This window comes from Oryzias latipes, chromosome 7, assembly GCF_002234675.1.
Source record: "Oryzias latipes chromosome 7, ASM223467v1".
Classification (NCBI taxonomy): Eukaryota; Metazoa; Chordata; class Actinopteri; order Beloniformes; family Adrianichthyidae; genus Oryzias; species Oryzias latipes.
In genome coordinates, this window is record NC_019865.2 from 32,649,233 (window position 1) to 32,770,532 (window position 121,300).

A 121,300-nucleotide genomic window follows, 5' to 3' on the forward strand; every position below is an offset into this window, starting at 1 on the left:
GGGGAGGGGGCTTACAAAAGAGACTTTTGGAAGTTTTATCAAAGTAGAAGGCAGTTTGTGTCCTTTTACTTTAAGAGGACTCGCACAGGTGACATTTAACAGCAAATGTGATGGGACAGTAAATGACAGCCTGACATTCATCAGGCCTTCATCCCTCTCTGCTTGTGGGTGGTGTCAGAAAACACTTTCAAACTTTCACTCAACTCAACTTTCATTTTCTTTTCGCTTCAGATCCATGAAGCTAAAATAAGAACATTCACGTCAGAGCGGCAAGAAAACAACTCTGGACAAGTTAGTCTGTCTGTCCTTCCATCAGGAGGAAACAGTAAAAGCAAAGAGATGATGGATCTGTTGAAGAAGTTTAAGGACTACAACCCAGAAATGCACACGTTTGTTGATAGAATGGCAGTTTTGGCCCATAGATGTTGATTTAAGGGAAAAAAAATCTTAAGCTACGCGGTGGAGCAGTGGTTAGCACTCTCACCTCTCAGGGAAAAGGCAAAAGACTGGCAAACTGTCCAGGGTGTACGCCCATCTCCAGCCAACAGTAGCTGGGATAGGCTCCAGCAACTCTGCAGCCTGAAAGGAATTCTGAAGATGGAGAGACTTGACGTTGTATTATTTTCTGTTAAAAGGGTATTTAGTTAACACAATAAGTAAACAAATTCATCTATCTAGATAAAGAAAGGAGGCACCGATACTTTTCCATATTGAAATGGTCAGCATAAGAAGAACATTCATGAAAACTCCCAACCCACTCCAGTTCAAAGATCAAGAGGATAAGTAGTCAAAAGCAGAACAAAGTCAGGCCTGTTCGGAACCAGAGCCTTCAGCCTGACGACACTGAGCCTTGACTCCTAGAACAGATGAGAATATGAAGCCTAATCCTTTGAAAATTATCAGCTGTTTGCCAGCTCTGAAGTGATCCATGTTCTCCTGATCCGTGGAAACAAACATGTTCAGATCTGGGCCAGCAGAACTGACAGTTCCAGACTGTTTTTCCCTCATCATCCAGTCTAAAACGTTGCAGGTGTTTAACAGTTTTTACTGAAGTTAAGATTAGAAAGCTGTCTCCCCGAAAAACTTTAAAAGGCCTCCATATTTTATTTTTCCATTAAACCGTAATCCTTGTGCTATCCTAGGCACTTTAACATTGGGAGTTGGGTCATCTAGACCCACTAGACAGTGCTCTGAACCTTTTTTCTTCAATGATTTGTGATCTTCACTGGTATCCATGGATTACATGAAATCTTTCCACCTTTATCCACCTTTGTCATGGTAGGGAGAACATGTCAGTGTAAGGGTGGGGTCATAGGATACCACAAGGGTTAAAGAAGTCCCTCTAAGAGAAGAAAAAGAGGAGATAATCCACCTGAACTTCAGCACTGTCATGACTTGCTAGGCGGGACAGGCCCAGATGTTGGAACCCGAAGGAAAACACAGGTAAGTAAGATGGCAAGTATTGAGTTTTATTTTTGGCATGGCTAGGACTCGTGGCGTGACTGGAGGTCTTGGCGTGGCTTGGAGTTCTCAGGATTTTCAGTGAGGATAAGTCTGCTCTTGGAGAAGTGTGACTCAGGTGAACACTCGTGGTTTGAAGTCCATCAGGGGCAACGAACTGACAATGAATGCTGGAACTGGATCTCCTTATGAAGGGTTGGTGGATGATGAGGTGAGTGGTCACAGCTGGTCCACATCAGGAAGCAGAGCAGAGAGGGGAGGGGGAGGAGAGACTGCCAGAGGCACCATGACAAGCACAGCTTCTTCCCTGCCGTGGACAAACCGCAGACGTGAATCCAGTAACAACAAAACATTACCATGCTTCACATCAGCAAGATGTTGTGGGCGGCCGTGGTGCAGCGGTAGGGCGGTCCACCCCTAATCGTTAGATTACAGTTTCGATTCCCGCCTTGCACGCCCATGAGTTGATGCATCCTTGGGCAAGACACTGAACCCCACCTTGCCTCTGGTGGTAGGCGGGCGCCTGTGTTCGGCAGCGGAGCCGCCACCAGTGTGTGAGTGTGTGTGTGACTGGGTGAATGGGTCTGTGACCGTAAAGCGCTTTGGGCCTTGTAGGTAGAAAAGCGCTATATAAGTATACGCCATTTATCAAAAAAAGGATCAGGCATCAACAGTGTGGTTAGTTCCTTCTCCTCCTTGTTGCTGTGAAATGTTTCTCAGCTGTAATAACTTTTTGTGTAACCTCGATCATTTTGCTGAAAGATTTGGGGTCAGCAGGTTTCAGCTTGGTCCTTCTGGGAGAAGCTGGTGGGACAGGTTGATGTTCCGCTCCAGCTTCAGTGTGAAGGTACCTTGGATTCTACCCTTATGCTCAGCAGCAGGGAAGTCCTTCACAGCTGCTGAGTCAAACAAACAAGCATCACTTCAGCAAGAATTCACATGAAACATGTGAAATCTGTCCGCTGGACCAAAGCCACGAAACATTGACTCACATGAGCCTTGAGTTTATGCGACCACCTGATCCGGCTTCTGCAAAGGCTTCACCTTTTGAACTGTTTTCCCTCTGCTGGTTTCTTCTGTCAGCGTCTGTCTGACAGAATCACATCTGTACTTTAATGGGCCGACACATTGAATTAGGGAAAAGCCCATTCTCTGTGAAAAGCACACGGAGCCTTTAGAGCTGCCCTGCAGCCTGAACCAATTTCACATGACAGCCCTCCAGCTGAGAGCCGTCCAAATGTTAATTAGCTGCCCCCCACCTCCACCACAGCACAGCCTCACCGGGGCAAGGATAATTGTTCATCATTTAGCCCTGCTGGCTGTCTGCAGGGCAAAGTTGGAGGAAGCGATGAGGCATGAGAGTGACTAATCGCGTCAGAGCATCTTCTTTTTATTTTCAAAGCGTGCTTTGACAGGATCTATTCCCTGAGTGCTGCCATAACATCCGCCACAACATAAACTGGAATATTTTTTACACTACTCGCAAAAAGTCAAGAATACTGTGAAAAACTCAGTGGATGTATTGAACACAGTTTTTTTTTCTATAGTATTGTGGTGATATACTCACCTCATGTAGTGTTTTCCTCATGATGGTCTCAATGAACCGAGTGTGTGTGACTCATTTGGGCCAAAACCAAAAAATTCTAAAAGAAAGACCATTTCAATGAAGCAGCAGTGTCAACAGTTGTTTGGTGGGTCTAAAAAGCTGTTTTAGTCATGAACTCACAGAGATACGTAACGGACGAGCAGCTCCACCTGGCCATAGCGCCTTCAGGTTGGTGGTAGACAGTCAGGTGTTGCAGGTGAACTTGGTGAGTCTCAAAGTGTCATCAGCAGACTTGCAGTAATACACAGACCTACTGTCAGAGTTTGTGACAGACCCAGGAGTGGACCCTGCCAGTGATAGACCACAACCATGACCAGAACCTAAAGACCTCTGACCTCAGACATGGTTTAGCAAACGCCACACAGCTGCAGGCCCGTTTACCAGGTGTGAGGGGTACTGGGGTCTCCAGACAAACCATTCACAACCGACTCCACCGCTTTGACTTAAATGACGGACGACCGTTGCAGGTGACTCCACTGACACCAATACACCGCCGTGAACGTTTGCAGTGAAGACCATCTGACCTGGACAATGCAGCAGTGGTCTACTGTCCTCTTCCCTGATGAGTGTCGGGTCGCCTTCCACAGAAATGCCGGTGGTCAGCATTGCTGGAGAAGGCGAGGAGAATGATACGCCAAGGTCAACATGGTCCCCAGGGTTTGGTTTGGTGGAGGAGGTGCAACAGTCTGGACTGGCATCACCAGTCAGAGCAAAACCTTTGGGTGGATGGTCCAGTCACTGCACGTTCTTACCTCAGAGACATCACAGAAACATCATCATTCCTTAATTCCATCAGAACACCACCAACTCTCCGTTCATGGATGATAATGCGCCAGAATTATCACAGCTGGACTTCAGGAAGTGAGAGTTCCTCATATGGTTCAGCCACCAATGACCCCTGACCTAAACCCCATAGAGCAGGTCTGGGACCAGCTGAAGCAGAGACTGGGTGATCGGACCCCACCCCCAAATGACCTGGTAGAACTGCATGTCGTACTTGTGGAAGAGTGGAACGCATTTACTCAGAACAGCATCATGAGGTTAGTGAGGAGCATGAACCATTGCTGTCAAGCTGTCATTGCAGCAAATGGGGGAAATACCTACTATTGACATGGTCAGTGTTTGTTGTCATTATTGTCTTCATTTTCTGCGTAATAAATATCAAACTACAATAATGTTTCTACTCGTTCATTATTAGCTATATCAAAGGGAACTTTTACATATTTCATTAAAATTCAGACCAAATAAGAAAACCACTCACGTAAATAACTATATTCATAACTTATTGTGAGAAGTGTATTTCAACCTGCAGAGTGCCATTGTTTTCTATGGATGAGTGTGTGTACGTGCGTGTGTGTGTGAGTGCATGTGTGGGTGGGTGTGTGTGCTTGTGTGTGAGTGCATGTGTTTGTTTGTTCATGTTTTATTCATACTGTTAATAATAAGTTCTTTCTGCTTTTCTAAGACTATCATAAGAAAATAGACACAACAGCTAAATCCGTGTGGATCCATAAGTCTGACAGTCTGGCTTTGCTTGGATCACGAGGCCAAACCTGAGTCTGAAGGCAGAATGCTGTTGGTTCATGCTCATGCAGCCCACTCTCCCCCACAACAGACCGTTTTCCCATGATGATGCTTGATGAGCAAAAGTTTCTGTCTGATGCATCTACTGACTCTCATTTTGAAAACAAAACAAAATCTTAGAATAGCTCTGTTTCCACGACTCAAATGGGCAAAACTTGATCAAAATTCTAGAAATGTTGAAAAAACACACTTTTGAATTTACAGTGTGTCAGTGTGTACTGTAGTGTGTCATAAATATGCAAATAAACACAAATTAATTCACGTGATAAGTCATTCCTAAACACGGATGTGAACAATACCTTGATTCACAGCAGATACCTTCACATTTCTGTCTGTCTTTATTTCATTACTATGCATGGAAGAAACAGAGAATGTTTACAGATGGGATGTAAAAAAGCCTCGATAACCACGTCTGCTTCATGAGCTCATTCCGTCTCTCCCGGTATGGTGAGATTCCCCTACGCTGCAACGAAGCCGCTTTCCGAGGTTCCCTCTGTGTCTCTGTGGCCCACATTAGTTTGAGAGGGGGAAATAAAACAGGAATCAAGCTAGGGGATCTTTTTATTATTGTCTCTATGAAAATAACAAATATTTCATAAGATTTAGGAGGCCCAAGCTGGCTGCCTCCCCATCCTGCAGTGTCTCTCTGTCTGCCGGCAGGCCCCCAGGGACCCCCCAGCGCAGTGAGAGCGATCGCTCCAGCCCCTTGGGCCCCTTCGACTGGCTGGGGGCCTGTCCAGGCTCCATCCCTTCTTCACCCAACAGTAGCTGGGAGAGTTTCAGCAACCCGCCGCCCCAGCAGGTTCAGAAAATGGATGCAAAATGTCTACCTGTGCAGAGTTGTTGATCACATGACTCATTTGATCCAAAAACGTGTTTCCATTTACTAAATGTGTGCATTTCGATGTGTGCATTTAAAAGCCCAAACACTTTTTTTGATACATGCAAGTTTTTTTCAGAAATTGACTTGTTTCCATTAAGCAAATTTACTATCGCAAATCCAATTAGCACAATGTCCTAGGACCTAGTCAAAGGAAACGCGTCTGAAGAAAACTTTGAGGCTTCTGCTTTTAGCCTGGCCTGCTGGTTTTGACAGGTTGCTGCTGAGGTCCAGGCCTTTGACTTTCACTGAAACCTGCAGAGCTGCATCATCAGAGCATCAGCTTTCTCTTTATTCCAGCCTGCTGCCAGCTGTCTTGTTGCTGGGGGGTTAACTTTTCCCTCCTGGTCTCTCCTCCTCTGTGGAGTGATGGAAGCTGCCCTCCTCCCAACAAACTCATGACCCCCTCCCCATGCAGGACCTTACAGTGAATTTAGCAGAAAACAATTCCTGCAGATCCGAAGCTTATGAAGGAGCTCGTGCTGTTTGTGGTCACATTTACCAACCGAGCTCCTGATCCGGGTCACGTATAGGCTACGCGCAGAAACCCGGTTTCAGTTCTGGAAAAGTCCACATGAGCGTCGGTGCTGCAGCTTCAAGGGGCGGAACACCTCAGTCAGCTTCCTCTCCCACGGGTGGGGGCATTAGTCACGGCTCATTAGGTGAGGTGACGGCATGAGGGGCATAAAAGCGGACCTGCAGCGCTGCGGAGCCACAACAGACCGGAACCAGAACCGGACCATGAGCCTGCGCGCCTTCATGCTGTGTGTGTGTCTGCTGCTTCAGAGTGTCGGAGCCAGACCCGCTTCTGAGCTACAGGTAAGTTCACCTGTTTTGGTGGGAGGGGGGGTAACTAAGGCGAGCGCGTGCGCTAACATACGCTCCTCCCACCCCTACCCCCACAGAACCTGGAGCGGCTGCTTCAGGACCAGCTCAGCTCCACGGAGCATCCCGAGGAGGACCGGCTGGACAGGACGCGGGAGGAACCGCAGCTGGGGGGTTCCTCCTCGCGGGAGGCGGCAGATGAAAGTGCGCTCACGCGCCTCTTCGCGGACCTCCTGAGGACCTCGAAGCGCTCGTGGGGGCGCTATAAGAAGGGCGGGATGCGGAGCTGCTTCGGAGTCCGGCTGGAGAGGATCGGCTCCTTTAGCGGACTGGGCTGCTGAGGTGGGGAGGGCGCATCAAATCCCCCACTGTCCAGATCGTCCCGCGCGGGGGCTTCTCCCCCGCCTCTGTTTTGTCTGTGTCCACAGGCGCATGAGTGGGAGCGCCAGGTAGCTGACGCGCGCGCACGCGGGTGGGGGGGGGGGGGTCTTTGGTGATGCTCGATGGTGTCAGTCATGTTGCAGTAAAACTTTGATTCTGCAGTGATGAGTGTCCAGGCTTTTTTGTCTCTGACCCAAACACCTGACGCCGCAGGTGACCATACGCACGCGCACTGAAGAGCTCGGAGAAGCTTCTCTTGCCCTGCACACCCCCTCCGACAGAGTTCGCCCATGCCTTTTGGGTTTTTGAACAAACTGTGTCCGTTTGAAAATAATTGCTGATTTTATCTATGAGTTGAGCTGCAATTCAATGTTTGGCATATTTATTTATGTATTTATTATTTGTGCTGTAAAATGGAAACAACATAAAGTCATTTGGGATCAATTCTGGTGTGCAAACATTTAATATGAAAACTGTCAAAGTGGAGTCAGGGGTGATGAGGAAAAGCAAAGCGGCATGAGTTCCCAGACTCCGCCTCAAAGATGTGCTTCATCCAGATGTGTGCAGATGTGCAATCACTTAAATAACCAGACTCTATAGACACACACTCACACTAGCAACAACAACACACACCTGAGTCCGACCAACATGCATTGGTGAGGAAAAAATCTCTTCAGAGTCCAAGCGTTTCTGTCTGTTTGTCCCCAAATCTGGGTTTATCAGTAACTTCTGTGCTGCACACAGACTGAGGCCGCGCTGCTGCTTCATCTGATCCAAACAGAGCGTTCCAGTAAAAAGCTCCGCTGAGCAACGTTCTGCATTTCTATTAACTTCAAACATGAGAACTTTGTGGGACATTTCAGTATTCTCCCATCTGCTGCCACTAACAGCCAATCAGCACTGCTGGTGTTCAAGCATTGCCAATTTGATTTGACTGGGGGGGGTCTAATCACAAGAAGGTTGCAGCATGTGACCATAAATATGAAAAGTTAAACATGTACTAAAACAATTTGCATAAAGGATCTTAGCTTGAGTGAACAGAGCTTAACAGATATGATATCCTGTTTGTCACCAAAAGAGCAATTTTCCTGATGCTCGGTCATGATGAACTGGTCAGAAATCATGCAGCAGCAGCAGCTCATTAGATAATGTGCATGCAAATGGGAAAATAAAAAATCATCTAAATAGCTTGAAAATAATAAATAGTTTGCCAAAGATGTTTTTGATTTGAAATTTGTTGAGATTTTATTAAAAAAAATATTCACAGGTGAAGCTTTTTGCATGTGCATTTGCACACAGTCTCTTCCACTTTCGGCTTCTCCCATCAGGGGTCGCCACAGCGAACGAGTCGCATGGTAGATTTGGCAATGTTTTACGCCGGATGCCCTTCCTGACGCAACCTTCTCAAACCGGGCTTGGAACCGGCAGAGGTAGAGAAGGGAACAGGGAGCAGCCCGGAGTCGAACCCTGGTTTCACGGACGGCAGGCGCTGCAAACCAGCACGAGCTAAACCGGCTGCTCACAGTGAGATTCATTATTTATCCTTTTTACACTATTTTGTGTATCTATGTATGCATGTATTTGTTTTTAGTGTGTGTGTGTGTATTTGTATTTGCTAAACCAGACCGATGTGCATAATTCTTGTGTAAGGGATGTTGAATTTAAAACTGGCCCTAAAAAGATCCTAAAGTCTGAACTCTTAAATTGGTAGACGCAGGAGTTTCTCACCGACTGTTTAGACTTTACACTAAATCCACTTTAGTCTGTAAAGACCCACTCCCATGAAAATTGTGTTTTTAGAGTTTTTAACATGTTCTTGTGGCATTTTTTACATGATGGAGGACATTAAAAAAGAAAATTAACTCAAAATGGCTTTTCTGAGTTTTTCTTTATTCAAATAGTAATGAATCAGGAGCAGATTTTGTTTGAAAAAGCCTGTAGCTTTGACGCAGCTGCTACGGTCAGTCGGCCGGCAAAAGTCCCCCTAATCTGCTCCATTCTGATCATCCACCTGCAGACAATTAGATCCATGAATGTCTTTGTTTTCCTGGTCTCAGCTAGAATCTGGATCTAAACTGTATAGCTTGATAGCTTCAATATAGCTTGCTGTTTTTGTTGCACCGCTAATGTTAGGTTGGGGTTGTGAGAGGCTGTAAACCAGTGGGAGAGAGTGAAAACAAAGCGATGATGGGAAACTCCACGCCCACTTAGTCCCACTTACAGCTCTAAAGCAAATTTCCTAAGAACTTCTGCCGTTCAACAGAAACTATGTCCTAAATAAGACTTTATATTTTATTTTGCCTGAAATTACATAATCAGATTTAAAAGACCACTGGGAACACTGAAAATGGATCAAAAGATGACTGGAGTAGGAATTCAATGTGTAAAATTTGTGAGCAATATTGGATCTATACAGCTGTCCGGTTCTGATCCAGATTCCAGTTCAGATGAGGAAAGCAAAGACGTACAGTGATCTATTAGTCTGGATGCATCAGAGTGGAGCGGAGCAAGGAGACTTTGGCCTGGGGGGTAAACTTTATAGTTTGTACGTAACAACTACAAACTTTTTCCAACTGCTTTTTTTGTCTTTCCCGTATTTACAACAATTTGTGTAAAGAAAAAGAAGAATTTGGCGGATGAGACCTGCCATTGCAGCAGAAAAAAGTAACTGTGCAAATAAAAAAAGAAATTCTGCAAATAAAATAGAACGCTACAAATAAAATAGAATGCTGCAAATAAAAAAGCCACAAGTGGAGTATCTGGGATTGTTTTTGCACATACATCCCTGTGACAAGAAAGGGAAAAAAAACATTCATTCGTTTTCTACCGTTTTTTTGCTTTCGGGTCATGGGGCTGTTGGAGCCTATCCCAGCCACTTGTGGGCTAAGGCAGGGTACACCCTGGACAGTTTGCCAGCCTGTTGCAGGGCCACACACACCCATTCACACTCACACCTAGGGACAATTTAGAGTAACCAATTAACCAATGAAACATGTTTTTGGATGGTGGGAGGAAGCCTGAGACCCTGGAGAAAACCCACGCATGCTCAGGGAGAACATGCAAACTCCACACAGAAAGGTCCCCCATTGATGTTCTGGTTCAGGTCCCCCAGCTGGGACTTGAACTGGGGGCCTTCTTGCTGTGAAGTAAGGGTGCTAACCACTGCGCCACCATGCAACCCTGAGAAAAAAATAAAAATAAAAAAATTAGAACAGGAGTAGGAATTGGAAAACAAACGAGAAAGTGAAGGTGTTAGCATTCAGGGTCACTGTGTGTTTTCTATTATTTTTTTTACTTCATTTGTCAGCTTTTTCATCCAAAGTATTCCATTACCGTACAGTTGGACCCACATTTATAGATATGGACCAAAAAATTATTATTTTTTCATCCATCTTCTTCTGTTCATTCCCTTTTGGGGTAATGGGGCTAGTGGAGCCACTTGTGGGTGAGGGCAGGGGGCACTCTGGACAGGTTGCAGGGTAGAGTGTCCACAATCACACACTCACACCTAGGGACAATTTAGACTAACTAAGGATGTTTTTGGACGGTGGGAGGAAGCTGGAGTCCCCGGAGAAAACCCACGCATGCACAGGGAGATCATTCAAACTCCACACAGAAAGGTCCCCTGTTGATGTTCTGGTTCAGGTCCCCCAGCCAGGACTTGAACCAGGAGCCTTCTTGCTGTGAGGCAAGAGCGCTAACCACTGTGCCACTGTACAGCCCCCCAGTCTCAATTTCTCACATTCCAGTCATCAAACGCCAAAGATGCTTTCACATATTCATTAAGGGGGTACCATGTCAAGGAAAAATTTTGTTGTGTTGATTTTACCCTGTATCTGAGCTTTCCTTCCTAGGTAGGAAGGAAAGTACCTCTTTTAACCATTGGGACACCGAAGGAGCTTTGTCAGATTTCCAATGGAATAAAATCAGTCTCCATGCGAGTACAGTGCCAAATACAATGGCATTTTCCTGGGATTTGTTTGCTTTATGTTGAGGTGTCATGATTCCAAAAATACCAATCCAAAAGTCAGGTGTCAAATCTTTTCCATAGATGTTGGATAGGACCTGAAAGATATTTCCCCATTAATTGTGGAGGTTGGGGCAGGTATATATGCGCTCATGGGGGAGTAGTCAGACCTGAAACTGGATGGTATTGTCAACTTAGCCTACATTGTTTGTTTGTTTGTTGAGCAACATATCCGCCAAGCCCTCCGAACCTGTGGATATCCCAAGTGGGCATTCACCAGATCCCAACATACAGGAAAACAAGACAAGAAGGAACAAGAGCTGAAAGGGAACAGTATTTCAATTCTGTATATCTCAGGCCTGAAAAACTAAAAAGGATTTTCAATCAATTTTTCATCAAAAAACTGGTTCATCCAAAGGACAAAATTCCCAGCTACAAACAGAGTAATGTTGTGTACTCTATCCACTGCAAAGAGAACTGCAAAGAACAGTATATAGGAGAAACAAAACAACCTCTACACAAGCGGCTTTACCAACATCACAGAGCCAACCCAAGTGGACCTGAGTCTGCAGTGCACCTCCACCTGAAGGCCACAAACCACTCGTTCGAGGACACTGAAGTCCGAATTCTAGCCAGAGAGAAAGGATGGTTTAAGCGAGGAGTGAAAGAAGCCATCTTTGTCAAGAAGGATAAACCTTCTCTTAACAAGAATGGTGGTCTCAGGTTTATTCTTCCATCCATCTACAGCAGTGTTTTGAAACCTAAACAACCCAAACCAGTTCCACCTGGGTCGTTAACAGCTGAAAGAGATGACCAGTTTGGGGAGGGAGGCACTGGCTCCCCAACCCCCAGCTGAGGACAAAGGACTCTTAACGACCCGAAACCATGTAGGCTAAGTTGACAATACCATCCAGTTTCAGGTGTGACTCCTCCCCCATGAGCGCATATATACCAGCTCTTCAACCAGCTAATTCAGAATTGACAAAGCCTCTTGGATAAGGGGTGAAACGTCTACTAACTTTAAAACCAAGTCCAGATGACATTCCCTAAACCAGAGGTGGGCACTGAGGGCTGCATTCCTGCATGTTTTCCATCATACCCTGCTCTGGCATGTTCTAATTGGCTGGACACACCTGAACCAGGTAATCAGCCATGAATAGGACAAGATTATTGGCTGGACACACCTGAACCAGGTAATCAAGGCTCCGGCTGCCGCTGCTGCTGCGGCGGGGGTCTGGGGGTGGGGGTGGCTGGGCGCTCCTCCTCCTTCTTTTCACATTCCACCATCCATTTTAGAAGAACATAAACACTCACCTGAGCACAGGTGTTAGCTCACCTTTGCACTAATAGTTTGCATGATTGAATGAATGAAAGATTTCACACTAGTTGGTTTAAAGGCATAGGTAGGCGTTCGTGAACACTATCTGTTTTGTGTACATGTTGACATGTGGATATTTTTGCAGCTAGCAGGTGTGTTGATAACATTCGAGTGTGTGTGTGGACAGGCCCCGCCCTTTTTGTACTACATTTGAACCTTACCGTAGTGATAAACAACCAGTAAACCTGTCTGCTCTATGCTGCTTATCCCCCCCCTCCCACTATCACCCCCCCTCTCTAACATCCCTCTCTCTTCTTCCCCTCTTTCCTTTTCCGTCCGGTCCAACACCAAAGATTTTCAAACATGATTGAAATTAATAAAGTGGGCCTCAATTATAAAAGAGGTTTATTCAGACATACCTCTGGTTTGTCTGAAGATTAATAACCCCTTTTGTTAAAGTAAAATATGTCCAACACAAGAGGCCCTCAGCTCTCATCTGCCTGCCCAGCTGTTGGACAGGACAAGTTAAAATAAATAAATAAATAAATAAATAAAAAAGAATCAAAGTTTGTAGTTCCCCTATCGTGCGGGCGATTTTTTTCCCTAAGTATTCAAATGTATCCTTTTCTATTTTGAAGGGCAAAGTGGATTGTCACTGTTAATATAATTAAAGGGAAACAACAGACTTCTGGTGTAATTCAATTTATATCCTGAAATGTGACCAAATTGATCTAGCACCTTGAGTAGTCTAGGTATTGAAATAGATGAATTAGAGATATCATTCATTCAATTTCTATTCCATTTAGTCCCTTTCGGGGTCACAGGGCTGCTGGAGCCTATCCCGGCCACTTGCGGGTGAAGGAAGGCAGGGGGCGCCCTGGACAGGTTGCCAGTCTGTCGCAGGGTAGAATGTCCACAATCACACACCCATTCACTCTCAAACTCACACCTATGGACAATTTAGAGTTGCCAATTAACCTATCAAGCAAATTTTTTGGATGGTGGGAGGAAGCTGGAGATTCTGGAGAGAACCCACGCATGCACAGGGAGAACATGCAAACTCCACACAGAAAGGTCTGCATTGATGTTGTGTTTTTCATGTCCCCCAGCTGAAACTTGAACCAGGGGCCTTCTTGCTGTAAGGCAAGAGCACTTACTACTGTGCCACCGTGCAGCCCTGGATTAGAGATATACAACAGCAAATCGTCCACTCCCTTTGGAAATTCCAGCAATCTGGGTGTCCCCTCTGAGAGCTATGGCCAAAGGTTCAATCTTTAAGTCAAAAAGATAAGGCAACCTCTTCCCAGTTCAAAAAATATGTGAAATTAGATTATTTGTGGGTACTGCTGCAGTTGGAGAGAGATATATTATTTTAATCCATTTTTTAAATGAGGGGCTGAATTTGAACTTTTCTAGGACCGTAAATAGGTACTTCCATTTAACACGGTTGAAGGCCTACACTGCATCTAAGGGGACTATTATTTCAGATTTATCTGACTGTTCTTGTGTATATAAAATGTTAAGCAAGCGCCGTGTATTAAATGAGTCTTTGGATAAAAGTAGCGGGTCAAGCCGCCAGGCTGTTCTACATTTAGGAGGCTCATGTAGCTTGATTTCCAGTTGTACTCGGCTGTGATCAGAGATGACGATTGCATTTTATTGACAGACCAACACGTTGGGAAGAATCCTACTATCTAACATAAAAAAATCTGTTCTTGAGTATGATCAATGTACTGGTGAAAAAAAATGAAAAACTGTTTAGAAATTGAGGGAGGGAGGAAGTTCTTATTTCTCCAAGGATCAAAAAGCGCGAAGGATTCCATAAAATTTGCGATAACTGTACCCGCTTTGGACATTATGCTACCAAGTCTGGGGTTTGACTTGTCAAGCTGTGGATTAAGAACACAATTGAAGTCGCCTCCTTAAACCAGTTGTGATTCAGTCAGGTCTGGTAAATTCCCTAAAAAGTTTTGATTGTATGATCCATATACGTTTGCTTAGGTAACCAGTTTGCCATATAGGCTGCCTTTAACGATGATAAACCTCCCTCTAGCATCAGATGTTATTGATGTTTGTACAAATGGGGTTCCCTTCCTAATTAAAATAGCCACCTCCTGGGTTCTGTTATCATTTTTAGAACCGAATATTTGTCCCATCCATGGTTTCTTCAATTTTACCTGTTCACTCAACCGGAGTTGTGTTTCCTGCAGATACATTACATCAGGTCTAAATTTCTTTAGATGTGTAAAGACTTTGGTCTGGTTCATTGGATTATTTATTCCTTTGACATTCCAACCTATAAAACGGAGACATGCCTGATTTTGTGAGTTTGTCATTTAAACAATACTAGGTATATATAAAAGAAAGAAGTATTCTCGTAATCAAAACGCCAAAAGGAAAAGAGCCTCAATCCCCCACGCGAATCTACAAACCCCCCTAAGATGGCATCTCTCCAATCTAGTACTAGGTAGTAGCTAAACTGTCACGGTGCCTGTCAGTCCACCTCCCCCTCCCACAGCTCTCCCACTCTGCTGATTGGAACCAGCTGACCTTCATCTCCTTCATAAGGGAGCTTCTCACCAGAATCCAGCGCCAGTTTGTTGTACTCACTCCGGTGCTTATGTCTGGCCTTTTAGGCTTTGCTAAAGTTATCAAGTTCCTGTTACGTACCTCTTCTAGGTTTCTTCCATTGGTCACGCTGGTTCCTCGCTCCACGCTGGTTACGCCGTCCTTGGCGTCCACGCCTCTCCTCAAGCTGGTTACGCTGTCCTCAGCGTCCACGCCTCTCCTCGGCGTCCACGCCTCTCTTCAAGCTGGTTACGCCGTCCTCGGCATCGACGCCTCGCATCAAGTTGGCCCCGCCGTCCTCGGCATCCACGCCTCGCCTCAAGCTGGTCCCGCCGTCCTCGGCGTCCACACCTCGCCTCAAGCTGGTCCCGCCGTCCTTGGCGCCCACGCCTTGCCTCAAGCTGGTCCCGCCATCCTCAGCGCCCACGCCTCGCTCCCTCTGGTTCCACGGTCCGACGCGTCCTCGCATCTCCTCTCTCTGGCTCCGCTGTCCTCAGCTTCATCAGCTCCAAGGACTTCAGGATCATTCCACGAAGGAACTGAGTATCACATTCTCCTAGAAACTTTATTCTACCCTGGTAAAATAAACCAATTTCAAGCACTTCCTCGTTGCGTGTTACTTCCAGGTTTCAGCATCTGGGTCTGCTACGTCTACGACGTCATGACATAAATATTCTCCTAACTGTCAGAAAGCCCCTCAACTGGGCGAAAATGTATAATATGTATTCAGACTCCAGAACAAAAATAAACAAATAAATAAATGGAGAGGAAAAGAAAAGAAAATCCAGTTCACCAACAAATACCGTTTTTTAAATGATGATCAATTGAACTTCAATGGTAACCCTCTGAGTTTTCAATAGAACCAACAAACAAAAGAAAATATTGCCTTATTCTTTAAACATTGCAAAATAAACAATATTATACAAAGCTACCTTTTAGTCTTTTTTTTCCTAACTAAAATAGAGTCGCGTGATGTCTCCTGATGCAGGGTCATCCTCTTCATGAGAGTCAACTCTGCTATGGAAAAAAATGTCCCACATCATTCAGTAGGTCCAAGTAAATCTTTTTTTATGTAGTCGATTACTGCATACGGATCTGTGAAGCGCTTGCCTGTAAACATAATCATAAAAAACATAATCCCGGAGCATATGTTTCGCCTCTGAGAAAGCAGCTTGTTTCTTTGGGATGGTTGCGGTAAAATCAGGGAAGATGCTGATCCTCATATCCTGCAGAAGCAGCGCCTGTGATCTGGCAGCTCTCTGGAAAACTTCCTTTTTCTGAAGGTAGTGGAACTTAACCACTATCGCCCTGGAGGAGCTTCCAGGTTTCCCCAGTCTGTGGTGAGCTTGATCTAGCGTCGGTGTGAAAGTAAGGTGCAGCATTTCTTTCAACATTGTGGCAATGACTTCCGTTTGTTTCCCAGTGGTTTCTAATCCTTCTTTCACCCCGAGAATCTGTGCATTGCAGCGGCGCTGTCGCCCCTCTAAATCATCCACCTTGTCAGTTAGCTTCGCAACCTCCGACTTTAGCTTTTTAACCACATTCTGCAGTTCCACGGTCTGGTCTGAATACGTGTTCAAACCAAACTCAATACTGTCCAAGCAGGTCTCGTGCTTCTCCTGCTCTTTCAGATCCTTTGTGCTTGAGTCAATCCGCTCCAGGATAGTCTTTTCAGAGTTAGCCATCACCCTCAACCTCTCTCATGTCCGGTGGTGACGCCGCTATGTTCTCAGCAGGATCCGAGGCTTTCGCGGCCTGTTCTCTTTCAGTTCGAGATTTGCTCATGATTTTACAATGCAGCACTGAAAATGCAAAAAATGCTAAACATATGCATGACATAACGGCCGTTCCCTGGCATGTAGCTGTTATGTTGGAGAATACTTGGTAGTTTTGGAATAAGTAATATAGTGTAAAAGTCACCCTTTTGAGGAGCTCTGTAAAACACATTTTTACATGGCTACACTCGCCCCCCCCCCCATTTTTAACATCTTCCCAGGGACTGCAGATGAAAAATAGCCCTTTGGCTAACTCTGGCATATTGACAGAAATGTTTATTAATATGCGCTGTCCCCCCTATTCAAATAAATGATTCTCAACTATGTGTACTTTTTAGTGCGTTATTTGGTTCGGCCATGAAGCCCCAGGTTTGAAGCTAAACTTTATTGTTTGCTTCGGCTAACATGGAGAAGCCAGTGTGCAGAAAGAGACTAACGAGAGGAGAACCCAGTTCTGTAGCTTTACTCCAATATGCAGTAAAACACAGTTTCATGAACCATCTGACTCCAGAGCAGAGTCTACCAAAGACAAACTCTAGCAACAAGTAATGAGAGCCTAGAACAAAAATTGCTCTGAGTGGAAACAACTGAGGGCTGAATACTTCTAGTAGCTTTTTTCCTGTAGTTGTTCTTCTTCTTTCTCTTTCGGCTTTTCCCATCAGGGGTCGCCACAGCGAATCATCCTTTTCCACCTCACTCTATCATGAACATCTTCTACCCTAACGTTAGCCAACTTCATGTCCTCTGTTAAGACATCCATATATCTCCTCTTTGGCCGTCCTCTTGCCCTCCGGCCAGGCAGCTCCATCTCCAACATCCTTCTACCAATATATCCACTATCCCTCCTCTGAACATGTCCAAACCATCTCAGTCTGGCTTCTCTGACTTTGTCGCTAACACAGGCAACGTGAGCCGTCCCTCTGATGTACTCGTTCCTTATCCTGTCTAACCTGGTCATTCCTAAGGAGAACCTCAACATCTTCATCTCCGCTACCTCCATCTCAGCCTCTTGTCTCTGTCTCACTGCTACCGTCTCTAACCCATAGAGCAGAGTTGGTCTCACCACTGTCTTGTACACCTTTCCTTTGAGTCTTGCTGGCACTCTTCTGTCACACAACACTCCTGACACTTTCCTCCAACCGCTCCAACCTGCCTGCACTCGCCTCTTCACCTCTTTTCCACAATCCCCATCACACTGAACTGTTGACCCCAAGTACTTAAACTCCTGCACCTTCTTCACCTCAGTCCCCTGTAACCTAACGCTTCTACCTTGATCCCTCTCGTTCAGACACATGTATTCTGTCTTACTACGACTGACCTTCATGCCTCTTCTTTCCAGAGCAAACCTCCACCTCTCTAGCTGTTCCTCCACCTGCTCTCTACTCTCACTGCAAATTACAATGTCATCCGCAAACATCATTGTCCAGGGAGATTCCTGTCTTACCTCGTCTGTCAGCCTGTCCATCAGCATAGCAAACAAAAAAGGACTCAAAGCTGATCCTTGGTGTAGTCCCACCTCCACCTTGAACTCCTCTGTCTGACCTACAGCACATCTCACCACCGTCATACTTCTCTCATACATGTCCTGAACTACTCTGACATACTTCTCTGCCACTCCAGACGACCTCATACAGTACCACAGCTCCTCCCTCGGCACCCTGTCATACGCCTTCTCTAAATCTACGAACACACAATGCAGCTCCTTCTGACCTTCTCTGTACTTTTCCATCAACATTCTCAAAGCAAAAATGGCATCAGTGGTGCTCTTACGGGGCATGAAACCATACTGCTGCTCACAAATCTCCACCTTCTTCCTAAGCCTGGCTTCCACTACTCTTTCCCACAGCTTCATTGTGTGGCTCATCAACTTTATTCCTCTATAGTTGCTGCAGTTCTGCATGTCACCCTTGTTCTTAAAGATCGGGACCAGAACGCTTCTCCTCCATTCCTCAGGCATCTTCTCACTCTCTAAAATCCTATTGAACAACCTTGTTAGGAATTCCACTGCTGTCTCTCCTAAGCACTTCCATACCTCCACAGGTACGTCATCAGGACCAACGGCCTTTCCGCTCTTCATCCTTTTCAGAGCCTTCCTAACCTCATCCTTTCCAATCTCTGCTACTTCCTGCTCCACAACAACCACATCTTCCTCCCTTCTTTCCCTGTCATTTTCCTCGTTCATCAGCTCCTCAAAATACTCCTTCCATCTTTTCTGTACACTCTCTTGGGTTGTTAGCACCTTTCCATCTCTGTCCTTAATCGCCCTTATCTGTTGCACGTCCTTCCCATCTCTGTCTCTCTGTCTGGCTAGCCTGTACAAGTCCTTCTCTCCTTCCTTTGTGTCTAACCTGTCATAAAGCTCATCGTAAGCTTTCTGTTTGGCCTTTGCCACCTCTCTCTTCACTCTACGCTGCGCTTCCTTGTACTCCTGTCTACCTTCCTCAGTCCTTTCTACATCCCACTTCCTTTTAGCCAACCTCTTCCTCTGGACGCATTCCTGTACTTCCTCATTCCACCACCAAGTCTCTTTACCGTCTTTCCTCTTTCCAGATGACACACCTAGCACCTTCCTACCTGTTTCCCTGATAATCTCTGCTGTAGTTTCCCAGTCATCTGGAAGTTCATCCTGACCACCCAGGACCTGCCTCAACTTCTGCCTAAATTCCTCACAAGTTTCTTCATTCTGTAGCTTCCACCACTTGGTCTTCTTTTCTGTTTTCCCTATCTTCTTCTTCCTGACCTCCAGAGTCATCTTACACACCACCATGCGGTGCTGTCTGGCTACACTCTCTCCTACCACCACTTTGCAGTCATTAACCTCTCTCAAATGACCTCGTCTACATAGGATGTAGTCCACCTGAGTACTCCTACCTCCACTTCTGTATGTCACTCTATGTTCCTCTCTCTTCTGGAAGTAAGTGTTGACTACAGCCATTTCCATCCTCTTCGCAAAGTCCACCACCATCTGTCCCTCCAGATTCCTTTCCTTCACACCAAACCTGCCCATCACCTCCTCATCACCTCTGTTGCCCTCACCAACATGCCCATTAAAGTCTGCTCCAATAACAACTCTCTCTCCTCTGGGAAAACTCTCTATGACCTCATCCAACTCACTCCAGAATCTCTCCTTCACTTCTAACTCACAGCCAACCTGTGGCGCATACCCACTGACTACATTCACCATCACCCCTTCAATTTCTAACTTTAGGCTCATCATCCTGTCTGAGACTCTTTTCACCTCTAGAACACTGTTTACAAACTCCCCCTTCAGAATCACTCCTACCCCGTTTCTCTTCCTATCAACACCATGATAGAAAAGTTTGTATCCTCCTCCAATACTACGTGCCTTGCTGCCCTTCCACCTTGTCTCCTGCACACACAGTACATCTACCTTCCTTCTCTCCATCATGTCTGCCAGCTCTCTGCCTTTCCCTGTCATTGTGCCAACGTTAAGAGTCCCTATTCTCAAACCTATGTTCCTGCCTTTTCCCTTCTCTCTCTGGCAACGGACCCTTCTGCCTCCCCTCTTTCTTCGACCAACAGTAGTCAAATTTCCACCGACACCCTGTAGGTTAACAGCATCGGTGGCGGTCGTTGTTAACCCGGGCCTCGACCGATCCGGTATGTCTAAAGTGTTGTGGATGATTCGCATGGTTATTTTGGCAATTTTTACGCCGGATGCCCTTCCTGACGCAACCCTCTCTATTTATCCGGGCTTGGGACCGGCACAGAAGTTACTGGCTTGCAACCCCTGTGGCTAGATTTTTTCCTGTAGTTGTTGATTTTATCATTAATAATCATGTGAGCAATAATCTAAGGAGTGGAGTTGAAAGGAGTGGGAAGTTACTTTGATGAGTGTGAAGTTGGCTTTTCTATTTGCAGAATTTATTTTTATTTGTAGAATTTCTTTTTTATTTGTGGCGGAGAGCCTTCCTCTTGTGCTGATCCATTAAGGTCTCTTCCCTGACTCCCTTCTGCCGTGTGTTCATGCTATGCCCACAGTAAGTTTAGTTTTGTTTTCCTGCTCTGCAGCGCTTTTTGTTAGTTGAATAAATCTGTTGCCCTGGAACTGTGTGCCTCCCGTCTCTGCATTTTGGGTCCTTCACACTTATCAGCCCTCCCAACCTGACACCCTCAATCAGTATTAGGAGCAAAAAAAAACCACAAACTGCAACCAAAATGTTATACTGCAGCCGGTGTCCAGTCTCTGCAGATGAATGACAGAGCCGGAGGCACACACATGTAGCTGTAGTGAAGCTCTGTGCAATTTCAGTAAGGAGAATCTACCTCATTCACATGTACGCTGCCTTGTTTCTTCACTAAACACCATCACCGATTCACTTTGAACCAATGGCGAAGTAGCCCGCCTTATTTTCAGCCAATCACAATCACATTTTTGCATTTAAACTCACAATTGGTTCTCTCTCTCTCTCTCTGCATTCTACACAGTTCGGCATCCCTCCTCCACCTCCGCCCCCCCTGGAGTGACATTTTGGCCTCTAACGACCATCAGTCTATAGGCTCTGGGTTTTATTCATCCATGGTCCGAGTTCATCCTGAGAACGCAAGACGTCCTCGGCCAGAGCCTAACCGTTAAATGTGGACTTCATTTATGCACATTTTTGTGAAACACAAATACATCTTTACTTGTGTTCCTAACATCCTTTTTTTAAATAAACAGGTTGTTTTTGTGTTTTAGCAGCTCAGTAAACATTGATTTTGGCATAATATGGCTCATAAAATCAGGTTAAATCACTGTAGCAGATCTAACACCTCTGGGTTCAAGTGGCTTAAGCACAGGGACACATGTCCCCAAAAACCTGCCTTGCCTTGATGTAACAAGCACTTTCACTTTATAGACAGAGTTTTTGACAAATGCATTAATCACTTTTAAATACAGACACATGGTTGTGCTTTTACTTTATTTTTCTGAGATAATCTCAATTTTATTCTCTAACTATTATTGATTATGAAAGGGATAATTCCCTACAAGGTGTGTGTTATCAGAAATAAACGGACAGCGGAGGGCCGATGATGTTGGACGGTTGCTTCTGCAAAGTGCATTGATTTATGATGATGGACACCTTGACGGCGGTCATCCTGCTTACATGCTCACTTACTGTCACAATGATCTGAACGAGGGTTCTTTCACGTTATCGTTAATGTTCAGAATGAAAAACCTAGCACCTATGGAGCAAAGAGCTTTTCCCAGCAGGGATGTGGGGGGTGGGTGGGCTTTATCCCACTATGGCCCAGTTCTGTCTTGGTTTGACTGCATTCCTTTGGATCAGGCAAACAGAACATGCCTGCCTTCTGACCATTCAGAGTTTGGAGCAGTCCACTGAAGAAGTTTACTCCTTCAACATCACGTAGACCCCTCAGTTTAGTAACACTGTCATGCATCACACTGCTGACTGGTTCCCATGGTGGTGGGGCAGGAGAGCACTGCACCAGGGGAGGGTTAGTTTTCTGAAAAAGAGGATAGTATGAAGTGGTTCATATCTGAGATCCAGCAGTTTCCGACAGCTCTTGCTATCAGCACGAGGTGTCAGGAATGCCAAACGCCTGATGACAAATTCCTGGCATGGCTGAGTGAGTCAGGCTTCAGTATAAAGAAGAGGCGGACATCAGTGTGTGCTCAGCATCCCGACAGACACCAGGCACAGCGGAGCATCCCTGATCCATCCATCCATCATCCATCCAGCCTCAGACATGAGCCGCTGCAGCTCGCACAGAAGCTCACATATGTTCTTCATCCCTTTTTGGGGGCTACTCTTCATCTTGAACGTTCAGCGGTCCACATCGGTCCCCATCAGCATGGGCCTGACCAACGCAGACGTGAACACTCTGAAGGTGAGTCTGATGCGGCTGTCTGGATGTTTTAGGGGGCGTCAGTTTAGAGTGGACTTTCTGATGCCAGACAGAATAATTCCTGTGGTTCTGAAGAATTCTCGATCAGAACACTAAGTTCTGGATGGTTTGGGTTCTGTAGGACCTCCTCCACCGACTGCAGGAGTCGGTTCCAGAGCAGAGCTCTGTTGATGAGGAGGGAGCTGTAGAGAGGGACACTCTGAACCAGCTGAGCACAGAGGAGGAGCGAGAAGATGAGCCAGGACTGAGCAGAATGGAGGAGGAGGTGATCAGGGAGCTTCTGTCATCCAAAAACCTGAAGAGCCTTCGCTCCGGTGACTCGTCCAGGAGGTCGTCCGGCTGCTTCGGCCGGCGAATGGACCGGATAGGCTCCATGAGCTCTCTGGGCTGTAACACTGTGGGCAGATACAGTAAGTATCAGGAGGCGCTGCATCTGCATGGACTGAACCCTGATGTCTGCTCTGATAACAGCTGCTGTCCTGTTCTCCTGCAGATCCAAAGTGAAGATCAAGTCTTACAGTCTGAACCTGGACCCGCGCCTTTCTACCAAAATCTGTTTTTACTCAACACTATTTATTGACTAATATTTATTGGACATTGTGTCTTTAAAGTATCATTGTTAAGAATAGATGTGCTGTTATTTAATGCTGAATATGTTAATAAATGTTTACAAATGCTCATTGATGAAAAGGTTGTCCTTGTTTTAAAGCTCCAACAGTCAACAATGCTGTGTGAGTTAGAGAGGGGGGGCAAAAGGGGCAGAATGTTGGGAAAGCCGACTGAGGCTGCAGACAGAGTTTTTATGTTGCAGCGATTTCCTCTGAGGTGCAGCCTCAGGTGTTTCTATAACCATCATCACTGCAGTCTGTTCTCCTGTCAGCATCACATCTCCAGGGCTAATGGCAACACTATCTGCCTGCTAAACGCTGACTGGACTTTCCAACGTAAAGGAACAAGGCCCGTTCATCATGTCACCATCAGGGGGCTTGAATCAGTCTCAATTCATTTGAACAAAAATCAACAGTCTTCCAGTCTGGTTCAAAAACAATCAATAGTTTAAAAATCAGTGAGAGCTAGACTGTGGCAGCTGTTCTCATTTCAAATGAGAGATGGGAGAGTGGCCTTTTGATTGGAGGGCCTTGCTGAGCACATATCAACACACCCTTTTTGGGATTGGAGAGCTTGTTCTGCTTCTCAATAGCTTTCAGTCATGTGATGTGTGCACTGAACTGAAGGGCAAAGATGGCAGCTCACAACAGATTTCTGCTCTAGAATGACCAAAAACAGTCCAGACTGTTCTATAGCAGAAAATCTGTTTTCGGACTGTTTTTCAAATTAATATTTCCATTACCTCTCAAAATAAACAGAAAAGATACAAAGAGCAAATTTTGGATTTAGCAACCCATTTCCAACTCCGGGTGGCACAGTGGGGCAGTGGTTAGCATTCTGCTTCACAGCGAGGAGGCCTTGGTTCAAATCCTTTCTGTGTGGAGTTTGCATGCATGCAGGGTTTTCTTCAGGTACTCTGGCTTACTCCCACAGTCCAAAATAGGGGTGTAACTATTGTTTAATGAACTGATTTCTAATCCAGCGATCCAACCAGAGGGATCTGTCTGAAGCAGTATGTAATTGAATCGACCTGTACCATTAAAAACTGTTTCAAAATGAAATAAATTGAATCAAATCAACCTAAACCATTTGGATTGAAACATGGTAGGTTTATTTTACTGTAATGTAAAAATGACCAAGTGCATCCCAGTGGACAACACACACGTGATGACGGAAAAAACGGATATTCATCATTCCAATCCAATGTGTGGAAAGACTTTGAATAAAGTCATGTGACCATCCAGTGTCTAGAATGTTCTAAGAATGTTCCCTTTGGATTCCTTGGATGTGGAAAACAACAGTGGTGAACTTTAGGAAACTAACATGTGAATAGATTTGACATTCATTCTAGTTTACTTGTTTGTTTGGAAACATATTTCATTTGCCTTTGATTATCTTGAAAGAAACACAAGGAATCTGGAAAACTTAATGCCCGACGGTGTGTGCATTATCAGAAATTAATAGAAGACGCGGAAGGCTGAACCATCCGACTTAACATTACATCAGTTCCAGTGACAAAGTCCTGATGTTATCTGTAGAGCTGTTCCCCACTGTTCTCCTGTCACCAACGATGTTCAAACTCAAACTTAAGTTTAATAAGCAAAAAAAAAAAAGAAACGCAAACAATCTCTTTAAAAAATGTTCACTAGTAGAATCTATATAATAATAATAATAATTTCATGGATTTTTCTGTGCTTTTCCAGACAGTCAAAGCACTTCCGTGTCTATTATTCATTCATAGTTGGTGATGGTAACTACTGATGTAGCCTCAACTGCCCTTGGGCGTGGCTGACCTTTTTGTCTTACTCGTTTGTCATTAACCAGAAGCAGCAACTCCAAGGTGACATGGCCTGTTCTGTTACCAAATCCACCTAATTATTTCCTCTTTAACTTGTTCTGTCCAACCACTAAGCAAACAGATGGGAGCTGAAGGCCTTTTGTGTTGGACAGGTTGTACTATTGTATAACCAGGGTGTATACATAACATTTTTATTTATTTTACATTTTATGTTCTAAATATATATGCATTTATATGTGTGTGTGAGTGTGTATGTGAACGAGCAACGAGATAACCGGGTCGACATTCTGGAGAAAAGACTGGACGATGTGGAACAACAAGTAAGGATGAATAATGTCATTCTCACTGGAGTACTGATCAAACCTCGGGCAAAGCTAAATGCAGCTGGAGTTAGCATTGCTAATGCTAATAGCGCTATAGGAGCTCTGAAACAGAGAGTGGTGGAGGGTCTCTGGAACATCAAGTGGAATAATTTCTCACGTCTAAAGGGATTTCCCTGGATCTCAATACCATGGAGACCTGCCACCTGCTCCCCAGGAGAAAGGAGACGGATAAACCAGCGATCCTCATCAGGTTTGTGAATCAAAAACACAAAATAAGCTCCAATGAATCAATGCAAAAATCTCAAAGGATCTGCTGTTTATCTGAACGACCATCTGACCAGAAGGAATGCTGAAATCTCCAAACATGCCAGGCTTCTCAGGAAGCAGATAGGCTGCAGGATTTACGTCAAACCACTCGGTCCACCGGACTGGGCCAAGGTTCTGGTTGTGAACACCATGAAGGACTTTGAGAAGTGTTTGATCACGGTCGTCTGAAACAACATGGAGTAATAAACCAAAGAGCCAAATAATTTCAAGAAATATTACGCCTGGATACAACACTTTCTCCATAAGTCTGAAGTAACCTGATTATCAACAAAGATCTGACATGCAGACAACTTGACCTCAACTCTTAGGCGCTGCTGATATCAGCTGAAGAAGGATATGGACCTCTATCTAATGTCTGCAGACATAACAGCGAAGAGAACTATAAACTGTTTAAACCCAGAAGAACGGCTGTTAATCAGCAGAAGAAGGAATACCAGCCTTGGACAATCGACAGATTTTGGAACCTTTTTATTTTCTCTCACAGCATTACTTTATTTAAAAAAAAATAGTAAAACAAATGATTAATCAATTATTGAAAATGGTTAAATTGATTGACTTTTAATGATACTACTTCACTTGCTCCATAAATCGATAAATTGATTCATAATTTTTTCCTAATGTAACATTTTTTTGCACATATTTTTAACTTATGATACTTGATGAAATTTTGCCATGAAAATCTCTGAAACAGGATTATGTCTATTTTACTGATATAGTATTATTTTTAATCATATCAATGACTTTTATGAGTAACATAATCTGCATATATTTTGGATAACTGATCTGCATTTGCCATGTTGACTTCTGAAAGTTATTTTCAGTTATTTTTACATAATAATTAAGTAATTCATCTTTGTCACGTGCTTCATTGATACTTTATGATTCTTAATTCTGTCTGATAAAAGCTAGGAACCGGATAATGATAAATCATGTAATAAAATGGTTACGGTATAACGAGGTGGGATTATATAAGTTTGCTTCCTTCCACTCCCTTTCAAGCAATATTTATTAATATGTCTAATTATCCTAAGTCTGATTCGTCATTGTATGAATGTATAACTGATGATTATATTGCTTTTGCGTATTCTAATTTGATTGCTTGAAATAAACCATTTCAAATAAAAATAAAAATTCAAATCAAGCTTCCGTTTCTGTTTCACATCTGTTAAACACTCCAGACAAAAACTGAACTGTCACAGTGGAACACTTTCTGAACACTGTGACCAATGACCAGGACTTCTCCTGAGGAAAGGCCTCTGCAATAACATCACTGGGAGATAAAAGCTGGAGACAAACTCTAAAGGGCCTCTGTGGACGTTTTCTGTTTGTGCTGCACAGCAACTTCTAATGACTGTTTCATAACTGTGGGATTCTATGTCAGTCTCACATCGTGCCACAAAGCAACACAAACATATGGACACAAGCACACAAGACACACACCAACACCCACACTCTGGTTGAAGCATCTCTTCAGCAGACATCTGACCAGCAGTCTAATCACTGTGGAGGTGTCAGAATGCACTTGAGCTAAACTGCAGAGAGATGAGCTCATGTCACTGTCTGCCTGACACAACATGTGTGCATGTGAGTGCGCTTGAATGTGCATGAGCATATCCGTGCATGAATGTGCATTAGAATATGCATGGAAGAGTGCATGAGAGTTTGCAGCAAATAAGTGCACGGTGCAGCTTCTGATGTCCGTTCTGTCAGCATTCATGTGAATCAGCCTCAACTGGGCTAAAAGCTACGTTCACACCAGGCATTTGATGAGCGTCCATGAATGTGCCACGCGAGTTTTCCTTGAAGGGCTTCTTCTTCTTTTTCTACTGTTTACTAGAGCATGTTTCCTCTCACAGCTGGAAGAGGATTGGTGCTAAATTGGTGCAAATCTGACGAATCTTGCTCCAGGCTTCGACAGCTCTATTCCAATTCAAAAGACTTGGGCCAAATCTGAATTCTTCCTCTACCCCTAGTTATGGAAAAATAGTGTCTTCTATTCAGATGTCACTCCCAGTCGGTGACGTCATCAATAGTCACCGGTCATCCGCGTTAGCGCTTAGTTGCCAGCGCTCCGGAAAACCGCAACAACATCAGTTTATAACTTTAAAAAATCATGCTAAAACACATAGTCATTACTTAGGTTAAAATGTAAACTTCTGTGCTTCAGAGCACACCCACATGAAGAAATGCGTTTCTCTTCCGCAGCACAGCGCGATGCAGAACACCCTCACGGCGAAAGGGATACAGAGCCCGCCGCCGTGGGGGATTCCAATTCAAAAAACTATTTCGGATACCCTTATCCCTCCAAATGCCCCTGCTATTGGAGGTATAGGGAGAAGCCGGATAAGTAAGGTATAAATTTGGATTTGGCCTTGGTGTCATAGAATTCCAGACCACATTTGTTTATTTTTCCTCTATGATTAGTTTTCAAAGGGACGCTATCCATACTTTATCACTAAATCTGAGTCCCTGACTGGTCAAAGTACAACCCAGTTTAACTTTCAGCAGACTAATCAAGACCTGGAGGCTGCCCTCCGCTGCTTCTGCTCCTGCCGCCAGTCCTCCTGGAGTTTCCTGCTGCCATGGGTAGAGTACATAATTCCCTTACCTCTTCCGCATCTGGTTTTTCCCCCTTCGAGTATTCTCTGGGCTATCAGCCTCTACTATATCAAGATCAGGAGAAAGAGGTGGCCATACTATCAATCCAGCACCTCTATCGCCGCTGCAGGTGCATCTGGAGGGAGGCCCGGGCTGCTCTTCTCCGCTCATCTGCAGCAAATAAGCGGCTGGCTGATCTTCATCGCACCCCGGCCCCGAATTATACACCTGGCCAGTCCGTCGTGCTGTCCACTGCAAACATAAAGCTTTACACCAAATCGCAGAAGTTGTCCCAAAGGTATATCGGCCCATTCGAGGTGGTCAAGGTCGTTAGCCCAGTGGCGGTCAAGCTCCGGCTTTCCAGGTCCCTACGCATCCACCATGTTTTTCACGTTTCCCAGATCCAGCCCCATGTCGTCAGCCCTCTGCAGCATGCCGCTGTCCCCCCCCGCATTGTAGGTGGTCATCCAACCTTTACTGTTCAATGCCTGCTGGATGCCAGGCAGCGGGGCAGGGGTCTTCAATATATTGTGGACTGGAAGGGTTGTGGTCCTGAGGAGAGGTCCTGGGTGCCAGCCTCCTGGACTTGGACCCAGCTAGGGTGTTTTGCCACCACCACCCTGACAAGCCTGGCGGTATCCCCACCTTAAGGAGGGGATACTGTGGGGTATTTCGGGTGGGCTTCGTAATTATATTTCAGTGTTGTTGTTGCCTTCTGTTTCTGGCTCTTTGTCTCCTGTTTTTTTTTCCTTACAGTTTCTTTTCTCTCCCACTTGTCATCGTATTGGGTACACCTGTGTTCCCTTATGTCACCAGTCCACCTGTTTATAGTCCGTGTGTTTCCTACACTCAGCGTTTTGTGTTTCCTCTCGAGTCTCATGAGAATCTGGCCTTGGTTTTCACTCAGTTTCTGTGCTGAATTAAAGACTTTTGTTTCTGCATTCCTGTATCCTGCGTTTGTGTCCTCAACTGGATTCTGACATAAACCTTCATGACTGTTTATTGTTTTCTTTTATTTCACCATCAACATTTTTCTGGTTATTTTCCAGACTCCTTCCTTCTGCGAAGCGGCTGTTATAGCTCCACAGAGGGAGTTGTTGGTAATCATTAAGCCTGTGGAGCAGGCTTGTGGAGATCTCAAAGCTCAGAAATCAGAATGAGAAGCAGCAGTTTTACAGAAGGTGAAGCAATTGCAGCACGCAGGAGGCTGGAGCGACCCGTCTTTGTTTTGAACACTGAGGGGAAAAGTGGCCAAGCTGTTAGTCTTGCCTGACAGCATGGTTCTGGAAGGAACGAGTGTTTGTGCAGACGTTTGAGTAAATGTGCTGTAAAATCTGATGGGAGTCTCCTGAACCGAGGAAAGGCCGGTTTGTGAACAGCTGTGCAGATGTCACACCTTCATGGTTCACAGGCGCAGTTTCCCCAAAACACCATTGGGTCTGAGGAGGAGAAGGAGGAAGAGGAGGAGGAAGTGACTCATGCTGGACTTAATCATGCAACATCCATCTGAAAGGCAACAGGAGGGGTGTCACTGAGGGAGGGGGCAATAATAAGCATGTCTAGTCTGTGGAAATCATGGACTCCCTTACACTCCAATGACGCACAGGTGTGACCCCGCAGTCCGGGCATGGGGCCCAATTCTGACAGCTCCGACCCAGAAGAGCCCACACCTACGCGTGCCCCCCCTCACTGGGCCTGAGGAGTGCTCTGCCAGGCGTGACAGATGTGGAAAACTGCAGGGAGAACATGGCAGGCTCTATGTGTGGAAGCTGTCTCAACAATAGCCCCTCCTGCTGGGGGCTTCACCAGGACAGCGTTCACAGTTCAGCTGTCGTGTTGGCAGCAGTTACCTTACTTTATGGCTAACAAAGACATTACCAATGAAGCACACTCTGCTCCTGCTGCGGATCCGGAGGGTGGCTAACCGCCGTCCTGACCTCCTATCAGCCCGCCGGGAAGGTTTTTTTTGTTTGATTTTCATTATTCACAAAATGTAAAAATACACATTTCTTTACATTTGAAACATTTAAATCCAAAACAGAAAGCAGTATATCATCTTACAAATAAAAAACTAGAACAAAGTCTAAGCAGCAGATGAAGAAAAAAAAGTAATACAATTTAAGCAATAAAAACCACTTAAAAACTACACTGGGGGCTGGGTCGCTCGGTTGGTTTGGTAAAGGGCTACCACGCAGGAATCCAGTGTTTGATTCATCGCCATATCAATGGCGAGCAATTAACATCACCCAGTGGGGGCAAGACCCTTAACGCTACTGCCTCCCTAGTGCGGTTCAGCTGCAGCTCACCGCTCCCCCAGGGGATGGGTCAAATGCGGAGAAGAATTTCCCATTGTGGGATGAATAAAAAGTATCAATTATTAGACAAACAGTACCAAACTTAAAGTAGCAATAAACTACAATTATTACATTAAAAGGAACAAAGTGTTCCCCTCTTTGCATTTTCGTTTCAATTATGACACAGAATAAGTGGTTTTAAAGTAGAAAAGGAAACAGCATTTTGAAGTATTGATTTTTCATTTTAATTTTGAGTTATTTGATGCAGTTACATTTTGAAAATAAAAAAGCATTTCTGTTAATCCATTTTAATTGTCCAATTAGACATTTCTAAATGAATTTTGCTACACATTTACCAGATAACTTTTTGAAAATGAAATGTCAAATACCATTTTCGTTATCATTTTAATTAAGTGACAGAATAAGCAGTGTTGAGGATGGAAAGGAAAAACCAATTTGTCGAAATACTTTTTCATCTTAATCTTGAGTCAAAAAAATGCAGCTTCATTTTGAAATTGAAAAAAAACTTTCAATAGGCTTTTGAAACCTATCCGGAAATAAAGCTTCACAAAATGCTCCACATCTTTCATCTTCAAGCAAGACTCCAATAAACAGACAACTTTGGAGTTTTTTCCTCGTTAATTCACAAGATTTTATTTTGCAAATGTATGACTTTATTCTCGTAATCTACGTAAATTTACAACTTAAAAGTTGTAATTAAAAAGAAAAAATTAAAATTGCCCTAAAACTTTGTCATAAAATTGTCTTAAATAATTTATTTTTTGATCCAACCAAAGTGAATGTTAAGTTTATGAAAATGTTGGAATTGTGGTTTTTGTTCAAAGTCACCTATATATATCATTCCAGAAAATCTAAACCAAATTGCAATCATGAAACGTCCTCAGGTTTCTATATGTTTTGTACATATGGGGCTTCAATGATCTTGTACATTAAATCTTATACGTGAACATTCTTTACATGGATAGATGTCGTTCATGGTTTTAAAATGTTCAGTGCCCGGGATCTGACATGGGTAAAAAAATAAATCGATAAATAAATTGTTCCCACGAAATAATATTCTGATATACATTTATTCTGTTGCATTTGAATGCACCACAGTTACAGGGACAAGTTGATTGGTCCAGATGCATGATGGGATAAGAAACATGTAGTCATCTGATGTAAAGTAACTGCTAACAAGCATGATAATAAAATAAAAGTTACCTCAGCACATCCTGAATATTATTATTCCTGTTTGACCCTAAACTACAACACCTCATACCGCAGCTGCCCGAATACCAGCATGACAAGCCAAACATCTCTGAGGCCGGCCGGCCTGAAAGCTTTAGCGGCAGGATGTAGCTCGCCCACGACCGCAGCGGTATGGGGAAGCAGCCAGCTCGAGCATCCTATATCTCATGACATTTTTCTTATTTTCATTCAGACAATAAAAAATAGATCCCCTAGTTTTATTGTTGTTTTTAATTTTTCCCCTCTTGAATTAATGTGGGTCACAGAGACACGGAAGTGGCGGCGGAAAGCGGATTTAGCGGCAGGATGGAGGCTGTACTGGTATATGAATGAACCCAGACATGGAGACGTGATTACCGATACTTTTGTAGAGGTTTAAAAATGAATAAATCTCATCTCTGAACATCTTCTGTGTCTTCCATGCAATGTAATGAAACATACACACACAGAAATGTGAAGGTATCTGCTGTAAATCCAAAGATTGCTTTCATCCGTGTTTTTGAATCACGTATAACATGAATTGTTATTTCGTAGGAATGAAATATTATTTCGTGGGAATTATTTATTTATTTGTTTTACCTATGTCAGATCCCAGGCTCGATACTGAATAGCTTGAAACTGAATTAATTTTTTCCAGTGAATAAGTCCGTTCCTCATTTCTGTTGTCTTCCACTTCCGTTGTGCTGCGGCTTATGCTGAGCACTTCTGGTTATGCCGTTGCGCTTCTGGTTATGCCATTGTGTTGTTTCTTTTGCATGTTGTGTGAGCCATGTTGGCCATCTTCCTATTTAAAAAAAAAACAAGCAATGGGTAAACTACAATTGATTAATAAGCCTTACAAAGTACTCTGCTTGGTGGTTGGAAAGTGTTTCTATTCAATATTCAACCTATTTCTGAAAAAAAAAAAACAAGACAACTACCAGCTTACCAGCCATTCTTATTTACCAACACATTTAAAGGATCTAGAAGTCCAGTCTGGTTGGTTTTCCAACAGCTCTGCCAGACCTGGTTCTGGGGGTGGATCTCAGTTCATATGAGTACTAGATCAGTTCAACCAGTTCCTCTGTGTCAGTCTAGCTCTGTTCAGGTGAAGTCTTCATGGCAACACGATGACAACGATTTTTTCCCTAAAGTTCCATAAGTTTCTTTGACCACGGACAAGCGAGGAGCTGTGTGGCTGCTGACTACAGCTATAGTTGATCCTAGATCTGGAATCGACACTTCTTGTCCTGGAATGAGTTGGCCAAGGTCCTGTGTTCGATGGCGTTGGTTTTACTGGTGTGCATCCCTCATCCTCCTCATTTTTTACTTTTTAGAAACATCTTGCTTTTCGGGAGGAGCAGGTTGTAGTCAAGCTGGAAATGTTGGCTTTTTTCCACAACGAACAAATCTGCTCCCAGTTTTTGCCATGGTCTCCCAATGTACTGGGTTGGCAACAGTGGCTATGCATGATTGCGCATCTCTTGTGTGAGCACACCCCCTCTCATTGATGAAGGGATAATTAGCCTGTCTAGCATTGGAGACCCTACCCGTGGAAAAAGACCCAGAAAGCTTTGCTCCTGGGATCACTTGAGCCTTCAAACCCTTCCACTGCGTTAACGAAAGCCGTCTTCATACTCATCTCTGATCCTCAGGTGGACATAAGCGTTGATCCAGCTTTCTGGTTGCAATGCTCATCTTTTCATGTATAAAAGTCCAAGCATTTTGCAGAGCACCATAGGGAATCGAACCCTAACCTGCTAAAGCAGGCATACCATTATCAGTCTCTTTATTTTTTGACCAAACATGAAAAGAACTTTTTGAGTTGGTGGTGAATTTTGTTTAGGACATATAAACTGGATCTTTGCTGTTTCTGTTTTTCTGAGGATCTTTTGAATCGCCCTTAGTCCTGCCTGAAGTCTCCCAGGAGCGACACTGCTATGATGGGGCATTTGTCCTGCAGGAGTAGGGCAAATGCACCTGACAACATTGCTCCAGGGGGTACATTCAGGCACTCAAACCCTCCACCACGATAAGGTGGCAATTCAGGGAGGGGGAAATTTAGTTTGTTAGCCAATTACTAATAATTTGAGTGGGAAAACCAAAGTTCTTGGAGGAAACCCACAGGCCTGCTCAACCTCTTTTCATTTGTCACCAATCATTTTGGATGACTGATTTTTTTGTCTGTAGATAAATTTAGTTTGTCAACTCAAGTGAATTTGGATTAGTGGGGGGAAACCGAAGTCCTCAGAGGAAACCCACACAGACACGGGTCTGTCAGGTAATAAGGTTGACCCAACAAACCAACGTGCCGCCCTGTTTTTTCAACCTGCCCCATAGTGAACAGTCTTTCTTTTTTTCCCTTTTTTAGTTTTTTTCCCCCACAATTATAAAAAACTTTGCCTTTGTGTGTTTAAGCATCTATAATAATCTAAAAAGTGATCCAGAGGACCAGGATTGAGCAGGCCTGATTTCTTTGCAGCCCAAATTGTCTAAAACCTTAACCAATAGTTGGGTTGTAACCATGACAACCCAACCATTTACAGCTTAATGACCTACAGTCATTTCAACTCTAACTAACCCCCTGTAACCATAACAACCCAACCATTTACAGCTGAATGACCTACAGTCATTTCAAATCTAACCCCCCCCCCCCCCCCCCCGTAACCATGCCATGACAACCCAATTATTCACAGCTGAACCCATCCAGTTGTTTGATGAGCTCAGTTACTTGCTCTTGAAGCCCTTTTGTTTCCTTTTCCTGCAGCTTCAACTTGGTTTTCAGGTCCAGATTGGAGATCACCAACTCATCAAGTTGTGAATTGAGATTTTTTAATTCTTCAACTTCCCCAAAGTCATCGAGCTCATTCAAACACAGAATTTTCTGTCCTTTCTTGAGTTTGGATTGAGTAGGTTGAACTTCTTTGGTAAATTCAACCTCATGACTCTGGAAATCACCAATGACCTGTTTATGTTTGGAGATTTCCTTCTCCAAAACCTGCCCACGTTCATGCTCCACCTGGAACTCTTTTTCCATCTGTGCCAATACTGGGATGTACAGGTCCAAATCTATCTGAGCTGAACGTCTCCTCTCTTCTTCCAGATCCAGAAACATTTCCTTCTTCTGCAGTTTTTCTTTCAATGTCTCGATCTGTTTTTGGAGGCACTCTCTGTTTCCATTTTCTTCTGAGGCTGATATACCTCTTTTTTGGTCCAATATTCCACATGTTTAGTGTTGTTTTTAGTGTAGTGATTGCTCCTCTCCGGGGCTGTCCTGAGCAAGTTCCTGTTCTCAGATGTTGACATGAAACTATACACTACTTTATTGGCATTATTGAAGACCTTTTTCTTCTTTTTGACCTCTCCGTTATTGACCTGCGTTGGAACATTGGCGTCTGTCTTTTTTGGAGACCGTTTTTCCACTCTTTCAGTCTTTTGAACGGACACCTTAGGGTTCACCTTTTTGAAATCTGTGTTCACAGACATTGTTGGTGTTTGATACGGTGTCTTAAAGTGGGTGTTGGTGAAGCCCAGACTCTGTGTTGCCTCTCCGTTCTTTGTGTGGGTTGGAACGTGGGTGGCTGTCTTTGTTGTGTGGTTGGACATCTTTGTGCTCATTTCTCACGTGCTCGTTCAGAACAGATAGAAGCTTGAAAGCACACGTATACAAGAGTTTTCTTGGAAGCCTTCTGACTACAAATGATGTCATTGTGTGATGTCAAATGAAATCATGACATCTGATGACATCATGACATCATGATGAGATCATTCATGCTAACAGAGTCCACTGGTTTATGTTCTGGGAGCAATGACATCATTCAATATTTCAGCTCACTAGTTATGATATCATTTAACAATAAATTATTTATTTATTTATTTATCCTATTTAAATTTTTTAATTTAAAGTCTTGTTGTTTTATAAATACTTATATATAATATAAAAGGGTAAGTTGATGTAAATGACGTGTTACCGAGTCTGTGCGTAGGCGTCAATGCGCACGTGTGTGTGTGCGCACGTGTGTGCATGTGTGTGCGCCTGCAGCGGCAGCTGACGGTTCTACACCGTCACAAAGCCTTACAAAGTACTCTGCTTGGTGGTTGGAAAGCGTTTCTATTCAATATTCAACCTATTTCTGAAAAAAAAGGCAAGACAACTACCAGCTTACCAGCCATTCTTATTTACCAAGACTGCTGGAAACGGTTCTTATTTAAAGGATCTAGAAGTCCAGTCTGGTTGGTTTTCCAACAGCTCTGCCAGACCTGGTTCTGGGGGTGGATCTCAGTTCATATGAGTACTAGATCAGTTCAACCAGTTCCTCTGTGTCAGTCTAGCTCTGTTCAGGTGAAGTCTTCATGGCAACACGATGACAACGATTTTTTCCCTAAAGTTCCATAAGTTTCTTTGACCACGGACAAGCGAGGAGCTGTGTGGCTGCTGACTACAGCTATAGTTGATCCTAGATCTGGAATCGACACTTCTTGTCCTGGAATGAGTTGGCCAAGGTCCTGTGTTCGATGGCGTTGGTTTTACTGGTGTGCATCCCTCATCCTCCTCATTTTTTACTTTTTAGAAACATCTTGCTTTTCGGGAGGAGCAGGTTGTAGTCAAGCTGGAAATGTTGGCTTTTTTCCACAACGAACAAATCTGCTCCCAGTTTTTGCCATGGTCTCCCAATGTACTGGGTTGGCAACAGTGGCTATGCATGATTGCGCATCTCTTGTGTGCGCACACCCCCTCTCATTGATGAAGGGATAATTAGCCTGTCTAGCATTGGAGACCCTACCCGTGGAAAAAGACCCAGAAAGCTTTGCTCCTGGGATCACTTGAGCCTTCAAACCCTTCCACTGCGTTAACGAAAGCCGTCTTCATACTCATCTCTGATCCTCAGGTGGACATAAGCGTTGATCCAGCTTTCTGGTTGCAATGCTCATCTTTTCATGTATAAAAGTCCAAGCATTTTGCAGAGCACCATAGGGAATCGAACCCTAACCTGCTAAAGCAGGCATACCATTATCAGTCTCTTTATTTTTTGACCAAACATGAAAAGAACTTTTTGAGTTGGTGGTGAATTTTGTTTAGGACATATAAACTGGATCTTTGCTGTTTCTGTTTTTCTGAGGATCTTTTGAATCGCCCTTAGTCCTGCCTGAAGTCTCCCAGGAGCGACACTGCTATGATGGGGCATTTGTCCTGCAGGAGTAGGGCAAATGCACCTGACAACATTGCTCCAGGGGGTACATTCAGGCACTCAAACCCTCCACCACGATAAGGTGGCGATTCAGGGAGGGGGAAATTTAGTTTGTTAGCCAATTACTAATAATTTGAGTGGGAAAACCAAAGTTCTTGGAGGAAACCCACAGGCCTGCTCAACCTCTTTTCATTTGTCACCAATCATTTTGGATGACTGATTTTTTTGTCTGTAGATAAATTTAGTTTGTCAACTCAAGTGAATTTGGATTAGTGGGGGGAAACCGAAGTCCTCAGAGGAAACCCACACAGACACGGGTCTGTCAGGTAATAAGGTTGACCCAACAAACCAACGTGCCGCCCTGTTTTTTCAACCTGCCCCATAGTGAACAGTCTTTCTTTTTTTCCCTTTTTTAGTTTTTTTCCCCCACAATTATAAAAAACTTTGCCTTTGTGTGTTTAAGCATCTATAATAATCTAAAAAGTGATCCAGAGGACCAGGATTGAGCAGGCCTGATTTCTTTGCAGCCCAAATTGTCTAAAACCTTAACCAATAGTTGGGTTGTAACCATGACAACCCAACCATTTACAGCTTAATGACCTACAGTCATTTCAACTCTAACTAACCCCCTGTAACCATAACAACCCAACCATTTACAGCTGAATGACCTACAGTCATTTCAAATCTAACCCCCCCCCCGTAACCATGCCACGACAACCCAATTATTCACAGCTGAACCCATCCAGTTGTTTGATGAGCTCAGTTACTTGCTCTTGAAGCCCTTTTGTTTCCTTTTCCTGCAGCTTCAACTTGGTTTTCAGGTCCAGATTGGAGATCACCAACTCATCAAGTTGTGAATTGAGATTTTTTAATTCTTCAACTTCCCCAAAGTCATCGAGCTCATTCAAACACAGAATTTTCTGTCCTTTCTTGAGTTTGGATTGAGTAGGTTGAACTTCTTTGGTAAATTCAACCTCATGACTCTGGAAATCACCAATGACCTGTTTATGTTTGGAGATTTCCTTCTCCAAAACCTGCCCACGTTCATGCTCCACCTGGAACTCTTTTTCCATCTGTGCCAATACTGGGATGTACAGGTCCAAATCTATCTGAGCTGAACGTTTCCTCTCTTCTTCCAGATCCAGAAACATTTCCTTCTTCTGCAGTTTTTCTTTCAATGTCTCGATCTGTTTTTGGAGGCCACTCTCTGTTTCCATTTTCTTCTGAGGCTGATATACCTCTTTTTTGGTCCAATATTCCACATGTTTAGTGTTGTTTTTAGTGTAGTGATTGCTCCTCTCCGGGGCTGTCCTGAGCAAGTTCCTGTTCTCAGATGTTGACATGAAACTATACACTACTTTATTGGCATTATTGAAGACCTTTTTCTTCTTTTTGACCTCTCCGTTATTGACCTGCGTTGGAACATTGGCGTCTGTCTTTTTTGGAGACCGTTTTTCCACTCTTTCAGTCTTTTGAACGGACACCTTAGGGTTCACCTTTTTGAAATCTGTGTTCACAGACATTGTTGGTGTTTGATACGGTGTCTTAAAGTGGGTGTTGGTGAAGCCCAGACTCTGTGTTGCCTCTCCGTTCTTTGTGTGGGTTGGAACGTGGGTGGCTGTCTTTGTTGTGTGGTTGGACATCTTTGTGCTCATTTCTCACGTGCTCGTTCAGAACAGATAGAAGCTTGAAAGCACACGTATACAAGAGTTTTCTTGGAAGCCTTCTGACTACAAATGATGTCATTGTGTGATGTCAAATGAAATCATGACATCTGATGACATCATGACATCATGATGAGATCATTCATGCTAACAGAGTCCACTGGTTTATGTTCTGGGAGCAATGACATCATTCAATATTTCAGCTCACTAGTTATGATATCATTTAACAATAAATTATTTATTTATTTATTTATCCTATTTAAATTTTTTAATTTAAAGTCTTGTTGTTTTATAAATACTTATATATAATATAAAAGGGTAAGTTGATGTAAATGACGTGTTACCGAGTCTGTGCGTAGGCGTCAATGCGCACGTGTGTGTGTGCGCACGTGTGTGCATGTGTGTGCGCCTGCAGCGGCAGCTGACGGTTCTACACCGTCACAAAGCCTTACAAAGTACTCTGCTTGGTGGTTGGAAAGCGTTTCTATTCAATATTCAACCTATTTCTGAAAAAAAAGGCAAGACAACTACCAGCTTACCAGCCATTCTTATTTACCAAGACTGCTGGAAACGGTTCTTATTTAAAGGATCTAGAAGTCCAGTCTGGTTGGTTTTCCAACAGCTCTGCCAGACCTGGTTCTGGGGGTGGATCTCAGTTCATATGAGTACTAGATCAGTTCAACCAGTTCCTCTGTGTCAGTCTAGCTCTGTTCAGGTGAAGTCTTCATGGCAACACGATGACAACGATTTTTTCCCTAAAGTTCCATAAGTTTCTTTGACCACGGACAAGCGAGGAGCTGTGTGGCTGCTGACTACAGCTATAGTTGATCCTAGATCTGGAATCGACACTTCTTGTCCTGGAATGAGTTGGCCAAGGTCCTGTGTTCGATGGCGTTGGTTTTACTGGTGTGCATCCCTCATCCTCCTCATTTTTTACTTTTTAGAAACATCTTGCTTTTCGGGAGGAGCAGGTTGTAGTCAAGCTGGAAATGTTGGCTTTTTTCCACAACGAACAAATCTGCTCCCAGTTTTTGCCATGGTCTCCCAATGTACTGGGTTGGCAACAGTGGCTATGCATGATTGCGCATCTCTTGTGTGCGCACACCCCCTCTCATTGATGAAGGGATAATTAGCCTGTCTAGCATTGGAGACCCTACCCGTGGAAAAAGACCCAGAAAGCTTTGCTCCTGGGATCACTTGAGCCTTCAAACCCTTCCACTGCGTTAACGAAAGCCGTCTTCATACTCATCTCTGATCCTCAGGTGGACATAAGCGTTGATCCAGCTTTCTGGTTGCAATGCTCATCTTTTCATGTATAAAAGTCCAAGCATTTTGCAGAGCACCATAGGGAATCGAACCCTAACCTGCTAAAGCAGGCATACCATTATCAGTCTCTTTATTTTTTGACCAAACATGAAAAGAACTTTTTGAGTTGGTGGTGAATTTTGTTTAGGACATATAAACTGGATCTTTGCTGTTTCTGTTTTTCTGAGGATCTTTTGAATCGCCCTTAGTCCTGCCTGAAGTCTCCCAGGAGCGACACTGCTACGATGGGGCATTTGTCCTGCAGGAGTAGGGCAAATGCACCTGACAACATTGCTCCAGGGGGTACATTCAGGCACTCAAACCCTCCACCACGATAAGGTGGCGATTCAGGGAGGGGGAAATTTAGTTTGTTAGCCAATTACTAATAATTTGAGTGGGAAAACCAAAGTTCTTGGAGGAAACCCACAGGCCTGCTCAACCTCTTTTCATTTGTCACCAATCATTTTGGATGACTGATTTTTTTGTCTGTAGATAAATTTAGTTTGTCAACTCAAGTGAATTTGGATTAGTGGGGGGAAACCGAAGTCCTCAGAGGAAACCCACACAGACACGGGTCTGTCAGGTAATAAGGTTGACCCAACAAACCAACGTGCCGCCCTGTTTTTTCAACCTGCCCCATAGTGAACAGTCTTTCTTTTTTTCCCTTTTTTAGTTTTTTTCCCCCACAATTATAAAAAACTTTGCCTTTGTGTGTTTAAGCATCTATAATAATCTAAAAAGTGATCCAGAGGACCAGGATTGAGCAGGCCTGATTTCTTTGCAGCCCAAATTGTCTAAAACCTTAACCAATAGTTGGGTTGTAACCATGACAACCCAACCATTTACAGCTTAATGACCTACAGTCATTTCAACTCTAACTAACCCCCTGTAACCATAACAACCCAACCATTTACAGCTGAATGACCTACAGTCATTTCAAATCTAACCCCCCCCCCCCCCCCCCCCCCCCCGTAACCATGCCATGACAACCCAATTATTCACAGCTGAACCCATCCAGTTGTTTGATGAGCTCAGTTACTTGCTCTTGAAGCCCTTTTGTTTCATTTTCCTGCAGCTTCAACTTAGTTTTCAGGTCCAGATTGGAGATCACCAACTCATTAAGTTGTGAATTGAGATTTTTTAATTCTTCAACTTCCCCAAAGTCATCGAGCTCATTCAAACACAGAATTTTTTGTCCTTTCTTGAGTTTGGATTGTGTAGGTTGAACTTCTTTGGTAAATTCAACCTCATGACTCTGGAAATCACCAATGACCTGTTTATGTTTAGAGATTTCCTTCTCCAAAACCTGCCCACGTTCATGCTCCAACTGGAACTCTTTTTCCATCTGTGCCAATACTGGGATGTACAGGTCCAAATCTATCTGAGCTGAACGTCTCCTCTCTTCTTCCAGATCCAGAAACATTTCCTTCTTCTGCAGTTTTTCTTTCAATGTCTCGATCTGTTTGTGGAGGTCACTCTCTGTTTCCATTTTCTTCTGAGGATGATATACCTCTTTTTTGGTCCAATATTCCACATGTTTAGTGTTGTTTTTAATGTTGTGATTGCTCCTCTCCGGGGCTGTCCTGAGCAAGTTCCTGTTCTCAGATGTTGAGATGAAACTATACACTACTTTATTGGCATTATTGAAGACCTTTTTCTTCTTTTTGACCTCTCCGTTATTGACCTGCGTTGGAACATTGGCGTCTGTCTTTTTTGGAGACCGTTTTTCCACTCTTTCAGTCTTTTGAACGGACACCTTAGGGTTCACCGTTTTAAAATCTGTGTTCACAGACATTGTTGGTGTTTGATACGGTGTCTTAAAGTGGGTGTTGGTGAAGCCCAGACTCTGTGTTGCCTCTCCGTTCTTTGTCTGGGTTGGAACGTTGGCGGCTGTCTTTGTTGTGTGGTTGGACATCTTTGTGCTCATTTTTCACGTGCTCGTTCAGAACAGTTAGAAGCTTAAAATCACACGTATACAAGAGTTTTCTTAAAAGCCTTCCGACTATAAATGATGTCATTGTGTGATGTCAAAGGACATCTGATGACATCAGATGTCATGATGTCAAATGAAATCATGATATCTCATCACATTACATCTGAGCCGGGAGTGTTCGTGTCCCTGGGGGGTGGGTTCTGGTCCTTGCTCCTGAGCGCTGGGCCCCGCCAAATTTCCAACTGTGGCCGAGCCTGGTCGGGCCATATTTACAACACCCCTTGTGGGCCCTCTTTTTTTCCCCGGGGATCCCCCCTCCTGGGCGGGGGCGGCGGGCCCCTGCCTTGCTCCTCCCTGGACCAACCATGGGCCGGGCGGATGGCTGCCTGGAGTGCGGAGCGGGTCTCCCTTGGGGGGTCCTGGCTCGTACCTGGGGTTGGGGCGGGGGGATGCCCAGAACTCCTGGGTGGTGGTGGGGTGCTCGTCTGGGGCTGTGGGCGTCCTTCTCCGGTGGGGCCCTGCGTTGGGTTCTCCCGGCGCGGCGGGGGGGCTGTTCTCCTGGCTGGGCTGGGGCGGCGCTCTCTTTCCCTCCGTGCCTCCCTGCTCTCTGGCTCTGGGGGCCTTGCGGCGGTCCTGCTGGCCCTGGCCTGGGTGGCGGGCTTGGTCGCCCGGGCGGCGGTTGTTCCCTGCCGGTTTCCGTGTGGCGTTGGGGGGTTTCCGGCTGCCGCTGCTGCTGCGGTGGGGGTCTTGGGGTGGGGATGGCTGGGCGCTCTCCCTCCTTCTTTACACATTCCACCATCCATTTTAGAAGAACATGAGCACTCACCTGAGCACGGGTGTTGGCTCACCTTTGCACTGGCGGTTTGCGTGACTGAATGACTGAAATGTTTCACACTAGTTGGTTTTAAGGCATAAGTATGCGTATGAGCACCATCTGTTTTGTGTACATGTCGACAGATGGACATTTTTGCAGCTAGCAGGTGTGTTTGACACTTGGGTGTGTGTGTGGACAGGCTCCGCCCTTTTTGTACTGCATTTGAGCCTTACCATGGTGATTAACAACCAGTAAACTTGTTGCTTTATGCTGCTTCATGGTCTTATCCCCCTTCCCCTCGTACTATCACCCTCCTTCCCCCCCTCTCTCTAACGTCCCTCTCTCTTCTTCCCCTCTTTCCTTTTCCGTCCGGTCCAACACCAAAGATCTTCAAACATGTTTGAAATTAATAAAGTTTGGCCTCAATTACAAAAGGGGTTTATTCAGACATACCTTTGGTTTGTCTGAAGATTAATAACCCCTCTTGTTAAAGTAAAATATGTCCAACACAAGAGGCCCTCAGCTCTCATCTGTCTGCCCAGCTGTTGGACAGGACAAGTTAAAAAAGAAAAAAGAAAAAAATGAAATCATGATATCTGATGACATCATGATGACATCATTCATGTTAACAGAGTCCACTGGTTTATGTTCTGGGAGCAATGACATCATTCACTAGTTCAGCTCACAAGTTATGACATCATTTGATAATGCATTATTTATTTATCTTATTTTCAATTTTTTTATTTATTTAATTAAGTCTTGTTGTTTTATACATGGTTCTTATATTTTTTCTATATCCTATCTTATATATATAAAAATAAAATGTATGTATTAAATGAAGCAGAACCATTTTGAAAAGGTGAATGTTGGTTATTAAAAAAAAAAATTAACTGTGACGAAGAGATTTCCTTTGAGTTTTTAACTGAAAGCCTTAAAGACAGACTCCCGTTAAAATGGTGTTTTGGTGTTTTAACATGTTATAAGCTTTTCACTCCTGATGGAGGACATATTTAAAAAAAATTTTAGACTAAAACTGCGTTTCTGAGTATTTCTTTATTCAAATCATGATAAATCAGGAGTAGATGAAAACCTGCGGCTAGAAAAAGCTCAGGTTTGTGACACATTAACTGCCACTGGCGGGCCAAAGTCTCCCTTCTTTGCTCCATTCCAATGCATCCACTTGCAGACAAACAGATCCATCAACGCTTTGGTCTTCCTCGTCTGAGCTGGAATCAGACTCAAAACTCTACAGCTGGATAGCTTCTTTTGTGGTCCGCTAATGTTAGCTTAGAGTTATGAGGAGCTGTAAGCTAGTGGCAGAGAGTTAAAAGAAAGGGTTGATGGGAAATTTGCGATAAGAAAAACTAAGCAGGACTTCCGACAAGATGGCAGATGTGATGCCTGTGTAATTTGCTGCTCCCAACAAAATAGCAAATAGACTCCTCAAAATTCATTATTAGCAAACAGAGCGAAACAATCAATGAAAGGAGGAGTATAAAACCAGAGGAAAAATGAAAAATAAAGATCAAAACTTGCAGACAAACAGATCCATCAACGCTTTGGTCTTCCTCGTCTGAGCTGGAATCCAGTGGCGCCTCCAGAAATTTTTCATGGGGGTGGCCAGTGGGGGACCACATTTAATCTTGGGGTGGCACACAAAAACCATGAGCTATATTTTTAAAATTCATTCTACCAAACGTAGTAAAACAACCTTTAGAAAACCAACAGAAAGATAAATGCCTACTGATATTTTGTAGAACATGAACTTATAGTAGATACTACTAGTATAATAACTAATAGATACTAGTAGATACCATTAGTACATACTACTACTGATATATATTTATTTATTTTTTTGTTTATATTTAATGCTTAGGTGTGTCTGCTTGGGGTGTTCGGCTCTTGACTGAGAGATATCTATAATAAACAAAAAATTAAATCTGTTCTTCTGAAATAATAATAAAAATATCCTTCTAATTATTAATTATATCTGTAGACATTTCTATTCAGACTAATAATCATGAAACATTTTTATTATTAGGGTAACATAATTCTAACTTCACCAGTTGGTCCAGGAACAGGTGGAGCCCCTGCTTATGCTGAGTTCAACTTGCTTCTCTGACCAATGATGCTGACTGTCCCTCCTCTGATGCCGTCTCATCTTTGTCTTCCTCATTCTCTTCTGTCATTTATGCTGCTCTGTCTCATCTTCCTCCTTCTCACTACTCCTCTGTTGCTCCCCTTACCATCTCTTTCACTCCTTCTGCTGCACTTTTATTCTTAAAATAAGAATATATGTTGAATTTCTCTTCATTCTCTGAAAATGGACAGACACAAGCATCAACTAATGACTATAGGTAACTCTGTGGAAACAAAAACACATCAAAATGTTGCGGTAACACAACAACCGGTGCTTAAATAGTGCCATGAAAATGAGTGGCTTGTGACAGGGACATCCTTTTTTTACTTATTAATAAAAGTAATGACACATCTACCACCGCTGATGATGTGGCATATTTGCACCAAGTATTTGCACACTGGGTTTACATGTTTTGCAGACCGCATGTTTTTTACACCTTTGCAGCTGTGTTTATTTAATATTTAATATATATTTCTTTATTTAATAAGAATCTAATTTTTGATAATAATTTTTCACAATAATTTTAGTGATATTTTTAATTATTTAATATAAATGTCATTTGTGATGTCCTTTATTGATGTTATATTATACCGATTATTTCTGAATGTCGTGTTGCTGCCACAGATAAATGGAATTTCCCCATTGTGGGATTAATAAAGTCATCTATCTATCTATCTATCTATCTATCTATCTATCTATCTATCTATCTATCTATCTATCTATCTATCTATCTATCTATCTATCTATCTATCTATCTATCTATCTATCTATCTATCTATCTATCTATCTATCTATCTATCTATCTATCTAAATATCTATCTATCTATCCAGATCTAAAGTACAGTAAACAGATTGTTAAAGACCCACGGAAAATATTTAACAGGAAAAGAAACGTAGCATTTTGGGATGTGTGATTGTGTGTGCGTGCGTGCGTTCACGCGCGCACGCGTGTGTGTGCGTGCTGAAACCGGTGCTCGCGCAATGCAGGAAGAGAGGGGGGAGAGCGCGTGAGGGTGTGGAGCGCGTACACGCGCGGTCAGTCGCCGTTTTTGACTTAAAGAAAAAGTAATAAAGAAAGTTCATCTTTAGTGACTGAGACTGGTTCTTTTGTCTGACCGAGGATCTGAGGGTTCGAACGCGGAAGTGAACCACGCGTCTTATTCATTCTGCATCCAGCGGCTCCTCTTGTCTGCGCACTCAAAGGCAGCAGGGAGGGGTGGGGGTGAGGGCCGGTTTAGGTGATCAGAGCGACTTGCCGCTTGCTGGCTGTGCATTTGGGATGAAACGCACAACTGATGCTACCACAGCTTATAGTGGCTACTGGGGTGGCCACTGGGGTGGCCAGGTGTCGGAGAGGGGTGGCCGTGGCCACCCCTGGCCACCCCCTGGTGGCGCCACTGCTGGAATCTGACTCAAAACTCTACAGCTGGATAGCCTCTTTTGTGGCCCGCTCATGTTAGCTTAGGGTTATGAGGAGCTTTAAGCTAGTGGGATAGAGTTAGGAGAAAGGGATGGTGGGACATTAGCAGAGGCTAACTTCTGCAGAGGCTAACAGTCCTGCCCACAGCTCAGAGGCAAATTTCTGATCAACTCCTGCTGTGCTGCAGAAAATGTCTTAAAAACAAAATAGGCTTTTTGATTTTAGTTAAAAACAGCATAATCATATTTAAAAGAGCACTAGGAACACTTTCACAATAGATCAAAACTGTCATGGTGCCTCTGGCAGTCTCTTCTCCCCTCTCTGCTCTGCTCTCTGATTGGAACCCGTTGTGGACACTCACCTCATCTACTCCAGCCTTCATTAGGAGATCCAGCTCCATCATTCATTGCCAGTTCGTTGCTCCTAACGGTCCATTACCACGAGTGTCCACCTGGAATCCTCCTCTCTATGAGCTGCCCAATCTGACTCACTCCACGCCTTGACTCCTGCCATTCCACTATTCCTGCCTCGCTCTCACCAGCCACGCCACGACTCCGGCCAAGAATCATGCCAGCCACGAAAGACTTCCACCTCTCTTTGTGTCCTGACTCGGCGCCATACAGTACTAGCAACGGCAAGACTGTTGAGTCCACTTACCATCCTTCTATATGGAATTCGATTCTGCCGCATAATTAAAAATAATAGTCAAAACCAGAAATGCTTTTTCATTTTCAAAATGAAGCTGCATTTTTTTGACTAAAAATTACAATGAAAAAGCAATCCGCCAAAAGGCTTTTTAGTTTTCTTCTTCAACACCGCTTATTCTGTCACTTAATTAAAATGATAAAGAATATGGTATTTGACATTTCATTTTCAAAAAGATGTGTAGCAAAATTCATTTAGAAATGTCTAATTTGACAATTAAAATGGATTTACAGAAATGCTTTTTCGTTTTCAAAATGTAACTGCATCAAATGACTCAAAATTAAAATGAAAAATCCATACTTCAAAATGCTTTTTCATTTTCTACTTATTCTGTGTCATAATTACAATGAAAATGCAAAGAGGGGATTGCATTTTCATTTTAACATCCACCCTGCGAACATTGTCGCATTATTCAATTCGACTTAGCATTTCCAGCGGGAAGGCGGGGCGATGACGTCAGTGCTATCTCCGTGTGTCCGTCTAAGAGACACATGCTAGGAGCATTGTAGCTTTGTGTTAGCGGCATAATCATAACAGTAATAACAGCAAATTTAGAAGATAGTCTCCTGCAGCTTCGCGCTGATTTTGCTGTTCGATGACAGCTGGAGTCCCATTAACAGCTATAGCAGATTTCGCCATCGTTTGCGCGATGCTGAGTGCGTGTTGGTCCAACCATCTATCTTCTAAATGTGCTTTTATTGTTGTGATTATTATTAAGGGCCAGCTCACTCATTTTTTTTTAAATCCGTGCAGTCAGTGCTTTTTCTTCGCTGCAAGCAGGACCCGAAAGAGGGGTTAGCATTAGGCTAATATGTGCTAAAAACATTAGCCATGGAGGTACTTAAAGCTCTGAACGGGCAATGAGCATCTTGGATGTAAATATGTGGGAATTACATCATCCTTTATTTTGTTCTGGACACCACTGGAAGCACAAATTCATATGATGGTTTCTCAGATCGTAGCAGCACTTCTGCCTTCGCCGATTGGGAGTTTTGGGTCACGGGAATTTGCGCTCCACTATGCGAAGGCAGCTGCCAGTCCAAACAAAAAAAGCTTGTCCGGGGGGGAGGTTCGACGAACCGTGGTGCGTCCGCAGAAGGTGGATATGCTGCTACGTAGTCCTGAGAAGCTGCGTAAAATCATCTTGTATTGACATTTATTTTTAATTATGCTACAGAATTGCTTCCATACTTCTAACTATAAACTCTAAAGACGCTATTACTTTTCCATTCTGGAAAAATAAATCTGATGTCAATCTACTTCGCCTGAGTTTTCTTCCAGGTTCCAGCATCTGGGTCTGCCACGTCATTTATATCATGACAAAAATATATTGTTTGTGTGGGACTTTAAGGATTTATGTCTTTTCACGTCCTTTATTTTCATCGTCAGACACACTTCCAGATCCCATTGAAATGTAAAATATTTGTAAAAAGTTGTCTTTTTGTTATGAATAATCAATGAGTTCTATCGCTAGAGGAGACATCACGTGGTTCCTCATGGGAGGAGAGCACCGCCATCTTGGTGAGGTCAAGTTACTACTGCAGTGAATGCATGTGAACACATTTTTTGCATAATACCAGTTCATTGTGTGGGTTTCAACTGCCAAAATCAGAGAAATGAGTCCATGAAGGAGGAAGGTATATCATTTCACAGGTAAGTATTTTAATTTTTCTCTTTTAATGCTGCAGGGGCTTCATTAATAGAACACATGTTGACATGTATGATGCTGCAGGGCTGTTATCAACATGCTGCATGATGTACGTATAATTTGCTGTCGACATAAATGTACACTTTATTTTGCTAAACCTGTATACAGTATACTAGGAGTAGGCTATTATAGTAATATAGATTTACACATTTCTGACTCAGTGACTGAACTTTTCTTGCAGGTTTCCAATGGATTCAGACTTAAGGAAAAAGTGGATCTTAGCAATAAAAAGAGCTAACCCAGATGGATCACTGTGGTACCAACTAGTAATACAGTCTGACTGTTCAAAACATTTGTAGAAACACATTATGATGAGAGGCCAGACTGTTTGCTTGAAACCCGACACCATAGCATCTGTGTTACACAAATTGATCACTCACATGAATCAGTAAATCTTTTGTTTTTCTTGTTGTTGTTGTTTTTTAGGGTAAATCTATTGTTCACTTTTGGACATCATTTGAATATTCTTTTTTATTATTATTATTAATAGACTTATTTTTTTATTGTTTATTGGCTTATTATTGATTTATTGTTATTATTTATTGTTTGTATTGACTTAATATTGATTTATTATTATTATTATTATTATTATTATTGACTAATTGTTAGGTTTTTCTAAATAATTTGAATTACATGTCAATGAGGTCTAAAACTCCTAAATGTTTACAAATTATTTTTTTAAAATTCTTATTAATAATTTTTGGCTTTGTAAGAAGTCCTGCAACGATGCATTTTCATTAAAGCTGGAGCTTTTAAGGCTGACTGTTTCTCTTCTTTAACAACAACAAATGATATATCTATATATATATTATATATATAAATATAATATATTTACATATATGTATAAATACATATAAATGTTAAAATATATATAGTACATAAAAGCTACTTAGACACCACTAAAAGCAATAGAAATCATTGTCATGTGGGCGTCGTCGAACTCACCAAGATGGCGTCGCGCTCCACCACCGTTGACCAGGCTTCTAAACCGGGCATGTCTCCTCTAGCGATATAACTCATTGTGAATAATTTCTAAATAATTGTTACTTAGGCAGGATCCCTTTCTTATTTATGTGACAAGGGTGGCTCTGTAACTCTGTGTTGCCCCCAGAGTGTTGGGGGGCCCCAAGCAATTGCAAACTTTTGTCCAATGGTCTATCACAAACACCAGTATATTTTAGCGTTGTTTGTTGTAGTCGGATAATAAAGTCATGATTAGTCAGTATAGAAAGTTTGGTGACTGAAGCTTCAGTATCTTCAGAGCTATTGAGGATTTTTGACCGAATGTGATCCATATTTTAATATGACTAATAGAAAAACATAAAGAAAGCGGTTTTCTGACCAAGTCTTTGTTGTAGTCGGACAATAAGGTCATGATTAGTCATTATAGAAAGTTTGGTGACTGAAGCTTCAGTATTTTTAAAAGCTATTGATCACTTTAATGATTCGTGTCTCTAATAAATGTGAAAAATATGTGCAATAAAATATAATAAAGAAAGACACACAAAATATTTATTTTAGCATGAATATGCTGACAGATATTCATTACCTAGTTCATATAAATGTAGAGATGTATTCACTTTTCAAAAGAATATTGATTTTATAGAATGGTGTTTCACAGAGGTTGCATTTTGTTGACGGTCCCTTGGCCGCCAGCTCGCTGCATGTCTGCATTTACACATCGAAGCAGGGCCGGCCCTGGTCTTCTGGGGGCCCTAAGCGAAATTTAATTTGTGGGCCCTCTAACTGGTCAGCAGCACCAAAAAACGCAACTGTTGTTGTAATATAAATGAGATATCTCTATTAATACATTTGTGAATTATGGTTGCTGCCAAATAATTGAATACAGTATATTGCCTGGATGTTGGATGCACATTAAGTGGTGCCAAACAAATTTTAAATGCAAAGAAAAAAATCAATGACAAATGTATATAGATATATATTTTTTAATGTATTATTAGGCAGTCAACAAATGACATTCACAAAACTCCAACTTATTAAAAACAGCAACTTAATAGCAAATCAAATGACAATAAAACAATCCAACATAAAGAAAACAACAGCTCAATGAGGGGGAGTTTGGAAAGTCAGAGTCTTTCTCAGTCTGAAAAGGACCTCTTTGCACCAAATCCATTCTTACTGGATCGGAGAGTGTGGTTAGACATTCAGCTGGACCAACTGGATTTGAGGTAGGTGGAATTTTGGATCCAGTCGGCTCCTCTTCCATATACGCCTCTCTTGGAGCCCCTGGAACATAAAAGACAGAACTTCAATAAAAGCAAACAGTGAAAAGTCAAACAGTCAAATGTTTCCCCTTTCAACAGTAGATGTGGTGACAGCAGTTTCTTCTGCAGCTAAAAAACAAGAATTATTATTATACAATAATCAATGATAAAGCTAATAAAATATCTTTAGCAGAATACTAATAATACTTTAGTGGCTCATTTAAAATCTGTGTGCAGGTTTTTCACAATTTCATGATCTTTTGATATATTTATGAGAGGTTTATTGTTTGATTGTATATTTGCATAAGGTCATATTTCATTAATTTAATTATGAACAGTTTGGAGCTCCATACTCTTCAGCTGCTGTTTATGAAAAAAAGGGTTTATGCAGACACTGTTTTTTTTATTACTTTACATGCTTTTAAAATTACCTGAGATGAAATCTTCAGTGAAGTCAGGAACATCTTGGGATGTGGACGCTGCACCACCTCCAATACTTTTGATGCTTTTTGAGAGCAGAAGAAACTGTCGGCTGAGACGGAACTGTGCAAAACATCATCATTATGTAGAATCAAAACTGCAAAATACAAATAAGAAATAAATGTACCTACTTATAAATAATAAAACGTGAACACTAATTTGAGAATAAGTGGAAATATAAGCCTTTTATACACTTCTTTTTGTATTATTTTGTATGTTCATAATTTTAAAATTAGTACATTTATTTTGTTTGTCATTTATAGATGAGAACCTTTATTTCCTATGTATTTGGTAGTTTTTATTCTCCATATTTCATGCCAATGCAAGATTTATGACACACTCATTGTTGTAAAACTCAGACTACCTGACTACCTGTCTATAACAGATAAACAGCAGTTTTTATGCTGTAATTAACCGGAGAATGCAGAACGCACTAAATATGTGTTAGCAAAACAATGAAACAAAACAATAACGTGAGTTAAAACATTTTTCAGCCACCATATAGTTGTCATTATTTACTTTTCTTTACTTTCCGCCGTTTTAGAAGGTCATGTCCAACCTCATCTTGGAAACTTGGGTATCAAAATTATTTTCGAGTTTTCCATGGGAAATTACGACAAAGGGGGTCGTTTATGTGCAAACTTCACCTCAGATCGCTTCGTATTTTACGTAAATTGCGCAGCTGCACAGAAATGCTGGATAATGTAAAAATAAAGCCCCAACATCCTCCAAACTTACCTTGTGATTGATGTTGAAGTTCTTTATCTTTTTTTAGCTCCTGGCGGTGGATAAAGTCTCTGAGGCATGACGTTTTCTTGTTGTCGCTTTGATCAGTGTGACAAAATGTGCTGTTTTTTTTTCTTTTCCCCAACTTTATTGAAACAAAATGCGCTCGTAAATGCACACCGTGCCAGACTCAGATGCAATTATGTTGACCAATCGTTGCTAAATGGTGTAACGTCATTATTTGGGTTGCCAAATTGGTTCATGTGTGCTGACAGGGGGGATCATTAAAGTGCAGGCAACTTTCTTTTGCACAACATTCAGAGCACACGTTGGTAAGGAAGTTCTATGAAATGGGTTGCCAGATTTGGGTCTTTTTTAATTTAATTTTTGTCGCCACTTCGGGGCCCTGCTGGTGACGGGGGCCCTACGCGGCTGCGTAATTCGCGTATAGGGAGGGCCGGCCATGCATCGAAGAGAACAATTTTGATCAAAAGGTGAAACAACGATCTTTTTTCTTTTGAAATGCATTTGTAGTTCACTCTCTGTGTTAATACAAAAGGAATTAGATACTTGCTGGCACATTTGAACGTTTATCGGAAGAGTTATTGAGGCCGGAAGTCCGAATCTGTGAATATCTTTCTAACTTTACCGAACTGAGTTCTCCTTCCTGCAGATGTTCTTCAACAGCTGCAGGTTTAAAGCATTGATACATTTTCCCAGACAGTCTGTCTTTAACACAAACTGCGCTCCGTGTTCCAGCTGATCGTGTTTGAGTCGTGAACGGTACCCGTGACTTTACACGACAAAAGTCCGTTCAACTATCAAAGCTTTGACAGAATTTCACTGAGTCACGTGCTGCGATTATCCTCGTTAACGACGTGACGCACACACTCAAGAAACCGGCCCGTGACCGACGCATGTGAACAGCTGCGCGCTCACGTGCGTGTCGGTCGCTCCAGCAGTTCGATTTCGTCGGCACTGCGGTTCTGTGACCGGCATCAGGAGTGAACACTGAGCTCTGCCTGTTTGGGTGAACCTGCAGGAGTATGGAAGCGATTCTGTAGCATAAATAAAAAGCAAAGTCAAAACCAGAAATGCTTTTTCTTTTTCAAAATGAACCTGCATTTTTTGGCTCAAAATTAAAATGAAAAAGCAATCCACCAAAATGCTTTTTATTTTTCTACTTCAACTCCGCTTATTCTGTCACTTAATTAAAATGATAATGAAAATGGTATTTGACATTTCATTTTCAAAATGTTCTCTGTTAAATGTGTAGCAAAATTCATTTTGAAATGTCTAAAATGACCGTTAAAATGCATTAACAGAAATGCTTATTCTTATTCAAAATGTAGCTGCATTTTGTGACTCAAAATTAAAATGAAAAAGCAATACTTCAAAATGCTTTTTCTTTTTAGTCTTCAACTCCGCTTATTCTGTCACTTAATTAAAATGATAATGAAAATTGTATTTGACATTTCATTTTCAAAATGTTCTCTGTTAAATGTGTAGCAAAATTCATTTAGAAATGTCTAATATGACCGTTAAAATGCATTAACAGAAATGCTTTTTCTTTTTCAAAGTGTAACTGCATCAAATGACTCAAAAATAAAACGAAAAATCAATACTTCAAAATGCTTTTTCATTTTGTACTTAAAAACCGCTAATTTTGTTGCATAATCAAAGCGAAAATGCAAAGAGGGGATTGCATTTTCGATTTCACCTCCCCCCCGCGAAAAATGTCGCATAAATCATTCTCAGTTCGCAATACCACTGGGAGGCGGGGCGGTGACGTCATTGTTCACTCTTCTTCTGTGGTGGCGGTGGCATTCTCCACCACTGCCTTTCTTCTTCTGCTTTGGCGGTAATACCACAGGCAAACGGCAGCATGGCAAAATCTGTGCTTGAACTGTTGAGGGAGGCTGCTGCTGCCCTCGAACGGCAAAACCAGCGGGAAGTAACTGCGGGTGTAGACAATAATCCCACCACATCTTCATCAACAACACCGTCTGCTCCTGAGGGTCGCACCGCTCGAGGTAAGATCAAGTTAGCAAAACATGCGTTGGGGTTATCCCGATTGGCCGATTTATTGAAATAAAACACAGTTTGTCCGCTCGTTGTGGGGTTACACAGCAGTTATTTGCCTGTAGATGGCCAGTAGACTTGTAGTCCCTCCCCCTGTTGACATAACATATTTGCACTAATCCTGTTAACTTGCTCCCCCCGCCAGTAGTAAACGAGTTCCATACGTTTTGCTATTTTGTACTAGTAGTTGTAGTAGTTTTCTACTAAGAAAAGATAAGAGGTGCTTAAGCTCACTATTTGTAAGTGGTTGAGTAACTATCATGTTTGTTATATTTCCATTTAATATATTTTTTAACCAAGTTCTAAATGAAATTTGATTTCTCATGCCATTTTTTCTTCCAGCCGAAGTCTTGAGGTTGTTCAGCCCTTACCCTCCACGAGGTGTACCACGGAGGTCAATCCCACCAGCCAATACCAAGAAACCAAAAAAAACCACATACACACACATTTTTTTCTGTTTGGCAAAAAGAAAGGACTGTAATATCCCAAATCCAAAAATGAAAAAATTGCTTCAACAGGCAGGATTAGGAGAGAGGAGAATTACATTCCCAGGTAGGTTTATAGTATGTATTGTATGTGTTAGTGTTGGTTGTGCTATTTAAAATGTCAAAGATTGGTCAGCTACCTTACTTCAGGGCACCAGTCGAGGTTTGTCTAGGTGCAATGACTTGACAAGCTGCTAATAACCTGTCTCTTGGCCAGTCATATGAATTAACAGCATGAAAATGTCACAGTGCTTACACCCAGTGCTTCGTGAACTATGGGTAGCTAGTATTTGTGTGTAGACTTTGAGACCAAAAAATATGTGGCTTGTCTGTATCAATCACTAATTAAACAAGATCTTTAAGTTGCTATTCACAAAATATGCACCTGTTCCTGTACGCATACATTTTGTTTGTATTTATAAATATACATATTGCTTGGTTGACACTCTCTATTTAATTGTTTATAATGCTGTTTTGTTGTCTCCCTCAGATCGATCTTGTAGTGCAACTGAGTTTTCAGATCACCTGCAGTTGTCCTTTCCTCAATTGAAGCACTGTGGTGGGTTTCAACTGTTGAGGAGCCGTGGTTCCACAAGGTCCAGGGTTTTGGATGTCCTTCCATGCTCAAAGGATGGATATACTCCAGAGTTCTTGTGTAACAAAGAACTTGGAGTTGGGGCAGCTGTGATCTACATTAGACCACTCCAAAAAGATATTGTTCTGGAGGTAATTATTAAAGATGTAATATTTAATTTGTTGGTGTATGATAGAAAACAAACAAGGATGTTCCCAGCCAGAAAACCTCTAAATGAAAATGTGTTTGAACAAAATTGACTTTGCTGTCTTGTATTTTTTATTTATTTATGTATGTTATTGTCTTTTAATCAATGCTAGAACACTCCCAGTGCAACCACCTCTGTTCAGAGTACTGGACCTACGGTGGAATGTGTCTACTGCACAGATACATTCACGCACTCTGAGATCGAAGGCCACATCGACTCTTGTGAGAAGTGAGACAAATTTCTTCTTTTCTTTACTCATCTACATATTGTGAATTTTTTGAGTTTTTACCTATGCTGGATTGTATTTCTTGATTTTACCCAAGTTATTAACATTTTTCCTGTTAACATTCCAAGAAAACATAACTCTGATTTGAACGCTGAGGAAACCTCAGAGAGTACCGCGTCAGGGAGCTCTGGAATGAGCCAACCAGGAACCTCTGATGCTACCTCATTAAGCAGCCACAGTCAGAGCGAAGCAAATTACAGTAGCTTTGAAGGTGCCACCGTGTCATTGCTTATAAATTTGAATAATTGACTATCTTTAATTTTTGTCCGGTCTATACTGATAATTCCTTTTTTTAACAGACTGGACAACCGAGCCAAATATTTACAAAGCAGCCAACCTGTTTCGACAGCACTTGATTCACAATGCTGAACTCAAGCCAGAGTTGGTTGCAAGGCTTGATCTCAGAACTACTGAGGAAGATCGGGAAAGGGAGATTCTTACCTTCTACAAGAAGCAAGGAATTGACTGGGCAAGCCCATTTTCTGTAGTACTGGGTGGTAGGTATTTATTGTTTATAGCATTGTAGTATAAGAAATTGAATAAAAACAGTGATTTCAATTGAAAATTAAAATATTTTCTCAATACTAGCCTGTATTCTGCCACATTAGATCTTTCAAATATATTAATGTAAGGATCCACTACTTCCTTTAATTAGAACAAATCTTTTTCCGTCCTGCATTATATGCCAAAGTGATGAATTCAGGTGTGTCTTACTCTAGCAGTTACAACAGCTATAATCAGCCAGAATTGTAGTATAAATTAAGGAAAGCATGTAGGAAATTCCTTCATAGATTGAAATTATTTCGCTTTAATAGATGAGTGGGTAATATTTATGCCCTTTCATGTACACATCCAGCCTAAGTCTCAAGAGTAAGTCTTTTTTCAGGTGATGCTGCTGTTGGGGACGGGGTGAAACGTCATTTTCTTTCGATGGTCATAGAAAAAATTCAGTTTGGATTTGACCTCAATCTTGGTGAGTTTTTATTGATATTCCTAATGTTTGTAAAGATATATAAAATGTTGCCTCAAACACCAGAAGTGTGGTTGTGTTAACTGGTTATGACTAGTTTTATCCATGTACCTGATTGATTTTGAAAGGTTTGCAATAAAAATGTAATTATAATTGACATCAAAAGACACATTATGACGTAGCATAAACTGTGATTATTAGTTTCATTAATCTCTCAAATTTTCATGAACTGAAAACGAAATTTCATACAGTTGAGTCCAGAAGTTTACAAACACCCTATTAAAACACACATGCTCTTATTTGTTGCTGTTAGACATGGAATAAAAAAACTTTGGCTGTTTTAGGCCAATTACAGTAATGATTTTTTTTTGTTATTTCACAAAGAAGCAGTATTTCTCAAAAGTGCTGTAGTATGCATCCACAAGTATGCCTATAATTAACTTCAATTTTGTCATTAAATTTATATGAATCTTCCAAAGAGATGGCATCGTCATGCACAGTGATCTTTGTTTATGTAAACTTTGGACTGTCATAGTTTTGTCTTGTTGTTTCACTCAGAGAACACTGGCAGAACTCTTCTGTTCAATGGGGCTGATGATCACAATGTCCCATCTACATCCAGAGCCCTGATAGATGGAGATCTTTTCAGAGTAGCTGGTCGTGCCATAGGACATTCCTTTATTCACGGAGGTCCCTCCTTCACAGGACTGAGCCCAGCAATGCTGCATTTAATTGTTGGAAGTAATGAGGAGTCTGCTGTATTTGAGCTTTCAGACTGCCCAGATACAGATGTTGTTGAAGTGGTGTCTGTAGTAAGTGTTACTTTGAGTTATTGTTCATTTTTATCATAACACAACTTTTTGATTTGCTATAATGCAAATGTTTGAACGTAGCCAGCAAAGACTGTGTGTAACTGATGTAACATTGCCTTTCTCTATTAATTGTAGCTTGAGAGTCAAAGAGAACTGACTCCACAGGAGGAATGTGAGGTGAACAACCTGGCCTTCTGCTGGGATCTTCCACCCATAAATAAGAACAACAGGAGGTGGTTGTCTGAAAAAATCCTACGTCATGCGGTATGAATAATTCAAAATGAAATCAAGTAAATGTGAAAATATTTATTTTTATAACCACTCATTTTTTATAAACAAACTTAAACTTGGCAAACTTTGATCATTCTTGCAGGTCATTGAACGGCGTCAAACACAAATAAAACAAATACGCAAGGGGCTTAAAGACAGTGGTGTTTTCAACATGATTAAACAGCGCCCCGCCCTAGCCACAGTGCTTTTCCCAAGAACTGCAGAGCAAATTATGGACTCGCAGGTAATTGGCTTCTTATGTAAAACTGCTTAGTAAACACTGAAAAGGTATTTTGAATAATGTGAAAAACCTCAAATTGGCAAAATGTGTATTTTCAGTCTTTGTTCTTTGAGAGAAGTTTCTTATTTCTCAGACAATCTTGAAAAGGATCATTTGGCCAATGCCAGATAGTGAGGATGAGGATGATCACGGCAGCATGGAGGAGGCAATGCTTTGTCACAGGCTTTCTGAGAGACTACATTGAAAATGGTAAGTTTGTAAATGTTTGTCTTAATTTTGTTTTATACTCATGACTGTCTTTGTAGGGTCTTCTCGGGAACTACACCAACTCCTGAAATTTTGGACAGGTTGGAGTATACCTCCCCAGCAGCTGTATGTTGAAGTGTCTTCTGACATTTGCCTGTCTGTGGCCTCAACCTGCATGACGACGCTGAAACTGCCTCAGAAGTGCCCAAGTTACCAGACATTCAAAGAGAACCTTGCGGCAGCTGTTAGAAGTACAGAATTTGGATTTGGAATGATCTGATTGGAATGGAGTGAGAAAATGAAAGTTCAACATTTCAATGCTTCAAATTTTGCTTTGAAATGTCAATTTCTCCAGTTGTTTAAAGCATATTGTTCAAACTAATTTAAAATGTTAATGGCTACATTGATGTTAGCAAGATTAAGGCTTTTTTTTTAAAGTTTCTATTTAGTGTTTTAAAATTTTGAAATTGCTAAGGTTAGCAAGTAAAAACAACGTTTGATACATTTATGTTTTAATAAATGTTACATTTTTGGAAAAACTTGAATTTGTAAAAGTTAGGAAGTGAAAACAAATTTTGATACATTTATGTTTTAATGTTTTAATAAATGTTACATTTTATGATTTACATGTTGAATTCTGTTATTTTTGCAAGCCTTGGAAAAAAAAAACATGTGAAATATTGGTGAGTTGTCTGAAAAGTTGCAATAACAGTCTTGGGCATGAGTATATAAATGCATCTCTGTGCTGAAGATTCACTCATCCAGTTCTGGTTGTGGCTGCATCAACTGTTGTAAAGTGGCTGTGTAAATGTCCAGGGCATCCATAAAGGGAACATTTGGGTCAGGTAGGCCAGCCATGTCATCCTCTGTCAGGTGCCGCTGCAATTGCACTTGTGGTACTTCCACTTGACCTGCTTGATGTTCAAGGTCATCAAAGCCGTATGGTCCATCCCAATCAATACCATAGTCTGCCTCCACCTGACCACATAAAAGATGCATATTTATAAAAAAAGAAGAATTATGCAAGCTTTATTGATACTCATGCAAAGCCTATGCCAGCTTCAAATTTTTAACTTTAGCCTTCTCAATTCATTCTAAAATATTAAGCTAAGAATTCAGTTCAAACTTTTAATGTTTGAGTAATGAAATATGGAAATATCTGAAGCTTTAAGTGCATAATTACAATTGTTCCTGATATGATGCCTTCAACTGTTTTAACATACCTGATCAGGATCATCATGGTGTCTGATTGATGCCCAAAGTTGATAGGGAGACTTGCTACCTGCTGTTCTCAGGCCATGAAGGTTCCAAGCATCCATGAAGAAGGCTAGTTGCTTACGTAACTGAGGCAGGAAAGCCCAGTGGAGAGCAAAAAGATGACTTTCATCATCGGGGTTCAACATCCCTTCCCTCTCCAGATTACAAAAAAGAATATGGAAGGGTTCAAGGACTTGGATGTACACATCTCTCCACAGGCGTTCAATTCTGGAAGAACAGGATCATTATGAAAATGTAAGAAAAAAACTACAATTACAAATGGAAAGAAACATTTCTTCTTTGAACAAGAATTTAAACTGGGTATATTTTATTACAATCAGATGCTCAGTAAAATGTCTAAAAATTGAACTTTAGCCTAATGTGCTCTTGGTGGTATGTTTGCCTTAAAGTATGAAAAGGTTTGTCTATGAAGTTTAATGTACCATGCTTTATCTTGGTGGGCAGAGGACAGAAGACCAAAACATTTGATAAATAAATAGTAAAGAAATACACTGGTTGTGCAATGGTTACCCTCACCGTTGGTTATGAACACTTCTTCCAGTAATGTGCGAGTTTCGGTTAATCCCTCTGCGTTCCACCATGAAATGGGCAACCTCGATATTTTCCCCACCCTTGTCAGAGCGCACACGTGACGGCAAACCTAATTTGTTGACGGCACCAATGAAGGCCTCTAAAACTGTAGCTGCTCGATTGTTTGTTGCAGCACTCAGATAAACAATTAAACGGCTGAAGCCATCTATGCCACCATGCACAACAAATCTCCATCTGTTGTAAAAATAGACACCACAAGTCTTAGGAGAAAGAAATGATGACAGACTTATACAAACTGTCAAAATTGGAAAAAATACCGTATTAATTTGTGGTTTCCATCAATGTGCCACATTGCATTTGGTGCCGGAACCGAGTATTGTCTCCGTCTTAATGTGCGATTGGCCACAGCTCGAACTTCAGTCCCAATCGGATCCACTCTTCTTAAGGAATCACGGACTCTTGTTACTACCACAAAGAAAAAAGAAAAAGTGATAAGTCTTAAAGACGAAATACATTCAATGTGAAGAGCCTTTCCAAAAAATTAGTGTTCATGCAAAATACAATCCATTTAATGGTTTTCAGTCTTTTTTAAATCTTATCTGTTAATGATCCTAATAAACACTATTTGTGTTTGAAGAGCAACATACAACATTTCAGGATCATTTAGGTCCAACAGAGCGACTGCATTTGCTACATAATTCACTTTATATTAAACATACTCTGCACCAGCATTCCTTGGGCTTGAAGGAATGATTTCATCATTCTGTATCCTGTATTTGGGTGACTTTGTTGGATTTCTGCTACGATGGCATCCAGCTCTGCATCCGTCAGTTGTGAATACATGTCTGACTTCCTGAAAAAGAAAAATGGACGAAAAAAGTTCTGATAATAAACACAGATGGTTTATTCTGAATTCTACATTGTTGTCGAATTGTTTCCTCCATCCATCTTCTAATCCTTGGCAAGGGCCTTGCTGGAGCCCATCCCAGCTAGTCGCAGGAGTTGTGTAACCCTGGACATTACTTCCTCCGCCACCTGTATTGTTCTTACAACTTGGGTTTGTAACATAGGGATCTATATGATAGGACATTATTATTACAGTAGCGCTAGCTCAACTACTAATCGATACCCTCCTCTATCAACTTCTGCAAAAATCGAGATAATAAAAAAGTGATACGAACTTAAAAGTTTACCTCAATCCATTTTCGTTCATCCTCCGATGTATGGTATGGCGACAAACGCCAAACATCTCCGCTATTTCCCGAACTTTGATGCCATGCAACAAATATCTTTCGATCGCATGGAAAGGGATGTTGATGACTGGTCGTCCTCTTCCATGTTCGAAGCTGTCCAGTTGCTGGAGGACTGAGAGCAAGTTGACCACGACAACTTCGTCGACATTGGTGTCTGTGACTGCAGCGTGTTCAGCGAAGCTCTCTAAAACCTGCTCAACTCTGTCACGGGCATCACAGTTTGACACTAAACGTAACTCCAACTGCGAGGCTAATTCCAACAAGAATTGTGAACAAATGTTTGAGAACGCCATTTGTTTTGCCTGTGGTATTACCGCTAAAGCAGAAGAAAGGCAGTGGAGAATGCCACCGCCACCACAGAAGAAGAGTGAACAATGACGTCACCGCCCCGCCTCCCAGTGGTATTGTGAACTGAGAATGATTTATGCGACATTTTTCGCGGGGGGGAGGTGAAATCGAAAATGCAATCCCCTCTTTGCATTTTCGCTTTGATTATGCAACAAAATTAGCGGTTTTTAAGTACAAAATGAAAAAGCATTTTGAAGTATTGATTTTTCGTTTTATTTTTGAGTCATTTGATGCAGTTACACTTTGAAAAAGAAAAAGCATTTCTGTTAATGCATTTTAACGGTCTTGTTAGACATTTCTAAATGAATTTTGCTACACATTTAACAGAGAACATTTTGAAAATGAAATGTCAAATACCATTTTCATTATCATTTTAATTAAGTGACAGAATAAGCGGAGTTGAAGACTAAAAAGAAAAAGCATTTTGAAGTATTGCTTTTTCATTTTAATTTTGAGTCACAAAATGCAGCTACATTTTGAATAAGAATAAGCATTTCTGTTAATGCATTTTAACGGTCATTTTAGACATTTCAAAATGAATTTTGCTACACATTTAACAGAGAACATTTTGAAAATGAAATGTCAAATACCATTTTCATTATCATTTTAATTATGTGACAGAATAAGCGGTGTTGAAGTAGAAAAATAAAAAGCATTTTGGTGGATTGCTTTTTCATTTTAATTTTGAGCCAAAAAATGCAGGTTCATTTTGAAAAAGAAAAAGCATTTCTGGTTTTGACTTTGCTTTTTATTTATGCTACAGAATCGCTTCCATACAGGAGCGCGCGCTCTGCAGTGGATCCCATCCCACCGCGCGAACACGCACGGCGGAGCAGCAGAGCCGTGATCGAGAACGAGGACGCTCCGCGAGGCTGTTGCCGCGCGCTGACAGGAAATGAACAAGTTACAGGTGAGTTTGGGAGAACTGGACCTCACCTGATGGTGAACCCGTGTCTGTCCGCGTGCACGTTCAGGGAGTTCGTGGGAGCTCAGTGAAGCTGACCCCCGCCCACTTACAATGCAGGCAAATATGAGCCGTTAGTGCTGTTTGTGTTAGTTTACCCTAAATCCTTTCTAAGTATCAATGTTGATGTTTGAATCAAAAGTCTGGACTTCATTCTGCCGCTGCCCTAAGTTCTGCTGTCAATCTTTGCAGTGAAATTGAACTCCAGTCTCCCTAAAGTCAGCACCATCCTGAAAACGTCAACTTTAGGTCCTAGAATTCCCACTGCAATCCCCTTTGGTTCTATTCTTCAGGTGTTCCCAATGGAATTTTGATCATGAAGATGCAGTTTTTAGACTGTATTTAAAAACCTGTGTTGTATTCTAGGGCATAGTTTCTGCAGAGCAGCAGCAGATCCTTAGAAATTCAATTCTGACTTGCGGGCAGTATCATTGGCGTGGAGTAAGCCCACCCTCATTCCCTGTCATTCATCGGTTAACATGCTCTCCAACTAGGAAACAGCCTCTCACACCTTCAACCTCAAATTCCAAACGACGCTGAAGTTGGCTTCCGATTTGCTAGTGCACTAAAGCAACATTCCACAGTTCTTTTCGCACCAAGATCACCTTAGACCACGTCCTGTTCAAAAATCGCTGGACCTAGACTACTCAAACCTGGATTAAATTAGGATTTAGATAGTAAAGAATGCCTTAAACACAGTTTCTGATTTGTGAAAATGTGAAATAGGATGATTTTTGTTGCATTTTTCGCACTGAGTCCACGTTTTAATGTTTATCTCTTTCTTTTTCAGTTTCGCCCATCTCCTTGATCTGTCATACGTATCTCTCCCTTCCTCATTTTAAGAAAGCAAACAAAGGTTTCACAAAGCAGAAATGGTGTTTAATGTATTATCTAAATCCTAACTTAATCCAGGTTTGAGCAGTCTAGGTCCAGCGGTTTTTGAACAGGACGTGGTCTAAGGGGATCTTAGTGTGAAAAATACAGTGGAACGTTTCTTTAGTGCACTCGCGAATCGGAAGCTGTGAATCGGAAGCCAACTTCAGCATCGTAAATTCCAAGTGGAACCAAAAGGGTGAGCAAAACGACAAGAACAGTCTAGATCCAGACTCCACCTCAGACGAGGAAAACAAAAACATCCATGGATCTATTTGTCTGCAGGTGGATGATCAGAATGGAGTAGAGCAGGGGGCTTGTGCCCCGCCCACTATTTTCTGTCACAGATTAGGCCTGGGCGATAAATCGATCAAATGAATTAATTCGAATTCTTTGTTACGGGCGATTTCAAAAATAACTAAATCGAGTTTTTATGAGGCGCATTTTTGGCTCCCCAGAGTTTCCGTAGCGTTAGTATCACACGGCAACACGCGACAATCGACGCACGAAGCAGCTAGCGACAGCATAGCTACCGGTGACAGTGGGAAGTTTGTTGTTTGGAACTGGTACGGGTTTACTGTCACAGACGTGGAGGAAGAGACACCCCCCCCCCCCCATGCTGCCTAAAGCCCATCGGAGTCAAAGGCTCTCAGGCGCGCTCGCGTGGCACTCTTAAACACGCACGCGCCCTGACACAGAAACACACACTCATTCTACAACGCCTGTATAGTTAGTGTAATGTTTGGTGAATCAAGCTATTGCTTTTGTAATGTCCCTGCCGCTGTCCGTAGTTCTGATTTACGACTGTCGCAAAGCAGTGTATTAAAGTACGTCATCTGAACGACTCGCTCGTCTCATCAATGACCCTTATAAACCTTATCAGCAGGAATATAGATACGTTACATGGTGTCAGAACGCTGTCAAGAACAGTAACAAACCTACGCAGCCATGACGATGCAGTTTGACCACCCAAAAATCGACTGGAAAGCGGTGGATTTATTCCAAGAGTTTGAAAGGTTTAGCAGCCACGTTAGCTTCGTGTTCGCGGGTCCTCTGTCCGCGCAAGAGCCCATACAGAAAGCGGGCTGGCTTGGAACGTGGCTCGGCGAGCAAGGGAGAGAAATCTACAAAACGCTCCAGTTGGCTGACGGTGAAAAGGATGATCCAGTTAAAGTCCTGGACAAATTTGCAGCCTACGTAAGACCTCGGAAAAACAAGAGGATCGCGAGGCATCGCTTCAAGCAGAGGAAACAAGGAGCAACGGAGACATTCGACCATTTTGTGAAAGACTTGAAACTTCTATTGCTGGATTGTGAGTATGGTGACCCAGATGACATGCTCGTGGATGCCATAATTGCTAGTGTGAGGGAAAAACGTGTCCAGGAAAGACTTTTGGACAAAGGTGAGGAGCTGACACTAGCTAAAGCTATAGAAATCCCTCAACAGTTTGAAATGTCACAAACACAGATGAGAATTGTGAGAGAGGAGGACACACAGGTGTCAGCAGTGTCAAGCAAACCAAGGTTTAATGCACAAAATAAAAAGGCTCACTCTCAGTGGCAGCAAAAACCCACACAACCAAGGCAAAATGTGCAAAGTAAAGCAAAAATGTGTTCCAAATGTGGGAAAGACCCCAAACACAAGTGGAGTAAAGGTGTATGTCCAGCTAAAGGATCAATCTGCTCATGCTGTAATAAGCCAAACCACTGGGCATCAGTTTGCCGCAGTCGCATGGTGAGTGCTTTAAATGTGGAGTCAACAAATGACGAGTGTGAGGAGGAAATACTGGACATCAACCTCACTACAGATGCAGTTCCCATGGCAACATTAGTGGAAGATAAGTGGTTAGTGGACACTGACATCCTGTCTAAGAAGGTGCAGTTTAGGATCGACACTGGTGCAAGATGTAACACGCTCACTCTAAACTGTTACCAATCCCTAAACCACAAAGGTGAGCTTAAAACGTCTAAAAGAGTGCTCAAAACCTACTCCAACCACAAAATAAAACCAATTGCATCAGTTGACCTCCCGCTAAAATACAAAGCACACAAGGCCAAGGCAGAGTTTGAAATAGTGGACATTGCACAAGAAAATGTGTTGAGCAGCACAACCGCAGAGGCACTGGGCCTTATCATGAGACTACACACTCTACAAGATGCTGCTTCAAACAAAGCAGGCGAAGTTGGAAATGAAGCTACAACACCAGAGACGCCTGTCGGGCTTGAGAACTTCCCAGAACTGACTCACACTACAGGAACACTACCAGGTAAATACACAATAAAAATTGATCCAGATGCCAAGCCTGTTATACATCCTGTGCGCCGACAGCCTGTTGCACTCAGAGCTAAGATAGTGAAAAAACTGCATGAAATGGTGCAAGATGGCTATATCACAAAGGTTGACCAACCAACCGACTGGGTGAGCTCTATGGTAGTAGTCACTAACAAAGACAAGCTTAGAATCTGCATCGATCCAAGCGACCTGACCAACGCTATAAAGCGAGAGCATTATCCCATGCGCACAATAGAGGAAGTTGTGTCGACAATGCCCAATGCCAAGGTATTCTCGGTCCTAGATGCAAAATCAGGTTTTCTCCAGATTGAGCTAGATGACCCATCGTCATTCCTAACAACCTTCAACACACCCATTGGAAGATTCAGATGGTTGAGACTACCATTTGGTATCAAATGCGCTCCTGAAATATTCCAGCGCATTATGGATCAAATGCTAGAGGGCATTGGTGGAGCCACAGGTGTGATGGATGACATCCTCATAGCAGCGCCAACCCTAGCAGAACACAACAAAATTCTAAAGCAGGTTGTGCAGCGAGCTGCGACTTATAATTTGAGGTTAAACTTCAATAAATGCCACATTCGTCAGTCAGCTGTGCCTTATGTGGGACACTTAATAACAGCTGATGGGCTAAAACCAGACCCAGTGAAAACTGAAGCTGTTAGGTGTATGCCGCCCCCTACAGACAAGGAAGGTGTCCGACGGTTCCTGGGTTTCGTGACATATCTGTCAAAATTTATTCCGAACCTCAGCGAAATCGACGCACCACTAAGGCAGCTTACAAAAAGAGATGTGGAATTCATGTGGCAACCAGCGCAGCAACAAGCCTTTGAGAAGCTCAAGGATGTTTGCACGAACCCCCCTGTACTGAAATTCTTCGATGTGTCAAAACCTGTGGAAATATACTGTGATGCAAGCAGCACCGGACTGGGAGCTGTGCTGATACAGGATGCCCGACCAGTAGCCTTTTCATCACAGTCAATGACAGATGCAGAGACGCGTTATGCGCAGATTGAAAAGGAGATGCTCTCCATTGTCCATGCCTGCACCAAGTTTCACCACTATATTTTTGGAAAACATGTCACAGTATTCAACGACCACAAGCCACTCGAGGACATCTACAAAAAGCCGCTGCTGTCCACACCACTGCGTATCCAAAGAATGCGCTTGCGACTTCAGTGGTATGACATCACAGTCAGGTACAGGAGAGGCAAAGATATGGAACTGCCAGACACACTCTCTCGAGCTCAATTGTCAGACAAAACACCAGAGACAGGAGGTCTAGAGTGTGTCTCCATGATCAACTTTCTGTCTGTGAGTGAAGAGAAATACTCTGAGCTGCAGACACGAACTAACAATGAACTGAGTCTGCTCCAACAGGTCATTCAGCATGGATGGCCGGAGAACATAAGAGAGGTGCCCACCCCTGTGCAGCCATACTGGGACTAAAGAAGTCAACTAGTGGTAACAGATGGCATTATCTACAAAGGTATGCGTATTGTTGTTCCCCCCACCATTCAAAAAGACATGCTTCGCCTCATACACCAGTCCCACTTGGGAATGGTGAAAAGCAAACAGCGTGCACGCGAAGTGTTATACTGGCCAGGCATGAGCGCCAAGATTGAAAACATGATCAGAAGCTGCCCAAAGTGTGCTGAAGTGCAAAACCGACTCCCCAAACTTCCTCTAATGCCAACACCGGCATTCATTTCGGAACTTCATTTTGAAGTAGTTGGCTCCAATCTATTTGAGTTTGAGGATAAGCATTACATCGTACTTGTGGATTATTATTCAAAATTCATTGAAGCAGACAAGCTGAAAGATCAGCGCAGCAGCACTACTATTGAGGCACTAAAAGCTCAGTTCAGCAGGCATGGTATCCCTGCCATCTTAAGAACAGATAATGGTCCACAGTATACATCAGCAGAGTTCAAGGAATTTTGCCAAAGCTATGGAATCCAGCACAAATCATTATCGCCACACACTCCACACTCTAATGGTGAGGCGGAAAGGGCAGTACAAACTGTTAAAAGACTGTGGAGCAAAGCAAAAGACAAATATCTCGCATTATTGGACTACCGGACAACACCACTCGAGTCTGTAGGACTGTCACCTGCTCAGCTGTTAATGGGCAGGAGACCTCGCAACAACTTACCTACAGCCAGAGCACTGCTCAAACCCACGTCCTATGATTCCAATAAAGTGAAATGGTTACTAGACAAGACAAAACATATCTAGAAGCATTACCACGACAGAAGAGCGGTCAGCACCAAGCCAGAGTTACAAGCCAGAGTTACAGAGTTACATCCCGGAGATGAGGTCAGGATGACGCCACACCCTGGAAACCAAAAATGGTCCCCAGCAGTTGTCGTCCGACCACACAGTGCTCCACGCTCCTGCATTGTGGACAGTGAGGGCAAGCTGTTCCGTCGAACCAGACAGCATCTCCGCACGAGCACAGCTGTTGCCAATATATCGCGCCATACCATACCCACAGAGGAGCCCTGGTGTGAAACTGCGGGGACGCCAGAAGCTAAGGAGGAGCAGTGTGCAGTGGCACCCTCAGAGCTACCATCTCAACCCTCAGTGGTTCCCCAGTGTTCTACATCACAAAGGAGCGAACCATATCGCACCAGACGTGGCAGAGCTGTAAAGCCTCCGGATAGACTAGACTTGTAATCCGGCTACATCCAGTGCCAGATAGTATTCAGGGACAGACGTGACGCAGACGTCTGATGGAAGTGAAGTGCTGGTAACCTCTCCTTCCTAGATTAGTTCATAAATGCTGGAAAGCTTGTTTATGATTATTATTTATGATTTGTTGGGTTATTTCAGAACATTTGAGCTCCATGTTAGAGCACCAGGACAGCGTTTAGTTTGTTATTGTTCATAATCGTATTTATGTTTTTTTTTCATAACTGAGAAAAGGGGATGTAATGTTTGGTGAATCAAGCTATTGCTTTTGTAATGTCCCTGCCGCTGTCCGTAGTTCTGATTTACGACTGTCGCAAAGCAGTGTATTAAAGTACGTCATCTGAACGACTCGCTCGTCTCATCAATGACCCTTATAAACCTTATCAGCAGGAATATAGATACGTTACAGTTAGTTCATTAGTTAGTTAGTTGTTACTGTTATTTGTTAATAAAGAATACTAATTATGAAGTAATTATTACTTTTACCGATATATTCATTTGCGACGCGGCCGCCGTAGGATTTTGTGTTCGGAGGAGGTGGCCGCGAGGGGGGGGGGGTTGACCGCGACTCCTGTTGCTTCATCATCTTCTCCGTGGAGAAGACGGGGTTTCTTAATTGAATTAAAACCTTAGAGCCCAGATATGAGCTGTATTGTTAATCCTTTAGAAAATGGTGCTACTCTCACGGTGAATGTTTGTCTCCTTTTAGTCTAGACTACAAAGTGTGACTTAAAACACAGCTGGGACTTTAAGTAAGGAAGTAACCTTTTTATTTTGGACAAGTGAAAACAAGTGTAGAATAACGAAATTAGGCAAAAACAAGACAAAAGTTATATAAAACAAGACACAATTATTTAAACACAAGTCCAAAAAGGGAGTAAGAAGAAAAATCTTATACTTAACTTTGATTCCAAGAGCGTGTTCATTTATTTATTATTCATCCCAGAAATGGGAGTTACGTTTGTCTTGGGTTTGATTAAATTAAAGCAACATTTGCTTGAACTTGTCTGGCGTTTGTACTTATTGCTTTTTGGGCGGAAAAAAAAATAAAATCGGGAAAAAAATCGGAAATCGCCCAGCCCTATCACAGATGGCATTTTTTCATCTGATCCTGATTCACATCGATTTGAATAAAGAAATACTCAGAAAGGCACTTTTAAGCGTAATTTTCTATCTATACATATACGTGTCCTCCATCATGAGAAAAATCGAACAAGAACACCACTTTCACTGGAGTGGGTCTTAAAGTAGAGTTTGACGTAAGCATTCACCCATAATACTGACGGAAAAAAATGATCACAGAAATCACGGCCTGGCTGGATGTGAGATCACCGAACCCTAGCCTGACAGCAACACACACAAGAGTTCACTTCTTTATAACCATTAGTCTACGCTCTCTTTAGGGGTCTTCAGATGCCTGCTTCAATCACCACCTCCCTTCTAGAGATACCCCAGATCTCCTCATTCGTCTTCCTCCAGAATTTCTACTTCTCCTCTAGATCCCATCCTACCAGAGAGGTAAAACCACCAACAACACGCCTTCCTCCTCTCCATCTCAAGGGGAGACAGTGGCGCAGGTGGTTGAGCGGGTCGTCCAATGATCAAAAGGTTGGCGGTTCAATTCCCCGCTCCCACCAGCCAAATGGCATTGTGTCCTTGGGCAAGACACTTCACCCTCCTTGCCTCCAGTGTGGCTCCACTGGTGTGTGAATGTGTATGAATGATCCTGGTGATGGTCAGAGGGGCCGTAGGCACGAAATGGCAGCCACGCCTCTGTCAGTCTGCCCCAGGGCAGCCGTGGCTACAACAGTAGCTTATCATCACCAAGTATGAATGAGGAGTGAATGAATAATGGCCACAATGGACGCTTTGAGCGTCCGGAAAAGCACAGATAAATCTAATCCATTATTATTATTATCTTCCACTAACAATAAACACGTTTCCACCAGAATCCTGAAGGTCAACAGCATCGGTGGCCATTGCGGATTTTTTCTGTTTGTGATTCTCATGACCGATTTGGATTTGGTTATACATCAGATGTCCTTCCTGAAAATAACCATTGCAATTATTGAACTTAGGGCCATGAAAGCACTGTATTGCGCCCTCTTGTGGTTGCACTGGTACTGCAATGTGTTGAAGACCTGTCAAGATTGTTACGTTCTCTTATGTTGAACATCTGTCTATAACTCTGAAGACTGACAATAAACATGATTCAGATTTATAAAATATTTTATAGGACTTTGGATTCATTTGACCTCCTTTGATTTAACCTCATTAAAAACATTTCCTGTTCTTCTCCAGTCAGTAACCTGAGGTGTTTCACTGTGAATGAGTAACGTTTCTGCGCCTGAGGAACAGCAGGAGTTTCCTGTATTTTCCTTAGCGGACACTTTTAACTGCCAGTAGGTCTCATGGTGTGGTTTATTTTATTTTATTTTAGTTTGGTTTAGGTTTTTGACAGCACAGCTGTGTAGATTTTGTTTACTCATGTTTTTCTTTTATGAATAACTATAAATGAAGCTGAATGCATCACATAAATGTTGCTGAAACAGAGGAGTCTCCAAAAATGATGACGTTCATAGAATAGAACTCTTTAGGTATTTGTTGTGGAATACTGATCAAACCAGAAGAAACAAGGAAACTCCACTAGAAAAACAGAAATACTGGAAATGTCCTTTTTTTCAAACATGGTCCAGTTTCAAACCAGCTTCAACCTGGACACTAAATCTGGAAACAAAAGAATTGTCAAGTAAAAAACAACTAACTAGAGCCAGGTCACTTAACTAGGCAACACTAGGTAGCTTTTGACGTGGTCAGGTCAGTCTCATGTACTTTAGTGTAAAGGGTTCGTCTTTACAACAGAAATAACCATAAAGTCTAGTTTAAATATGTGACTTATTATCAATCTACGGGAAGGGGGGGGGGGGGGGGGGGGGGTTCTCAGATCAAAACTGCTGAAACAGTCGGGGGTTTCCTGTCCAAGATGGTAACAAACTAGCAGTTTTGTCACATGGAGACACGTTGTCCTTCTTTGTACGGTCTCGTCAGCTGATGGTAGACTCCCCCCACCATTTCAGGCAAAAACAGCTGGAACCCCTGGGAACACCCCTGAGAACACATTAGCAGCAGCTCTTTCTGAGTCATGAGAGCGACTGAATGAGATGTGTTCTGAACATGCTGTTTGGATGTGTGTTTCTGGTATTTGAAATGATCCTGTGAATCTCTCTGCAGGTCCCAAAAACTGGATGAGCGTTCTGATGAAGGATTTACGGACCGGCCGGACAGTTTTCAGGGACTCACGTGACGCTCAGGAAAAAGTTGTCATGACCTCAACACAGCCAGTTCCTCCCTGTCAGCCCCCAGGTGTGTATGATCACAGAATATCACCTACGTCCATTTCTCTGGGAGTTCCTGCCGACTGTCTGTCCGCAATGCTCCCAGACAGTCGTCAGAAATGTATTTGAAGACACGATCACGAACCACTGAGCATAAGAAAGCTGACGGAAACAGCCTCACACCTGCTCAGGTGTAGAACTGTCATCCCAAAATCCATGGCTCTCTTGATGTTGTCATAGCAACCCAGAGAACATGAGGTCACCAGAGCTGCAGTGAGCTGTCCTTTTAAGTTCCACAAGTTTACTCTATATTCAGTTTCCTAAAGTGTACACCAGGGCTCTGCAGTGCAGTGTTTTCACTGTGGGACGGTTCAGATTCTGCTGGAACTCTTGCTGAAGATGTGGTTAAAACTGAGGTTCTACGCCAGCATAACACACGTGTTTCTGTGGGTCATGATGAGCTGAGTTCATGCTGGACCAGAGACAACAAGTCACAAAAAAAAACTCAGTCTACTTTGGTTTTCTAAGCTGGTAACAGGCTGCCCATCCAAAATGTTTTCATGCTGGTCGTTGTGTAGGTGAAGGGGGTTGTGGGTGATAAGGTTCATGACATGATGAGGACCACAACCAGACAACTTCTTGAGATATTCTGGTCCAAAAAGAGGTTCTTACAATCACAGAAGGTGGAGCCTAGAGAATTTAGCACATTGAACATGTAAAAACAGTTCAAATGAGCCATTAAATAAAAATGTCAGCTCGGGTAATTTATCCAGCTTAATATTCCTTAAGCCCCTTTACAGGGCTGGAGGCCACCAGTCCAGACAGCGGTTGACGTCTGGTTCAGGTCACCTGTGGTGAAGCTCAGCTCTTGAATCCCTGCAGGTTCAGAAAGGGAACCTTCTGGTCCAGTTAAAGCCATGCATGCATGCATGGCACCCATCTTTAGGAGGACTGAGGGGATCAGACTGCAGCAGCGTCAGAAACGAGAAAAATCAGGTTTCACTTGTTCCAAGGAAGTAGAAATACCATCACTGCTGAGGATCTGGGGCCTGGACAACATCAGGGACAAACTCCAGTGTGTCACTCAAATGTCCCACAGATCAACTTCAAGTTCAGCATCGTTCCCTCTCTGTTTAGAATAGTTTAAATGCAAACTGACAGATAGAGGCTGCCACTTAAAAACCATATGTTCAGAGTGTAATCCACACACACACACACAGTGTGGTACTCTACCAGCTAATCCTCAGCCTAAATGGCTGATTAGTGAAGCAGCAGCACCCATCTGTTCAACATGTTCTGCATGAATGAGACACTTTACTACCTCAGAGGATCTCTGACAGCAGGGACTCCTCAACAGGTGAACCCCATCAGTACTGCAGATGAGGTTCTAGACAGTGACGCTCATCAGCAAAACATCAGTTAGAAAATATTTGTAAGTATTGGAGTGTTTTGAGTTTGGGATATCCTGGTTCTGGTCCAAACGGAAGCAGCAGTGTTCTGACTGAGCTGCAGCTCTTTGAAGACTGTTACTGTGTTCCAGCCTGCAGGAGGTGAAGGCCTGAATCAGCTTCTGAATCAGATGTTAACAGTCCCTTTGCTTGTGGCTGCAATCTGAGGCCAAAGTCTATTATGACAACATTTCTAACTTGACTTTTGGTCGTTATTCTTGCAGAATTCAGCTCTATGGTTACTTATAGTCTTTTGTTTCCAAAATTAAGGACTGCCTAATTTTTTTATCTCCTGAAAACATCAACTCAGATGTTTAGTTAGTTAGTTTGGAAGAGTTTGTTTCCTCTCAACATTCTTCATCTTCTGCTGTCAGTGTTTTATCATGTGTGAGTCCCTCCAAAGGCTAAAATCCCATTTTATTTATTTTCTGTGAAGTCAGGAGGCCAGCGTTTGGGCTGCAGGACAAGAACAACCCTACCGTCCTTTTCAGAGGCTTCTCCAAAAACTTTCATTGTGTCTGATTCTCTTTCCTGTGTTTCTGTACCTAAATGTGTTTGACATTCAGAGGAAGATGAAGAGGAGGAGACGTTAAAGTTTGGCGATGGCACCACGTCCTCAGACATCTCTTCTTCTTACTCTTCTGTCAAGACAGACAAGTCTGAAGATGCAGAATTGGAGAATCTTTCTGCCATAAGGCAGGTGAGCAGGACTGCAGCAGCCAGCTCAGGTAAGCAGGGTTGGTATGTTGGAGCTGTGGGCTTTGTTTGCAGTTGCTTGTGAAAAATGTCAAACTTTCTGTGGCAGATGTGGAGGTCAGGAGGTCACCAGAGGGGTAAGTAAGAACGACTTTCAGAAACGAAGGTCTGATTGACCTCAGTGATCTCTGCTAAGCCTGAAATGTCCCTGGAAATGTGTGTGTTGTTTCTATTTGTGTAACCTGTGAAACATTTGTCTGGTGGAAGAATAAAGTGTTGTCCTGTGTTTGCTTGTGTCGTTCTTTGTCCTAATAGTTCATGTTTATGTGTTTGTGTGTATTCATCATTATAGTTCTTCCACATTTAAAGGCAGTGGCTCCAAGACACGTGCACTCGAGCATGCATGTGTGTGCACAGTAAACACAGAGCACCCAAACACAATAATAAACAGGGAGAACACTCCCCAGCCCAGAAAACACAAGCCTGAGGGAGGGGTTTTCCTGTTATCTCCTGTTACATTGGTCCATCTACCAAAATGATTGCAAATATTGACAGACTAAGTTAAACCAGAAGATGCTGAGCTTTTTCACTAAGTGCTTTCTGTAAAAATGTTCACCCCAAATTGTCCTAAACCAGCACAAGATTGATCATTTATGCAGCATTTTTCATGCATCAAATGAATCCAGATGAATTGCAATAATACTTAATGGAAGTAAATAACCGACCAAACAATAAATAATATTTTTAGAAAAAAAAAGAAAGAATAGAACTCTGAAAAATCCTAAATTTAAGGGAGTTATTATTGCCTATATAAAATTTTTAACAAGAACTTTTGACCTTCATATGAACGTTTAAGTTCATATGAAGGTCCAAAATTCAACAGGAGCTGCAGCGTGCAAAAGGAAAGTCTGGGAGACGTTTGGCGCTTTTTGTTTGTCATTGGTGTTCATGATGAGCACAGCTGATGCTGCTGCAGCTTCTAGGGTTTAGGTTCTATTAAAGCTCCACATGTTTATACCTCTGTTAGACACAACTTATTATAAGGAGGCTTTCTACACAAAAGTGTCATGATTTGAGCTGACTGATTTAGGTAAAACATGTAACTGGAATTTTTGTTTTATTAACTATGTTTTTTCTTGTATTTACTTTATTCATATTTTAATTGGATTATTGTGTTGATTGGCCCAGGATGGACTGGTGAACTGTCCGTCACTCGTTTGGTTCCAGGATCGCCATGAGCCTGAGAGGGAGTAAAGCGAGTTCAGAAAGCAGGAAAACGAATCAAAATTGTATTTAATAGAAAAAAGGATACTTTTTTTTATACAATCTTATCATGAAAGTCTCAGATAATATTTATAAGATATAAAAAGATAGATAATTCAATTTTTACACATTTCAATTTTGCCATCATAAGAAATTTCAACCGAATACATATTTTGGTATTAAATGCAGCTTTCCTACAACATTTTGAACTGAATCCTTCTTGTAAATAATGTATTAAATAAAAAAACTGTATTTTAATTTATTTAAAAGAAAAATACCCCCCGTGCCTGCAGGCTATATACTTTCACACAAGGATTTTATTGCTGGCCTCAGAGATCATGCAGAGAAAACAGTTTATGCTCACATCAGAGAAAGAAGAGTAAAGTGTCGCACAGGAAGACAGACGGGCAGAGCCTTAGTTTAACAGAACTCTGTTGAATTTCACCTCGATGCCGTAATTTTCTTCCATTACTTGGAGGACATGTCTCAGTCTCAGGTGGAACAGTTGTGTATGTCCCCAGTAATGTTTGAGATATTTTCTGGGAGGCTTGATTCGGTGAAAGACGACTCCTCCTGAGTGAAGACAACACTGTCTGTATTGCTCAGGAGCTTAAACAACCTTTGTCCTCTGAAGTCAGATGACTGCTTCAGTGAGCATTACAGAAGTGTAAATGTGGGCCTGACCTGCAGGTTAACATGCTTATTGCAGGAGATGGACTTGTGAAGCGGGAGCAGCTGAGGAGTCTGGGAGTTTCTGGAAAACGGGCAGTGTTTATGAAAGTAAGACGAGTTTGACGTGAAGACACTGATGATCTCATTGATCCTCTCGCCAAAGTGCTGTTTCTTTTCACAGCCCAGACGTGCCACAAAGCCCAGGAGTGGCTGAGTGTGATGTCGGAGCTCAGTCAACGCCTCAGCAAAGGTACTCCGGCTGCAGCGCTGCCTTACTTACAGGACTGCACCTTAGGTTGTGCTTGTGTTGTTAAAAGCCTGAATATCATCCTGCTTTCCTCAGCTGGTTGCTCAGAATTCTGTTAGCCTGTTAGCTTTTCAATAAAGCTTTCTCAACAGCATCGGGGTCTTTCAGGTGCTGCTACTCGCTGAATGAGTTCTAAGTCCCAAAAGCAGCAGGACTTAAAAAACCATGTCAGTGCTGCAGAAGAACTTTTCATGTAAAAGCAGGAAAACTGATTGACAGGACAGATGAGGTCTGAGGAGGTCTAGAATGGTCACAGCAGACGGGGGTCAGGGAAGAGCAGAAGACAGCGTCTGGCAGACAGGCCAGACGCTGACAGTGAGCTTTCTCTGACTGTTGCTGAGCTGGTAACAGGCTGAACGGGGAAGGAGAACCTTTGGGGGAAAGCTTAGGACATACTGGGCTTCGGCCATCCTCAACCTTTTCATTATCTGCAGACACTTTAACACTTCTCTGCATAATCCAAACAATCAAATGACTTTTTCATTGCAGTCATTTGGATTTAAATGTGCTGTTCAGTTTGACCTCTTCTGTCATGACGGACATAGCTGATGCTACAAGATCTCAGTTAGTTAATGTTTCCTGAGATGTTTTGTGTTTTGTAGGGAAGTCCTCTCCGGATCCCAGAGCTGCTGTGGGAGCTGATGAAGACGATGAGGAGGGATCTTCGTCGCTGAGACTCCAGGCCCAACACTCCTCTGCTGTGGATGAAACAGCCTGTGACAGCTCAGTCACCTGTGAGGCAGAACGCAGCTGCAGACACCCACACATCCTTTGTGGAGGGGCGCAGACTCTGGCTCCTGCTGATGGTGAGTGTCAATGGCGTCAGCGCGCCCCCACATGGAGCAGCTGACCGTCTGCTGAAGTCCATCCCATGTCCTCTGTTCAACAAAGAAATTCAGAGAAAAGAAAGATGGTCTACTCTTTACCAAAACTTCAGACAGAAACAGCCTTTTAAAAGCTAAAATCCTGTTTTGGAGCCACTGATAGAACTCACTCTGCTGTCCTGATCCTGCTGGACCTGACAGCTGCACGGGGCTCTGGACCAAGACTTTATCCGGACACACCTGGAACCACCTCCACAGGAAACACATACCCTTTCCAAAAAAGGAAAGAATATTATGGAAAAGTGGACTCATTTTCATAATTTTATTAAAAACTGTTTTTTTATTGATTGGAGATTCAGGGCCTAATGTGCAATTGCTTTCAGGTATTTGTTGCTTTTTACATAAATTGGGGTTCCAGCTCATAAAACCCACAAAAACAAGATTTCAAAACATTCTGAAAAACCTGTTTTTCATACTAAAATATTACTGCAAGAAATTTTATTAGAAAAAATCTGAAAACATTAGTAATTTTTTTTAAATTTTCTTAATCTGTGTGTAAATCATAAAAAACAGAAAATCCAAAACGCCTGAATGAGTTGAGCTTTTTTTTAAATTACTGGTACATATTTAAGCACCAACTCAAAACTGAGACAAAGAAGACAAAGAAACATCAAATCAAGAGATTGTTTGAGTTTCCATCAGTCCAGATTAAATCCAGATCATTCTGATATTCCTAGACTGTCTTCACTGTTTATACCATCCGTCTACGTGGGACGATGGCTGGAAGCCATTCCCCAGTTACTAAGCTTTCTGGATGATGATGTGTGCAGATGTGGAGAACATGTACGAGGAGGTCCAAACACCTGAGCAGCACAAGTCCATCAGCTGGAGATGTGAAGATCTTTGTGACTCTGGCACGTCCGCTCCACCCTGCAGCAAGAAGGTAAAGTCTCTTTTCTGACATTCCTGATCAGGACCTTCATTGAGGTCAGCTGCGCCTGTGAAAGAAAGAAGGTTTCTTAGAAATGCTGCATTCAGACTCCTCACAACAGGAAACATGGAAAAATCTTTTGCTGCTCGCTGCTGCTGACTTCACCTTTTAGCTATATGATGCTTTCAGCTGTTGGCAGATGTGAACCTTCCAGTTTAGCTGATCTTTTTAGTGAACCCCCAGCAGCTCCAGGCCAGGATGAATCACAGAGGGTTGAAGGTGAACAGTAAGTAGAAGCAAATGAATGTTATTATGGAAACCCATTCCATGAAGCTCTCTGCGTCCTGTTCTTGGGCTAATCTGAAGGTCACATGACGTTTGGAGCTCTGTAGCAATTGGCTGTGCAGAAAGTGGGTGACCTCTTTGCACTCTGAGCTTCAGCATCCTCTGACTCCTCTCCATCAGTTTACCTGGCCGACGACTTGGTGGCTGAGTTGCTGTTGTTCCCAAACTCTTCCATGTTGTTCTGATAGAGCTGACAGCTGACTGTGGAATATTCAGGAGAGAGGACACTTCACCACTGGATTTGCTGCAGGGGTGCCGTCCTATGACAGTTCCACCCTTGGATTCACTGACAGCGGCCCATTCTTTCACAAATGTTAGTAAAAACAGTCTGCATGGCTGAAGGTTTGATTTTATTCACCTGTGACCAGGACGAGTGATTAGGACACCTGATTCTGATCATTTGGATGGGTGAGCCAATACTTTGGTTATATAGTTTAGGCCATTCCATCATGGATGCTATTAGTGTATAGGTGAGCTGTCACCTGTTCTTAGGTGTGTTCTGCTGTGGTGGTTAATGAAATGTATAAAGAGGGAAAGTACCCAGTCACCCCCACACCAAGACCCCTGCCGAAGGCGAGGCAGCAGTGGTAGTCAGGGCCCCCCCAGGACACCCACACGAAATAGCAGATCCAGGAAATCCACCCACCAGGCAACCCAACGTCAGCCACCCAGACCAGCGCCGGCAGAACTGCCACACGGGCCACCAGCGTCAGAGAGCAGGGGGGCAATCTGTAAATTCTTATGTTCACTCTTCTGGAGTATCTTTATTTATCCATCGACCGCCTGTAAGTAAATTTGTAATTTTACGAGTTCCGTCAATGCCTTTTCTGCATTCTGAATTTGTCCTCCAGATCTCTTTTCTTTGCCTTGTCTCTGTATCGCCATGCTTTTGACAATGCTGTTCGTCACGTAAGCTGCCAAAGTATTCAGCCTCATCAAACAACTGACTTTGTCTAAAACTGATTGTATATTAAATGTTTATCTCTTCCCCCGTTAGTAAGATGTAGTAAGATGCCATCTTTGGGCGGCTGTGGTGCAGCGGTAGGGCTGTCGACCCATGATCGTAAGGTTGCAGGTTCAATTCCCTCCTTGCACACCCGTGAGTCGAAGTGTCCTCGGGCAAGACACTGAACCCCACCTTGCCTCTGGTGCAGGCGGGCGCCTGTGTTTGGCAGCGGAGCGGCCACCAGTGTGTGGATGGGACTGTGACTGTAAAAGCGCTTTGTCCTTGTAGGTAGGAAAGCGCTATACAAGTATATGCCATTTACCATGTTATCCAGTGTGTTATTTGAAGTCTTGAGGGGGGATCTATTCCTCGTGACTGTGGTTTCCTGGGGGAGGCCCCTTCACAGCACACCCATCTCTTTGGTGTACCAACAGGAAGTCGCACCTAAAAAAACACTTGAAATGTATCATGGGTCTTCAATAGACAGAAATAAAAACTGAACCAAATTTGAACTTTGAACTTGTTCATAGTGTTGAAATTGATTTGAGAATTTTGATCATAGCATAGTCTGGACTCTTGGGTACAACACCAATACGAGCAAAGCTGAAGTCATAGATCACTCTCTTTCAGGCTCGCACATGTCGCTTTAAAAGTCTCACTGGTTCGTTTTTAAATACAACAATTCAAATTCCCCATCCTGCTCCTTGATCTGTGCAAGAAGAATGAAAGCTGCAGAGATGAAAAGAGGAAGTTAAAAGTTTCTGGCTGTCTTTGTCCTGTCAACACTTCTCGTTTCTGCATCTAAGCTTTCAAAAGCATGCAGGCCAAGTTAGCTCTGCATTTGGAGATCCTGAGGTCCAGCGGGAGAGGCGACTCTGTGTCTGAGAGGAGCTGGGTAATTGGGGGAGTGATAAACTGAGGAAGATGCTGCAAATGCTTTAGATCTGCTAACAGATGAGGTAGGCGTATTTTCTGAACCATTTTTATGAGGAAAATGTTGAAGAGGTTGGCTGTTGTGGAAGCTAGACTGAGGTCTACAGCACTTTGGTTTCATGCAGGGACAGAGAAGCACAGATGAAATATTTGCTTTGAGGATGTTTCTGGAGAAAAACAGAGAAGGTCAGAAGGATCTGCATCAGGTCTTTGTAGATGTAGAGAAAGTCCAGGACAGGATCCAGAGAGAGGAGCTGGTTTGGATGAGGAAGTGTGGAGCAGCAGAGAGGAACGTTGGAGCTGTTCAGGACATGGATGGGAGCTGGAAGACAGTGGTGAGATGTTCTGTGGGTGATGAAGGTGGAGGTTGGACTGCACCAAGGATCAGCTTTGAACTCTTTTTTGTTGACTGTGGTGATGGACAGACTGACAGATGAGAATACACAGGATGTGGATCATGATGTTTGCAGATGACATTCTGCTCTGTATTCTGATCTGAAAGCAGGGAGCAGATGGAGGAACATCTAGAGAGGTGCAGGTTTGTTCTGGAAAGGAGAGGATTCAGCAGGGACTCAGCACACTCATTTGTGCGGTGGTGTTACAGAAACCAAGAAAAATGATGCAGGAAGGTGAAAACAAAGAAAAAAATTAGAAAAAACTCAAAAAATCCAATCAAGTTAACCATTTTAGATTTAAGGAAGACAGTACCTTTGTTACACACAACAGTTAAGACACCGGGGGGAAGACAAAGGCTCTGGCTTTGAATAATTACAAACGTAAAAACTACCAGGATAATATTCAACAAACAAAAAAAAACACTTCATGTGTTCTTCATTTAAGGAGGAAAATCTGAATCTGCACCAGAAAGTTTTAAGAAAAAATCTGACAGAAGAACCCGAGAAACTGAAGAGATCAAAATTGCTTAAAGTCAAAATTGAGAAAAGTGAAATAACAGCTCTGACCCTCCAGCCGCACTGAAGAGGAAGGAAAACTTTTGTTATTTTCCACTTCAGAAAGAGAAATGAAAGCAGGAGTAACATTTGTGTTTCCAGTGTTCTATACACAGAACCACAGGATTGTTCTGCTGTTGCATTTCCTGATTCACAAAAATCCAAGGCAGCGCGGATTCCGTTTGAACAACCAAACAATTTTATTTCAAAAAATTAAAACTAACAATTGTGGAATTAATGGCTAATAAGGCAAATTAGGCAACGTGCTGCTGCTGCCTTCGTTTGCAGTCCTTAGAAGGAAACCCCAGTTGCCTTGGAAACATCCCACTGTCCTAGTTTTGTTTACTACTGCTGTGTTCTACTTGTGTTAACCCCATTTGTGATTATTAATTTAGAAGAAGAAGAGCTTTTATTGTCATACGTACAGCTTTTACACTGACATTTGATATTCCAGTGCTACCCGAACAAGATCAGACAGACAAGAAATACACATACAGTTTGAGTTTTCCTGAGGCAGCAGCAGCAAGTGCGCACCAATTTTCTTAGGATGGGTAAAGATGGTTACAATAGGTGGGTGGGGTGATCGGTGACAAAAAAGTCGTATCGCAACACTGTGATACAATGTGTAGATACAAGAAAAAAACTACACCGGTTGAACACAAAAAGCACATATTCTCACGACGACACAGTACACAAGGATCAGTGGGAGGGGTGGATAGGCTATCCACTAAGCTCAGCTCCATCGCCCTCCTGGTCCTGGCTGAACACGCTCCATCCAACGGGTAGGGAGTCCATTGGCATTGCCAGCAGATGTTACCTGTTGGGGCCCAACTATTAAAAGAAAAAAATATCAAATTTTGATGTTTAATAACGACTTAGAAATCTGAAGAGGTTTGGATATTTTGTGTGGATGTAAAACTGCCCACTGCTGAGATTTCTGAGCTCACTGATGATGATCTTTTTCAGCCTGCAATGAACAACTCAATGGAAAGAACTTTGTGTTTTTTTAAATGTCTGTAAGAGAATGCATTTTAATTCTTAGCGTCACTGCAGAAAACCAGCATGAAGATTTTTCCTTTCAAGTTGCTTTTTGAATCATTGCTTTTATGTAGATTAAAGAAATATAAGAGGAAATTGCGTCTGTTCCACAGGTGCCTGAAGAGTGACAATCTTCAATGTGACTCCACACTTTTGAAAGCAGGCTGGCACTGGAACTAGATACACACTCCTGTGGTTGGGGGGGGTGGAGCAAACTTGTCATGCAGTCATTGATCAGGGGCAAATGACAGCCCACTTTCCTTCTTGTTTTCCAACTTAATCTCTGCTCTGGCATGTTCTAATTGGCTGGACATGCCTTATCCAGGTAATCAGCTGTGAGTACGGCTCAGATATTTGGAAAACATTCAGACACAGCAGCCCTGAGGCCTGGAATTCTCCACTCCTGGTAAATATCCAGCTTGTTGTTCCTCTGCTGGAGGTGCTGTTCAGAGGGCCTTAAGCTGAGGCTGATGCCTTTTGGGTTGTAGACTTACTGGCCACTTTATTAGGCACACCTGTCCAACTCCTTAGGAATTTTTAATTAGCTAATCACATGGCAGCAACTCAATGCATTTAGGCCTGTAGACATGGTCCAGACGATCTGCTGCAGTTCAAACCAAGTATCAGAATGGAGAAGAAATGGGATTGAAGTGACTTTGAACCATGGTTGTTGGTGCCAGACGGACTGGTCTGAGGATTTCAGAAACTGGTGATCTACTGGGATTTTCACCCACGACCAACTCTAGGGTTTACAGATATATTTCGAAAAAGAGAAAATATCCAGTGAGCAGCAGTTCTTTGGGCAGAAATGCCTTGTTGATGCCAGAGGAGAATGGTCAGACTGGTTCCAGCTGATAGAAAGACAACAGGAACTCAAAGAACCACTGGTTCCAACCAAGGTCTGCAGAAGAGCATCTCTGAACACACAACACGTTTAACCTGGAGGCAGATGGACTACAGCAGCAGAGGACCACACCGGGTACCACTGCTGTCTCTCCACAGTCACCAGGGGCCTCATTTATAAAACCTTGCGTAGGATTTGCGTCAGAAGTGGCGTACGGATGAAACATAGGACGTGCGTACGCACAGAAATATTCGGATTTATAAAACCGTGCGCACGCACATCCTACGCATCTTTCCCTTAATGAATCACAACCGATTCTAAATGCAGCGCAGCTTTTGCGGCTTCATGACACGCCCATAGTTGCCCATAAATAGTCCGTGAAACGCCCACAAATGAATATTCATGGATTGCGAAATCATGGCAAACACAGAGAGGAAATCAAAAACAATGTGAAGTAGAAGTTATCATTGGCGAGGTGGAAAAGAGGTGAAAAATGTTGTTTGGGGCACAGTGTGGGCATTACTAATGCCGAAAAGGCACTTGAGTGGCAAACGGTGGCAGACGCCGTAAATGCTGTAGCCTCACAACCTCGGACCGTGGCCGAAATAAAAAAGAAATGGTCGGACATCAAAGTCGAGGCAAAAAAACGTCTAGCGCTCCATCGGGGGGGCGGGGGGGGGACCGGAGCGCCAGATGCACCGGGTGACACGCGTGGTTCCTCCGAGTGCTCTTGTTCTGTAACGCCAAAAGGCAGACGCCGTAAATGCTGCCTGTAGCCTCACATCCTCGGACCACGGCCGAAATAAAAAAGAAATGAAAGAAATGGTCGGACATCAAAGTCGAGGCGAAAGACGTCTAGCGCTGCATCGCCAGAGTGTGTCTGCCACGGGTGGGGGACAGGGGACACCGGAGCTGAGCCCTCTTGATGAGAAACTGGCGACTATTATTTGGGGAATCCCTTTAGTGGAGTGGTGACCGAGGCGGAGGGGGACAGACGCGCCAGATGCACCGGCTGACACGGGTAAAAGAAATAATTAAAATGAATGCAGTCAAGTCACATGTATGCAGTCTACACAATTACAGTTTATTAATATAGAACAATTTTATTTTAGCTGCTGGGTTTTCCAGCGGGGCCAGTGGATGCTGCAGCTGAGCAGCCGTCTGGACCCAGCGTCTCCACGGCACGCGGCTCTCAACCCTCCAGCAGTGGACGTGTCCTCACTGATGCAGTCCTTGAAATGCAGAGGGAAGTCATTAGTTCAGAGAGGTGACCAAGGAGTTGGGCGAAATCAAGACTGACTGAAATAAACTGCACGATGAGGGAATTCTTGAATAAATAATATTTTCCACACCTCTTGTTGTTCTTTACAAGCGACGCATCACTTCCAAACGCTGGCGCACAGCAGCAGCATTTGGCTCAAATGCGAGGGGATGAGGTTCAGGGTCGGGGCCAACACAGCAGTCGGCGCCAGGGGGTAGAGGCACGTTTTTAAGCTGTGCCACATTGTGTAGCACAGCACATGCCGGCACGATTTGGCACACACTGTCACTTTCACGTGTTTCCTCCATCTGCCGACGGTGTCGCCGTTTCTCATTTCACCCGTTTTTGTGCGTACGCCTGGGTCAGAGCTTGCGTGAAGGACCGCACATTTTCCCGTCAAGTTTGCTTTTTATAAATCTCAACTATTGCGTAGAGAGTGGCGTACGCCTTCTTTTGTGCGTACGCAACGTTTATAAATGAGGCCCCAGATCTCAAAAATAGAGAAGCTTTAGGATGTGGTGGAAGACGACAAATCTGCATCAACTGTGTGATGCTGTCCTGTTAATGTGGACCAAAGTCTCTGAGGAAAGTTTCCAGGCAGTTCTGAAGGCTAAAGGGTTTATGTCAGGACACTTTTTCTGAAAACTGTAATGAACTGCTGTAAGTTCATACCCAGTTTTCCGGAAATAAAAAAATATTCAATAAGACTGGAGAGTCAAAAACTTCTTTTGAAGTTTTACTTGCAAACTTGGAGCAGACAGAAAATGGTAACACTGAGAGGCGGGTGGCGAGGGCAGGAGCAGGTAGAGCCTGCAGGCCACAAAACGCCGCTCGTGGCGCTACTCTGTGTTTGTTTTTGAGTATTTTATTATGAGGGGCTTACAGTATTTTGCTATTGTATTGCATGAGTGGGGATTCGTGTTTTTGTGTTCTTGGATGTTTTTGTGTACAGCACCTTGAGCTGTTTTTGTTCAGGAAAGGTGCTTTAGAAATAACATTAATTTGAATTTCATCCAGTCCGTGAAAAGGTTGGAGACCATTGTTCTAGACGACATTTATACTTGGGGATCTAAAATTTCTGATCTGAAACCAGAACACATTAGGTCAGCCATGTTTTTTTAAAGTTGTCTTTTGTTGCTCTTTTCATGTGAACATTTCTCCTGCTCTGTGAAGCTCCACAGGTGAACGTGTTCTTCAGGGTTTCACTTAAGACAGAAGGAGACACCAAATCTCTCCACTTAAGCGGGACACAAATCAGAAAAACATATTTCACATTCTCACCTTAAGTACTCCTAAAATAATAAACAAAACAAAAATAAAATAAAAACTACCAGCTGCAGCAAGCATGAAACTGCGAGGAATTGTCTTTTGTTTTGTGGTCTAAGTGTGGAGTTTTTCTGGGCTGGAATGCTGAACCTGAAGGGACTGTGGGGAAGCAACTGTAAACTGGTTCTGTGAGGTGTTGGAGGATGAGTTGGACTTCTTTCTTCACTCTACAAGTGTTCTCTCTTCTTTGATGGATGAAGATTATGATGTGCCACCTGTCCTTTTTTCTGGGATGTAAGACCTCAGAAGTTTGAACACTTGTGGATCTGACTCATGATTTCCTTCCTTTGGGGCGGCAGCTGCCCACAGATGTCAGGCAGGTGAGCAGGCGAACCGTCAGCAGGACAGAGGTGGCCGTACGAGTCAGTACACCTCATCTTGCCACCATCAAACAAAGCTGTGACACTAAGGTGAGACCGGCTCTCTTTTCTGTCTGATGACTGTAGACTGCTGCTGCACACGCAAGTTAGACTCGGGACAGCAGGTACATTTGTGAACTAACGTCTGGGTTTGTAGGTTCAACAGTTGATGAAATCGAGGAAGAACAGCGCTAAGGAAGGATTGAGAAAAAAAACGTTAGCCATGATCCGCAAAGTGGCCTTCCTGCAGAGGAAAAACTCCACAGGTGAAGAGTGTGGATCTGTGTCTCACGTTGTGTTACATGCAAACGATTGAATGGGATTAGCAATAACCAGGAATTCATTGAAAAAGTTTCTATCAAACATCTGTCTGCTTTCTTCTGAGAACAAAGGCTGTTTTATTTCAGGTGAGGGGAGTGATGACACAGGATACTTGGACGTGTCCATTTGTGAATTGAAGCACCCTCCAGCTGTACTGTGCCCCATGCCGGAGGGGCTCAGCAGCCAGCAGGTGAGTCTGAACTCTCTTTGCCTCTGATGGTTTGTGTGGAAGTGTTTTCTACTGTCCTGTAAGCGTTTACATCTGTAGTGTTTGTTGCTGATCTGCCTCAGATTTAGTTTTTGCACCAAAAACCCTCATGGGTTCATAAACTTTCTGGTGTTTGTTTTTACCATAACGCCCACACCAGCTCAGCACTGGCTACAGTATATTTTCTGGACTTCAGCATCTTTGTGTGCCTTTTTTAATAAAGCCTTGACTCTTTAGCATGTTAAAAGTCTCACATCTTTGCACAGCTGAGCCTCCCACCCCACTTCATTCTGCCGTATCACAACTGCTCTTTTCCTCTCAATGGATCCAACCAGCAGATGTGATGTGGACCATGACTCTGGCTTTGTGCAGAGCCAGAGCCACTAAATAAGTGCGCCCTACCAGAAACTGAACAGCATAAGAACGAGCAGAAGGAGGCAGAAAAACAGATGTGTCCTCCCCCCTGCAGGTCATCCGACGCCTCATTCTCAGCTCTATTGTTCAAAGTGAGAGCAGCTACCTGGACTCCTTGAAGAGGATCCTGCAGGTGAGTCCACAGATTGTGTCTTGTACCTTCCTCCTGATGTTCCTGCTGTCAGGGAATGAGGCGGCTCCCGAACAAGGAAAGAGCCCAGGAGAGATGAAGGAGAGGAGCAGACTGTGCGTAAAAGAAAGAAGTAAAAATGGGACGTTGAGAAGGAGGAAAAAAATAGAAGAAAACAATAATGTCTGATTTAATTATGACAGGCTAGAGACATAGCCAAGTCAACCAGAAGTCTAAGATTACAAAGTTGTATATGTTTATCCTATGAGTATCAATAGGCTTTGTCTGGCATTCCAATGTGACATGTGATACCCTTTCCATCTCATGTTCATGGTGTCTTCTCCCCCCTCCTCTAACAATTACTACAGACATTTCATTCATAAAGTTAAGCTAGTTCCAGCTGCTTTTCAGATGTGAAAAAGATTTGCCTCAATCCTGCTTCATGTTGTTAAATCCCATTAAACTGATTTGCATCAATCAAACTGTTTCTCATTTAGCCAGAAATGCCCACAATGCAAATTCATCACAGGCAAACTTGCAAAACAGATTCCCTTCAATCAGGACGGAACAGCGATAAGAGTAGAGTTCAACAGGGATTTTTTCACCAGTTTCAGAATCAGAATCCGAAATACTTTATTGATCCCACACGTGGGAAATTTGTTTGTCACCATAGCAACTGACAGCAGAGGGGAAAAAAAGACTTAGAACGTTAGAAAGTTTCAGAAGAAAAGTAATTTTCCTTCCAGCTAGAATAACTTCTGGTTCCTTTTACCATCAAATAATGAATTAGAATTTTAACCAACAAACTTAAAAAACAATACATAATTTGACAAAGATGTAGAAATATTGTAGCATAAAACATAAATATGGAGCTTCTAAATGTTAAATACTCTGCAGGTCTGCAAATGTCTAAAACTCCTTTGTTAGATTTCTAAAAAATTACCCTGATAACTTAAAGACTGTCAAAACCAGTCAGAACATTTTTACTGGATCCGAATATCTGTTCTTTGACTGAGATGCACTTTATCCCTCATTGTTCAGGAATACCAAAAGCCGCTACTGGAGAGCCACACTTCCATCCTAAACCCGGAGAAGGTGCATCAGATCTTCTTCCGTCTGAGGGAGATCCATCAGTGCCACTCCATGTTCCAGATCGCCCTGGCATCGCGCGTGGCGGACTGGGATCAGAGTGAGATGATTGGCGACCTGTTTGTGGCCTCGGTCAGTTCAAATGTGTCCACCCTCCATTTTCGCTTTGTGCACAAACATCTGCAGCAGTGCGTCATTCAAAGGCAAACTCACTGAGATGGACATCAAGAGGCCTTTATTGACTATTCAAGAGCTCACTTTGAGCTCCTGGTCCTGATCAGAATTGAATTCACTTTGATTAGTTTAGATTTGCTGTATTAGGGAAGATGTTCAACAGATGCAAGACTTTGAAGAAAAGAATTACTCTCAGACCTGGGCACCAGAGGAGAACCAGAACAGAAACAGAGAAGCAGGGCTGCAGCGGCTTGTTACATCTTGAGAAACCAGAAGTTAATCAGTGGATGAGTTCATGTGGAAGATCCCCATGAACTCCTCCACTGATTCAGAAACTAAAAAATCTAAAGAGTCTGCATATGAAAGTTCCAATTTGTAAACTCCATCAAATCATTTCATTCAGATTGTTGAATTTGTCTGGATCTCATCTTGTCCTGAATATCTAGCAGCACAGACTTTACTCAAGCACACCTTCTCCAGGTGTGCTTGAACAGAAACAGCCGTTTCTGCTCCTTTCGGTCAGTTTTGCTTGAAAAGCAGGAGGAAACATTAACAAGTCTTAAGCTACGTTCACATGGCCCACTGCAACACGTGTTCAACTATCATTTTCTACGACAGGCCGTAAACACGCATGTATTGGGTTTTTGGCAATCACCTGTACCTATAAGATATTATGATGGTTTTGGGGCTCTAAGTACAAAACATGCGGCCATTGAAAGCACGTTGTTAGTTAAAGCAGGTCAAATTTTGACCAATCAGGGACTCAGATTTGGTAGTGACGTTTGGATGGCGTCCCTTTTAATTCACTGAAGTGCCAACAGTTTGAAAATTGATTATGAAGGAGAAATTAATAACTGCAGTTTGTGCCTGGATGGAATTATATGACACCAAGTCTTTCACGTATCAGAATAGAGCTCTGAAAGAGAAAACCTGGAGCTAAATTCACCAGATTTACACCGCTGTGACATTTTACACCAAGTCCCTTCCAACTGTAGGTGCGAACATGTGCTAGTGAACAGTAGAAAAATAAGCTTGTCCAGTGTGAACACCATGGGTTAAATGTGCGTTCAACAACGTACGTCACATGCCCAGTGTGTCCGTAGCTCTAGATGTCCTGGAAGCTCCAGCTCTATTTCTGTGGAGGATGTCCCACTCTTGTGGTGGGTCTTCTTCAGCTTAAGTCGAGCAGAGCAAAGTCTTTGATTCACTTTTTTCAAGTTTTCTGTCCACTGTTTGTTTAGTCAAGGTCATGGGGGGGTCATTTCTCCCATGCTTTACCCCCTCACCATGAAAACTGCTAATACACAAACAGACACACACACACCATGGAGGGTAGTGGATTTTGGTGAGCAGCCTCAGGCAGTCCGGGTTCCCGCAGTGGGCTCTTGTGCATCATGACTTTTATCCAGAAATGATGGTTTTGATTCTGCCCGGTCCCTCTGTTTGACTTCACTATTTGAGCTTTTAAGTGTTTTATAATTCATTTCTCACAAAAATAACCCCAAAGTTGTATTTTGATCCATTCATTCATTTCTGAGTATTCCTCTAAAAACTCGCGCTTGAGCACCAGCCCCTCCCAATCCACAAAAACGAACAAGTTCTCACATTGATATATAGACAAGTGAAGAACAGCCCCTTCCAGGAAGAGTCTGCACTGCCAGCTCCGCCCGCACACACAAAAACCAGGGCAAGAAATGAGAGTCTATAAAGGAAACTTAACATTACACTGCAATTTGAAAAAATCCTTTCCAAGCAATAAAAAAAAAAAAAAAAGTGGCACAATTAACTCTGTTGTGGGCGGGTTGTATCTTTTTTATACTTGGTTAGATGATCCAAAAAAGGCTGCCACACATCAAAAAATACATTTAGCTTATTTTCCAGAACATATCGGATCCTTTCCATGTGCAGAACACTGGTGACTTCAGAAAACCACATCTTAAATAGAGGCACAGTGTCAGATTTCCATAATGTCAATATCATTTTTTTTGCAATCACCATTCCATAAACAACTGCTTTTTGTTCAGAGGAGTTAAAGCACAGAAGAGATGAACTATTTCCCAACAGAGCTAATTTGGGATCAGGTACCAAGGTGCGTTTGTATAAATCTGAGAACCAGTGAAAAATCTCCTGCCAAAAGTGGTGCAGTTTAGGACAGGTCCAGAACATGTGGGTCAAAGAGCCCTCCGCAGATTTGCAGCGGTCGCATATGGGGGAAATGGTAGGAAAGCATTTGTGTAATTCAACCTTTGAGTAATGGAGCCTGGGCAACACTTTAAATTGAATTAATTGAAGTCTTGTATTTATGGAACAAGAGTGGATATTTTGCAGGCTTTTCTCCCAATGGCTGTCCCCAATCTGTAGTCCCAGTTCTTCCTCCCAAGCATTTTTCAAGAACAATGCATTACACCCCAGTTTTTCAGAAAAATTGTTTACATTCCTAGAAATTAAGTTTTTAGAGTCAGGCGGGCTCAAAAGAAGTTTATAAATGTCCTCATCTTCTGGGAGTGATTCAAAATTACGAATATTTTGTTGAACATAATTTCGAATTTGTAAATATCGAAAAAAATGTGTTGCAGGGAGAGAAAAATTATTTTTTTAGTTGAGTAAATGATGCAAATTTTCTATTGATATACAGATGCTCCAAAGTAACAATTCCCTTCTGCCGCCATATTTCAAACGAGGAATCTAGAAAAAAGGGAGGGAAAGCATGATTCCGGCATATAGGAAATTGAATAGAAGTAGTTGGTAAAGCACAGCTCTTTTTAATTTGATTAAAGATTTTAATACTATTTGAAACTATAAAATTCCCACTAGCTTTGGGAGTAGGAGCAGAAAAAAGAAGTGCAGGAAGCGAACTATGGTTAAGACTGCTGTTTTCTATGGCTACCCAGGGTGGAGTTTCAACACTTAAATTGTTCTTATTGTCATGGTGCAGGGTGGCTCGGGAGCCGGTTGGACCCAGATGCAGAGGCGGAGGCATGAGGATATGAGTCTAGAGGGTTTAATGACCAACAAACAAAAAGCGCTGCAGAGCAGGATGACAAAAACCAAACAAAACTCACTGTGGCGAGGAACATGAAACGAGACAGCATGACATGAACACCAAGACAAGGTTAATGGACCAACACAGGAGGAAGGCAGAACAAGACTTATATACAGACAGGGCAGACAAGACACAGGTGGACACGATCAGGGCTGATGGGGACCAAAGGAAGTAAAACACAAGAAAACAGACAAGACAGGAGACTTTCAAAATAAAACAGGAAACAGAAACTAGACAGAATAAGGACCAAAAACAAGACCACAAATACAAATCATGACAGTACCCCCCCCTCAAGGAACCGCTCCGAGGTTCCAAAAGTCACATGAGGGGGGGGCCCCGGAGGATAAACCTCGACGGGCATAAGAGTCCAAAGAGACGGCCGGGGGGCCGAGCGGTCCGGCGAGGCAGGTCCGGAGGACGGCCGGGGTTACGTGCCGTCCGGCGAGGCAGGTCCGGAGGACGGCCGGGGTTCCGTGCCGTCCGGCGAGGCAGATCAGGCATGGAGGCGTCTTCAGGCGTGGAGTCAGGCGTGGAGTCAGGCGTGGAGTCAGGCGTGAAGTCGGGCGTGAAGTCGGGCGTGAAGTCGGGCGTGAAGTCGGGCCAGCAGTCAGGCTCTGGCGGGTCGGGCCAGCAGTCAGGCTCTGGCGGGTCGGGCCAGCAGTCAGGCTCTGGCGGGTCGGGCCAGCAGTCAGGCTCTGGCGGGTCGGGCCAGCAGTCAGGCTCTGGCGGGTCGGGCCAGCAGTCAGGCTCTGGCGGGTCGGGCCAGTAGTCAGGCTCTGGCGCAGGGGTCGGGAACCTATGGCTCCCGAGCCATATATGGCTCTTTTGATGGCCACATATGGCTCGCAGACGAAAAATGTTTTAGTAGACTGCTTTGCACATGCGCGGACCAGTGACTGTCACCGGCGACTGTCACCGGCAACTAGAGGCGGGTTCACAGTCATTTCAGTGTGAAAGTGGCAAAAATACATATCATGCTGTCTAATTATTTATCAATCCTATAGACAACGCAGATGAGGCAGAAACACTGTTCAAGTGGGATTGCCGTATTTTATGTCGTAAAATAGCGGGACGATGTGCGCATGCGCAAAAGGGTCTGCTCAACGGCTTACCGTGAACTCGCATTGTTGCTAACTAACTTTAGAAACCTTTTGAGGCTAAAGATGGCTAAAAGAAAAAAAGTTGATGAGTATCGTACGTTTCAGCAGGATTGGACAGATGAATTTGCCTTTGTGGAGAGAGCAGGTTCTGCAATGTGCCTTATATGCAGTGATAAAATTGCATCAATGAAAAGGTCAAATATCAAACGACACTTCGACACACGTCATGCTGCATTTGCATCGAAATATCCTGCGGGCGACAGCAGAAAAAAAAGCATGTCAAGAGCTACTGTCCAGAGTGGAAGCTAGCCAGCAGCAACTACGTGTTTGGACCCAACAAGGTGACGGGAATTCGGCTAGTTTTGCTGCTGCTTTGGCAATTGTAAAAAACGAAAAGCCATTTACAGATGGGGAGTTTACCAAATCTTTCATGCTTGATGTTGCCAATGAACTTTATGCCAACTTTTCGGATAAAGACAAGATAATAAAACAGATAAAAGACATGCCTCTGTCTGCAAGAACTGTTCACGATCGGACCATCATGATGTCAAATCAAATTGAGGCGACACAAGTGAAGGACTTAAATGCGGCACAGTTTTTTTCTCTCGCTCTGGATGAGTCAACAGACGTGAGCAATTTATCCCAGTTCAGCGTGATTGCAAGGTATGTTGCTGGTGACACAATACGTGAGGAAAGTCTTGCTGTTTTGCCACTCAAAGGGACAACAAGAGGGGAGGATTTATTTAAATCCTTCAATGAGTTTGCTAAAGAAAAGAATCTACCGATGGACAAACTTGTTTCGGTGTGCACTGATGGTGCTCCGTGCATGGTGGGGAAAAACAGAGGATTTGCTGCGCTTCTTCGTGAACATGAAAAGAGACGCATCCTAAGTTTTCACTGCATCCTACATCAGGAGGCGCTTTGTGCTCAGATGTGTGGCGAGCAGCTTGGCGAGGTGATGTCACTGGTCGTTCGGGTGGTCAACTTTATTGTTGCCCGAGCTTTAAATGATCGCCAGTTTAAAGCTCTGCTGGAGGAAGTTGGGAACAGTTATCCTGGTCTGCTTCTGCACAGCAACGTGCGTTGGTTGTCAAGGGGGAAGGTGCTCAGCCGTTTTGCGGCTTGTCTGAGCGAAATCCGGACTTTTCTTGAAAGGAAAAATGTCGAGCATCCTGAGTTAGCTGACACGGAGTGGCTCCTGAAGTTCTATTATCTCGTGGACATGACTGGACATTTAAACCACCTCAATGTAAAAATGCAAGGCGTTGGAAATACAATCTTTTCCCTGCAACAAGCAGTGTTTGCATTTGAAAACAGGCTGGAACTCTTCATCGCCGACATTGAAACGGGTCGTTTACTGCACTTTGAAAAACTGGCAGAATTTAAAGATGCATGCATAGCAAGTGACCCTGATCGACATCTTCATCTTCAGCAGCTAGCAGGCTTCACATCTAATCTCCTGCAGTCATTCAAAGCGCGCTTTGGAGAATTTCGCGAGCGCACTCGTCTTTTTAAGTTCATCACCCATCCACATGAGTGCGCTGTGGACATCACGGACTTGAGTTAGATCCCCGGTGTCTCTGTCAGAGATTTTGAGCTACAAGCTGCTGACCTGAAGGCCTCAGACTTGTGGGTGAATAAGTTCAAGTCACTGAATGAAGATCTGGAAAGACTTGAACGACAGAAAGCGGAGCTGGCGAGCCAACACAAGTGGGAAGAAATAAAAAAACTTCAACCCGCAGACCAGCTGATTCTCAAAACTTGGAACGCGCTGCCTGTCACATTCTTCACACTGCAGCGTGTGAGTGTTGCTGTATTGACGATGTTTGGCTCCACGTACGCATGTGAGCAGTCCTTTTCACATCTTAAGAACATTAAGACCAATGTACGATCTCGTCTAACCGACGGAAGTCTCAACGCCTGCATGAAGCTCAATCTCACATCTTATCAGCCAGACTACAAGAGCATCAGCAAAACAATGCAGCATCAGAAGTCGCATTAATGATAAGAAATGCTCATCATTTACTAGCAACAGCATAGCAGTGTTATTGAAAAGAATCCACAGACTTATTATAATTTAAAAATGTTGAAAATACATCAAATGCACACATTCACTTGTATTTTTAGTTTCAAACATATTGTAGCGGACTGAGTTTGACTGTTGTTGGGTCGCGTTCTAAGTTCAGGAGTTCATTCTGATTGGCCCTTAGTTGTGTCGCTCAGCTTGTCATTGGGGGGGGGGGGGGGGGGTTGGACCAATGGGGTTCAGCTATGGGCCAAATAAGGGAAATGGGAGGGCTGATGTGGCAGGCAACGAGAGAATAAAAAGTTGTGGAGAAGCGCTCTCGGTGGGAGAGATTCAGGAGTTGCTCAACAAGTTGTACGTTGTTTGTTACGGTCTGCACAAACCAGAATAAAGAACATTAAAAGAGGTTAGGTCTCCGTGCCTCTGTGTGGAAAAGGAGTGCTACATTATTGTATGGCTCTTTCGAAATTATATTTAGAAATATTGGCGTTTATGGTTCTCTCGGCCAAAAAGGTTCCCGACCCCTGCTCTGGCGGGTCGGGCCAGCAGTCAGGCTCTGGCGGGTCGGGCCAGCAGTCAGGCTCTGGCGGGTCGGGCCAGCAGTCAGGCTCTGGCGGGTCGGGCCAGCAGTCGGCCGGCGGGTCAGGCGTGGAGCCGAGCTCAGGCGGGCCAGGCGTGGAGCCGAGCTCAGGCGGGTCAGGCGTGCCAGTGAAAGCGGGGACCGGTCGGGGTTCAGGCGGCACCCCCCTGGGAGCTGGAACGGGTCGGGGCGCAGGCGGCACCCCCCTGGGAGCCGGAACGGGTAGGGGCGCAGGCGGCACCCCCCTGGGAGCCGGAACGGGTAGGGGCGCAGGCGGCACCCCCCTGGGAGCCGGAACGGGTAGGGGCGCAGGCGGCACCCCCCTGGGAGCTGGGACGGGTCGGGGTGCAGGCGGCACCCCCCTGGGAGCTGGGACGGGTCGGAGTGCGTCCGGGACCACCATTGGGCGTGGTTGTGGTGCGTCCAGGACCACCACTGAGCGTGGCTGTGGTCTGCCGGGACCACCACTGAGCGTGGTTGTGGTGCGTCCGGGACCACCACTGAACGTGGCTGTGGCGCGTCCGGGACCACCACTGAACGTGGCTGTGGCGCGTCCGGGACCACCACTGAACGTGGCTGTGGGGGACGGCGGGGACGACGGCGACGTCGACCCCCCCTCATGGCGAGACGGCTCCCAGTGTAGTCCGGGCGGCCCCCACTCCAGGGAGATGAGGAAAACTGGGCCTGATCAAAGATCCAAAAGGTTCTAGTCCTTTCCGCTTCCTGGCAGTAGGCCTCAAGAAAAAAGCATGTCCCGCTCCGCTGGGTCCAGAAAAATGGGTTGGTCCATTATGTCATGGTGCAGGGTGGCTCAAGAGCCGGTTGGACCCAGATGCAGAGGCGGAGGCATGAGGATATGAGTCTAGAGGGTTTAATGACCAACAAACAAAAAGCGCTGCAGAGCAGGATGACAAAAACCAAACAAAACTCACTGTGGCGAGGAACATGAAACGAGACAGCATGACATGAACACCAAGACAAGGTTAATGGACCAACACAGGAGGAAGGCAGAGACAAGACTTATATACAGACAGGGCAGACAAGACACAGGTGGACACGATCAGGGCTGATGGGGACCAAAGGAAGTAAAACACAAGAAAACAGACAAGACAGGAGACTTTCAAAATAAAACAGGAAACAGAAACTAGACAGAACAAGGACCAAAAACAAGACCACAAATACAAATCATGACACTTATACCCGTCCTGCCAGTAAGTAAGAGCCCTGACATTCGTAGCCCAATAGTAGTGCTGAAAATTAGGGAGGCCGAGGCCCCCTTTCAACTTGGGCTTGCATAAATGGGTTTTGGAAATTCTGTGGGCTTTACAACCCCAGATAAAAGGCAAAATTATACTGTCTAATGATTAAAAAAAAATCTTATTTAGAAAAACAGGTAAATTTTGAGAGAGGTATAAAAATTGTGGAAGAGAAACAATTTTAATAGCGTTTATGCAACCCATCATGGATATAGGCAGACCTCCATTTTTCAATGTCCATTTTTTTTTCTCTGCTAATTGTAAAAAATTAAATTTGAGTATAAGATTGGGTTTTCTTGGCAAAAACACCAAGATATTTTAATGTGTCTGTAATTTTAAAAGGTAAATTGTACAAGAAGTCAGGGTTGAGGTCAGCACCCAAAGTTATAAATTCACTTTTCTGAAAATTAATTGTATAGCCAGAGATATCCCCAAAAGACTTAACTAAATCTAGAAGTGCAGGGACTGATTGCTCAGGGTTGGACAGGAAAAGGACCACATCGTCTGCATATAAGGAGATGTGATGATTCGTGTTTCCCAGTCTGACGGGTTCAATGAGGGGATTGTCTCTAATTGCTATGGCAAGGGGTTCAATAGCCAATGCAAAAAGTAATGGGCTTAAGGGACAGCCTTGACGTGTTTCTCTATGTAAATGGAAGGGTGCTGACTTTTCTTGGTTTGTGAGAACTGAAGAGGAGGGGTCTGCATATAATAAAGTCACCCAGGATATAAACTGATCGCCCAGCCCAAACCTCTCCAGAACAGCAGCCATTTAAGCCCACTCCACCTGATCAAAAGCTTTTTCCGCATCTAAACAAAGTGCAGCCACCTTAGAGCTCCCCCAATGCTTATGGTACATAATGTTCATCAGTCTTCTGACATTAAAAAAGGAAAATCTTTTGGGAATAAACCCAGTTTGGTCTGGGTGAAAAATTGAATCAATGTGCTTTTTTAATCTGTTGGCCAGTATTTTTGTGAAGATCTTCCCATCCACATTAAGCAGAGCTATAGGACGGTAGGAGGAAGTTTCTGTCTCGTCTTTGCCGTCTTTTAACATCAGGGAAATATTGGCTTCATATAATGTTTGTGGTAATTTCCTGTAATCAGTGGAATGTTTAATCATTCTTAGTAGCAGAGGGGCTATCTTAGCTGAATATTTCTTATAAAATTCAATGCCAAAACCATCAGGGCCTGCTGCTTTACCGTTAGGGAGTGATTTAATAGCATCCAGAATTTCCTGAATGGTAATTTCGGAATTTAAGAAATTTTGAGTTGAATCATCCAACCTGGGAAGATTCAACTTATTTAGCCACGAAGAGATGTCACCCTTGGATTTTGATAAATAAAGCTCTTCATAGTATTCTTTAAATCTATCATTAATAGCTTTAGGATTAATTTGAATCTCGCCAGATTTTGAACGTATTTTATGTATAGCCCTACTGGCCTGTAAACCACGTAGCTGCCTAGAAAGAAGTTTATGTGGTTTATCGCCAAATTCAAAATGTTTTTGTTTGACCCTAATAAGTTTCTCACTTACTTTATTTGATAGGATAGAACTGTGCTCATATTTTAATTTAAGGATTTCTTGAAATATGGAGGGACAGGAGCTGGCCTTGTGAGCTTCTTCTAAGCGCGCTAAATCACTTTCAATTTCTGTAAGGCTATTCTACGTTCTTATCTCAAAGACGATTCAAAAGAAATAATGTGCCCACGTAATACAGCTTTAAAAGTTTCCCATAGTACTGAATCTGTCACATCCTGTTTGTCGTTAGTTTCTAGAAAATCTGAGATTTTAGAAGTCATAAAATGGGAAAAAGAGGAGTCAGATAAAAGGAGTGGAGAAAAACGCCAGAAATATGTTTGTCTAGTGTGGGACAGATCCAAAATGAGAGAGGTTGGAGCGTGGTCTGAGATTAACATGTTATGATAATTTGAGGAGACCACATTGGAAATTAGTTTAGAGTCCAGCAGAAAATAGTCTATTCTGGAATAAGATTTGTGCACCTGTGAAAAGTATGAATAGTCCCTTCCTGACGGGTTGCATAATCTCCAGATGTCAACAACATCGGTTGAGCACATCATAGAGTTTATAACATTAGAAGAAGTAGAAACTTGGGATGTATGGGTTGATCTGTCCAAATGTGCATCAAGTACACAGTTAAGTCACCACCTGCTTTCACATGAGTTTCAGAGAAATTGGGTATTAAATTAAATATTTGTCGAAAAAAGGAGGGGCTGTCAAAATTGGGACCATAAACATTCAGAAGTGAGACATGATAAGAGTAAATGTAGCCAGTCACCAGAAGAAAAAGACCACTAGGGTCCCTTATGGTGGAAAGATGTTTGAAGGGAATAGTCCTTCTAATCAGAATAGCCACTCCTCTGGCATTACTAGAAAATGTAGATTGGTAAATCTGGTTAGCCCAGCTGCATCTGAGCATTTTTTCTTTTTCTGGTTTGATGTGTGTTTCCTGCAGAAAAACAATATCAGCAGCTAGAGATTTTAAGTGGGAAAACACTTTGGCTCGTTTGAGCACATGTCCCAATCCACGCACGGTCCAGCTTATGAATTTATTGCCACTTTTATGCGAGGATGAATTAGGGTACATTCCAAGAAAGAAAAATAGCAGTGCGTAGATAGATTGCCCTTGTGTAACATTTAGTAACCGAACAGGTAACATTAAAACAGAAAAAATAACAATATTACCCCCCACCCACCATCCCACTTTCCCAAACAAAGTGAGAATATACACCCCACATACTCACGTAGTGCTTGCAGGAACATGCAGAGCGACTAATATAACTTTTGAGAGACCCCCACCCCCTCTAGAATGAGTCTCCAAGTTACATTACAAAGAGAGAAAAAAAAGAATTTGAACGAAAGATTGAGTTATGCAGAGTCAGCCTTCTTTCAATGAGTCAGCAAACACCTCTGCTTCATGTAGTGAAGAGAACACCTAGATGGCAAACCCATGCCAGACCCGTAGTCTCGCAGGGTAGACAAATCCGCTCCGCGCTCCGTTGTCATGGAGACGTTTACGCACGTCAGCGAAAGCCCGGCGCTGTTTCACCACCTCAGCCGGGTAACCCGGAAAAATGTGGATGGATTTATCCTTATAGCGAAGAGGGAATTGCTGACGGGCAAGTTGTAGAATCTTTTCCTTTATGTGAAGATGGCGAATTTGCACCAGAATCGCGCACGGGCGGCCATCCGCCGCAGGGACGCGGGCGCCCACACGGAAAGCATGATCCACTTCCACTGGCCCGCTGAGGTTATCCGCGCCCAGGAGTTCAGGTAGAAATTTGGAAACAAATTCCGCTGCGCGCCCGTTTTCGATCTTTTCCACCAGGCCAACGATTCTGATATTATGTCGTCTGGAGCGAGCTTCCAGCTCTTGTATTTTCTGATGGAGAGTCTCATTCTCTGAGTGAAGCACGCACGGTGAGCGTTTTCTCAGCCAGTGAAAGGCGATGGTCATGATCAGAGCTAGCCTCTTCAACCTCTTGTATCCGAGCCCCGAGATTCGCAAGAGATGCTTGGGTTGCAGCAAATGACGCCTCGAGCTTGTTAAATCGTTCATTCATTGTCTTATTATGCTCCGAATTGCTGAAAGGACGTCTGCAGGCTCTGGGTCTGGGCAGTCCGGTCCGCTAGCTGAGTCAGAGGCTAGCTCGGCGTGGTCGGATAGCTCAGGCGGATTAGCCTCCACTCCTGGAGGTTTTAATGGCTTCTTCCATTTTTCGTTTTTAGGTTTTGTCATTTTAACAAAGAAAGTAGTCAAACAGCCTAGTAGTTGTGACGTATGCGAGTTGTTTGTTATCGCGAGACACACACTAGGAGGCGGTGTTGTACATGTGACTGAAGTGCATGGTGAATGGCGAGTCTGTGATAATTAAAGCCTGTTCAAACATTGGAGGTCGTCCTGACTCATCAATATTACATGGTGTCAGAAGAAAAGAATTCGGAAAGAAGAGGAAATGGCGCAGTTTCAACCACCACCGAATCTAAGTTTGCAAGGAAATTTGGCGGAAAACTGGAGAAACTGGAGTCAGCGTTTTGAGCTCTTCTGTACCGCCAGCGGCATCGCGGAAAAGTCCGAGAAGGTGCAATGTGCAACTTTTCTTCACGTCGCGGGAGATGAAGCGGTAAAAGTATACAATACTTTTGAATTTGGAGACGACGAGAAATACAAAATTGAAGTGCTGAAAAAGAAGTTTAAGGACTATTGTGAACCTATAAAAAACTTAACTTACATACGGCACATGTTCTTCACAAGAGCGCAGAAACAGGAAGAAACCATTGATGCATATGTCACAGATTTAAGAAACAAAGCCAAGGACTGTGAATTCAAAGATTTACATGATTCCCTGGTATGTGACAGAATTGTGTGTGGCATTACGAATGACCAAGTGAGAGGCAGATTACTCAGAGAGGCAGATCTGACACTTGAAAAGGCCATTAATATTTGCCGTGCCAGTGAAATAACGACCAGCAAGGTGAAAGCTCTCACTGAAGAGGCAGAAGTGAGTAGACTGACATTCAAACCTGTGAAAGCAGAGCTGAAAGAAATAAACTGCAATAGATGTGGACTCAAGCATGCAGTTAAAAAATGTCCTGCATTTGGACAATCATGCAATTTGTGCAAGAAAAAGAATCATTTTGCTAAAATGTGCAGATCACAAGTCCAAAGGAAGCAGCAAGGAAAGAGAGTGCATACAGTGGAGCAGAGAGAAAGTGACAATGACATGTTTCTGGGAGCAGTAAACACAGAGGAAAAAGTCATTTCTGTGATGGATTCTGGAGATACAAACACTGAGATTTGGACAGAAAACTTCAAGATCAACAAAAAACAGGTGACATGTAAGCTGGACACAGGAGCAGATTGTAACGTCATGTCTGTGAAAACTCTCACTGCACTTGAAGCTGCAGGTTCACTGAAAGCAAGTAAAACAAAACTAGTTCCCTGTTTTGGTCACAAGGTGGCAGCAATAGGCAAGAAACAACTGATCTGTGAGTACAAAGGAAAAAAGCACAAGATTGAGTTTGAAATCACTCAGGAAGATGTGAGCACTATAGTTGGAGGAACTACATGCTTAAAAATAGGCTTAGTTCAGAGAGTATATGCAGTTGGAAAAGAACAAGACATTCTCAAAGACTATAATGATTTGTTTGATGGTCTTGGTTGTTTGCCAGGTCAGCATCACATCCAAATAGACCCCTCAGTCTCACCAGTCGTACACGCACCCAGAAGGATTCCTGTAGCCCTGAGAGACAGAGTAGTTAAAGAACTACAGAGAATGGAAAACATGGGAGTTATTATAAGACAGACAGAGGCAACAGAGTGGGTTAACAGCATGGTGACTGTAGTTACACCCAAGAAAATTCGGATATGCATGGATCCAAAAGACTTGAACAGAGCAATAAAACGAGAACATTATCCATTGCTCACTGTGGAAGAAGTTGTGTCTCGTATGCCAAAAGCCAAATACTTCTCTGTGTTAGACGCTAACCAAGGATTTTGGCAGATCAAGCTGGATGATGAAAGCTCAAGGCTCTGTACATTTAACACACCCATCGGTCGTTACAGGTTTCTACGGCTACCTTTCGGCATCTCATCAGCACCTGAAGTGTTCCAGAGAGCGGTAGCACAAATGATTGAGGATCTGGATGGTGTTGTAAACATCATAGACGATTTGCTAGTATGGGGCGACTCGAAAGAGGAACACGATGACAGACTGAGAAAGCTGCTGGACAGAGCAAGACAATACAACCTGAAACTGAACAGAAACAAATGTTTCATCAGAACTAATGAAATCAAATATATTGGACACACACTCACAGATAAAGGACTGAAACCAGATGAAGAAAAAGTAAGAGCAGTGACGCAGCTACCCCCACCTCAGGACAAACAAGAACTACAGAGGTTTTTAGGAATGGTCCAGTACTTGGCCAAATTCATACCAAACCTGTCAGACATCAGTGCACCATTGAGACAGCTGCTTGACGGAGACATAGAGTGGCACTGGGAAGAAGCACAGAAAAAGAACTTTGAAAATCTTAAACAGCTCGTCACCAAGGCTCCAACTCTGAGGTTTTATGATGTCAACAAGCCAGTGACACTCTCGGTTGATGCAAGTTCACAAGGCTTGGGAGCAGTTTTACTGCAACATGGACTACCTGTAGCCTATGGGTCACGAGCACTAACAGATTGTCAGCAAAGATATGCTCAGATAGAAAAAGAGCTGCTAGCAATTGTGTATGGCTGTGAGAAGTTTCACCAGTACGTTTATGGAAAAGACATTCAGGTTGAAAGTGATCACAAGCCACTGGAGAGCATCTTTAAGAAATCTCTGCACCAAGCACCCATGAGATTACAGAGAATGCTCCTGAGATTGCAAAGATACAGCCTAAAAGTGACATACAAACTCGGCAAAGAACTCCATATTGCAGACACACTGAGCAGAGCATTCTTAAGAGAGAAAGAGGAAGATTTGATGGGAAAAGAGCTGGAGGTAAACACGATTACACCTCAACTGCCAATGTCAGAGGAAAAGCTGAATAAGTTTAAAAAAGCTACAGCAGAAGATCCAGAACTACAACATCTAAAAGAGAGAGTTCAGAGAGGATGGCCAAAAGAGCGGCATGCTGTTCACAAAGACATTCAGCCATATTGGACATTCAAGGAAGAGATCACATACACAGCTGGACTGATGTTCAAGGGATCAAAGCTCATAGTACCACAAAGGTTGAGACAAGAAATGCTTGAAAAAATTCACGAATCACACTTGGGAATAGTCAAGTGCAAAGAAAGAGCCAGAGACATTTTATATTGGCCAAACATGTCCAAACACATTGAAGAGACAGTGTCAAAGTGTGCAGTCTGTAACGAGAACAAGAACAGTAATCCAAGAGAACCATTACTATCACACCCAGTACCAGACAGACCATGGGAGAAAGTAGGCACAGACTTATTTCACTACAAAGGAGCAGAGTTTGTGTTATGTGTGGACTACTTTTCCAAATTTCCAGAGATCATGAAACTGAAAGACACTACCAGTCACAGTGTCATAGTGGCTCTAAAATCAATATTTGCCAGGCACGGGATACCTGATGTTGTGATTTCAGATAATGGACCTCAGTATGACAGTGCTGAGTTCAAGGACTTTGATGAAAGCTGGGAATTCAGGCATGTCACATCTAGTCCCACACATGCCCAGTCCAATGGTCAGTCAGAACGAACAGTACAAACAATCAAAAATCTGCTCAAGAAATCAGAAAATGGAAAAGGAGATCCCTATATTTCACTCCTGGAGTTTCGCAATACACCACTGGAAAGTGTAGGCTTATCCCCGGCGCAGTTGCTAATGGGACGAAGACTCAAAGGAAAGTTACCAACTTCCACTTCTCTACTCACTCCAAAGGGATCAGTTCAAGCACAGAAACACCTAAGAGGAAGACAGGAGAAGCAAAAGCTTTACTTCGACAGACAGACAAGAAATCTTCCAGACTTGCATTCGGGAGAGAATGTAAGGATGCAGAGAGGAACAACATGGCACCCTGCAGTGGTTCTCCACAAGCATGAGCAACCACGTTCATTTGTGGTTCGTACACCTGATGGAAGACTTTACAGAAGAAACAGGAAACATCTGAGGAGAACGGAGGAGAAAACCTTTCCACCAGCAGAGGGACAGAGTATGAATGAGGAAAACAACAACAATGATGAGAGTCAACATACTGAGCAACCCAATGACAATGAACAGACTGTCGATGCTCATGACAATGAGACTCCTAACCAATCTATCTTTTATAGAACCAGATCTGGCAGACAAGTGAGATTACCTGCTAGATACAGAGAGTAAATTTCAGTTACTTAGCATTCTAAGGAAATGTTGTTATGGGTTGGGATGTTATATTTTTTATTATAATACAAATGTTTTATTTGTTTCATTACTTGTTAAAAAGGGGGATGTGACGTATGCGAGTTGTTTGTTATCGCGAGACACACACTAGGAGGCGGTGTTGTACATGTGACTGAAGTGCATGGTGAATGGCGAGTCTGTGATAATTAAAGCCTGTTCAAACATTGGAGGTCGTCCTGACTCATCAATATTACAGTAGTCAAAAAAAATCTGTAAATTGCAAGAATGTTCTGAGAGTGGAGAGCTCGGTGAAAACACGTCTACTCCATAGGCGTTCCCATTCGCACCCACCGGTATGTTTTTTTTAACCAGCCCTGTTACTACTACTGGTGCCGTGTTACTGCTGTGTCACAGGCACTGTTTGGAAAGAAAAGCTCAGGTATTTTATTAAAACTTTGAAAACTCTTTCTATGTACCGTCTTTCTTTGTAAATATCATGTGTTGAACCTTTCCTGCGATTACTTTTTTCTTTCTTTCCTCTACGCTGAAGGCGGATCTTCCTTCGGTTGTTCACTTCCCCGTTTGAACCCTCAGAGCCTCCAGAGTGGGTTAATAAAGAATCATTCATCTTCTTCTGGGGGAAACATTCATTTGTTACAGTTCTCCTTCACTCTGTATATCAAACATAAACACGCATCCCCAACACACTTTTGCTGCACTTGCTCCCTCCTCTTTCTTACACACATGCGCGGTTTCAGCACATACACATCCTCATTCTAAAACACATGTTTCAATGTGTGCACATGCGGCATATGTATGTAGAAAATCGTTTATCCTTTAAAAATGTAATGGGTGTGGCTTATAATCAGGTCTGCTCTATAGTCAAGAAATTAGAGCATGTCCTTCACTTGTGTCGCCTCAATTGGATTTGATATCATGATGGTCCGATCGTGAACAGTTCTTGCCAACAGAGGCATGTCTTTTATCCGTTTTATTATCTTGTCTTTATCCGATAAGTCGTCAGAAAGTTTATTTGCAACATCAAGCATGAAAGATTTGGCAAACTCCCCATCTGTAAATGGCTTTCCATTCCTCACAATTGCCAAAGCAGCAGCAAAACTAGCCGAATTCCAGTCACCTTGTTGGGCCCAAACAGCTGCTGGCTAGCTTCCTTTCTGCTGTCCCCTGCAGGATACTTCGACACAAAAGCAGCATGACATGTGTCAAGGTGTCGTTTATTATTTGACCATTTCATTGATGCAATTTTATCATTGCACATGAGGCACACTGCAGAACCTGCTCTCTCCACAAAGGCAAATTCCTCTGTCCAATGCTGCTGAAAAGTACGATACGCCTCATCTTTTTTTCTTTTAGCCTTTAGCCTCAAAAGGGCTTCTAAAGTTGGTTAGCTAACAATGCGAGTTCACAATAAGCCGTTGAGCAGACCCTTTTGTGCATAGCCACATCGCCCGCTATTTATGACATAAAATACGACAACCCCACTTGAACAGTGTTTCTGCCTCATCTGCGTTGTCTATGGCAGTGTTTTTCAACCAGTGTGCCGCGGCACACTAGTGTGCCGTGGGAGATGGTCAAGTGTGCCGTGGGAAATTGCCCTCATTAACTGATCTAAAAACATTTTTCATCTCCAGGAAATCAGCTCTTTGTTCATCCAAACAGGTCCTGATAAAACACTGAGTAGTTAGGAATATAAAAGATCTTAAAATTACTTTTTCTTTGGGTTTATTTAATTCTATTAAAGACATTTTGATAAGAAGGACTGTACCGCGATTTACCTGCAGCTATGACAGTTTGCGGAAACGTCCTACCCCTTTAACTGTCTCCGCCAATCATTCTTGAAGGTTTAATCAAATGTCATCAGTCTGACCAATCAGAAGTGCCTAAAGTCTTCACTTCCTTGTTCTAAATTCTGCTGATAAAGTCGCTCAGTTCTAACAAAAAGACCAGCTAAAGCTCGTCTTTAGCGGTTTAGCTTTCCACAGAGTCCGGTGACAGACCGTGGAACAAGTGAACAAAACAACGAAGCTCAGAGATGCGAGTCTTTCTGCAATTTTTCGACAGTTTTCACACTACATCTCCCATGATGCATTGGCTTAAAGGGTCAGTGTCCCAGCGCACAACGAGTTGTCCTTGTGAAACGTCTTAAAACCACAACAAACAAACAGTTTCTAAATTTTCTAATTTAACTTTCATTTCATCTCTTAGAAAAAAACAGCCGCAACTTCCTGCTTTTCCGGCCACAATTATCACAAAAATGCACGTGAGATTGCGGGCGGTGGGGGGGGGCTGTCGATCAATACAAACCATGAATTTCTGCTTTTTTTTTTTTTTTTTTTTGGATGCTGGTGTGCCGCGGGATTTTTGTCAAGGTTAAAGTGTGCCGTGGCTCAAAAAAGGTTGAAAAACACTGATCTATGGGATTGATGAATAAATAGACACCATGACATGTACGGTACAGACCAAAATTCTCATTCAAATGAATGAGAAGGTGTGTCCAAACTTTTGGTCTTTATTGTATTTTTGCCACTTTCACACTGAAATTACTGTGAACCGGCTTTCTAGTTGCCGGTGACAGTCGCCGATTCGCGCATATGCAGAGGAGTCTGATGAAACATTTTAGGTCTGCGAGCCAGATGTGGCTCACAAGCCATGGGTTACCAACCCCTGGTCTATAACCTGGACTCGGCTGCAAGCGTCCAACAGACTGTTTACAAAGAGAAAACCAGGCTCCGCCCCATCTCTGATCTTTATCTTCACTAGGGGGTGGAGTCTGCTCACCTGTGTACCTGCACTTCATGAAGAGACTTATGGATGCGAGGACTTTGGGCAGCTTCCCCGCCTTTAGTTAAAAAGCAAAGGTTAATAAAATCTTTAAAGCCCCTCCCACTCTGCTGTGCTTCATCCTTTGATTATAGGCGCCGCCCCTCCGCCGCAGAACTTTTCTCATAGACACAAATTTGGAGAATTTTCTTCAAATGTCTTAATGTTTGTTTCTTTCGCTGGTCGCTCCGCTTCACGTCCTCTAATCGTGGCCGGGCTCCTTTATGACCCCCCTGGGTCACAAACAGATGGATGATATACAGAAGACTGCTGTAGAAAAAGGATCAGTTTCCTTGTGGTGATGCAAAGAAAGCGAATAACGTTTTAGAAGATCTGCTTTTAACATGGATTACTGAGAATATATGGAAAAATCCAAGAAAGAGAAGAAGATTGTTGATACAGAGACTGATGCTTCTAAAAGAAAAGACACGTTCACTAATCAAACATAATACAACGTTCTTATCATTTGAATAAATCCTGAAATGTTCATCTGGTGTTGTTTTCTGCATTTTGTGACCGAATTTCTTTACAAAATGAACCCATTAGCCCTCACAGTTCTGTCTGTGATGGAATAAGAGCTGGGGCTACTAAAGGCAGACATACGGTATTTACATCCATCTCTGCAAAAGTTGGGATATTGTTTGTATTCGTGGGGGAAACACAGACACGCTGCAGAGGCCGGCTCTGAGATGACATCTTGGAATGGGCGGCACCCACAAGGAGCGAAAGGCGGTGCATCGGGGAATAGAGCCCTTTTACTTACAAGCAGGAAAAGAGTTCACGATAATAACTCAAATTTCATAAACAATCTGTTATTTAGTGTGCCAAATGTGATATATGATCATATAGGTGGATATAATTTGGTTTGAAAGGGTTAAGAAAAGGATGGTTATAGGCCCTTTTAACATTGTTTTTGTCCTCCACAGTTTTCAAAGTCCATGGTGCAGAGCGTGTACAGAGACTACATCAACAATTTCACCAAAGCCATGGCGCTCATCAAGAAGGCCTGCGTGTCCAGACCTGCCTTCCTGGACTTCCTGAAGGTGCACGCAGGTTTACACCTTCCTGTTCAAACCCACTTCCCCACCCCCCCTTTGAAGAAGCTGTTAGTACTTTCCAGAGCTGGAGAGCAGAGCTTTGCTTTCAAAAGTCTGACCACATTCATGTACATAAAGAGATATATATAGCTATATTCACATATATAGATATGTTAAAAACAAGTTCACGTTTTTATTTTAAGCACTTTTTATACTTGTTAAGCGGCATTTCTCCACTGAGGTTCTGTAAGCACTAAACAAAAAAAACATTAACATGTGAGGATCAGAGGAGACAGACTTTCTACCAGAGGAAATGCAGATGTTTCTTCAGCAGAGCTGAAACATCAGGACATCAGGGGCCTGGTTCTTCATGTTCCTGCTGCAGATGACCTCCTCTCTCATCATGCATTTCCTCTAAAGTCTTTTATCCCAAATATTTTGTTTTTTGTTTTTGTTGTTTGGGAATTTTGAGATTTAGGTGGTTTTTGGGAACACGGGTGTCAACAGTTTGGAAAAAGGGGAATTTTAATTGAACTTACTGTACTTTAATGCATAAAAGTGTTCCATATTTTGTTCATATAAATGAAAAAAAAACTAAAACTTTTATAAATAATTATACTACATCAGGGGTCTCAAACTCCATATACATGGGGGCCACTGAAGGGTCTAGCTGAGGGAGGGCCACAACTTCAACGCACACACGCAACTTGTGAGTGCCTGAGAGCCAGTAAATTTGTATGGAACATATATTATACTATTAACTGTACTCTATTATTAACTGTTTTCTGTACAAAGGTTACTCATAAAATTCTCATTCAATAAAATAAAATATGTAAATAAAAAAATCAATAAGTAAATAAATCAGTAATACATTTCTGTTCATTTAGTCTTCTATATCTACTGTTTTCTCATTTAAACGTCCTTATTAACACAGTTCAGTTAACACTGTTGAATTATAACTATTAAAACCAAAAGAAGACTCCAATTCTACAGTTCTGTAAATCCATCAATGGTTCTTCTGAACACGGTTCTCTTGTCTTCTTCTTACTGATGGACACTTGGCAGCACTTCCTCCCAAACAGCTGAGACCCTCAGTGTGGATGAAGATTATTGTCTGTAAATCTGGACTGGACTTGGATTTATTGAAATTGAAGGTGGAGACGTCAGAGAGGATGTGCTCCCAGTTTAGAGTCTGTGTTGAATGTTTTTTTTTAAAGTTTACTTTTTAAACCACAAATCAGTAAAGGAGAAACAAAATTCAGAAACCATTTTTGGATTTTCTTTCTTATGAATTTTGCACATTTAAACCATGGTCACAAGTTATTGTAGAGCAGCCGGTCAGCCACTCCTATATTTTCATAGTTGAATTCAAACTTTGGTTCATAAAAGAACAGGTGCCGTTCACTGGATATCAGAACAATCGTTACAGATATTGTGATCAAAGGAAGGCTCAAAAGCGGATTGAATTTCATGTTGGTGACACCAAATAAGTGCAGCCAAGATGCACAATAAGCGTGTTTGAGATCACCCAGGTGGACGAAACGCTGTGCAGATCACCTAGTGTGTGACGGAAGTTTCTGTTTTTGCTCCAACATCACCTGTCAATCATCACAAAAATATCACCAGAAAGGGGCGGGAGCAAGGCGCCAACCTACGCGAACACAGCTGGAAATTTAATACTGCACTGACTGCAAGCTGCCATTTGACTACAAAACATTGCATTATGGGAAACGTGTCCGACGGTTTTTGTAGTTGAGTGATCAATTAAAATAATTTAAAATACGAATTGATTAAAAAAAGGCTACATCCATTACAAAACATTCAAATAAATATAAAATATATAATAATACAGATCGTACTGAGGGGGAGAGGCACATTAAAACTAAATTAAATGTTAAGGACAACTCCAACTTCCTGTTCTCCTTCAGTCTCGCTGCAGCTCCACCTTCACCCCCACCCCACAGTCTGGTCTCGCGAACGATCCAGACGAGGCGCTGGTCATCTCTATCGTTGCATTTTCCTTACTTTAAGTGTGTCGTATTTACTGTTAAAGCCCCGTTAGCTGTCACGCATGTAGGTGTGGGACATTTATTCTCCTCAGCGATCCATCTCTCGTGGGAGTGGTATGCTGCAATGAGTGACAGTCGGGCACGAGAACCGTTTGGTTGGGGTTGATGATACGCCGCCGCGCGCCTAACTGTAACCTTAACCTTAACCTTCCTCCAGGTCCGTGCGGCCCAGAAAAAACTTCAGCACTGACTGCATGTATTTAGAAAATTACGAGCGAATGAATACGTTCTTAAAAGGAAAGTAAGGAACTCCTTAATGTGTTCTGGGGAGGGGGCTGTCAGGTTTCCTGCCTTAAATGTTTCCCTGCTTAAAAAAAAAAAATGTTTCCCTGCTTTTCAAGCTCGGTCAGTGTCACGCCCCCAAGAGTCATATGCCCCACTGTGATTGGTTGCTCTGTCAGCTCCGCGCAGAACACTGAAAAAGTGTCATTCATACAACATTAAACTTTCATATTAAGGCGGGGGCCACAAAATATCATCTTGGGGGCCGCAAATAGCCTGTGGGCCGCGAGTTTGAGACCCCTGTACTAGATAAATAAAGTAATGACAGTAGATCACATGTGGAAATTCAATTTGAGATAAATACACATTTGACATTCTTGTTGGTGCATTTACAGTATGCTTCGGCTCAGCTCTCACTCTTTTTCCGGGGGGTCACGGAGTCCTGCAGGTCTGAACTGAGGCGGCTGACAGCTGCAGTCTTCATACAGAGCAGCTGAAGCCTCTTTGACAATCCTTTAAACCTGAACAGAAACTCTGCAGCCGGTAAAAAACAGCTAAATGCTGCTGTGAATCTGGCTGCTTGTGATAAAAATGTCAAATTTTTCGTTTAAATATCTAAATGTTTTCAGATAACAGAAAAACATAGACATCAAAGGAAACATGAAACTGAAGTGGATAAGGTTGAGCTTGTCAGTGTTCTGATCTGGTTTCCTCTGAATCGTGTAGCTAAAGTTTCTAGTTTGGACTGTGAACGTCTGTGCTGCTCCTTCCTGTAGATGAAACAGGCGTCATCGGCAGACCGGATCACGCTGTACGGGCTGATGGTCAAGCCCATCCAGCGTTTCCCTCAGTTCATTCTGCTGCTACAGGTGAGGTACAGGTTTTTGATTCTTCATTTAGGAACTGTTTTGATGTGAGGAGAAACATGTTTACAGGAAAAAATACATTTTCACTACTTTCATGCTGAGGTGGAGTCTTCTGGTTGTGGTGCCTCAGGACATGTTGAAGAATACTCCGCTGGCCCATAAAGACAGACTTCCTCTGCAGCTGGCTCTCACCGAGCTTGAGATCCTGGCGGAAAAGCTCAACGAAGAGAGGCGTTTGGCTGACCAAGAAGCAGAAATCCAGCAGCTGGCCCATAGCATAGGAGACCGCAACCTCAACAAGGTGAAACGACACACGCTTTCACATTACAACAGCTGGATAGGAGAACAGTGGGTGGCTGTGGAATGGTATGTAGATGGAGAACAGTTATCGTTTGGAAAACAGTACAGTGGGTGGTCAGATACTGTTGTGTGGTTAGAGACCGTTGTGAGGTTGGAAAACAGTAAAAGGGGGAATGAAAATAGATTGATGGACAGCTGTGCAGGTTTAAAGACAGATTTTTGAGCATATTTACAGCAGTTATTAGTCATCTTGAAGCATTTCTTGAATGGTTGATTGAATTTCTTATCACGTCCTGCTGTGTGTTCCAGCTGCTAAACTCGGAGCAGAGGCAGCTGATCCACTCTGAGCTGCTAACTGAGACTGTCTATGGGGACAAAGGTCAAGTCCTTAAGTCTAAGAAGCGAAAGGTGTTTCTCTTCAGTGACTCCTTGATTTGTGCCAACATCAACTGGAAGTGAGGCTGTCTCCTGACCTGAACATTTCTGTAGTTACACTGACCACTGCTGAGGGCACTGCCACAACCTTGACCCTTGTGACCCGTTTGTTCATCAGGGGTCCTCCTGAAATCAGCAGCCTGGTTCCCTTGGGAGCCAAATGCTCCGTGAAGTGGTGTGCCCCTGTGGCACAGATCCAAGTGGAGGAAGTGGGGCAGGATGGGGTTGTGATTAGTAGGCGGCATAGCTCTGCCTCCACTACTACAGGTAGGTCAAAACATGGCACAGGTTTTTAGTGCAAACAAAAATGTTAAACATTGAAAGCTAGCGGAGCAGCTCCTTCAGAAGAGTTTACAGTTTAATGTTTTTATGGTTCAGGTAAAAGCAACTGTTTATTTGCAGGGAGGTTGTTCTTGGGGCCCCCGAGGTTATTCCAGGAACTGGAGGAGCTACAGCATGACCTGGCTGTGGTGGAGGAGGTGTCTCTGCTGGTGGGCACGTTACATGGACTCTACCAGGTACCAGTTACCAGTTCTCCACATGTTTGTATGGTTTAACATACAGCTTTCTTCATGTTGGTTACTCTCACAATTATCGATTTAATCCTGGTCTTCAAGACCGACCACCCTGCTGTCCCTGCAGTTCATGCTGTTGATTACCTGGATGAGGTGCGTTCAGTCAATCAGCATGAGGAGACACCTGAATCAGCAAATCAGCAGATAGGACTGTAACCTTCTAACAGGACTTCAAACAGGGTGACCTTAAAGACTGAATCCTACATACTATCCAGAAAACCACAAGCAGTGGTCATTGGAGAACTTCAGTCAGAAAAGTCTAAAAATTGTTACTCATCTCCACGTATAACAAAAACTCAGACATGAATTTCACAAAGAGGACAAACTTCTCTAAATATTCTCGTATGTGTTTCAGACCTAGGCTCACGCAATATAATAAAACCATTCAAAACTATACACAGTTCTTGAAAAGACTTTATTGTACTCAAGTCCTGTTTTTTTGTTGTTTATCATTTCTATTGTTTAAAAAAAGGACTTGAAACGTTTTTGGGTCAAACCAACCTTTTTCAGGTTAACACTCCTTACAGTTTTCTCCACTTGTCTCCTTTTGTTAAAGCCTGTCTCTGGAGTATAGCTTGTCTCCGGATTCAGTGTTTCAGGAGTTCTTTGGGTTTTTCCTGTTTTTCTGACGACTTTGCTTGTTTGAAGGAAATGTCAGCATCTGTCTCTCTGTCTGCCTCTCCTGGTCAGAACCTGAACAGCACAGTGTCTCAGGACTGGTGCTGCGCTCTGCAGAGGCTCATCCGTCTGAAGGAAGAGCAGATCCAGGACGCCAACAAGTGCTGCCTGCGTCTGTCCATTCCAAGCCGTCCAGACAGGTGAGGCGGCTGCAGCTGCAGAGGAGCTCTGCAGCTCTGTCTGCACGCTGACACGTCTGCTTTCCTTGTCAGGTCTGGACGCCCTGTGAGCATTATGGTGGTCTTCAACACCCTCAGCCCCCACAGCAAAATCTCCTGGGTGAACCGCATCTACCTTGCTAAGCTGGCTCAGAGTAAGCTCCAGCAGCTTCTCCTCCACCATCAGAGTGGAGGTTGGGGTGAGACTGAAGCTTCTCTCTCTGTGTCCTTCAGGAAAGGAAAACTCTCCTGGATGGGAATGTTATGAAGATGACTGCAAGACCCAAACCCTGTTTGGTTCTCCACTGCTGACCTGCTCTTTGCCGGTTCTGTCCTCCAGGACACTCTCTCTGACGGTGAGGACAGCGCCACATGTGGCGCCATGTCTGAACTGCAGGTTCACATCTCACTATGGTTTCACATACTCTTCTCTCTGGCTGCTATGAGGAGCAGCAGCACGACACTTGGGTTTGGCGATTCATCAATCTAATCTATACATTAGAATTTGTTGTTTTAGAGAATTTATTTTTGGGACTATCTGGATTTTATTTTCTCTGCTCTCTTGGGCTTCTGTTGTTTGGAGTAAAGTCAGTCCGTCGGTCTCTTGCAAAGCTCAGATGTGAAAACGGCAGCAAAGAGGAGCCTCTTCCACCAGGCTGAGAAACAAAAACACCAGCCCACGTGACGCCAGAAACGTCCCCCGTGAATCAACTGAAGGCAGAATTAGCAAAAAAGTTATTTTTCTGTCAGTCTGCTCCCCTTTAGTAAATAACATCTTTAGTTTTTCTTTGTAAATTAATGGAATAATAAGTAGATTTTTTTATCTACCAGCAAACTTCTCTGCTGAGTCAAAAATGATTTTGGTCTCTGGTTGTAACCTCAAACTTTGAGCAATCATCAAATCACAAACGTTAAAATCTGTTTCAAGGCTGTTGTTATCAGAAATGCTCTGCTGAGTCATTCTAGTATTTCTCTGTATGAGGTGCTGAAGGTAGCGGTAGCTCACAAAACATCTGCTGCTTACTTCTGCAAACATTTTTACAGCTTGGATTTAGTTTGTATTTGTGTTGGAGCACATTTCCCAAGGAGATGTTAAAATAAAATAGTTTTTGTTAAATATATTCTGTCAGTTGTAAAATTAGGAAGAAAAAAATAAATTCAAAGAAAAACCAAAAAAATTGGTATTTTATTTTTTGGCCATTTGGCCCATGGCCATGATTTGGCCATGAGACCCTCTGAACCCTGTGAGCAGGTGAAAGCTGTCAGGTGTGTTTGTCTGTGTTAGTTTGTTTGAAGAAAACTTTGAGGTTCTTTCAAATAGTTAAACAGTAAATAAACGCTCAGTCTCTCATGTAATTCTATGTCTTGTTTTAAGATTGGCAGGACAGATTACTAATCGGATTTAGAGCTGATAAATGATCCTTCAGGAAAAGCTGGGATTGCTGGTTTGACACATTGGTCTGCTCTGTTCTTGTCCAGCTGAAGGCGGCTCTGCACAGTCCTTCTCAGTCCACCCTGCTTGGTCTCTGCTCCACCACCACATGTCTGCCGCAGGGTTACCTCTGGGTAAGTCTGTTGTGTTTGGTCAGTATGGTCAGACAAAGATATGTTTTTTTCTCAAACTTCTCATGAGAGAATGAGAGCAAACAGGAGGAGGAAGAAGCAGGGACATATCTGCTGTCCATGGTGTGCAGGTTGCTGGTGGTGGAGGCGGCTCTCTCCACGGCCAAGTAGATATCTTTTCTTTGAACCGAACCACACCTCGCTTGGTGAAGAGCATCCCACTGAGGTCCCCCGTCCTCTGTCTGGAGCTTGTGAGGGAGCCAGGTCCTCGGACTGATGAAGAAGAGGAGGAAAAAGAGTCTGGGAGGGTCACAAGGGCAGAGAACATCATCTGTGTGGGTCTGCAGGACGGCAGGTCAGTCCCTCTGCCAGCAGCCCCCTGAAGAACCTTCAGGACATTTTCTGTTTTCCATCATGTCTCCCTGCTGCAGCCCTATGACTTTAACAGTACTTTATTTTATATTTGTGTGTTTTTTCCATTCCAAATGTATGATCTCCTCCCTGTAGTTCCCACCTGAAACCACAATGATCACAGGAGCTTAATTTAAATTGATTGTTCGGGTGGTGGGCGGCTCATGGGTTCTGGGGGCCCTGGCTTCGTCCTTGGCCCTTGTCTCGGTGTCCGGCGCCCGGTGGCCCCCATGGCTGCCGCCTGGTACGGCTAAGCGCTCCTGTCCTGTGGCCTTGGGGCCGGACACTGGGTTCGCTTATGCCTTTGGGCGTTGGGGGGGCCCCTGTAGGGGGGCCTTCTCTGTGCCTGGCTGGTGGGGTGGGCGATCCCCTCCTCCTACCCTCCCGGACTGCCTGGGTCCGGATGCCAGGGGGGCTCCTGGCCTGGGGATCTCTCCTCCCCTCTCCTGGTCTGGCTAGTCTGGCTGGGTAGGATCTGGTTCACCTTATTAACACACGGTTCACGTCGGCAGCATGCATGTATCTCCACCCCCATGTGCACACTGCCACACTGCTCCCTGTCTGCTTCATCCCTCCTCCTTACCCACAGTGTATTGATGGACAGATATTTTCCACTCATCTTAGTGTCAGATTTTCACCTTTGATGTAACATTTGTCTTTCCAGCAGATCTGGTATAATTGTTACAGCTTAAAATAATAACTTATTCAAATCAGTGCTTGTATCCCCCACTTTCTCACCTCTCTTCCTTTTACTCTCTTCCCCCTCCCCCTTCACATTCTTCCCCTCTCCCTCCTCACACACACTAAACGTAACAAATAAATAAAAGAAAAGAATACGACAAAAAGGGGTTTATACAAATCTACACCCTGGTTTCTCTAAGCTATATAACCTCTTTTTGTGATAGTAAAACCTGTCCAACACAAAAAGCCTTCAGCTGTAATCTGTTTGCTCAGCTGTTGGACAGAACAAGTTAAGAAAAAAAAAAATTAATTTGATTGTTTTTCAGCTTTTACTGTATTGTATGTTTTTATCGTTTAGGGATTTGTGATTTTATCTGTGAAAGGCGCTATATAAATAAAACATACTTATTTACTTACTTACTTAGACTGATGAAGCTTTTCAAAAGCATCCTCACAAGAAGAATCTCCTTAGTTAGAGGATGTTGACCTCACCCACAGGAGCACAGGCCTCTCAGTCCCTGAGGTGTTGCTGTTTTGTGCTTCAGCATTCACGTGCACAGCAGTGTGGACACGGCTGTGGAGACTCTGCAGACCCTGGTGAACCCGGACAGCTGTCCTGTGCTCTGCCTCAAACATTCGACCTCCTTCCTCTTTGCTGGACTGGCCAATGGTAAAGTAGCTGTGTTCCAGAGAGCAGCTGGAGGTGAGCTCCCTGCAGGCTATAGGTCCACAGGTCCAGGATAAACCAATCAGAGGCCCGTGTGAGCAGAAATGCTAAAACCACATGTGTCGTCCTTGTCAGAGATGCTATGGGACGCGGACTCGTGCAGACTGGTGCTGCTGGGCTCAGAGCCGGTCCACGCTCTGCTTACAGTGGAAGATGCTGTGTGGGCGAGCTGTGGCCATCATGTCTCTGTCATCCAGGGAGAGGGTCTGCACACACAGGTATGCATTTAGGACCACCTTTTGTTTTAGCGTGTGAACCAGCAAACCCTCCATGGTCATTACCATTGTTATAGTTGTCGTTGAGAAGACGGGTCGTCTTTGTCGGGTGAACTGACATCAATAAGGTAGCATCACTAATGGTAAACTTTATCTCTGACTTCAAAGCATTGGCTGCTCAAGAACTGAGTTTTCATTTAACTAAGTAGCAAACCTTTTAGTTTTCCTGAAACACCAAGCCGGGATCGTGTGCAGACAGAGACAAAAGGATAAAGTAGGTCACAGGAAACACCAGACGCTCTGTGGAGCGTCTGCAGGGTAGAGCATACGCTGCTGTGAAAGGACTCCAAGGACGAAACATCTCAGTCTGGTCACAGGTCCACCTGGCTAAAGGTGGACACTGATGTCTGTGACTGAATCATCCATCCATCCCTTCATCCATTCATCCATCCATTCATCCATCCATCGCCTTAATGATTGGGTGCAGAAATGGTCAGGAGCCTCAAAGAGGCAGCACTACCCTGCTTTGTGTTTTGCAGGTTTTGGAAGTTCACCATGATCCAGGCTGCCGGGTTCGCTGTATGGTGCGTTCAGGAGCTGGAGTCTGGATGGCCTTCACAAAGGGCTCCTCCATTTACCTGTTTCACACTGAGACACTGGAAGCTCTGCAGGAAGTGAACATCTCAGCCCGTTCCAGACATCCAGGCAGGAACCCCATTGATCACATCATGGACATGTCCTGGTGGAATACATCGCTTTGTCTGTCTGCATAAGCAGGACATGTTCTGAACTGCAGTGGCTCCTAGCAGCCGTCGTGGTGCTGGTGTGCTCAGAGTCTCTCTGTTTCAGGTCAGCTCACGGTCTCCTGTATGCTGATTTGCCAGGGTTTGTTGTGGGTGGGCACCAACCAGGGAGTAATCCTCACTTTCCCTGTTCCCACCCTGGAGGGCATCCCCAGGATCACAGGTCTGTGCTGGAACTCCTGGACCTGGTTCTTTCTGTAAATGCAGCTTCTGCAGTCAATCCAGTCCGCCCACCCTGCCAGGCTTCTCCTGTGATCATGAGGTTTACAGAGGACAAAATACAACAACAAAAAACTACTCTTACTGTCCTGCAGAGGGCGCTGTGAATCATCCCAGCTGTTATGACAAAAGATCTTCTTTGGATCCACATCAGCTGAGTTTAAACACAGCTGTTCAAAGAAAAGCCATGAATCCTCTTCTAAGAGATGAAATACTAAACTTATTTTTCCTTTTCAGAACTACAAAAAATAATGGCAAGGCATGTGAATAGTACATGTATAATAAATAAAATATGCCAAAGTAACAAATCCGACAAACATTTGTGTCATGAAGGGATGTAAAAACCAGCTTCACCTTTAACCCTTGTGCTATCTTAGATGACCCCCCCCTTCCATTGACGTGTTCTCCCTACCATGACAAAGGTGGATAAAGGTGGAAAGATTTCATGTAATCCATGGACACCAGTGAAGATCACAAATCATTGAAGAACAAAGGTTCAGAGCACTGTCTAGTGGGTCTAGATGACCCAACTCCCAACATTAAAGTTCCTAGGATAGCACAAGGGTTAAAACTATTTCTCTATCTAACCGATGTGAGGATTTGAGAACAGGAGCCATGTGATGGGTTCTTTTGGTTCTTGTCCAAATCAAAAGAGCTGCGGATTTTTGAGACCTCCAAGTCTCTTTTTGACTGAAATGGAAAAAGAAGATTAGTTTGAAGCTAAAACTCAGCTCTGTTACAACCTCAAGATTTCTAAACTTTCGGTTTTCATTCCTCTCTAAACATTTTTTCCTTTTTTTTTAAATGTAACCCATCCTGAGCGAACTCTGGTTTTTAGGGTTTTTAGACACTTTTTTATAGTTCTGACACCTGAGTAGAGTTCTGTGTTGAATCTTTCTAAAGTCAGGACATTGCAGTATCAGAGGTGGGCTGATTCAAATCTGTTATTCTCCCAGGAAAGGGGAGAGCATCTCTAAATGCTCACTGTGGCCCAGTGGACTTCCTGGTGTCAGCTTCCAGGACTCTGGTTCCGGACTTCCTCAGTCGAGGCCCCGTCCTCAGCAGCAGCCAGGATGGAGAAGCAAGTCTTGGAGTTGATGAAAGGGCGGATAAACACAGCTCCTCCCAGGATCCAGAAGCTCCCCCTTGGAAGGGTCTCCTGCTGCAGTACAGAGTCACGTCCAGCTGCCAGCTGCCCGGGAAGCTGCTGTCTGCCCAGCCGGAGGAGGACGGAGCAAGGACCCCCCCAGATCAGCCAGAGCACAGGCCAGAGGACGGCTCCATCTATGAAGTGAGTGAGGACCCTGATGTGTGGGTCAGAGGCCAGGCCATGGGGTTGGGGGACGAAAGGGAGGGCAAGCGCAGCAGAATGACCTCCACAGCCGTCTTCTCCGGTGGCAGAGGGTTCTGCAGGACCGGGCAGAGCAAGTCTGCTGAGAACTCCACCGAAAACACTCTGCTGGTGTGGCAGCTGCCTCTGATCCTCAGCCAGTGACCTCAGCGAGCCATTCCATCAGTGAGCTTCAGCAGCCGCCCGCATAAGCTGTCTGCAGGACGGAAAACAGGCACCGGAGATCTAAGCTCCACCCACAGAGGCGGCTCTCCTTCACCTACAACCAGCAACTACTTTTTAGAAAAAAAGTCATTTTCAGTAAATTTTTGATTTATTTAACTTCAGTCTAATTTTACGAATCTTTGGATTTTCCCACAAAACTAGAATCAGAAAAATTACTTTGCAGACACGAAGACGATTTCAGTCAGAGGAACACTAAAGCATGGATGATGGCTTTAACATGCAGAATTGAAAAAGAACCCATTCTCCTTCTAATAATTCAGTCCAATTTAACTTTATTTATAAAGCTCTTTAACAGTCTTCGCTAACTCAAAGTGCCATACAAAACAAAGAACCAAAAAAATAAAAATACAGTCTTTTTTCTTCCTAGACATTTTGCCTGGCAGCTCTAGACTCGGCATCCGATGACACATCTCTGCACATCTCCCTTATTCCTAAAACTGGCCACCATCACACTTCTCCACTTCTCAGATATCTTCTCTCCAACTAAGATCCTGTTGAACAACCAAGTCAGAAACTCCACTGCCATCTCTCCTAGAGACTTCCATAACTCCACAGCTATATCATCAGGACCAAGTGCCTTTCCACTCTTGACTGAATATCTTTACTGATCTTTTTTACTTCCTGCTCCACAACAGTCACCTCTTCTATTCTTTGTTCTCTATCATTTTCTTCATTCACCAACTCTTCAAAGTATTCTTTCCATCTTTCCATGACACTACTGACACCTGGGGGGGTTCAGTGTCTTGCCCAAGGTCACTTTGACACATGGGCATGCAAGGTGGGAATTGAACCTGCAACCTTACGATCATGGGTCAACTGCCCTACCGCTGCACCACGGCTGCCCCAGTGGTGACCTCGTCCGTGAAAAGGTTTAGGAAACTTTAATGATTTACCACAATATTATCATAAAAATATTCCTTTTTAACATCTTTCACTGTAATTTGTTCTTCTTCTACTGCATTCCATTTTACAACGTCCTTTTGTAGCTGCACAAAAACAAACAAACCAAATAACCTCAACCTGATTTAGTTGTCAGAAAGTAAAAGTTTAGACAAAATACTTGAAAATTCCCCAACATCTTCATTTTCAGTTTAAAAAATGAAAGTTTTATGGAAATCAACAAGAAGAATTTCTAAAACATGCAGTACATCCTCAGACTTTTTCCTTCTTCTTTGCGTCCTCAATAAGTTAAGTATCTAACCTCATAGTGCTTGTCACATCTGTCATTAAGACTCCCATCATAGCGCTCTATAAATCTCATTGAATATTTTCGTTGGAAACTAAGTGTGGTGTAAGTGTGGTCTCATGAAATAGTTGATTTTTCATTCATTTTCTTCCGTTTATCCCTTTCGGGGTCACGGGGCTGCTGGAGCCTATCCCTGCCACTTGTGGGCGAAGGCAGGGTGCTTCCTGGACAGGTCGCTAGTCTGTCACAGGGCAGTAGTTTATTTTTAATTTGTAAAAATGCTGAGATACATCTAAAGAACACCATACCCATTATGAAGCATGGGGGTGGATACATCATGCTTTGGAGTCGCTTTCTGAAAAGGGGAAAGGATGACCGGAACCATGAATGGTAAGATTTTGGACAAAACTTCCATGGATTTTCCAGCATGAAGATGACCTCAAACACATCACCCAGGCAAACAAAGCAGCGGTCTATCCACAATCCAATACAGAGCCTATGAAGAGGGTTGAAAGTCTGTTTTCCAGCAACAGCCCCAAAACACACAAAGGCGCAGAAGAGGGGAAGACCTCTGGAGAAGATCTGCATGGATGAATGGACCACAATGGCAACTACAGTGCAAATCAGTTGAAGACCTGCAGGAAACCTTTGACCTCTGTCACTGAAACCAGGGTTACATTCAAGTATTAAAGTAAACTTTCGTTATTGACCAAATCATCATTTTCTGCTCCATTATGCAAATAAATTCTTAAAAAATCAAACAAGGTGATTTCCTGGATTCTTTTTCCTTCTCTCTCTCACAGGGCTGGGCTCTAGCCTTGTGGCTGGTTCAAATCCCACCTGGGTCCTTTCTGTGTGGAGTTGGTATGTTCTCCTCGTGCATGTGTAGGTCTTCTCCTGTCACTCCAGGTCCTCACACAGTCTAAAA

General features: G+C 43.3%; 5 protein-coding genes across 7 annotated transcripts; 4 read left to right on the forward strand and 1 right to left on the reverse strand.

Annotated features, from left to right (window-relative positions):
* Positions 1-6,245: 6,245 nt before the first annotated feature.
* cnp-3 (C-type natriuretic peptide-3) lies at positions 6,246-6,897 on the forward strand. Its single transcript, NM_001104683.2, is given in 2 exon segments — positions 6,246-6,350; positions 6,437-6,897. Coding segments are annotated over 2 exon segments (339 nt in total). The 5' UTR covers positions 6,246-6,272; the 3' UTR covers positions 6,698-6,897.
* Positions 6,898-22,008: 15,111 nt separating this feature from the next.
* On the forward strand, positions 22,009-22,913 carry nppa (natriuretic peptide A). Its single transcript, NM_001104685.2, is given in 3 exon segments — positions 22,009-22,218; positions 22,358-22,646; positions 22,730-22,913. Coding segments are annotated over 3 exon segments (441 nt in total). The 5' UTR covers positions 22,009-22,077; the 3' UTR covers positions 22,741-22,913.
* A 30,650-nt stretch (positions 22,914-53,563) lies between these two features.
* LOC101162734 lies at positions 53,564-57,987 on the forward strand. The gene is made up of 12 exons (XM_023956260.1): positions 53,564-53,757; positions 54,149-54,358; positions 54,782-55,017; positions 55,186-55,301; positions 55,428-55,570; positions 55,659-55,856; positions 56,246-56,332; positions 56,888-57,141; positions 57,277-57,405; positions 57,515-57,655; positions 57,786-57,857; positions 57,958-57,987. Exons 1-12 carry the CDS (start codon positions 53,610-53,612, stop codon positions 57,985-57,987), a joined length of 1,764 nt encoding a protein of 587 aa, XP_023812028.1. The 5' UTR covers positions 53,564-53,609.
* A 348-nt stretch (positions 57,988-58,335) lies between these two features.
* LOC101156956 lies at positions 58,336-61,307 on the reverse strand. Of its 2 annotated transcripts, XM_023957074.1 has the most exons (6): positions 60,901-61,304; positions 60,427-60,560; positions 60,025-60,172; positions 59,693-59,941; positions 59,122-59,383; positions 58,336-58,876 (listed from the first exon to the last, which is right to left on the reverse strand). In XM_023957074.1, exons 1-6 carry the CDS (start codon positions 61,251-61,253, stop codon positions 58,652-58,654), a joined length of 1,371 nt encoding a protein of 456 aa, XP_023812842.1. In that variant the 5' UTR covers positions 61,254-61,304; the 3' UTR covers positions 58,336-58,651. The 2 variants fall into 2 exon arrangements, with proteins under 2 accessions (XP_023812842.1, XP_023812843.1); XM_023957075.1 differs by lacking the exon at positions 59,693-59,941 and having other exon boundaries at positions 60,901-61,307.
* An 832-nt stretch (positions 61,308-62,139) lies between these two features.
* Positions 62,140-119,554, forward strand: LOC101172373 (rho guanine nucleotide exchange factor 10-like protein). Of its 2 annotated transcripts, none has more exons than XM_023957076.1 (29): positions 62,140-62,218; positions 71,363-71,494; positions 73,481-73,642; positions 73,720-73,747; positions 75,583-75,653; positions 75,727-75,795; positions 76,455-76,658; positions 77,507-77,619; positions 85,550-85,660; positions 85,767-85,875; positions 86,017-86,120; positions 86,608-86,685; positions 87,724-87,903; positions 107,578-107,694; positions 110,756-110,848; positions 110,976-111,146; positions 111,455-111,600; positions 111,699-111,847; positions 111,983-112,098; positions 112,846-112,973; positions 113,046-113,146; positions 113,226-113,347; positions 114,471-114,557; positions 114,686-114,909; positions 116,192-116,349; positions 116,449-116,591; positions 117,128-117,293; positions 117,438-117,554; positions 118,567-119,554. In XM_023957076.1, exons 2-29 carry the CDS (start codon positions 71,377-71,379, stop codon positions 119,103-119,105), a joined length of 3,924 nt encoding a protein of 1,307 aa, XP_023812844.1. In that variant the 5' UTR covers positions 62,140-62,218; positions 71,363-71,376; the 3' UTR covers positions 119,106-119,554. The 2 variants fall into 2 exon arrangements, with proteins under 2 accessions (XP_023812844.1, XP_020570018.2); XM_020714359.2 differs by lacking the exon at positions 62,140-62,218 and adding an exon at positions 69,544-69,649.
* The last annotated feature ends 1,746 nt before the right edge of the window (positions 119,555-121,300 follow it).

Bases quoted from the DNA above. Each gene is read 5' to 3' on its own strand.
- LOC101172373 (XM_023957076.1), top strand. From the start codon at position 71,377: ATGAGCGTTCTGATGAAGGATTTACGGACCGGCCGGACAGTTTTCAGG. The intron at 73,643-73,719 runs GTAAGCAGGGTT...TTTCTGTGGCAG, and splicing joins GACTGCAGCAGCCAGCTCAG to ATGTGGAGGTCAGGAGGTCA. The intron at 75,796-76,454 runs GTACTCCGGCTG...TGTGTTTTGTAG, and splicing joins CAGTCAACGCCTCAGCAAAG to GGAAGTCCTCTCCGGATCCC.
- LOC101162734 (XM_023956260.1), top strand. From the start codon at position 53,610: ATGGCAAAATCTGTGCTTGAACTGTTGAGGGAGGCTGCTGCTGCCCTC. The intron at 53,758-54,148 runs GTAAGATCAAGT...TTTTTCTTCCAG, and splicing joins TGAGGGTCGCACCGCTCGAG to CCGAAGTCTTGAGGTTGTTC. The intron at 55,571-55,658 runs GTGCCACCGTGT...TTTTTTTAACAG, and splicing joins AAATTACAGTAGCTTTGAAG to ACTGGACAACCGAGCCAAAT.
- LOC101156956 (XM_023957074.1), bottom strand. From the start codon at position 61,253: ATGGCGTTCTCAAACATTTGTTCACAATTCTTGTTGGAATTAGCCTCG. The intron at 60,173-60,426 runs GTATGTTTAATA...TCTTTGTGGTAG, and splicing joins CCAAGGAATGCTGGTGCAGA to TAACAAGAGTCCGTGATTCC. The intron at 58,877-59,121 runs GTATGTTAAAAC...TTATGTGGTCAG, and splicing joins ACCATGATGATCCTGATCAG to GTGGAGGCAGACTATGGTAT.